The sequence below is a fragment of the Saccopteryx leptura genome, chromosome 2 (genome assembly GCF_036850995.1).
Source record: "Saccopteryx leptura isolate mSacLep1 chromosome 2, mSacLep1_pri_phased_curated, whole genome shotgun sequence".
Taxonomy (NCBI): Eukaryota; Metazoa; Chordata; class Mammalia; order Chiroptera; family Emballonuridae; genus Saccopteryx; species Saccopteryx leptura.
The window spans coordinates 276,457,192-276,601,370 of NC_089504.1; the positions used below are offsets into that span (position 1 = coordinate 276,457,192).

At 39.9% G+C, this 144,179-nt stretch overlaps 4 protein-coding genes and 1 pseudogene across 11 annotated transcripts; 2 read left to right on the plus strand and 3 right to left on the minus strand.

Annotated features, from left to right (window-relative positions):
• Positions 1-26,717: 26,717 nt before the first annotated feature.
• On the minus strand, positions 26,718-75,120 carry C4BPA (complement component 4 binding protein alpha). The gene is made up of 12 exons (XM_066361869.1): positions 74,868-75,120; positions 66,057-66,201; positions 64,901-65,086; positions 63,855-63,954; positions 53,817-53,902; positions 53,452-53,646; positions 50,948-51,130; positions 45,725-45,925; positions 42,129-42,317; positions 29,237-29,407; positions 28,074-28,249; positions 26,718-27,137 (listed from the first exon to the last, which is right to left on the minus strand). Exons 2-12 carry the CDS (start codon positions 66,148-66,150, stop codon positions 26,958-26,960), a joined length of 1,761 nt encoding a protein of 586 aa, XP_066217966.1. The 5' UTR covers positions 66,151-66,201; positions 74,868-75,120; the 3' UTR covers positions 26,718-26,957.
• On the plus strand, positions 54,014-54,206 carry LOC136396344 (small nucleolar RNA U3; annotated as a pseudogene).
• A 9,309-nt stretch (positions 75,121-84,429) lies between the features above and the next one.
• C4BPB (complement component 4 binding protein beta) lies at positions 84,430-93,865 on the minus strand. The gene is made up of 6 exons (XM_066366065.1): positions 93,536-93,865; positions 92,821-92,994; positions 91,336-91,512; positions 86,521-86,614; positions 85,198-85,324; positions 84,430-84,640 (listed from the first exon to the last, which is right to left on the minus strand). The coding sequence occupies exons 1-6, from the start codon at positions 93,591-93,593 to the stop codon at positions 84,497-84,499; spliced, it is 774 nt and encodes a 257-aa protein (XP_066222162.1). The 5' UTR covers positions 93,594-93,865; the 3' UTR covers positions 84,430-84,496.
• A 16,592-nt stretch (positions 93,866-110,457) lies between these two features.
• On the minus strand, positions 110,458-134,900 carry PFKFB2 (6-phosphofructo-2-kinase/fructose-2,6-biphosphatase 2). Of its 7 annotated transcripts, none has more exons than XR_010748773.1 (18): positions 134,773-134,900; positions 134,141-134,232; positions 132,850-132,957; positions 127,084-127,209; positions 126,501-126,597; positions 126,018-126,084; positions 125,812-125,886; positions 125,391-125,447; positions 124,373-124,497; positions 121,690-121,897; positions 121,129-121,275; positions 120,277-120,381; positions 119,418-119,547; positions 119,145-119,234; positions 118,609-118,671; positions 118,285-118,349; positions 112,712-117,679; positions 110,458-110,985 (listed from the first exon to the last, which is right to left on the minus strand). XR_010748773.1 is itself a non-coding variant. In XM_066361876.1 (18 exons), exons 3-18 carry the CDS (start codon positions 132,938-132,940, stop codon positions 110,923-110,925), a joined length of 1,689 nt encoding a protein of 562 aa, XP_066217973.1. In that variant the 5' UTR covers positions 132,941-132,957; positions 134,141-134,232; positions 134,773-134,900; the 3' UTR covers positions 110,458-110,922. The 7 variants fall into 7 exon arrangements, 6 of the variants coding, with proteins under 6 accessions (XP_066217973.1, XP_066217970.1, XP_066217974.1 ...); XM_066361876.1 differs by having other exon boundaries at positions 117,500-117,679; XM_066361873.1 differs by having other exon boundaries at positions 117,488-117,679.
• A 758-nt stretch (positions 134,901-135,658) lies between these two features.
• Positions 135,659-143,042, plus strand: YOD1 (YOD1 deubiquitinase). 2 transcript variants are annotated; one of them, XM_066361882.1, is made up of 3 exons: positions 135,659-135,782; positions 136,137-136,296; positions 137,311-143,042. In XM_066361882.1, the coding sequence occupies exons 1-3, from the start codon at positions 135,696-135,698 to the stop codon at positions 138,012-138,014; spliced, it is 951 nt and encodes a 316-aa protein (XP_066217979.1). In that variant the 5' UTR covers positions 135,659-135,695; the 3' UTR covers positions 138,015-143,042. The 2 variants fall into 2 exon arrangements, with proteins under 2 accessions (XP_066217979.1, XP_066217978.1); XM_066361881.1 differs by lacking the exon at positions 135,659-135,782 and having other exon boundaries at positions 135,790-136,296.
• The last annotated feature ends 1,137 nt before the right edge of the window (positions 143,043-144,179 follow it).

Below are 144,179 nucleotides of genomic sequence, written 5' to 3' on the forward strand. Positions count from 1 at the left end.
GGCAAAGATACATTTAGCTAACTATATGCTAGTCCTATCATTTCAGACTAGGGTACAAAAATGTCCTTAATTTTAGTCTTAAAATTAATAAATTTATATTAAAGAAACAGTCTTGTTACTCTAAAAACTTCCCAACACCATTATCATAGCCATTTGTGTTTCCATGTCTGTTCTTACCAAAGAAGTTTCAGTGGAAGAACCTGCAGAATTTAGGGACTGATTAGATAAGGAACAAGAAAAAAAAAATGGTAATGACTCAGCAGTTCATAGTATGTGAGACTAGAAGACCTATTTTATTTTATTTTTAAATTTACTTTATTGGTCCTGGCTTGTGGTGATGCAGTGGATAAAACATTGACCTGGAACACTGAGGTCACCGGTTTGAAACCTTAGGCTTACCTGGTCAAGGCACATATGAGAATTGATGCTTCCTGCTCCTCCTCCCTTCTCTCTCTCTCTCTCTCTCTCTCTCTCCACTCTAAAATGAATAAATAAAAAATATCTTAAAACTTGACTTTATTGGGGTGATACTGGTGAATATAATTATACAGGTTTCAGGTGCCCAGTTCTACAAAACATCTCTCTACACCATATTGTGTGTTCATCCCCTCAAGTCAAGTCTTTCTTCATTGCTATTTATTCCCCCTGTACGCTCCTCTACCTTCCTGGCCCCTCCTCCTACTCCAGCAACCAACACACAGTTGTCCATGTTCATGCATTTTTTCCCTTTTTTGCTCAATTCCTCCACTCTCTTCACCCAGCACCCCTCCAACAGCTGTCAGTCTGCTCTCTATTTATGAGTCTGTCTCTGTCTTGCTTATTAATTTATTTTGTTCATTAGATTCCACATATGAGTAAAATTAAATGGTACTTGTCTTTCTCTGACTGCTTGTAGTTCATTTTCCTTAGTATAATGCTGTCTATTTTTATTGTCACAAAAGATAAGGTTTCTTTTTTCTCATGGCCACATAGTATTCCATTGTGTAAATGTGCCACAGCTTTTTATCCACTCATCTACTGATGGGCATTTGAGCTACTTCCAAATTCTGGCTATTATAAAAAATGCTACAATGAACATAAGGGTGCATATATTCTTTCAAATTAGTGTTTTGGATTTCTTCAAATAAAATCTCAGAAGTGGAATCACTGGGTCATAAGGCAGTTCCATTTTTAATTTTTTGAGGTTAATTCCATACTGCTTTCCACAGTGACTGTCCCAGTCTACATTCCCACCAACAGTGCATGAGGGTTTCTTTTTCTCCACACCCTTCCCAAAACTTGTTGTTTGTTGATTTATTGATTATAGTCATTTTGACAGGTGTGGAGTGGTATCTCATTGTAGTTTTAATTCATACTTCTCTGATTAGTGATGTTGAGCATCTTTTCATATGTTTATTAGCCATCTATGTGTCCTCTTTGGAAAATTGTCTATTCAGGTCCTTTACCCATTTTTTAATTGAATTGTTTATTTTTTTGATACTGACTTTTATAAGTTCTTTATAAATTTTGGATATTAAACCCTTACCAGATGTATCAGTGAATATGTTCAGCCATTCATGGGTTGTCTTTTCATTTTGTTGATGGTTTCCTTTTCTGTGCAAAACCTTTTTGGGGCCCTGGCTGCTTGGTTCAGTGGTAGAGTGTCAGCCTGGCTTGTGGAAGTCCTGGGTTCGATTCCACACAGAAGAAACGCCCATCTGCTTCTCCACCCCTTCCCCTCTCCTTCCTCTCTGTCTCTATCTTTCCCTCCTTCAGCCAAGGCTCCATTGGAGCAAAGTTAGCCCAGGCACTGATGACGGCTCCATGGCCTCTGCCTCAGGTGCTAGAATGGCTCCTGCCGCAACTGAGCAAAGCCTCAGATGGACAGAGCATCACCCTCTGGTGGGCATGTCAGGTGGATCCCAGTCGGGCACATGAGGGAGTCTGTCTGACTGCTTTCTCATTTCTAACTTTGGAGAAAAAAGAAACAAAAAGAAAAAAACCTAACCTTTTTGTTTGATGTAGTCCCATTTGTTTTTTTGTTTGTTTGTTTGTTTGTTTCCTCTGCATGAGAAGATATATCAGAAAAAAGTACTGCTATAAGAAATGTATGAGTTTTTACTGACTATATTTTAGTCTAGAATTTTTATGGTTTTGAGTCTAATACTTATGTTTTTAATTAATTTTGAGAAATCCAGGAGACATTGAGCTGGGTCTTGGATGAGACATGGCTGAGGTGAGCTAACTAAGGGAGAGAACTTAAGAGAAACTCTAAAAAGCTCAAGGGGTGAACCTTGGGGACCCCCACTTCAGAGCACAGTCATGAAGGGCAAGCAGAAGGCAGTACAAAGGGCAGAGGAAAATGCAATTTCCCATAAGCCCTCAGAGACAAATCTATGAGCTAAATGGTGTCACCCTCCTGGTAAGTGAGGCAACTGCTATTTAGGAAAACTAAGTAACTAGCACCACCACGTGGTTTGTGAGGGGTGAGCTGAGGCTTAGGGTCTTAAGCCCTCTGTTACACTGCTCAGCCATCACCTCCTCCAGAAAAGCTCCCCGCTCCCAGCATCAAACCCAGCACCTTCCTCCATGCTGCCAAAGCCCCCCTGCACCTGCCTGTCAGTGCCTCAAGTCCAAGGAATCAATCTATTTCATATTTTCATTCATAACGCAGCCTAGAATTACTCTCAACTAATTATCAGGTGGCCAAAAAAAACAAAAACTTTTTATTAAAGTGTTGTGTCATGCAGCTGCAAAGGAGAGTAATTGTGCTTTAAGGAACAAACATGTGTTTTCAAAAGTAAGTGAAAACAAATGAGCAGACTTCCCTTTCTTTTCCTTACTTGAATTTATTGGGAAGACACTGGTTAACATGATTACACAAGTTTCAGATGCCCAATTGTACAACACATCTCTGTACACTGTATTCACCATCCCAAGTCAAGTCTTCTTTCAATTACAGTTGACACACAATATTACGTTAGTCTTGTTGCTGATGGAAATATGGTTCCTGTGGTGTCACAAGAAAAGCATTTCTGAGACCATGCATGCATGGGAAGAGATGGTATGGTGGTAAGATTTATTGAAGCTGGAGCAAACCCAAAGGACTCTCCCAGGTTTATCTCTACCATAATGTGGAAGAAGTCCAGCCTTGTCTTCATCAAGCCAGAAGAAAAATCAGGGTCTAGAAATTCTGTGCCATTTATTCAGTACATGCCAAAGCTTAGTCCAATTTATTTTCTTTTTTTAAAAATTAATTGTGTTTACATAGGGTCTAGGGTCACCCCAAATGCAACCCCCTATTCCCCTCAATATCTCCCTTGCCCCCCTCCTGACAGAGCCCTCTCCCCTTCCCTTCAGGTTTATCCCATCCTATCATCCCCTTTCCCTCTGTCCTCTTTTCCTCTGGTTCCTTTGATCCCTCCTCTGTCTCAATTCCATTCCTCAGTTCTCATTATTCCTTGGATTTCTCAAATGAATGAGGTCATATGATATTTTTCTTTCTCTGCCTGGCTTATTTCACTCAACATAATAGTTTCCAGGTCCTTCCATATTGTTGCAAAAGGTAATATTTCCTTCTTTTTCATGGCCCCATAGTATTCCATTGTATATATGTACCACTGCTTTTTAATCCACTCGTCCACTGACAGACACATGAGCTGTTTTCAGATCTTCGCTATTGTGAACAATGCTGCTATAAACATGGGGGTACATCTCTTTTTTTCAGTCGGTGATATGGTGCTTTTGGGATATAGTCCTATAAGTGGGATGGTTGGGTCAAAGGGCAGTTCCATTTCTAATTTTTTGAGGAATCTCCATACTGTTTTCCACAGTGGCTGCCCCAGTCTGCATTCCCATCAGCAGTGTAGGAGGATTCCCCTTTCTCCACATCCTTGCCAGCACTTATTCTGTGTTGTTTTGCTAATGAGCACCATTCTGACTGGTGTGAGGTGATATCTCATTGTGGTTTTAATTTGCATTTCTCTAATGATTTGTGATGTTGAACATTTTTTCATTTGTCTATTGACCATCTGTATGTACTTTATCAGTTTCTGTGGGTCGGAGTTCAGGAGCAGCTTAGTTGGCTGGTTGTGATTCAAGGTGTCTCATGAAGTTGCAGTCAAGATGTTAGCTAGGGTTGCAGGCACCTGAACTAGGGCTGGATAATCTGCTTCCAGACTGGCTCACTCGTGTAGTTGTAGGCTAGACAACTATGGACCTCTCAATAAAGCTTCTAGAGAATCCTATGATATGGTAGCTGGCTACTACCAGAACAAATGACCCGAGAGAGACAGAAAGGATGAATGCCTTTTTATGACCTATCCTTAGAATGCTACACTATCATTTCTGCCATATTCTATTCAGCTGATGCAAGTTCTTAAATGCCATCTATGTTCAAGGGAGGGGCTCCACCTTTTGAAAGAAGGAATACCAAAGAATTTGTGAATTATATTTTTTTCTTTCTTTTTTTTCATTAATTTTAATGGGGTGACATTGATAAATCAGGGTACATATGTTCAGAGAAAACATCTCTAGGTTATTTTAACATTTGATTATGCTGCATTCCCATCACCCAAAGTCCAATTGTCTTCTGTCACCTTCTAACTGGTTTTCTTTGTGCCCCTCCCCTCCCCCAACCTCCTCCCTCTCCTCCCCCCACCCTGTAACCCCCAAACTCTTGTCCATGTCTCTGAGTCTCATTTTTATGTCCCACCTATGGATGGAATCATATAGTTCTTAGTTTTTTCTGATTTACTTATTTCACTCAGTATAATGTTATCAAGGTCCATCCATGTTGTTGTAAATGATCCGATGTCATCATTTCTTATGGCTGAGTAGTATTCCATAGTATATATGGACCAAAGCTTTTTAATCCACTCGTCCATTGACGGACACTTGGGCTGTTTCCAGATCTTCGCTATTGTGAACAATGCTGCCATAAACATGGGGGTGCATTTCTTCTTTTCAAACAGTGCTATGGTGTTCTTTGGGTATATTCTTAACAGTGGTATAACTGGGTCAAAAGGCGTTTCAATTTTTAATTTCTTGAGGAATCTCCATACTGTTTTCCACAGTGGCTGCACCAGAACTGAGAACCCAGAAATAAACCCACACTTTTATAGACAACTGATATTTGACAAAGGAGGTAAGAGCATATATTGGAGTAAAGACAGCCTCTTCAACAAATGGTGTTGGGAAAATTGGACAAACAATCCAATCCAAAAATCAGCAAAAGAAATGAATAGACACTTCTCCAAAGAGGACATACAGATGGCCAATAGGCATATGAAAAAGTGCTCAACATCACTAATCATTAGAGAAATGCAAATTAAAACCACAATGAGATATCACCTCACACCAGTCAGAATGGCGCTCATCAACAAAACAACACAGAATAAGTGCTGACAAGGATGTGGAGAAAAGGGAACCCTCCTGCACTGCTAGTGGGAATGCAGATTCTTAAGAGTGCCATTTTTTGAATGGATTGTTTGTGTTCCTGGTGTTGAGTTTTACAAGTTCTTTATAAATTTTAATTATTAATCCCTTATCTGATGTATTGTCGAATATGTTCTCCCATTGTGTGGTTTGTCTTTTTATTCTGTTTATATTGTCTTTAGCGGTGCAAAAGCTTTTTAGTTTGATATATCCTGTCTTTTGTTTATCCTGTCTTTTATTTCGTTTGCCTGTGGAGATAATTCAGCAAAGATATTGCTGCAATAGATGTCAGTGAGCTTACTGCCTAAGTTTTCTTCTAGGATACTTATGGTTTCATGATTTACATTTAAGTCCTTTATCCATTTTGAGTTTATTTTTGTGCATGATGTAAGTTGGTGGTCTAGTTTCATTTTTTTGCAGGTAGCTGTCCAGTTTTCCCAACACCATTAGATGAAGAGGCTGTCTTTACTCCACTGTACGCTCTTTGTCAAATATCAATTGTCCATAAAGATATGGGTTATTTTTTCATTCTCTGTTCTGTTCCATTGATCTATATGTCTGTTCTTACGGAAGTACCAAGCTGTTTTGAGTACTATGGCCTTATAATATAACTTGATATCAGGAAGTGTGATACTTCCCACTTTATACTTCTTTTTTAAGATTGCTGAGGCTATTCGTGTTCTTTTTTGGTTCCATATAAATTTTTGGAATATGTGTTCTATATCTGAAGTATGTCATTGGTATTTTAATTGGTATTGCATTGAATTTATAAATTGCTTTGGGTAATATAAACATTCTAATTATATTTATTCATCCTAACCATGAGCATGGTATATGCTTCCACTTGTTTGTGTCTTCCTTGATTTCTTTTATCAATGTTTTATAATTTTCTGAGTACAAGTCTTTAATCTCCTTGGTTAAATTTACTCCTAGGTACTTTATTTGTTTTCTGGCAATAGTGAAGGAAATTTTTTCCTTAATTTCTCTTTTGGACAGTTCATTGTTTGTGTATAAAAATGCCTCTGATTTCTGTGTATTAATTTTATATCCTGCCACCTTGCTGAATTCGTTTATTAGGTCCAGTAGTTTTTTGACTGAGACTTTAGGGTTTTCTATATACAATATCATATCATCTGAAAATAATGATAATTTTACTTCTTCTTTTCCAATTTGGATGCCTTTTATTTCTTTTCTTGTCTTATTGCTATATCTAGGACTTCCAGTACTATGTTGAATAAGAGTGGTGAAAGGGGGCACTCCTGCCTTGTTCCTGATTTTAGGGGAATTGCTTTTAATTTTTGTCCATTAATTATAATGTTGGCTGTGAGTTTGTCATAGATGACCTTTATCATGTTGAGGTATGTTCCCTGTACTTCCACTTTGCTAAGAGTTTTGATCATAAATGGATGCTGGATTTTATCAAATGCTTTTTCTGCATCTATTGAAATTATCGTGCGGTTTTTCTCCTTCCTTTTGTTTATGTGGTGAATAACATTAATTGATTTACAAATGTTGTACCATCCTTGCCTCTCCAGAATAAATCCCACTTGATCATGATGTATGATTTTTTTTCATTTACTGCTGGATCCCGTTTGCTAATATTTTGTTGAGGATTTAGCATCTAAATTCATCAGGGATATTGGCGTATAATTTTCTTTCTTTGTGTTGTCTTTGCCTGGTTTTGGAATCAGAATTATGCTCACCTCATAAAAGGAACTTGGAAGTGTTCCTTCCTCCTGAATTTTTTGAAATAGCTTGAGAAGAATAGGAGTTAGTTCTTCTTTGAATATTTGGTAGAATTTACCAGTGAAGCCATCGGGCCCAGGAGTTTTGTTTTTTGGAAGCTTTTTGATAACTGTTTTGATCTCTTTTGTTGTAATCAGTCTGTTTAGGTTTTCTGATTCTTCCAGATTGATTTTTGGAAGATTATATGTTTCAAGGAATTTGTCCATTTCACCTAGGTTGTTTAATTTTTTGGCATACAGTTCTTCATAGTATTTTCTTACAATATTTTGTATTTCTGTTGTGTCAGTTGTTATTTCTCCACTCTCATTTCTAATTTTACTTATTTGAGTCCTCTCTCTTCTTTTCTTGGTGAGTCTTGTTAAAGGTTCATCGATCTTGTTTATCCTTTCAAAGAACCAGCTCCTGATTTCATTGATCCTCTGTATTGTTTCTTTAGCTTCTATGTCATTCATTTCTGCTCTGATCTTTATTATTTCCTTCCTTCTACTACCTCTAGGCCTTACTTGCTGTTCTTTTTCTAGTTCTTTTAGATGAAGGGTTAGGTTGTTTATTTGAGCTTTTTCAAGCTTCTTAAGGAATGCCTGTAGTGCTATGAACTTCCATCTCAGGACTGCTTTTGCTCTGTTCCATAAATTTTGAGTTGTAGTTTGCTCATTATCATTTGTTTCTAGGAATTTTTTTTATTTCTTCTTTGATTTCATTTTAACCCATTTATTATTTAATAACATGGTATTTAGTTTCCATGTGTTTGAGTATTTTTCAGTTTTTCTGTTGTGGTTGATTTCTAGTTTCATGCCATTGTGATCAGAGAAAATGCTTGATATGATTTCAATCTTCTTAAATTTGTTGAGACTGCTTTTGTGTCCTAACATGTGGTCTATCTTAGAGAATGTACCATAAGCACTTGAAAAGAATGTATATTCTGCTGCTTTAGGGTGAAAGATTCTGAAGATATCTATTAAATCGAGTTGATCTAGTGTGTCCTTTAAGTCTGCTGTTTCTTTGTTAATTTTCTTTCTCAAGGATCTATCTAGTGATGTTAGTGGGGTATTTAAATCTCCTACTATTATAGTATTGCTGTTGAGCTCACCCTTTATAGCCATCAAAGTCTGCTTTATATATTTAGGTGGTCCTATATTAGGTGCATAGCATAGATATTTATGATGGTTATATGTTCCTGTTGCATTGCTCCCTTTATCATTATGTAGTGACCTTCTTATCTCTTACTATAGTCTTTGTTTTTGTTTTGGGGGTTTTTTTTTGTTTTTTTTTTGTATTTTTCTGAAGTTGGAAACAGGGAGGCAGTCAGACAGACTCCTGCATGCACCTGACAGGGATCCACCTGGCATGCCCACCGGGGGCAATGCTCTGCCCATCTGGAGTGTCACTATGTTGCAACCAGAGCCATTCTAGCGCCTGAAGCAGAGGCCAAGGAGCCATCCTCAGCGCTCGGACCAGCTTTGCTCCAATGGAGCCTTGGCTGCGGGAGGGGAAGAGAGAGACAGAGAGGTAGAGGGGGAGGGGTGGAGAACCAGATGGGCACTTCTCCTGTGTGCCCTGGCCAGGAATCGTACTCGGGACTCCTGCACACCAGGCTGACATTCTACCACTGAGCCAACCGGCCAGGGCCTGTAGTCTTTGTTTTAAAGTTCATTTTGTCTGATATAAGTATTGCTACCCCAGCTTTTTTTTCTTTTCTTTTCTTTTCTTTTTTTTTTTCATTTTTCTGAAGCTGGAAACAGGGAGAGACAGTCAGACAGACTCCCGCATGTGCCCGACCGGGATCCATCCGGCACGCCCACCAGGGGCGATGTTCTGCCCACCAGGGGGCGATGCTCTGCCCATCCTGGGCGTCGCCATGTTGCAACCAGAGCCACTCTAGTGCCTGAGGCAGAGGCCACAGAGCCATCCCCAGCGCCCGGGCCATTTTTGCTCCAATGAAGCCTTGGCTGCGGGAGGGGAAGAGAGAGACAGAGAGGAAAGCGTGGCGGAGGGGTGGAGAAGCAAATGGGTGCTTCTCCTGTGTGCCCTGGCCGGGAATCGAACCCAGGTCCTCCGCACGCTAGGCCGACGCTCTACCGCTGAGCCAACCGGCCAGGGCCCCAGCTTTTTTTTTCATTTTCATTTACATGAAATATTTTTTTCCATCCTTTTACCTTTAGTCTATGTGCATCTTTTGTTTTAATGTGTGTCTCTTGTAGACAGCATATGTATGGATCCTGTTTTCTTATCCAAGCAGCTACCTTATGTCTTTTGATTGGATTGTTTAATCCATTTACATCTGAGGTTATTATTGATATGTAGTTGTTTATTGCCATTTTATTCTTTAAAGCTGTATTCCTCTTTTGCTATATTCTTTTCCCACTTTGATCTGTTTACAACAGGCCCCTTAACATTTCCTGCAGCATTGGTTTGGTTGTAATGAATTCCTTGATTTTTTGTGTGTGTGTGTCTGTGAAGCTTTTTATTGCTCCTTCAATTTTAAATGATATTGCTGGATAAAGTAGTCTTGGTTGAAGGCTCTTGTTCTGCATTACTTTGAATATTTCTTGCCATTTCCTTCTGGCCTCAAGTGTTTCTGTTGAGAAGTCAGATGTCATCCTTATGGGGGCTCTTTGTAGGTGATAGCCTTCTTTTCTCTAGTAGCTTTTAATATTTTGTCTTTATCACTTAACTTTGGTATTTTAATTATAATGTGTCTTGGTGTAAGTCTTTTTGGGTTTCTCTTTAATGGAGTTCTCTGTGCTTCTTGAACTTGTGAGATCCTTCCTTGCATCAATTTAGGGAAGTCTTCAGCTATGATTTCATTGAATAAAGTTTCCATCCCTTCTTCTTTCTCTTCTTCTTCAGGAACCCCTATTACGCAGATGTTATTTCTCTTCATGTTGTCACAGAGCTCTCTCAGAGTTTCCTTAGACTTTTTGAGTCTCTTTTCTTTTTTCTTCTCTGCTTTCATGCCTTTGTTCATCTTGTCCTCCAACTCACTGATTCAATTCTCAGTTTCATCCATCCTGCTTTTAATTCCTTCCATTGTGGTCTTCATTTCTGATATTGTATTTGTCACCTCCAACTGATTCTTTTTTAATATTTCAATGTCCTTTTTTATACTTGCTATCTTTTTATTTAGGTGTTCATAATGATCATTCATTGTTGTTATAAGATTCCTAAGCATCCTAACAATCACTATTTTAAACTCTGTATCTGGAAGTTTGGTTACTTCCATATCACTCAGTTCCTTTTCTGGAGGTTTCTCTTGTGGGTTCATTTGGATTGCACTTCTCTGTCTTCTCATTATGTCTGTGTGTTTGGATGTGTTGTTTGTAGGGCTGGTTGAGTCTAGGTTTGGTGTTGTCTGCCTCCAATTTTCAGTTGTGTTATTTCTAGGTCCAAAGCTTAGTCCAATTTAATCTTTGTCTCTCTCCAACTAGCCTACTCTCTGTTCCAAACTGCCATCCAGCTGGTGCCATGTTATTGTATCCATGCTGGCTCCTCTAAAGCATAGCTTGGAGCCTTCAGTGGGCATCCATGGGGCTGCCAGTCCTCAAGCAGCTGCTAGGCCTTCATGGCTGCTATAGAGAAAGATGGCATTAATTAGCAGGGCAAGTATACATGTTACAGGGGCAGGGGAAGGAATTTGATTTTGTTAGGCTCTAATTAAATTATATCAGGTTTTGGAAGTACTAGACACTCTTTCAAACTAACCAATCAACTTCCCAATCCTTACACTGAGCTGGTGTAAGCCCCCCCCCCCCAACCAATCCATTTCCTAGATCTTCAGGTGCTCTGTGTCCTTTATCCAATCTGATCCTTTCCTAGGCTAGAGAGACAGAACTTTATGGTCATAATCTTAACTCCTATTTTAGATGCACTTACCTCCCCCTGTACTATCTTGGCTTCTACTGGGCATGTATGTGCCCAGCTGAGAAATTTCCCCTTTATTGTTTTATCTCTCTCTTGGTGTCCTGGTTAATGTCTAGTAGTGAACCTTCTTGTCTGCTTTGGGATATGGTCCCAAGAACAGAGAATGCAGTAGAGCCCTGAGGAGCTTATGAATGCTGCAGTTTTCTAGTAAAGCAAGCTAATTCTCTAGTTGATTAGGCTTCTTAATGTCAGATTCCCTTTCCTCCCTTTCTTTATTAATATCTAGCTACCTACACTGCCAGTCTCAGTTGTACAGATAGTGGTTAGGTATTCATATAATTTACAAAGTGATCTCCTATTTCTCAAAAAGGAAGTTTATTCCCCAGGAACTCACTAATCAAGGTATACATCAAATATAGTAGGTTGTTTTGTTTTTTTGTTTTTTTCCACTAGATGCACATTTTGCAGTACCCAGTAGAAGTAGCCTGACACCATGTGACAGTTTCCCCTAATCTGATGGCATATTGTCCTCCCCCTTGCTGCCTGGTGTTTGCTAGGAATGGCCCAGAAGCCAATCAGAAGTGTAGTGCATGACTCACATGAGCAAACAGTTCTTTGCCAAGCCCGAATTTTCTGAGACAGCAGTGAATTTTTACCTAAGCAGAGAGAGAGGCAGGAGCCAGAAAAACTGTGTGTATGTGTGTGATGTATGTGTGAATGTGTGTATGTGTGTGTGTATTTGTATGTGCTTGAGTGTGTGACTGTGTATATGAGTATATGAATAAGTGTGCATGTATATGCATCTGTATGTTAGTATGTAACTGTGAATATATGTGTATGTGAGTGTTGTATGTGTGTGAGTATATGTCTATGTATATGTATAAGAGAGAGTGTGTGTGTGTGTGATAGGAGACTGAGTGGGAGGGTTTGAGAGTCAATCTGACTTTGGCTCACATACCGACTCCATTGCCCCCTTACTTTCTGTGCAGCCTGGTATTCATCTGCTCCATGCCACAAATTCCATATTTATAAAACAAGTGTGACAACGTGACCTACCTCATAGAGTTTTTGTGAAGGATAAATGAATTAATGTATATAAAGCATTTGGTATGTGGCTTGACCCAAAGCAAATATTCAATAAATATTTACAACATTTAAAGTAATGACTGGCAAGAATGAATACTTCATATGCCAGGACTTGCCCACTTTTCACGGAATCTATACCAAAGAATATATCATGACATAGAATCTGAAAAAAATCTATAAAAGAAATATAAAATTTCCAAAGGAGATACTAAGTGTTAAGATCATTCCATTATTTTTCCTCACTTAGTAGAATTTGTTATTCAGCAAAGATTAGGTCATTTACAATGACCCAGACTTGTTTAAAAATTGGCCTTTTTGCTACCTCCACTGTAGTCCCATCTGCATTTTGTTTGCCTTGATTTAGGATCTTGGAAATTTTGAAGCAAAATTATAATATGAGCTCATAAGAATAGCACAAGGGTGAGGAAAGAGAAAGAAATTTATACTTAAGGATCACATACCATGTGCTAGTCTTTGTTTGAGACCTATTCTCACTGTTTAACCATCACAGCGATGTCATAAATAAACTTTTATTACATCTATTTTCATACAATGAAACAGCAGTTTTGAGAGGAAAATAATTGGATCAAAGCATACCAATGTCAAAGTCATGATTTAAACTCAAGTCTGTGTGGATATAAAATTATGCTCCTTCCACTATTTGTGCTATCTTATATTTGTTGGTGCATAATTAAAGTTAAATGCTTCCTTGCCCTGGCTGGCTGGCTCAGTGGTAGAGTGTTGGCAAGGTGTTTAGAAGTCACTGGTTCGATTCTCAGCCAGAGCACACAGGAGAAGCATCCATCTGCTTCTCCACCCTTCCCCCTCTCCATTCTTTCTATCTCTTCCTCTCCCACAGCCAAGGCTCCATTGGAATAAAGTTGGCTGCGACACTGAGGGTGGCTCCGGGGCCTCCACCTCAGATGCAAGGATGGGCAGAGTATCACCCCCTAGTAGGCATGCCAGGGATGGGGGAATTCCAATCTGCCTGCCTGCTTCTCACTTCAGAAAAATACAAAAAAAAAAAAAGGTTAAATGTTTCCTTGGTATTTCTCAGAAGTACTCATTAGTGGGTAAATATTTTCCTACCACTTTTCTCTCAGTTGTCAAATAAGTTATTTACCTAAGTGTTGAGCATCTCCCTAAGTTAAACTGCACTTTCTCCTATGAAGCTAAATAGTCTGCTAGAAAGAAGGCAATTTGCTTAAACAAGCAATAGCTGCAATTAATATTGAAAAGGCTATTCTTTCTTCAAGGTCCCCATGTATTACCATTCTTCAAAGACTTCTGTAATATCCTTTCTTTCACCCTCTTATACATCACTCCTTGTCTTTCCAAAGTATTTATCCTCTTTTTGCTTGTACTTTCTTAGTACACTCCACCATAAATGCACTTACTGAAACACAAGTCTAAATCTCAGGGATTGAATTTATTGAGGGCAAGTATAATATCTAATTTATCTTTGTATCTTTTACTCCCTAGTATAAAACCACACTCATAGTAGACACTGAATAAATATTTGTTAAATTGAGTTTACCAGACTATCTTCTATATAGCCATAGAACTTATTAACTTATTTAATAAATACTGTAGAGATATTAAATAAGTGACTGCAAACATCATTTCAACCTATGGGCATTTCTTTCTTTTAATTCATAGTTTAGGTAAACCCTTCCTGACTTCTATGCCAGATTAGAAGTCTGATAAATAGGAAAGAGAAGAAAGAATTTTCCAGAATAAAAGACTTATGTAATACAACTTTGAGTTTATCTGGAAAATATGTGAAAGTGAGATAACTTTCTTATTCATCATCTTTCTCTCCACTCCTCTAAAGATGGTATTCTAAAATTGGGTTATCCACCAGCCAACTGGTAATCATGACTCCAGCACTGGTGATAGGTGAAATATCAATAATCCTGGTTTCCTTTAGCATTGCAACTATAAACATTTGCACCTGATAAACTGTTATGTGACATAGATGGAAGAAGATTGTGCAATATCTCTGACATCTGAGAGAGGCAGTGGAAATAGCAATAATGGTTGTGAAATTGTTACAGGTGGAAATGGAGTTCTTTTAAGGAGTTGCAGAAAAAGCACCTTACAGGACCCAAATCTAGAGATGGTAAGGTTTTTACAGTGAAGTTTATTTGGGGTTGAAATAGAAGGCTTCCATAGGTTCCCAATGTTTTATTTCCATCGGTCCCATCCAAAAAAGTCCAGTCTTGTCTTTATTACACCCAGAATAAACACCAAAGTCCAGATAACCTGTGCCATGGTTTAATCCAGTAAATCCTCATCTGGCTAGCATAGTCTGTGTTCATGGCTGTGCCCTGGTGTGCACTGTGTCCAGGCTGGGAGTCCACAAACCTGCCAGCAGCCAGCCAGCCTCCATGTTGTATTTTTGTTTATTTCATTTGGTTGGGGTGTGTGTGTGTGTGTGTGTGTGTGTGTGTGTGTGTGTGTGTGTGTGGTTTTTTGTTTTGTTTTGTTTTGTTTTTGTGAGAGGAGGGTAGATGGTGAGGCAGACTCCCACATGTGCCCCAACCGGAATCCTCTCTGCAATACATCGGGGACCATCACCTGACCAGGCAGTGGTGCAGTGGATAGAGCGTCGGACTGGGATTCAGAGGACCCAGGTTCGAGACCTCGAGGTCGCCAGCTTGAGCGCGGGCTCATCTGGTTTGAGCAAAAGCTCACCAGCTTGGACCCAGGGTTGCTGGCTTGAGCAAGAGGTTACTCAGTCTGCTGTAGCCCCATGGTCAAGGCACATATGAGAAAGCAATCAATGAACTAAGGTGTCACAACAAAAAACTAATGGTTGTTGCTTCTCATCTCTCTCCGTTCCTGTCTGTCTGTCCCTATCTATCCCTCTCTCTGACACTCTCTCTGTCTCTGTAAAAAAAGAAACACACACACACAAAAAAAACCAAAAAACATCGAGGACCAGTGTTCTAGTACCAAGCTATTTTTAGCACCTGAGGCTGATGTGTTCCAAGAGAGCTATCTTCAGTGCCTGGAGCAGATGCTCGAACCAATCGAGCCACTGGCTGCAGAAGGAGAAGAGGGAGAGACGGGGGAGAGGAAAAGGAGGAGAAGCAGATGGTTGCTTCCATCTGCTTCTCCTCCTGTGTACCCTGATTGGGAATCGAACCTGGCATGTTTATATGCGGGGCCAATGTTCTATCCACTGAGCTACCAGCCAGGGCCCAGCCTACATGGCTTTTTAGGACCACATGGAAGCTTGGAAAGACTCGCAAATGAATGAGGTGAACATGTATTTTCAAGCAGGAAGAGAGAGAGAGAGCAAGCTTTGCTAAGCCTGTGTTTATATTTGTAAGATGGGAAGGACCAGCTTTTTCTTAAGCCAATCAATCACTTTCTTTAAATTTCACAAGCTTGCATTGCTTCTTTCCACTAACCAATCAGATCCTTCTTCTAGGCTAGACTGACAGGCCTCTTGGCTTCCACTGCACATGCCTTAAATTGGAAGCACAAAAGCACCTCCCCCCATATTCTGGGGTTGGATCAGTTTTACTCTAGGGAGCTAGAAAAACAAGTTATTTCTCCTTACACAGGAGAAGAGGGAGTATTAATCCCCTGGGGTGTCCAGAATTGTAAATGCTATAGCTTCCAAGTAAATGGAATTGTAACTGTAACAAGCCATGTTCATGCTACCTGTTACTGTCAGCTAATAAATAGAGACAAGGGTTAAACCTTATAATACACTTGATTTATATGGTCAGCCAACTAAGTAGACAGGGGGCAGCTATGTTTCCAAAGCCTGCCTTCATGTCCTCAGTTTTGTAGGGTAATCAGGGCTAGTTAGGGAGGGGAAAGGAATACGGCTACATGTCCTTTCTTAGGTCTGGACCTATTCTTCATTAGTTCTTGGCGTGCCTGCTGTCTTTGGAGATCAGGCTTCTGACTGTTACTTTTCTCAAGGACGAGGATCAGGTCCAAGCACTCCACAGTCAAGGCTATAGACTCCTGCATCTGGTCTGGTTTACAAAGTCTGATATCTGGGCCAGGGTAGCATTCCAGCTGGCATCCCTATGCTTGAAAAAGAAAAAACCTTTCAGATAATTCTACAACATAGAGTGTAAGTTTAATGTGTTGGGAATATGTCTACTGTCTGTCCTCTTATGAAATGCTTTAGTTTCTTATTGAAACAGGCTTTCCAGTTTTATTAAATATAATATCCGATCTCTTTTTTTCCTTTCCCCATTGATATCTAGCTAACTATCTACCTTAACAAAATCAGGTGACTGAGTACCATTAGTGCAGGTTCAATGCCCCTTAGTTTTTTATATGAAAGATCAAGGCATTCAACCACAATTCAAATGTAAGTGTGAAAGCCTTCTCTTTGTCAGTATTTAAAGAAACTTGGTGTCTTAGGTAGCCAGGAGGCTAATCATGCTAAAAGCCAGGCTCAGGATATAATCACAAAAGAATTGCAGAACTTTAATATAGAATGAATTCTTAGCTCTGGCAATTCTTCTACTAAAAAGCAAGACCCTTAAGGAGAGGGTGGTGCCTTTAGACTTGTCATGAAAACATCTGAGTAGATGCACTACAAAACCTTGGACCCAAGATGCCCTTATACGCAAAGAGCCTATATACTTTAACCGCTTCCCTTGGTATAAGGTAGTGTACCCATTACTTAAGACCATACAAAGAAATCAAAAGTGTCAGATATATATGGTCATAATTGCTCACCTCAAGACTTGTTCCATTTTTTCATGTGTCAGACCAACCTCAGCATTAACTGAGATTGAATGGAGTTAAACCTCAGCATGAGCTGACTAAGAATGTGCTGAGTCTCCTATGGGAGAAGAGGACTCATATGCAGGATCTGTGGGACCCGCTGAGCATGTGTTAGCAGTTGGGAGAGTACACCTAAGAGGGGATATTTAAACCAGGTAATAGTGAGTTTGTCACAATGGGCAACCTTTTCTTTGCTTTTTCTTTTCTTTGCTTTTTCTTTTCTTTGCTTTTTCTTTTTAAGATTTAATTATTGATATTTAGAAAGAGGAGAGAGACAGAGAGAGAAGTGGGGGTAGGAGCAGGAAGCATCAACTCATAGTAGTTGCTTCTCGTATGTGCCTTGACGGGGCAAGCCTGGGTTTCAAACTGGCGATTCAGCATTTCAGGTCAGTGCTTTATCCACTGCACCACCACAGGTCAGATGACTCTTTCTTTCTTTCTTTCTTTCTTTCTTTCTTTCTTTCTTTCTTTCTTTCTTTCTTTCTTTCTTTCTTTCTTTCTTTCTCTTTCTTTCTTTCTTTCTTTCTTTCTTTCTTTCTTTCTTTCTTTCCTTCTTTTTTTCTTAGAGGGTTGGGAGGAAGCTGCACTCAAGCTGACAACCTTGGGGTTTTAAACCCAGGACCTCAGTGTCCCAGTTGAACACTCTAACCACTGCACCACCACTGCTCTGGCTGACACTGTTTCTTAACACAGAATTTAATACCCTGTCAAGTGACCTAGAGTCAGGTTTGATATGTTTCTGTGATGCTTCTGGAAACTTAATAAAAATTACGATTAATGTTAAATGGTGTAGAATGCCAGTACTGCCATGGCAGACTAAGGAAGTGATCCAAGGCTCAGAGAAGTAGACAGTGTGTTCCATTTTATAAAACCAGAAGACCTACCAGCTATTTTCTTCATGAGAACCCTGAGGATGCACCATCTACCAAGGCAATGAGGAATGCACTAGTGACAGGCACCAATATTACAGAGAAACTCAATTGTGACTGGCTCTTTGCAGCTTATGATAGGGGAGATGCCATTATCGAATGTGGCTGCAGTGCGGTTTATGAAATCTCAGGGGAGTCTGACTGGTGGTGGCACACTGGATAGAGTGTCTACATGGGATGCTGAGATCCCAGATTAGAAACCCTGAGGTCACCGGCATAAACATGGGCTCATCTGACTTGAATGCAGGCTCACTAGCTTGAGTGTGGGGTTGCCAGCTTGAGGGAAGGATCATTGACATAATCTCATGGTCTCTGGCTTGAGCCCAGAGGTCACTGGCTTGGGCCCAAGGTTTCTGGCTTGAGCAAGGGGTCACTGGCTCAGCTGAAGCCCCCGGGTCAAGGCACATATGAGAAGCAGTCAATGAACAACTAATGTAATGCAACTACAAGTTAATGCTTCTCATCTCTCTCCCTTCCTCTCTCTCTCTCTCTCTCTCTCTCTCTCTCTCTCCCTTTCTATAAAAAAAAGAGAATCCCAGGAAATCAGAGTTAAATGGCAACATTTAACCTACAAAATTTTGGAGGGCCAAGACTAGGGTGAAGCAAGAGATATGCCTAGAAGGCAAAATTAAAGACACTCATTCTCAGGTTTGTGCAAGTGCTGAGCCTGAGAGCAAGTGCCTCCTTAAGAGTGAGACATGTAGGGCAGCAAGTTTAGGATGCAGTGTGGGAGAGGACATCCTGACCTGTAGGAACATATGAAGAGGGTTAATAAGCTATGGTGTTTCTTATACTAGGGTCAGCTACCATATGTATTATTTGAAATATAATCAAAAGAGATCTTAGAATAATACACCATCTAAAGACTGAGGTCAGCCACTTCAATAGAGAGTCATGATCTCTTGCCCAGAACTTTTTTTTCTTGATAATTTTCTCACCAGTTCTCAGACCAAAAGTGATGACAGATCATTATGAGAAAGGTTGGTACCACACTCAGAAAGTTTCTTTTTTTTTTTTCTTTTTGAGAAAAGAGGTGCTATAGAGAGACAGATCTGCATTTATGAACTGGAATCCACCTGGCAACCTGTGTCTATGGCCGAGACTCAAATCAATTGAGCTATCCTCAGTGCCTGGAGCAGACGTGCAAACCAATGGAGCCATTGGCTGCGAGAGAGAAACAGAGAGAGAGAAGGGGGTGAGGAAGAGAAGCAGATGGTTGTTTCTCATGTGTACCCTGACAGGGGATCAAACTCAGGACATCCACATGCTGGACCAACAGTCTATCCACTGAGCCAACTGGCCAAGACCACCCAACAAATTTCAATGGGAGTAACTCTCAAGTCGTGCACCAAAGAAACCTCCAGTAATTTACTTAAGTAATTGTGCCCTAGAAACTTTCGAGACTTGTTTTTGAGCCCCAGGAACAGAAAGTGTCTTCATGAAACCAGTTAAAACAGGAGCTACAGGGGACATACAATCATGTTTATCTCCCAGTGATCCACTGGGTTTATAGACCGAGTAAATGGTCGTTTCTGTGGTAGTCATGTATATAGCAGTTTGTAAGGCTCTCATATTAATTAGTTCTCTGACCTTTGGAATGAGAGCTATCAAACTGAGAAAACACATGTATAAAAAATCTACAAACAATAGCACTGAATGATGGTTCCCATTCAGCAACATACTAAAATACTGGAATATTGGAGTTCTCATCCAGTGCAATAAGGTAAGAAAAATAAGTAAAAGGCATATAGTTTGGAAAGGAAGAAACAAAACTCTGTTTATTAGCACACAACATAATTGTTTATTTGGTAAAGTCCAAAGAATTTATAGAAAACTTGCTAGCACTCATAAAAGAATTTAATAAGGTCACAATGTAAATTATCAATATATTAAAATTAATTATATTACTAAATTCTAGCAATGAAAAATTGGAAAGTAAAATTTTAAGAATCCTACTACCTCAAGGGCAATATGCTGGTTAGCAAAAGCCATTTTTAAAGACCACACATTTTAAGATTCCATTTGTAAAACATTGTCAAAGAAACAAAATGATAGAAATAAGGAACAGATTACCAGTTACCAGTGCTAGGGATGGTGGGCCAGGGGAGAGGAATAAATGTGAATACAAAAGGATCAACTGGAATCTTTGTGTTGATGAAATGATTCTGTATCTTTGATTGCTGTAGTTTTACAAAAATCTACATTGTGATTTAAAAAAAATAAAGCATGGAGCTATGCATACACTTGAGCCAATATCAATTTTCTGATGTTACTGATATCATTATAGTTCTCTAAAATGTCAATATATCCATTGGGAGAAACTGGGTGAAGGGTACATGAGACTTCTCTGTACTATCATTGTGACTTTCTGTGAATCAATAATTATTTCAAACTAAAAGTTTCTAAAATGATTCAATCTCTATATGGTGCATGATAGCCGAAAACTCCAAAACATAGCTGAAAGAAAATAAGACAAAATTTTTTAAAACTTAAGTAAATGGAGTGATATACTGTGTTCATGAAATGGAAGGCTATAAGTCTAGAAATATACAAGGGGTCTTCGGGTTACAACACAGTTCCATTCCTACAATAGTGACATAACCCAAAGTTTGGTGTAAGTTGAAACACACCCTAGCCTAACACAAATGGATCACTTGCGCCTTTTTTTTTTTTTTTTTTTTGAGTGAGATGCAGGAGACAGGGAAGCAGAGACAGACTCCCACATGCATTCTGACCAGGATCCTGGCAAACCCCCTACAGACCCCTGCCCACCTGGGACTGTTGCTTCGTTGCTTGGCAACTGAACTATTTCAGTGCATGAGGCAAAGCCATGGGGCCATCCTCAGCATCCAGGGCCAAATTGCTCTAACCATTTGAGCCATGGCTGTGGGAGGGGAGGAAAGAGAATGAGAAAGAGAGAGAAAGAAGTGGGGGGGGGTGGAGAAATAGATGGTGTGTGCTCTCCGGAACAACATCCGTAAAGAAATGAGGGGACCAGGACTGGGCCGAGGGAAATGCTGAGCTGGTATACAGTTGCATCAGAAGCTTCAGCTGGTGTGCAGGGCACTCTAAAACTGAAATGGCCCTTCAAAGATGTTCAGAAATAAGTCAAAGGGGGAGGGCCTTTGAACACTGTATCAGCCTATCAAAGGATATAAGCTGCCCCCAGGGAAGAGATTGCAACCTTGGGTGAAGCAGTTTCCTGCCAAAATGTCTTGTGCTTTTAAAAATGCAAGTTCCCAGGCTTTGTTCCCTAGTCAAATACCTCTGGCATGGCTTCAAGGATCTGAATTATTTTTTCAATGTCCCAGGTGATTTCTCATATACAACAAATGAGGGAACCATGAGTCTGACACAGATGCTACTTTCTCATTTTTCTGTATTTCACCATCTATCATTGTTTCAAAATAGAGCTTTAGTGACCATGTGCCTGGATATCAGTAACTTAACTCCTTACAAAACCATCAAACTCAAGTAATGTTTTAATATATCAACTCAATTATTATAAAAGGCTAACATATTTGGCTAATGGAAGAATAGCTTTGCAAATGGCAAAGGTGTTGTCCATTAATTATTTACTGTATCCCATGAGATAGATTTCAATTTTTCTATTTTAATATTATTTTAATAAAAGCAAATAAGGTCCTCTTTCAAAACTATGTTTGATTATATCAATGAAGAGGAAATATATAATTATATTTCCTATATTTTCTTTGACAGAAAATAAATCCAAACAAAATAACTACATGCTAAATTTTAATACATTTGTTGTTGCTTTTCCAGCATGTCTCCTCTTTAGGTTTAACTATAAACAATCTTTGAATGTTTCTGACTTTGCATTTTTATTCTAGCAACTTTGTTTATACAGGCTGCACCAGTTCTCAGTGCATTGCCTTTTGGCTTGAAATTTACCATCCATTACAGCTCTGTGTATTAGACTGCAATTCCTTAAGCATTTCTCCTTTATTGTGAGTATAATGCTAAATTTTCTCAATAGAGGGTGCTAGAGAGATGTGGCAGGAAGAAAGAACTCTCCCTCAGTATCCTGCTGCTTCTGGTGGGTTAGCAGTGTGTGAGGTTATCTACTGACACTCTGTCTAGCCAGGTGCTCAAAATGCACAGTCTAAGGCAACCTGGCAGCTCTGCACTGGCCTGGCCACCCCCTTCCTGTGGTTATTATGACAGGAGGTGCTATTCCAGGCCTCTCTTCAAATTGCATTCCATCTGCATGCCTGTACACCTGGCCATCAACTACCTCTTGCCTGCGTCCCATCTCTGCCTTGAAAGCTTATCATAGGGGTCGCAGATCACTCTGCACCTGGCCACCATCTATGCTCACTTCAGACACTGAGTGATCCAGTGCTTCTACGCCAGCTGCAGGTCCACATGCATAGTCACCAGCTACAACTCACACATGCTCTGTCTGCATTGTGGAGAGTTGGTTGCTGCAGACCAGCTCTGCTCCAGGCAACTAGTGAACTTTGCCGGCATCTCATTAATGGGTTGCAATTTTACCTTTTATAATGAGATCTAAACCCCAGCTCTGCAAAGCTGAAGTTTGTCCTTCTTTGAGTACCTATCCTCTACTCTAGGAAACCACCTAAAGCTTTCTTATATTTTCTGAAGTGAGAAGCAGGGAGGCAGAGAGACAGACTCCCACATGCACACACCTGTCATGTCCACCAGGTATGCCCACCAGGGGGCGATGCTCTGCCTTTCTGGGGTGTTGCTCCCTCACAACCGGAGCCTGAGGTGGAGGCCATGGAACTATCCTCAACGCCCAGGAAAACTTTGCTCCAATGAAGCCTTGGCTGCGGGAGGGGAAGAGAGAGATAGAGAGAAAGGAGAGGAAAGGGTAGAGAAGCAGATGGGCGCTTCTCCTGTGTGCCCTGGCCGGGAATCGAACCCAGGACTTCCACACGCCGGGCCAATGCTTTACCACTGAGCAAACTGGCCAGGGCTCAGAGTTGAATCATTTTTTAATGTTAAACTTCCCCTCCTTAAATCCTTGTGTGGTTTCTATCTCCTGGTTGAACCCAGATTGATAACTGCACATCTGGTATTTTGATGTACATTAAAAATAAATATAATTTAAAACTTGTAATACTCAAGCTTCTACTTGGTATTGAATTAGATGACATGTACAGCTTCTAAGAAAAAATATTTTTTTAGAAATGAATTTTTAAAATTACATTAATCTGTTCAGAGTATTTAAATACATTTTGAGTACAGGAGACTTTGTCATATTTTTAAATCTGCAGATAGGTTTACCCTGTATTATCAATATCAGCTGATTATTTGCCAAAAATTGGTAAAAAATAGAATTAGAAACTGTAATTCCTAAATTCAGAGGAATTTTAGAAAATAACACGTCCCTCATTTTGCTCCCATAAATACAAAATGGCAAAATGATCATTAGAATCTCATTAGTTACATTTTTATGGCAAAGCCTCTAGTTTACCAATTTTGTTCTACTTGTGATTATTAAATCTAAAATTAGGGTTTTTTTGTGGGGTAGTTTGAGAGAGAGAGAGAAGGAGGGAGGGTAGAAGGGAGAGAAATTAGAAACATCAATGCATAGTTGCATCACTTTAGTTGTTTATTGATTGCTTTTCATATGTACCTTGACCAGGGGACTCAAGCCAAGCCAGTGACCCCTTGCTCAAGCCAGCAACCTTGGACTTAAGCCAGCAACCATGAGATCATGCCAACAATCCAACACTCAAGCCCGCGACCCAGCACTCAAGCCAACAAACCTGTGTTCAAGCCAGATGAACCCGCACTCAAGCTGGCAACTTCGGGGTTTTGAACCTGGGGCCTCAGCATCTCAAATTGATGTTCTATCTATTGTAACATTACTGGTTAGGCAACCTATCAATAGAATTTTTTTTGTTTCATTTTTCTGTGGTCAGAGAATGTTGGTACTAGAGGTTTTGTGGTTCTCTTAAACTGAACTAAATTTTAACACCAAATTAACACTTCATATAACTTGATACATTTTTTTACTCATGGTATAATTATTTGGCATCACTGTGAACAAACTCCTGAAGGGAATATGAAGACAAATTAGTCGTATTGGAAGGTAAAACCATCTCACTTAAAAAAAGAAGTGAATGCAAATGCCTTGTAAGGATACAAGGCAAGTATCCTTACAAGTGAATGCAATACCTTCAGAAAAGAATGAAAGCTCGCTCAGTGCTAACAGTGCAAAAGTAATGTGGGGGTGGAAACAGGTGAAGGACTAGAGGGAGAAAACAGAATTCAAAGAGAATATAGCAGCACTAGTCTCATCTTGCATGGTAGGAATTCAAGTTGCCATTTAGCGGTCAGAAGACTAGAAGACCTTTCTATAGAGAAACAAACTGAATAGCAAGAGAGAAGACACTAACAACCACTAATATTTGGACAGTTCCCACTCTGAAAGACAGGACACCTGAAAACTCAATGACTCAAACCAGGTAGAATGTTTTTGCTTTCATGGAAAAAAAGGGCATTAGGGCATTTAGGATGGTCAGCAGCTCTGCCCAACATTGTCAACCAGGGACCAGGTCCTTTCCTCTTTATTGCTTCAACATCCTGTGGGGTGCTCTTCTCAGCATGGCAACAGTTGGCTCACCCGCACTCTGTCAGCAGTTCAGCCCTTAACATATGGAAAGAGCAAATGGAGAGCAAACAGCTTCCTTTTTAAGAATGTGATCAGGAAATTGCATCCATTGGGAGGTTGCTCTAAGGGAAGCACCAGCTGAGGAGTCATGTGTCCTGTTTGTATTTAAATAGTGGAAGTGGGCCCTTACTAGAAAAATGGGGTTAATATAGGAAAACAATTAGCAGTCTCTATTATAACCACATTTTAATTTTTTTTTCTGAGAGAGCAAGAGAAAGGGATAGATAAACAGGAAAGGAGAGAGATGAAAAGCATCAATTCATAATTGTGGCACCTTAGTTGTTCACTGATTGCTTCTCATATGTGCCTTGACAGGGCAGTTTCAGTTGAGCCAGTGACCCCTTGTTCAAGCCAGCAACCTTTGGGCTGAAGCCAGTGACCATGGGGTCATGTCTATAACCCCACACTCAAGCTGGTGAGCCCATGCTCAAGCTAGTGAGCCTGCGCTCAGGCCAGCAACCCTAGGGTTTCACCTGGGTCCTCTGCATCCCAGGTGACACTCTGTCCTCTGCTCTACAGCCTGGTCAGGTAACCACACTTTAATTTAAAAAGGCTTATTGTTCTACACACTGCGGTAAGCCTACTGTCAGCAAAATTTGTTCATCTACACAGAACCTTAAATAAGATTACTCAGTCCTCATTCTTAAAAAAGAACAACTAACCAACGATTATTAGCAAATAGCTCCATGGAGACAAGAGTTAATCTAGGTCAAAAGAACAGAATACTATTTTTTAAAAAAGAAAAGAAGCCTGACCAGGTGGTGGCGCAATGGATAGAGCATCAGACTGGGATGCTGAGGACCCAGATTCGAGACCCTGAGGTTGCCAGCTTGAGCATGGGCTCATCTGGTTTGAGCAAAAGCTCACCAGCTTGGACCCAAGGTCGCTGGCTCAAGCAAGGGGTAACTCGGTCTGCTGAAGGCCCATGGTCAAGGCACATATGAGAAAGCAATCAATGAACAACTAAGGTGTCGCAATGCACAACGAAAAACTAATGATTAATGCTTCTCATCTCTCCGTTCCTGTCTGTCTGTCCCTGTCTATTCCTCTCTCTGACTCTCTCTCTGTCTCTATAAAAAAAAAACAAGAAAGAAAAGAAAAAGAAAACCTTTTGAAAAATGTTATAAAATGTTCTTAAAATAATTGAAAATTTCAACCAAACGATTAGAATATAAAGCCAAAGAAACCGGGGAGAAAGGACCACAGGGAATGTCCAGTAGCAGGAACAGGTTATAGCTTTTAAGACCATGAATAGAAACCTTTTATTTTAAACAGGTTTCTCTAAAAGTTCAAGCCCCTCTGTGACTTCTATAACACAGTGAAACCCTGCTATATACCATAGCAGTATATTTGGGGTAATTAAACAAAAGAAGTCAATACCCCCATAGAGTTCTGTGTACAAAAGAGGTGAGATAACCAAAGAATCTGGGATATAAATGAAAAAGCTAGATTTCAGAAGAAGCAAAGTTGGAGGAAGTATTGAGTAGAAGAAATAGAGCTTCCAAAATATCAAAATATCCTGAGATATAAAGGTGATTGGTAGTGGGTTTCTCCTCATGTGTGGGATAGTTGCTCAGGGCTTTTTACTCTTCTATTGAAAAAAAATGAGTTCTGACCTGTGGTGGTGCAGTGGATAAAGCATCGACCTGAAACGCTGAGGTCACTGGTTTGAAATCCAGGCTTGCCCAGTCAAGGCACATACCAGAAGTGACTACAAGTTGATGCTTCCTGCTCCTCCCCCTTTCTCTCTCTCTTTCTCTCTCTCTCTCTCTAAAACTAAATAAAATATTTTTTTTAGAAAACGAAAAAATGAGAACCAGATCAGAGGGAGGACTTGGGAAAATACAGGCGCTGCCATGCAGGCCTCAAACTTATCAGTCATTCCAAGTTTGTTCTCTGAAGATGAAATAAGTGGGTCAGACACATCGTAAATTCCCTTTGTGTAAGGCAAAAGATACCAGGTACCTTAGTGAGTCAGAGACCAAGTGCACGGGGGTTTAGACAAGGGTACAACTCCCTTCAAATAGGAGAGAATGGACAAAGTTTTGGGCTTGTGTTGACATTGAATGTAAATCCGGGGGACCTGAGTGATTGGCACATGGGGAACTGTGGAGTAAAGGCAATCCAGGAAACATAACTGATGTGAATCCAAGTCCATATTCAAGGCCCGTACAATAAAATTAATGTATTAACTTTGTGTACTGGGTTTACAGACCTCCTTTCAAGGAGTCCTAATGACAACAAAGACAAAATTGTGCTTGATAAGTAAGTTTTTAATGAAAAAAAGTGCACTTTATATCCAAAAAAAGTGAAAATGTGAACCACAACATGATCAATAATTCTATAATCTCAAAGCACTAGTAAAAACATTAGCAAATTACCCTTTCTAGATATTTATTACAGTGAATTTTGGTGCCAAAAGGATGGTAGAGTTACTAAAGTAAAGTGACCCACATTGAATGGAAGGCAGCAAGACACCTTGCTCTCCCTCTTCATGGAAAAATTAGTGACTGTTCCACAGTGGATTTCCTCTCGTCTCTCTGTAGTTCCAAGAGTTCGATTTCCAAAGACAATTTATACAACTCCAGGGCCATTTTCACATCCTCCGGTCTTGGGAGACACTGCATGAGTCTTCTGCCTGCTAGGACCTGCTCACAGCCTTGAGGGGTCTCCTAAAAGAGATACAGGTGATGAGTATGGCTGACAGGTTTCTAGAACTCCAGATCACGACAATGGCGGGACTACAGGGTCAGGTCCAAGACCAAGCCCAAGATTGATAGCTGAGCAGAAAAGCCAGAAAACACCTCAGGCCCCATCAGACTCTCCCCCAGGGAGATATGGATCTGCTCCGGACAGCTTCCCAGAGGCCTCTGTGGGGACCAGAGGCTATTTTGGCTAACCATTCAGAAGTAGAACAGAGTGTATCATATAGTCTAGAAAAGAAAAGTTAGGAGTTAGTCCTCCCAGGTCTCTGAGACCCTCCTCTCCTTAAAGGGCTTAGTATTTCCTGTTCTCAAGTGAGAGCAAGAAAACTTAACAACCTAACTGATCAGAGTGTTTCGAGGGAAAACAAGAAAGTTCTTTTGAATGACTCAGAAGTAAGTCTTGGCCCCTGGCTGGATGGCTAAGTGGTAGAGCATTGGCCTGACGTGTGCATGTTCTGGGTTTAATTCCCAGTCAGGACACATGGGAGAAGTGACCATCAGCTTTGCCACCCCTCCCCCTCTTGCTTCTCTCTCTCTCTCTCTCTCTCTCTCTCTCTTTCTCTCTTGCAGCTATAGCTCAGTTGGAGCAAGTTGGCTGCAGGCACTAAGGATGTCTCCATTATCTCTGCCTCAGGCACTAAGAAGAGTTCGGATGCTGAGCAACAAAGCAACACCCCAAATGGGCACAGCATCACCCCCTAGTGGGCTTGCCTGGTGGATCCCAGACCAGGTGCATGTTGGAGTTTGTCTCTATCTCCCCTCCTCTGACTGAATTAAAATAATAATAATAATAATTGAATCCTGGCAAGTCAGATCTTGCCTTTCCTGGCTTGGACAGTGCTTTGGGGTGCACCATTTTTAAGGTTTGTTAACACATGAACTTCTTTAAAGTGTTCCACTTACCCACTCACACTTGGGCACCTCTGGGTTCCAGCCACTGTTTCCCAAGCAGGTGATATTTTGGGAACCGACCACGCCATAGCCAGAGTCACACTGAATGGTGACAGTATCAGATTCAACAAACTGATCCTTATCCATAAATAGCGTTCCATGTTCTATCTCTGGTTTCTGACACAGAGCTACAAAAAGAAGCACAGATAAGCAATCTGTAAATCTAAGAAAAAGACATGATAACAGGCTAGAATTATAAAGCTGAATTACATATAGATACTCCAAACTGTTTTAGCTTTCTTTCATTTTGATAGTAATAATATTAGTTATTATTTTTATTGAGCATTGGTTCATATCAACTTTCAGGGTTAAGTATTTGATTAATTATCACCTTTAAATCTCACTCCGTTCTATGAAGTGAGCACTGTTATTATTTCCATTTCATCAAGGAGAAAATAAAACACAGAGAGGTTAAAAAACTTGTTCAAAGATATAACCTGTTTAAATAACATGACAAGGTATAAAAAATGCACATGACCCCAAATTCTCAGCTGTCAAAGCAACTATCCTTCATATCATGATCCTCACAAGACACTAGGGCTAAAATTTTCTGTCTTTCCTATTGTCATCCTGTGTGCGATGGAGACAATGGTGGCAAATAATTCCTGAAGTTGTTGATGGCAAAGTGATATTAAACCTGTCTGAATGCAAAAACCAGACCTGATCTTGACTCCTCCTGTCCCCATGACAGGTTGGCAAACTGGGAGTCCCCCCAGCATGCCTGCACCATGGGCAGGTGGTGCCCTGCACGTGGTCTGATGGAAATGCCTGTTACTTCCTGGTGATTGGAATTAGCTCACAAGAGCCTATCTTCATGCCAGAGCAACTTCCCATGAAAATTTCACCACAGGCCACAGCCACACTCAGAGAAAATGCACCACCTGTAGACTGTTACCCAAGGAGGCTGAATTTTTTAACTTGGAGAAAGAAGTAAGAGAGATTAATGTTCCTGTGTGCCCCTTGTACTTTTTGCTTTGGGTACCATTTGAATATAGTAATTATTTAAAATAAATCAAGTCAAAACAAACATTTTTGTCCTGCCTCTGGCTGGAAAGAAACCTTATTCTCAATCCCTTTATGACAGTTCCACCCACTTAGCCATGAGCTGGAGTTACCTTTACACTGAGGGGCTGGGGCTGACCAGCGCGAATTACTGCAGGAGAGAGTGGCCCTTCCGATCAGGGCATAGCCTCTGTCACACTCATATTTAACTTCCACATCTTGGAAAAAACCGTTTGAAATTTTTTTATAATGTCCATGGGCAATGATTGGAGGAAAACTGCAACCTTGGTGGTAAGACATAAAGCAAGAGAGCTTGAGTTTACCGAATATAAACAACAACACAGCCCAGAATCAGTGTGGTTTGTGGGAGGCTCTGTCCTGTCCAGCCATCTTCTCTGCTCATGGGATCATTTAGCCAAACCCTGATACCTGCGCTGCCCTCCTGTAAGCCTCATGCTGAACAGCCACCATGGCACCCTCTTAGACCACATGGTGGTCCTTTCCATTATCTTCAAAAGTATAATATGAATAAACAAAATTGGTCCAATCTCCATATTGGGTCACTGGCCTATGGGTTAAAAGTAATCATATCCTTGAAAGCCAAGTAGAAGCTACTGATCTAACCTAGACCCCTCCCTGTTGAAGCAAAGAAACTAAATTTAAAATACACATCATATTAACCAATGTCACTTCAATAAATTTAAATATAAATATATATTTTTTATTTCTTTTTTTATTAATTTTACTAGGATGACATCAATATATCAGGGTACATATATTCAAAGAAAACATGTTCAGGTTATCTTGTCAATCAATTATGTTGCATACCCATCACCCAAAGTCAGATCGTCCTCCGTCACCTTCTATCTAGTTTTCTTTGTGCTCCTCCCCCTCCCCCTTTTCCTCTCCCTCCCCCCCTGTAACCACCACACTCTTATCAATGTCTTAGTCTCGTTTTTATGGCCCACCTACTTTTCATATATATTTGAAGAGGAAGAAATTAGTGCCACTCTTAAAGAACTAAAGATGCAGAAGTGGTTATTCCCATCATATCTCCCTTTACTTTCCCAATCTGTATACAACAGAAATTAGAATTCTGAAGAATTATAGTAGTCTATTAAAAACTCAACATGATAGAATCTAAAGTAATCATGAGCATCTGAACATCCAAAGACTATCACATTGATCCAGTGTACCAATGGCATCATGTCAATTCTATTGAATGAACAAGAAGATGCTAGCATGATATAAGATAACGGGGTGGAAAAATATATATATATCTGCCCTCAATTTCTGGCACAGAGTTTCTAAAACCCTTGTAATTTCCTACAAGATAAGAGCACTAGGAGTATCTTTTGTTCTAATGCGGTGACTCTGGTGAGTTTGTGGATGGAGGCTCATCACCAGAAATACCAAGCTATGATTAGAAGCTTTGAATTTTTCCATCTTCCAGAGAAAGCCTGGAAACAGAATTAGCAATTGATCATGCCTACATGAGAAAGCCTCATTAAAATCCCGGAAGTAGGGGGTTAGAAGAGCTTCGGGTAGGTGAGCACATCCACCTACCAGGAGGATGAAGCACCTCTACTCCACGAGCACAGAAGCTCTATGCTTATGACTCTCCCAGACTTTGCCCTGTGTATGTCTTCATCTGGTTGATCATCAGTATCCTTTATCATATCTGTTAATAAACTGGTAAATGTAAGTTTTTCCCAGAGTTCTGTGAGCCACTTTAGCAGATTAATCAAACCCAAGGAGGGGTAAAAAATACCTCTGATTTGTAGCCAAGTCAGAAGTTGGGGGTAATCTGGGGACCTATTATTTGTGATTGGCATCTGAAGTGGGCTGGGACCATTCTTGTGAGAGTGAGACCTTAACCTGTGGGATCTGACACTACCACCACAGGTAGATAATGTAATGATTGAGTTAAATTGTAGGACACCCAGTGGTGTCATGAGAATTGTGTGATGTGGGGAAAACCACCCATATTTTTGGTGACCAGAGTATTGTCAATGTTTTGTGTGAATAGTAAAGGAGACACAGGAGAAACACAAGATGAGAGAGATTGGGGTTTTTTCCAATTCACATAATGATGCCCCAGAGGACATAAGGTAATGATTCAGGTTTTGCCACATCAGTAAAATTGTTAGAGGTCTAGGGTTCAGGGCATACTAGGCTATCCCATCTAAACTAAAGTCAAGTTGTTGTAAATTGTACATCCTGACACAAAGAAGGTACCACAATACCTAGCAGGCCTTTTCAGATTCTAGAGGCAGCATATTCCATATTTGGGAATATTATTCCAACCCATATGCTAAGCAATGAAAAAGAGTCTCAGGTTTGAATGGGGTCCCTATTAATTGGCCCTAGAATCCTGCAGAATCTATGTACTGAGGTGGCTATGGTAGGAAAAGATGCAAATGTCAGTGGGACAATCACACCATACAGACCCTTGAAATACTGAATCAAGGCTATGCACTGCAGCAGAAAATTTTGCACTTTTTGAAATATGATTCCTGGCATGTTGCATGGTCCTCATAGAGACAGCTCCTGGCCTTGGGTCATCAAGTGACCATGAAGCCAGAATCACTCATCATGATCTGGATCTGTCAAACCCATCAAGTTATAAGGTCAGAAAGCCTTATACAATCCACTATAAGAAGGAAGTGGTCCATCTGGGATTTAGCATGAGCAAGACCAGATGGTACAAGCAATCTGCATAAACAAGAGCCCAAATCTTGCTTGTATCTGTCTACTGTTGCACTAGTGCCTCTCCCTTAGCTCACACTTACAGCTGTATGGCTATATGGGGTGTCCATTACAACCAACTGACCCAACAGACAAAACCCTGACCCTGGTTCACAAATGAATATTTCTGGTATGTGCGTTCAAACTAAATAGGATGGAAGCTGCATTGGAGCCTAATCAGGGTGGTCTAGTAGTAAGGGAAAACCTTTCTTACAGGCAGAGCTTTAGATGGTACATCTGGACATTCTACTTTTTTGAGAAAAGAAGTGACCTAAGGGTAGATTCAGTTAGCGTTTGTGGTCTGGAATAAATGGATTATCTGTAAGAGCCAAAGATTGGAAGATTGGGCACAAGGAGATCTGGAGTAGAAGCAGGTGACTGGATGTATAGGGGTGGCCAGGAAGTAACGAGTTTTTATTTTGCATGTTAACACCAGGAAAGAACCCCCAACTAAAGAGGTATTAAACAACTGAGAAGAAAATAATGTCTTAGCCAGCAGAAGTCAGTTCCCCTCTGTCATCGGCCTCACCAGGACTGTCACAAGAGGAAAAGGAGCAAAGTGGCCATGGTGGCATGGAGGAGGGACAAGCATCAGCTCAACAGTGTGGACTCCTACTTACCAAGGCTGACGAGCTATTGCTGTCACCAAATACCCACCCTGCCAGCAATAACGCTGTCCCTGATATGACACTATCTTTTGAGACAACCAAAAAACCACTTGGTAGTAAGATGACTCTATTGGATTCCTTTCCACCTGGAAGAAACAACTATTTATTCTGACAGAAATAGACAATTCCAGGTATGGATTTTCCTTTTCCGCCTGCAGGACTCCAGTCAACACTGTTATCTGAAGGATTCCAGAGTGTATAAACAATCAGCATAGGATCCCACTACATGCACCTAGAAAACCCACTCGCAGCAAAAAAAGGTGTGGTATTAGGACACAGCCATGGAATGCACTACTTATATTATAGCCTGTGTCACCCAGAACTGCAGACCTTTTAGAACATTGAAATGACCTGCTAAAGGCTTAAGTGAAGTGCCAGTTGAAAGACATTACTTTTACCACAATAGGACTCTACAATATCCTCCAGAACACAGTATTCACTTTAAATCAAAGAAGGACCTTTATACACTAGTAGGCCCCCAATAAAATAAAATAAAGTCCATGAGCCCAGAAACCAAAAGACATTGGGGCATGAGTAGCCCCAATAACATTCATTTTATGTGAACATTTGGGGAAAACAAGCTTCTAATTTCCTGAACTCTGGGACCTGCAGATAGAAAAGTCCTGGTAGACAAAGTGGAAACACTTCTACCAGGGGAGATGAGATGCCCATTGATTTCTAAACTATAACAGATGTGCCCATCACTTTGAAGCTCCTTTGGGCTCCTTCTTTTCACAAGGCAAGAACAGGAATCACTATTCAATTGTTCCTGATCACTGACAAATAAGGTTATGGGAAAACAATGGGAGAAGGAACTTAAGTGTTTAGCACTTAAGTATGGTCTTGATGAGGGAAAGGTAGGTATTTCACACTGAGAGATAGTCTGAAGAAGGGCTTAGACAAAGCAAAAGAAAGAAAGGGGGAGATGACGTCAGCGTAATGGCGCGGTAGGAAGTGATACGGATAAATCTCCCCCAAAACTCAACAAGATCTTCAACTAGAAACAGAAAAACCTATCCTTGGAGCCTCCAGATGTTTCACAATACACCCAAAGGTATGGTCGAGTGAAAAATTGGCTAAATATATAATCAAACCCCGAAGGAAATAGGGAGTAAGAAATGCTCCGCTTTCCTCACTAACCTTAACAGGGCGGCTTTCACTGGGAACTGAGAATATAGAAACTGAGGCGGGTAAAGGGGGTGAATAGATTCAGGCCGCGGCACAAACGGCCGAACCAGGCTGTAACACGGAGATCCAAGCAGAGGAAAAACTGTTCCTGTAGCAACCCGGGCAATACAAGCTAAGACTCGCGCCAAACCCAGACAAAGAAAGACAAGTGGGGCAGCCATTTTCCCCGATCTCCTGGTCGGCATGTGCAGATAGTGGGCGAGACATTCCTCCGAGTGCCTCAGCAGTGGGTGCCCGTGTTATCCCACAGAGAGGCAGAGGCAGAGGCCTTTGTGTGGGCCAAAAGTGGAATCTCCAGGCAGCCCCAGCGCCCTGAGGGAGCCGTGCACAGGGAGGGAGTGAGAGCCAATTCCAACGCTGCAATTTTTCCATGCGGGAGGGGTTTCACTCAGAGGGTGAGGTGGCTGTTTTGATATCCAGGTCAGTGTGCACGGAGAGAGGGCAAGAGATTCCTCCCAGCACCTCAGGAGTGGGAGCCCATGTTATCCCACAGAGGGGCAGAGTCAGGGGCCTTTGTGTGGGCCAAAAGCGAAATCTCGAGCTGCCCCAGTGCCCTGAGGGAGCCACGCACAGGGAGGGAGCAAGAGCCAATTCCAATGCTGCAACTTTTCCATGTGGGAGGGGTTTCACTCAGAGGGTGAGACTTCCGGCATGATATCCTGGTCTGCGCGTGCAGATAGTGAGCGAGAATTTCTTCTAAGCACCCCAGGAGTGGGTGCCCACCTGTGTTACCGGACAGAGTGGCAGAGCCAGAGGTCTTTGAGTGAGCGGAAGCCCCGCCTGATTATGCTAACAGCTCTGACTGACTGAGCCTTACCCAGAGCCCTGTGCTGAGTGGGAATAGAGTAGGGAGTGGCCAGCTCTTTGAGCCTCTAACTATCCAGGCAGAGGCAGCAGCAACCCCATACCTGGATTATCAGGCTACTAATTGAGGAAGGAAAGACTAGGAGAGAGGCTCCAGGAACACGGACTCTCTCACTGTCGGAGCCTATAAATGCCAAGGAGCCTCGACTGCCAACGAGACTGAAGCACAATACATGACATCGCCATAGAGACTTATCAACTGCAAAACTCTACCTGAGCGTGCCAAAGGGGCAGAACCCAGGGTACAGAGTCACCGACCAGGAAGAGGGAGAGAAAAGAAAAAGCAAGAAGATAACCTCTCAAAATCAAGAATAATCCGCAGACTTTATAACCTATCCCATTTTATTATATTTGTTCGTTTCTTTCTCATATCTTCATTCTTGATTTTTTTTTCTTTTTTTCCTCCTCAAATTTGGTCGTTTAACTCTCTGCCGGTCTTACTCTCTCCTCTTCATGAACTACACTACCCATAAGTGTTACAGCTCCCATTATCTTTTCTTTCCTCTTCCTTTCTCTCTATGAGGGTTGCACTCCAAAACCCTTAACTAACTCTCTCTCTCTCTCTCTCTCTCCTCTTTTTTTTTTCTTCTTTTAGTGGTTCCCTCTTTCTCTCTCTCTCTCTCTCTCTCTCTCTCTCTCTCTTTCTTTTCTCCCTCTATATTAGTTTCTTCCTTTCTCCTTTACGTCTCCTCTCATTCAAACCTCAATAACGAACAAATTATCTTATCTGGGACTCAAACTTAGGTTTGTGGATTTTGGGGGGTTTTTACTTCACCTTTTTAACTCACTAGCAGTACTCCCATCCCTGGCTCTCCATTTTATCTAGTTCTTGTTCCACTAAATACAATAGTAATTTTTTAATTTGTCTCCCCATTTTCCTGTTTCCCTCTTACTCCTCTCATCATAACTCTTAGTCAACCAACACCTAAAAGCAAACCATTTTATTCTTGACCCCAATTTTTTTCTTATTTGCTTTTTGTGGGTCCATACCCCCTTTTTTTCTGGGTTTCTTTTTGCCCCTTTATTACTTCTCCCCAATTCAGGCCCTCCAGTACAGGCATTGTTTGTTCTATTTAGTACGATATAACTCACAGTTCACTACAAGATTTTTTTTTTTTCTTTTCATTTTTCTGAAGCTGGAAACAGGGAGAGACAGTCAGACAGACTCCCACATGCGCCCGACCGGGATCCACCCGGCACGCCCACCAGGGGAACGCTCTGCCCACCAGGGGGCGATGCTCTGCCCATCCTGGGCGTCACCATGTTGCGACCAGAGTCACTCTAGCGCCTGAGGCAGAAGCCACAGAGCCATCCCCAGCGCCCGGGCCATCTTTGCTCCAATGGAGCATTGGCTGCGGAAGGGGAAGAGAGAGACAGAGAGGAAAGTGCGGCAGAGGGGTGGAGAAGCAAATGGGCGCTTCTCCTGTGTGCCCTGGCCGGGAATCGAACCCGGGTCCTCCGCACGCTAGGCCGACGCTCTACCGCTGAGCCAACCGGCCAGGGCTCACTACAAGATTTTCTCAAGAAAGAGGGGAGAGGAGAGGAGAGGAAAAAAGGAGGGGGGGAATAATTTCCTTTTTTTAATTTTTTATTTTATTTTATTTTTCTTTATTTAATTATTTTTTTTAAAAACTTCGATTTTTTATTTTTATTTTTTTAACTTTTTATTCTTTATTAAATCTCATTAATACTATCAACAAAACCACCCTCAGATGCCATTAAGGAAGAGAAAATCGAATATCGTGGATACAAAAGAAAGAGAGATAACACAGATAGATGAAGAAAAATCTATGGAGAAAAATTTAATATATTGGAAACCTTGGAGTTAAACGACAGAGAATTTAAAATAGAAATCCTAAAAATACTCAGAGATATACACGAAAACACAGAAAGGCAATTTAGGGAGCTCAGAAAATAACTCATTGAACACAAAGAATATATTTCCAAGGAAATTGAAACTATAAAAACAAATAAAACAGAGAGAAAAACTCAATACACAAGCTGAAAAATGAGGTAACTAGCTTAGCTAATAGAACAGGCCAGATAGAAGGTAGGATTAGTGAAATAGAACACAAACAGAGAGAAGAAGAAAGAGACTCAAAAATTTAAAAAAATGAGATAGCCCTACAGGAATTATCTGACTCCATCAAAAAGAATAACATAAGAATAATAGGTATATCAGAGGGAGAAGAGAGAGAAAATGGAATGGAGAACATACTCAAACAAATAATAGATGAGAACTTCCCAAGCCTGTGGAAAGAACTAAAGCCTCAAATTCAAGAAGCAAACAGAACTCCGAGTTTTCTTAACCCCAACAAACCTACTCCAAGGCATATCATAATGAAATTGGCACAAACCAACGGCAAAGAAAAAATTCTCAAGGCAGCAGGGAAAAGAAGAATACAACATATAAAGGAAGGCCCATTAGATTATCATCCGATTTCTCAACAGAAACTCTACAAGCTAGAAGAGAGCGGACCCCAATATGTAAAGTCCTGAAAGAGAGGAACTTTCAGCCACGAATACTATACCCATCAAAGCTATCCTTCAAATATGAAGAAGAAATAAAAACATTCACAGATACAGAAAAGATGAGGGAATTTATCATCAGAAAACCCCCACTCCAGGAATTACTAAAGGGGGTTCTCCAATCAGATACAAAGAACAAAGAAAAACAAAGTCACAAGTAAAAGCTCCAAGAAGAACACAATAAAACCAAATTTAAACTGTGACAACAACAAAAAGAAAGGGGGAGGAGAGGATGGAGATTAACAGTAGCAAAGGACAATGGAGTGCAAAAGTACTCACAAAATAGTGCACTACAAGGAACAGAGTAGGAACCCCTTTCATTACTTAAAGGTAACCACCATGAAAAAACCACCACAGAAGCACATGATTTAAAAAAGATAGCAACAGAGGAAAGATGTATGGAATACAACCAAATAAAAACAAAAGATAGAAAGATGAAAGAGAAAGATCAAACAAGACACAAAACTAACAGAAAGCAATCTATAAAATGGCAATAGGGAAATCACAAGTGTCAATAAGTACACTAAATGTAAATGGATTAAACTCGCCAATAAAAAGGCACAGAGTAGCAGAATGGATTAAAAAAGAAAATCCAACTGTATGCTGCCTACAAGAAACTCATCTAAGTAACAAGAATAAAAACAAATTCAAAGTGAAAGGCTGGAAAACAATACTCCAAGCAAATAACATCCAAAAAAAAGCAGGTGTAGCAATACTTATATCTGATAATGCTGATTACAAGACAGCAAAAGTACTCAGAGACAAAAATGGCCATTTCATAATGGCCAAGGGGACACTGAATCAAGAAGACATAACAATTCTTAACATATATGCACCAAACCAAGGAACACCAAAATATATAAGACAGCTACTTATTGACCTTAAAACAAAAACTGACAAAAATACAATCATACTTGGAGACCTCAATACACCACTGATGGCTCTAGATCGGTCATCCAAACAGAGAATCAACAAAGATATATTGGCCTTAAACAAAACACTAGAGCACCTGGATATGATAGACATCTACAGGACATTTCATCCCAAAGTGATTGAGTATACATTTTTCACCAGTGTACATGGATCATTCTCAAGAATTGACCATATGTTGGGCCACAAAAACAACATCAGCAAATTCAGAAAAATCGAAGTTGTACCAAGCATATTTTCTGATCATAAAGCCTTGAAACTAGAATTCAACTGCAAAAAAGAGAAAAAAAATCCCACAAAAATGTGGAAACTAAACAACATACTTTTAAAAAATGAATGGGTCAAAGAAGAAATAAGCGCAGAGATCAAAAAATATATACAGACAAATGAAAATGACAATACGACATATCAGAATCTCTGGGATGCAGCAAAAGCAGTGATAAGAGGGAAGTTCATATCACTTCAGGCATATATGAACAAACAAGAGAGAGCCCAAGTGAACCACTTAACTTCACACCTTAAGGAACTAGAAAAAGAACAAAGACAACCCAAAACCAGCCGAAGAAAGGAGATAATAAAAATCAGAGCAGAAATAAATGAAATAGAGAACAGAAAAACTATAGAAAAAATTAATAAAACAAGGAGCTGGTTCTTTGAAAAGATCAACAAAATTGACAAACCCTTGGCAAGACTTACCAAGGAAAAAAGAGAAAGAACTCATATAAACAAAATCCAAAATGAAAGAGGAGAAATCACCACGGACACCGTACATACACAGAGAATTATTGTAGAATACTATGAAAAACTTTATGCCACTAAATTCAACAACCTAGAAGAAATGGATAAATTCTTAGAACAATACAACCTTCCTAGACTGAGTCAAGAAGAAGCAGAAAGCCTAAACAGACCTATTAGTAGAGAAGAAATATAAAAAAAACATTAAAAACCTCCCCAAAAATAAAAGTCCAGGCCCAGACGGCTAAACCAGCGAATTTTATCAAACATTCAAAGAAGACTTGGTTCCTATTCTACTCAAAGTCTTCCAAAAAATTGAAGAAGAAGCAATACTACCAAACACATTTTATGAGGCCAACATAACCCTCATACCAAAACCAGGCAAGGATGGCACAAAAAAAGAAAACTACAGACCAATATCTCTAATGAATACAGATGCTAAAATACTAAACAAAATACTAGCAAATCGAATACAACAACATATTAAAAAGATAATACTTCATGATCAAGTGGGATTCATCCCAGAATCTCAAGGATGGTTCAACATATGTAAAACGGTTAACGTTATACACCATATCAACAAAACAAAGAACAAAAACCACATGATCTTATCAATAGGCGCAGAAAAGGCTTTCGATAAAATACAACACAATTTTATGTTTAAGACTCTCAACAAAATGGGTATAGAAGGAAAATATCTCAACATGATAAAGGCCATATATGATAAACCATCAGCTAACATCATATTAACTGGCACTAAACTGAAGGCTTTCCCCCTTAAATCAGGAACAAGACAGGGTTGTCCACTCTCTCCACTCTTATTTAATGTGGCACTAGAGGTTCTAGCCAGAGCAATCAGACAAGACAAAGAAATAAAAGGCATCCATATCAGAAAAGAAGAAGTAAAGGTATCACTTTTTGCAGATGATATGATCCTATACATCGAAAACCCCAAAGAATCCACAAAAAGACTACTAGAAACAATAAGCCAATACAGTAAGGTTGCAGGATACAAAATTAACATACAGAGGTCAATAGCCTTTCTATATGCCAACAATGAAACAATTGAGAACGAACTCAAAAGAATAATCCCCTTCACGATTGCAACAAAAAAAATAAAATACCTAGGAATAAACATAACAAAGAATGTAAAGGACTTATATAATGAAAACTATAAACCATTGTTAAGGGAAATCGAAAAAGATATAATGAGATGGAAGAATATTCCTTGTTCTTGGTTACGAAGAATAAATATAATCAAAATGGCCATATTACCCAAAGCAATATACAAATTTAATGCAATTCCCATCAAAATTCCAATGACATTTTTTAAAGAAATGGAGCAAAAAATTATCAGATTTATTTGGAACTATAAAAAACCCCGATAGCCAAAGCAATCCTAAAGAAAAAGAATGAAGCTGGGGGCATTACAATACCTGACTTCAAACTATATTATAGGGCCACGACAATCAAAATGGTATTGGCAGAAAAACAGACACTCAGACCAATGGAACAGAATAGAAAACCCAGAAATAAAACTACATATATATAGTCAAATAATTTTTGATAAAGGGGCCAACAACACACACTGGAGAAAAGAAAGCCTCTTCAATAAATGGTGCTGGGAAAACTGGAAAGCCACATGCAAAAGAATGAAACTGGACTACAGTTTGTCCACCTGTACTAAAATTAACTCAAAATAGATCAAAGATCTAAACATAAGACCTGAAACAATAAAGTACATAGAAGAAGACATAAGTACTAAACTCATGGACCTGGGTTTTAAAGAGCATTTTATGAATTTGACTCCACAGGCAAGAGAAGTGAAGGCAAAAATTAATGAATGAGACTACATCAGACTAAGAAGTTTTTGCTCAGCAATAGAAACTGATAACAAAATAAACAGACAGCCAACTAAATGGGAAATGATATTTTCAAACAGCAGCTCAGATAATGGCCTAATATCCAAAATATACAAAGAACTCATAAAACTCAACAACAAACAATCCAATAAAAAAATGGGAAGAGGATATGAACAGACACTTCTCCCAGGAAGAAATACAAATGGCCAACAGATATATGAAAAGATGTTCATCTTTTTTAGTTATTAGAGAAATGCAAATCAAAACTGCAATGAGATACCACCTCACACCTGTTAGATTAGCTATTATTAACAAGCAATAGCAATGTTGGAGAGGCTGTGGAGAAAAAGGTACCCTCATACACTGTTGGTGGGAATGTAAAGTAGTACAACCATTATGGAAGAAAGTATGGTGGTTCCTCAAAAAACTGAAAATAGAACTACCTTATGACCCAGCAATCCCTCTACTGGGTATATATCCCCAAAACTCAGAAACATTGATACGTAAAGACACATGCAGCTCCATGTTCATTGCAGCATTGTTCACAGTGGCCAGGACATGGAAACAATGAAAAAGCCCATCAACAGATGACTGGATAAAGAAGATGTGGCACATATACACTATGGAATACTACTCAGCCATAAGAAATGATGACATCGGATCATTTACAGCAAAATGGTGGGATCTTGATAACATTATACGAAGTGAAATAAGTAAATCAGAAAAAACTAGGAACTGCATTATTCCATACGTAGGTGGGACATAAAAGTGAGACTAAGAGACATTAATAAGAGTGTGGTGGTTACGGAGGAAGGGGGAGAGGGAAAGGGAAAAGGGGAGGGGGAGAGGGAGGGGCACAAAGAAAACTAGATAGAAGGTGACAGAGGACAATCTGACTTTGGGTGATGGGTATGCAACATAATTGAACGACAAGATAACCTGGACATGTTATCTTTGAATATATGTATCCTGATTTATTGATGTCACCCCATTAAAAAAATAAAATTATAATAAAAAAATAAATAAATAAATAAAATAAAAATTAAACATCATTCAGACTTAAATATAAATAAAAATAAAAAAAAAGAAAGAAAGGAAATTTGGAAAAGCAAGTCCAAATAGATTTGGATGAGTCTTGCTCTTCAGGTTAAAGTATATGGCCAGAAAGAAGGAAAGAGGAGAGAATAAATACCAAGAAACAGAACGCAATAATTCAAAACTCTAGCTGATCTATTAGATGTGGCCAAATTTCAGTGATTCAGAAAAGGAAACCAGGAAGGTCAAGAGAATGGGAACAACCAATAGGGAAAAGAAAGAAAGATTTGTACTAAAGACAGTGCTTTTGAATAAATTTATCCACTCCAAGAATCATGCAGAGTAGACAAATTCTTTTACTTACTTTGAAGCCTTCCTTAATAATGCCCATTACTTTGATATGAAGAAACTTCTAAAATATGTAACATAATTTCATAAGATCTTACTCTCAGCACATGTTGGGGTTCCAGGACTCCATGTGCCATCCTCTTGGCAGGTCGCTTCAGAGTTATCATATCTTCCATGACATGAATATGTAATCGAGTCTCCATAGAAATAGGCACAGTCATTGGTGAAACGCCTTTTACGTTTAATGATTTCGCCATTCTTCAGCTCTGGTACTGGGCAACATACCTCTGAAAAATACAAAGTGAGGCTAATGGTTAGTGAAATCACCATGAGGAGGCTCCTATGGCTAATAATCTCATTTCTACCTCTGGAGGAACTCGCCACAGAAGAGCAATTGGGGAAACAGACAAGGGTACGTGAGACACTTTGAGTCCTTGGCTCCCTGTCCCTGATTTGCAAAAGTAGTTCAATCCAGCCATTTCCCTCCAATTAAATAATTTCATTGGAGCCTCCAAAATGAGAAGTTGGATTAAACCTATATGAAATGTCAATTTTCAAAAATTTTCAAGAGCAATAACAAATAACATTTATCTCCTTATGGCTTCATTAGGGTTACATCATTATTAAGCTTTCTAATATCTTATACTTCTCTAATCACATAAGAAAGGATGCTCTCCAAAAGTTTATATCCACCTGACAGTGAATGTATAGAAATAAATTTAAATATTTTCATGGCCAGGATTTTTCTTTTTTGATGCCAAATTTAAGATAAGTAACTATTCAGATTCTTTTATTTTTAATGCAGTAAGAACTGATAGAAGGATATAATTTTTTATTCATTAGTAGAAATACTTTCAGATAGAACTTGATATTATTTGATGTAAGGGAAAATATCAGAATAGAATGAAATTCTTTATTCTGCATTTTAAGAGCTTGACTAGCACTACAATTGTAACTGGGAATAAATATACTATGTTACTGCCTAACTGGTGGTGGTGCAGTGGATAGAGTGTCAAATCAGAATGCTGAGGTCGCCAGTTTGAGCATGGGGTCACCAGCTTGAGCATGAGATTATCAAGATTCCAAGGTCAGTGGCTTGAGCCCACAGTCTCCAGTCCTATCCTCAGTCAAGGCACATATGAGAAGCAATCAATGCACAACGAAGTGGAGCAACAAGTTGATGCTTCTCTCTCTCAAAACAAAAATATGTTACTGATTTACTGATATTAATCTGACCAGCCATAAAATAGAGCTAAATAAGAATATACTAACAAAGTAAGTTTATAATAAGATTTCCTGTAAAATGTTAAATCCAATTTGTTGCTCTTATAACCATGATTCAATATTACTGGTTTAATAACCAAAGTTATGTATTCTGTAACAAATCAGAGTATGTAATCAATCCTGTACTTTTACCTCTGGCCAAGCTCTCATTACAGTTAAAAGGCTTCATTACAGTTACATCAAGGGTTAACATTCGAGCAAGAAGAATAACTGCTTCTCCTCACTCCCACCATGTTGAAGCTTGCAAATCTGATTCTCACTCAAGGCCAGAAAAGACAACCTGACTGTGGGAGTCTTTGGACATTTGTTACATGAAATAAAAATCCTACCTTATGTTACTTGCTAGCTTCAATTCCTGCAACAACCAAGGGAAAGAATGGACTCCAACTTTCAGACATGCCAGCTCCAACAGATACGTGGCCTTCAATCTGTTGTGTGAACACTAAGCTAGCTTGCTCTAGCTGCCCCCACTTCAACAAAGTCTCAAACTCCTCCTTTTGATTTCTTTGTTCTATTTTTATTCACTTCCCCTTCTTCTCCCTCCTTCTAGAACCCCTGCCTGCACCAAAGAGGACACTGGGTTTTTTGCTTTTGGGGTTTGTTTTTTTTTACAGAGACAGAGAGAGTCAGAGAGAGGGATAGACAGGGACAGACAGACAGGAACGGAGAGATGAGGAGCATCAATCATTAGTTTTTTGTTGCTCATTGAAATACCTTAGTTGTTCATTGATTGCTTTCTAATATGTGTCTTGACCGCGGGCCTTCAGCAGACTGAGTAACCCCTTGCTCGAGCCAGCGACCTTGGGTCCAAGCTGGTGAGCTTTTGCTCAAACCAGATGAGCCCACGCTCAAGCTGGTGACCTTGGAGTCTCGAACCTGGGTCCTCGGCACCCCAGTCCGATGCTCTATCCACTGTGCTACCGCCTAGTCAGGCCGACACTGGGTTTTTGAGGACCAGCGTACCCCATCTTCTCAGGTGGCTGACACTTGAATAAACCTCTTTCCTTTGCACCTGTGTCGTGTAATTGGTTTTCATGGAGACGGGCAGGTGAACCTGAGGGCCATTTTTTCTGGTTTCACAATGAGGTCTTACAGTCATATTCAGATACTCTCAGCACTCATTTGCTTATGAATAATAATAAAAATGCCTGATATTCATACGGTTTCTAAATTGTGACAATATTTATGTAATGCTTTACACTGTGGAAAACACTTGTAAATATTCAATTCATGAATCTAAATTCATATTTAATTCGATTTTATGATAAATTGGATAAATACTATTTCACATTTGCTTTTAAAATGGTTATTAAGTAATTAAATTGATAAGATTATGGTAGATAAAATAAATTTTATTTTTTATTGGATGTCTTGTAGTGACACTGGTTAACATAATTACACAGGTTTCCAGTGCCCAACTCCATGACACATCCCTGTAATCTGTACTGTGTGTTCATTCTCTCAAGTCCAGTCTTCATCCAGCACCGTGTAGCCCACAACACCCTCTTCATCTCACCCTCTTCTGGCAATCACCACACTGTTGTCTGTAACCCTGAGTCTCTCGCTCTCGCTCTCTCTCGCGCTATCTCTTTTCTGGTCCTTTTTTGCTCAATTCCTCCACTCACTCCCCACCATAAACTAAGCAAAATAGAAACAAACTCATAAATATAATTTAAAAGTATTTTTAAACATGTATAAACATGTATTTATATAAAAAATTAAAATCTTAGTTGTAGGTTATTGTTTTTGATACTTTAAAGAAGATCCACAATGGCTCATAGGAATCAATACTTTGTTATTTAAGTGGTAGCAACAATTTTTGTTAAGTATGCTTTTAAATAAATAAAATCTTAAAAAAAATTTTTTTTTAAATGAAGGGACATCTTCTATGAGTGAGACTGGATAAAGTCTCCTTTTCATCCTACTGAAGCAAGAATACTGAGTCAGTGTCTGTCTGCTAGGGGCAATCGCAAGATCCAGCTCTTTCAACCCAGAGTCCCATGTTCAGGAGACAGGAGACATAGATCACCTTGTTGCTGGTTGAGTTCATAACCATTTCACAGACTTCCTTTTACCAAACACCCCAAAATCTACATTAAGATTAAAAGGGCTGATGAATGTCTGATTCTGGCAATAGTTCAACTTTACTTTCCATTCTACCATTATCAGTAATGAAGCTAATACTTAATTAACGTTTGACTTCTGAACTGGGATAAGGAAAGGTTATAATTTCTCAGCCCCTCAAACTTCAAGACCTATATGGTCTTTTTTGGCAATAATAATCATTCTGTTGAATTCATGTAATTATACATTTATCTTGAGGAATACAATTATATTTATTTCAGGTAGAAAAATCCTAGCATTTACTTGACATTGAATACACTAAAAGATTTTGAAAACAGAAACTCACCCACACATTCTATATATGGGGTCCACATGAAATTTCTCTGACAAGTCACAGTCATAGGCTTATCTCCAGCAGGTTTATAGCCAGTATGACAGCGGTACTTCAACACAGTCCCAACTTCATACATTTCACCTTTTGTTGGTTTGCGGTAGTGATATATTTCCCAGTAAGCATGTGGGATATCTGGTAAGTCAGTACAACTATCTGCTCATAAAAGAAGAACAAACAAAAAGGACACTGTTGTTAGGGATGGGACATGATCAGTGATCCCGTCCTATCAAAGGGTATCTTGTGTTCATTCAGCTACTAACCAGACTACCATGGATGATGGATCAGCCACACCAGAAAACACACACAGACATATGCACAATAGCAGAGGAGTTCTTACTAAACATATTACCAAATGGTTTCTGCGAGTCATGCCAACTATGCAAAATGTTAATTCTCATTCTTTCTCATACTTTAGAAAGTTTCATCTCTGAATTAAAGCATTAGGCTTACTAGGTAGAAGTGGCTGTAACTGTGCCAGACAAATCTTTCTTATTTCCTGACTGATTGGAATAAATAAACAAATCATTCCTCTCATGTAGATGACACCAGAAACCTAATCATTAAATGGCTGATCAAGAACAACAACAAAAAAAAACTTCAAGTGTCTTTTGAGCCTGGACTTTGTGCCTTGTTGTCTTTACTCTTTCCTGATACTACTATTTTCATATCATATGAAAATATAATACAAACATCTGCCACGTTAGATGTTTAGGATATTTTATCTTCAGACATTTTAAATGGTATATAGGGTAAGGTTCTTTTCTAATAGTTTCATTGAAATATAAGTCATATAACATAAAAATTCACCCATTTAAAATATACAATTTAATAGGTTTGAGTATATTCACAGAGTGGTACTACGATCACCACTCTCCAACTTTAGGATATTTTTATCAAGCTCAAAATGAACTCTGTACTCATTAGTAATCACTCCCTATTCCTATCTTCCCCCAGGCCCTGGGAGTCAGTAATATACTTTATCTATGGATTTCTCTATTCTGGACTTTTCAAATAAGTGGAATCATGCAATATGTGGGGCTTTTTGTAACTTTTACTTAGCATAATGTTTTCAAGTGTCCTCTATGTTGTAACATGTATGAGTACTTCATTCATTTCCATTGTCAAATGTATTTCATTGTATATATCTACCACTTTCTGTTTAGCCATTTTTTCAGTTGACAGACATTTGGGCATTTGGCTATTTTAAATAATATTGCTGTGAACACTAACATAAAATTTTTTGTGTGTGGACATCTGTTTTCATTTCTCTTAAGTAGATACCTAAGAGAGCAATTGTTGGTTCATAGGGTAACTTAAACTTTTGAAGAACTGCCAAAACTCTACTCCAAAATGGCTGAACCATTTTATATTCCCACCAGCAGGAAATGAGGCTTCCAATATTTTTATATTGTCACCAACATTGTTACTATTTGTCTTCATTATTATAGCCATACTGATGGGTATAAAATAGTATCTTACTGTTGCTATAAGACCACCTTACAAGAGATACTACAGGAACTTCTTCAGGCTGAAAGCAAATGACACTAAGTTAGTAATTTGAATCTATGCAGAAAAACATTGAGCACCAGCATAGGTAATTCTGTAGGTAATTAAAGGGATGGTGTAACTGTAAATCTTTTGTCCTTTCTTTTCTTAACTAAGTCAGTTAAGACCTAGTTAAAGTATCAATTGCATGAAACAACATATATGTAATTACATCATTAAGCCTATAACACAAAAAAATGTAATATATTTGACAAGAACAGCACAAAGGAGGCTGGTGGGAACAAAGCTGTATTAAAGTATGGAAATGACACCAAATGGTAAAATGAATCCACATGAAGAAATGAAGAGAATCAGAAATGGTAAAAAGATTAATATAATAAACTCTATAAATACTGGGGTGGCCAAAAGTGGGTTTACATAATACAAATAAATAATACAATAAGTAATAAATAAATAATGCAAGAATAAACTGTTTCACACACTCACAATTGCACACCTACTTTTGCCCACCCCGTATATACCGTACTTACTCTCCTTTCTTCTCCCGGACACCTTAAAAGACATGAAACAAAATTATATACAGCAATAGTTATAATGATGTATTGTTGAATTTGCAATATGTATAGATGTGAAATGTTTTGCTGGATTCTTTGACAGTTTTTTTCTTTCTGCACTTTGAAGATGCCATCTTACTTCTAGCTGCTTGTCTTTGTTTCTGATGAGAAGTCAAAGTTAATGTTACTGGGCTTTCATTGTACATGATATGCTCTTTTTTTTGTTTCTTTATATTATCTCTTTATCCTTACTTCCAGCATTTTGACTATGATATCTCCAAGTGTGGATCTTTTTGTTTTTATCCCACTTTAAGTTCAATAAACTTGATGGATGCATAAATTAATTTTTTGTCAAATTTGGGGAGTTTTCATTTATTATTTCTTTGAATTATTTTTCTGCTCCTTTTTCTCTTTTTCTTCTGAAACTCTTACCATGTAAGTGTTGAGGCACTTAGGGTATCCCACATTTTTCTGAGGCTCTATTCATTTTCCTTCATTCTCTCTACTTCAGATTACATAATCTCAATCAATTTGTCTTCAAATTCACCAATTCTTTCTTCTTTCAAGTCAATTATACCATTGTGTTCTTCCGGTAAATTTTTTATTTCACTGTGCTTTTCAACTCCAGAATTCCTATTTTTTGCATATAACATCTACCTTTATTTATATTCTCTATTTGATAAAACATTGTCACAATACCTTTCTTTAACTCTTTACATATTGTTTTTCTTTGGTTCTTTGAATATATTTATAACTGCTTTCAATTTATACAAAGTCCAACATGTGGGGCCCCTCAAAGGCAATTTTTCCATCATGATCTTTTTTTCCCTTTGTATGGATCACTCTTTCCTGTTTCTTTGAATGTCTGATCATTTTTTGTTGAAAACTGAATGTTGTATAATATATTGTAGCAACTTAGGATATTGATTCTCTATCCCACCTCTAGGGCCTATTGTTGTCATCTCCTTATCTGTTTAGTGACTTGATTGTACTAGTGCAGTTAAGTCTATTTCCCCCAAATCATTCCATCTATCATGGTGCTTCCAAGAGAGCACAGCCTACCACCAGGAATGGCTGGTTTTTCTTTGCTCTTTCCCATAAAGCTTTTGGCAGGTCTGCCACTATTGGTATTACATACAGCTGTTAGACTCTACTAATTGTTAGCTGATTACTCTGTGGTACAATATACTCTGTGGTATATTTGACAACTCCTTGGGTATAAATTGTTTTACAGTTAGATCTAATTAAAGTCAGATCACTTGGCAGGGGAGGGGATTGACAGATTTTGAGGTTTGCTCCAAATCTCCCAAAGCAGAACCTTTTGCTATTGATCAGGAGCTGGGGAATATGGGAGACTCATTTTTCACCAGCTGTTCTACCACAATTGTTTCTATGATGTAGGAGCTGTGGGAAGGAGAGAGGAAGAGAAAGCAGAAACTGGTTGTGCCCACTACCTGTGCCCACCACCAAGTATAGATATTCCATAGCCCAGAACTAGAAAGAATGAGATTTCTAGGGTTCAATGCCTATCAAATCTACCCATGATAATTTTTCTACTCTGAGAAGCTGAGGATGGTGCAAAGTGGCACTTAGCTGAAAACAAAACTGGAGCAGTTATCTTGTTTCACTAAATAATGAAGGTCAGGATGAAGGAACAGAACTAATGTCTGGCTGCTGCCACCTGAAACATGGAGCTTTGGAAAATGTTATCACAATATGTTCACTGATAGCCAAATCCCCTCTAACTGTCTATTCTACTCCAGCAAGTTGGAGGAGATGGGCATTGCCACTCATAAGCCCACTGAAAACAGTTCTCCCATAAGACTGCTGGGGACTGGGTAAAGACCCAAGCTCTAATGTAATGGCTTCCCACTGTTTGTCTCAAGTTTCCATATTTTTTGTTTAAAAAATGCTTATTAATTTACTGTAATTCTTTTGATTAATTTCCAGAGACCATAAGTGGTTGTCTTTGTTAATTATGATAACTTAATGTATTGGAGAAAGGTTTTCCCAAGCTGGAAGTCCTCAGGGTAGGGTTCCTGATATTTAATGAGGGTAAAAGTAAGAGCACAACTCATTAAGTGGCTTTGTCACATTTTTAGTGGTATGACCTTGGGCAAATCACTTAACTTCAGTAAAAAGATACCTCATCTATAAAATGAATATAATAATAGTGTCCATAATTCTATGGAGTCTTCATTGAGTAAATTCTTGTTATATACCTAAACTAGTGCCAAGTTATCATTATTACTATTTATATTATTTTGAATATTTTTTCAATTACAGTTTATATTCAATATTTTTCTGTATTAGGTTCAAGCTTACAGTATAGTAGTTAGACAATCATATACTTTACAAAGTGGTCCCCCAATATTTTAAGTACTCACCTGGCCCCATTGATAGTTATTACAATTTTATTGACTTTATTCCTTATGCTGTAATTTGCCTCTCTGTGATTATTCTGTAACAATCAACTGTACTTCTTAATCTCTTCACTTTTTTCACCCATCCCTCCAACCCCCATCCCCTCTGGCAACCATCAAGTCTGTTATTTGCGTCTATGATTATGTTCTATTTTGTTTATTTGGTTTGTCTTTTAGAATCCACATATAAGTAAAATCATACTGTATTTGTTATTTTTAATGATCTATGTGAGTTTGTAATTTCAGAATGTAAGAATCATGGTTAGTCCATACAATACTTTTGTACAAGTTAGAAACAGGCATTTTCCCCTCAGGAGACTTCATTGTTCATCTTTCAAAACCATTATCATAATATAATGATTTTGTTGGAACAAAAGAATTTCCTACCAACTGCAAGAAAATTGTTGAAATAAAGATACTGATCCAGTGTCTGTGATGTTGCTGTCCCCCTTAGGGAGTGTGCACAACCTGCATGACTGCATGTGGTGGCCTTTTGTGATATTACATGATCTTGCACAGTGTACGTAATCAATCAGTTTTCCAATTTAAAAAAAAGAAATAAAATTATTGATCTAAATTTAAATATTTTACTGTGATTCAAGTGGGCTTAGGCATACAAATATGCTCTCACAAACACTTCTGAGTATCTTTAGATGCCAAACATTGAAATTCCGTTATGGTTCCATACTTACTGAGCTCACAGGTGGGAGGAAGAGGAGTCCAGCTGTTATTAGCTTCACAATGGATCACACTGTTGCCTTTGAGGATATAACCTTTATTGCACTCAAATGTAATAGAGTCTTTGTAAGTATGGGCAGATCGAAATCCATAAACTATCTTTCCATGAGTAATATCTGGCTGAGGACAGGTAATTTCTAAAGAATTATAAGAAAAGACAAGTGGATTGTAAAAGAGAAATGGCAATAGGACATTACTGCCATTGTTAATGCAGTTCCAAGTATAACACAAAAGAAAACATTTAAAAAAGCAAATAAATGTATTTTAACTTTTAAAAGTCTCCATAAAACAAGGTCTCATCATGTTGGTTCTATTATGAAATAACTGTGGATAACTCCAACTTTCTCATTTTTCTCAAAAAACAAAAACAAAAAACTAGCTATATATAACTCAGAAGAAGCACATATCTCAAAGTCCCCAAGTCTCCCCCTTATAATGACCTACTTTCTTAATGATTTTGGTGGTGAGTCAGTAGTCAATGGTAATTAGATGATGATCATGATGATGAGGCCAGGGCATCAGAGGTCAACACCCTCACAAGCAAAACCCAATTGCCTCCACCCCAACTGTCAGGAAAGTCCTGCCACCTCATTTCCTCTACAGTTCCTCAGTTTCTCTCTAGGCCCACTGCCATGGCTACAATTAAAGCCGTTTTCACTTCTTGGCTGGATAGTGCCAATGGGTTAAACTTTATCCCACTTTAAACTGTCAGCTATTCTGCAGCCCAGTGAAGGGATTCAGCCAGTTCGCACTGGTTCAGCAGAACTAATACCTAATTTTTTGTTGAATTCAGCAAACTGGTTGTTAAAATGGTTCTTGTAATCAGGGTTCTCTCTAAGGTTGGGCACCTGAGCAGCTGCCCAATGTAGCAATCACAATTTTACATTCCTTACTCTTTCTTAACGTTCATCTGTGCCACAGCGTATTCTAAGTGCCCGTAGTAATGTTTATTCCATCATAGGTGAAAAAAATTTAATGGAATTATGCTTGTAATGTTTATTTATTCATTGCATAAAACTCATTATATCTTTGATAAAATACTACATTTTAATTCCTTTTCATTTATTACCTCAGTAAACAAATATATAATGTAAGGAGAAAAAGTGCCAAACAACCAGGGGTGTGACAAGCTGTCATTTGTTTTAGCTTTGTATTATGCAATATGGAAATATCTTAAATAACAGCTCTATTGCTTTTTGTTCAATATTTTGTTTAATATTTTTTCATTAATATTTTAAAACTCTTTCTTATAACAATCTCATTTTGTGTACCTCTTTTATTGTTCATATTTAATTATTAAATGCATGAAATAATAAACTACCTTTCAGTATATCTTTTTTTATACTTAAAATGGTCATTAGGGCAGAGAACCGGTTGTTAAATTATTTGAATCCCACTACTCCTGCAGCCAGTTACCTTTCTGGAATCCAGCACATTAAATCTCCTTGTTAAAGACTTTCTTGTATGTACCCTGACTGAGAATCAAACCCACAACCTTGGAGTATCAGGACAACACTGTAGCCAACTAGGTTACCCAACCAAGGCTAAAGTCTTTCAGTGTCTCCTTATCACCTTTGTCCTGAATGCCTGAGAGAAACACAAGAGGCCCTTCCTAACCTGGCCCTGTTAACTTTCCAGCCTCATTATTGGTCACTCCCACCTCCTCCGGTCTAGATTCCAGGCCTTTGAACTGTTTGCAGTATCAGGCTCTCCATCCCCTGATTTAATTGTTGTGGAAAATCAGAATATTAAGTGACACTATGTAGACACTGAGTAGCAAAGGAAGATGATCTAACTAGCAACACCACAATATATCTTTCAACTCAATTACTATTTGCTTTATCCTGTTGACCTTCTGGTAGTGAGTAGGTTAACTTGCCCTGTAGTCATATGTGGTTGGCATTACAAGGGCTAACCAAAATTTCCAGCTCAAATTCCCAGACAAAAAAATGACATTCCCAAATTCTCTTAGGGTAGGTAGGGTTTACACAGTAGTAGTAGTCTTGAACAAAAGGCTGTAACATAAAATGATATATAGTTACTTCCAGGCCAAAGCTCGTAATAGCCAGAGCACAATTTGCTTTTCTCTCTTCCTCTATTGAAGACATTGTAAAAGTGCCATTTGATGCGGAGGTGCACAAGATCACAAGATCAAACTGGAATGCTGAGCTGGTTGCTAAACTAACACTTAGGAGTCTCCAGGACATGCAGTAGACTCAGTATGCATGAGAATCAACTTCTACTTTCCAAGCCAATGAGATATTGGTGCTGTTTGTTACTATGTAATGGTACAGCATGCATCAGTATCAGTTGACCAAATAAATTGCTTTCATCATTGCAATAAGTAATTTGTCTTTGAATTATTTCATTTCCCCCAATAAATTTGCCATCATTGCTCCTATAAACAAAATAGAAAAATTCAAAGGAGAATTCATTCAATAATTGAACTATGACTTACTTTTACAAGTGGGTGGGCTGGGTCTCCAGACACTATCTGTTTTATTCTCCACTGTGCAGGAAATAGAAGCTTTGCCCACCATTGAGAAGTCGGGGTCACAGCTGTAGGTGACAGAAGAGCCATATGTATAGACATCTTCATTTCCAGCATTGTGTTTCCCATTGATGATGTCTGGAGGGGGCTTACATTGAGCAACTGGGATAAGTAAGTGAAGAAGAAGACATAATCAGGGAAGGCACCTTTCCAAACCTCACATTCATGATGCAAATTCTAATGAAGGTACAAGAAGCAGCAAACATGCAAAGGAGTCTTATCACTTAAGATAGTATAAGTTTATAGTCAAATCAGAAAAAGTCTTTACTTACTTATACATACTGGGAAATTATTACTCCAGCCAACTGTTCTGTCTTGAATTTCACAATAACTAGTGGTTGGTCCAACTAAGATATATCTGAACAAAATAGAATCACAAATTTTAATGGAATTGTTCCTGCTCTAAATTAAATAACATGAAAATGTCTGAAGGAATAGAATTGTTACTCAATATTAAAAATGAAGAAACAAGCCTACACTTTGAGGGATCATTTCTATAGTAGGTGATTAGACAGGTTTCTCTGAACGTATAGAGCACATGAAATCCCAAGGAAAAGGTGCAGTGTTCTGTCTTAAGCCTGAAGAAGAAAAAAAAGAAATAAAGTTTTCCCTGATAAAACTTCCCGTTGAAATTCAGTAAGATTTCACCACTGTAATGAGATACATGTGTTCATTTGTTCTTTTATTCTGCAATATTTTATTGAGTATCTACGAGATGTCAGTCATGGTGTTTATCCAGAGTTCCAGCAGGACAATATAAGGTAAACAAATAAATGAACAACTCATTGGATTGTGTCATGCAGTCTGGATAAAAGTACTAGCTAGATTACTGGCTCCAAACTCTCCTGGTTTACAGTTTCCTTTTGACTTCCAGATGCTTGCCCTGTCCCACATACCATTAATTCCCTATTTACAGCCTCCATTTTTATACTCTTGGCAATTACTAAGGGCTCTGACCTCAATGCATTATGGTAACAGAAATAAAATTATTGTTAGTATGATTTCAATTGTACTTTCATCAAGGAATAATCTTCAATATGACTGAACAGTAATATAAATGCTACCTTTAACAATTAAAGAGCCCCTAGAGTTTATTTAATAACTGAAAAAAAGTAAAATTTTTTAAGAAAATGAATCTTTTAATAAGATAAAATACAGTGAGAATGAAGCATGTTTTTATTGTGAAATTTCTTTCAAAACAATTTTCCTAATACAGCCAGAAAAACAAATGAAAAGTTTTGTTTCTGGTTATTTCAATAGGTACACATCAATGTTCCAACATCACCATAGTGCTGAATCTTCTGCTTTCTGTCTTAGCAATATTAACAATGAAGGACATAAGAGAAACATGCAAAACTCAAACAAAATGAAACAACAATAATAAAAAATATTAGAGAGAAAAATGTGATGTATAGATAATAAGCAAAAGAAATCAACATATACTTAATTGGAGGATTTGAAGAAGAAACACAAAAAAAGAACAAAATAGCTATTTTAAATGTGTTTCAAGTAAACATTACAAAAATAGTATAATACTTTACAGTTTTAAATTGTAGATCACACAGTGACAAAAGTGAAACAAAATGATTTGTGTCAAAACAACTAAGAGTAGGATTATTAGATTTTAAAAATGAAGAATAATATCTTTGGATGGCCTAAGACCTAGTCACATATGAAAATAAGAAATCCACCCTGACCAAGCAGTGGTTCAGTGGATAGAGCATTGGGCTGGGATGTGGGGGACCCAAGTTCAAAACCCCAAGGTCACCAGCTTGAGCAAGGTCTCATCTGGTTTGAGCAAGGTTCACCAGCTTGAGCCCAAGGTCGCTGGCTTGAGCAAGGGGTCACTCAGTCTGCTATAGCACCCCAGTCAAGGCACATATGAGAAAGCAATCAATGAACAACTAATGTGCCACAACAAAGAATTGATGCTTCTCATTTCTCTCCCTTCCTGTCTGTCTGTCCCTATCTGTCCTTCTATCTGTCTCTCTCTGTCTCTGTCATACACACACAAAAAAAATTTAGGTAGCATCATAGTTCTCTACATCAACATCTGCTACAAAAGAATATGCAGCAATATCTATAATATAATCAGAAAGGAAATTATGAGTCAAGGACTTTATATCCAGCCATGTTCTCTTTTAAGTATTATGGCCTCAGACAATATCAAACCTGCAAGAACTCAATAATTTTCACTTGGAACTTTTCTTTTAAGAAATCATTAGAAGACAAACTAGAGCCAACCACACTATGACAGGAAATTTGAGCAAAAACAAAAACACAAAACAACTGGCAGTGAGCACGAGCACAGAACATACAGATCTAGGACAAAAACAAAGGAAGATGACAGAATGAATGAAGTGTTGCATGATCTGACAGTGTAAAAATAACATAACTAACAAATAATAGGAGATAAGAGGAGAAAATGGAAAACAAACAAATTCCTTCATTAACTCATCTGCAAGAGTTGGGAGTGAAATCAAGCTATAGAAATAGATGAGTATTTAACAGTGATGTTAAATATAAATGCCAATATAATATAAATGACATAAATTTACTGGTAGAAAAAACAGAGTAGGATGGGGAGGGGTAGAGAGAATAAAATATAAGTTTACTGTGGCTCATAATAAGGAAAAAAATTTTTTGACATTAAGAAAACTTTTATTAAACTGTAAAACACATATGGAAAATAAATCATGAATGCATAACTCAACATATTTTCACTAGATAAACACTTTCATATAATCAGCCAGATAAATAAAACATTGTCAGCATTGCAGAAGCTCCGTTTTGTCCCATACTAGTGCTAACCATCTCCAAAAGTGGTTATTATTTTGACTTCTAACACAATAGACCAGTTTTGACTGTTTCTGAACTTTACATGGAAGGTTATATTTTTCTGTTTGGTTTAATTTGCTCAGCATTTGTTTGTGAGATTTATCCATGTTGTACATCAGGGAAAGTCAACCTTTTTATACCTACCGCCCACTTTTGTATCTCTGTTAGTAGTAAAATTTTCTAACTGCCCACTGGTTCCACAGTAATGGTGATTTATAAAGTAGGGAAGTAACTTTACTTTATAAAATTTATTAAGCAGAGCTACAGCAAGTTAAAGCATATAATAATAATTACTTACCAAGTACTTTATGTCGAATTTTCGCTGTTTGGCAGAATAAATCTTTATAAAGTTACAACTTACTATAGTTAAATCTATCTTTTTATTTGTACTTTGGTTGCTCCACTACCATCCCCCATGAAAGCTAAAACTCCCACTAGTGGGCAGTAGGGACCAGGTTGACTACCACTGTTGTACATGTAGCAAAATCATGCCCATGATCACTGCTGTATAGTATTCTAATGTATAACCAGTGTTCTTTATCTACACTAATGTTTTATGGCTCAGGGCTATTATGAAGAATGCTGCTATGCATATTTTTGGAAATGTCTCTTATTAACAAAATCATTTCTGTTAATTATGTAGCTTGAAACTGAATAATTGGGTCATAGAGTATGTATCTGTTCAGTTTCAGTACATACTGTAAACCAGATTTCTAAAGTGGTTATACCAATTTATACTCCTATAAGCAGCTTATAAGAGATAACAAGGAACAAATTTAAACTGCCTAAAGATAAAGGGGAATAATGATATTATATAAATGTAAATGTATAAAACTAACCACTAAAACCAAATTTTAAACCTTCCCAACTCTCAAAATAATTATAGAGTGGAGCAAAAGTGGGTTTACAGTTTTGAGTATGCAAAGCACAGTTTATTCTTGTATTATTATTTATTAATTATTGTATTATTTTTTATACAAACAATTGTAAAACTTCTTTTGCCCCACCTTGTAGATATTAATATAACACATATAGTCAGGTAGTACAGAATATAAATAGTATAATAAAACCAAGTCTATAAATTACTCATATCAAATAAATGCAATTATACTTAAGTATCTTATTAAAAGAAAAAGAGCTTTTAATTGGAACAAAATTCACTCAGCAGAATACAAAGCTAAAAATGTTTCAGATAGATTAAAAACACAAGGAAGGGAAAAGTTAGATCAAGTAAACAGAAACTATAAGAAAAGCATGGATAGTCATTTTAATATTCCAGAAACTGAACATTAGGATCAAGATTAATAAATTATACAAAGATAGGTGGGCACATTATAGCATTAAAGATTTTGGTGTGCAGTGAGGAGTTATGAATAGTTTTCTACCAAAAATATAACACCAATTTTAATAAAAGAAACATATATGGGTCATAAGGAAAATAGTCAACATATGCTATTAATTAATTATTTATTTTGTGATATTTAAAATAATTATTAAGTTGTTAATTAAATTTTATTTATTGTTATCTTTAAGCTTAGGTATATAAAGAGAAGAATATTTAAAGATTTAAAAGAGCTAATCAGTAAAGCTGATCTAATGTGTATATTTCAAACTATATACTACTGGTAAAGAATACACTTTCATTTCAAGTGTCGATGGAATATCAATAAAAATTAATCAGATATTACAATATATCCTAAAATTTTAATGAAATGAAAAAATAGAAATAATACAAGTAATATTCTCAGTTTGGCTAGAAGTCTTGGCTACCAATTGGGGAATGCTTCTACCATGGGACACAGTAAGAATTGCATTAAACTAGATTTGACAAATTTAGCAAATAAAAATAATTAAATAATCAGAATGATTAACCATAAATTTTAGGTTAATGATAAACATTCTTTTAAATGTAAGCATGACCCAAATATGGGATGGGACATAGTCATACCAGAGATAAACCAGGGATCATGTATTCATCAACTCTGGGCACTCATGCAAATGATTAAACAGGCTAAGAAGGGAGTCACTTTCAAGACTGGGTTGATTAATTTTGATTATCAAAGGGAAATTGGATTTCTTGTATGCAATGATGGTGAGGATGATTATGTCTAGGCTCCAGGAGATTCTTTGGGTCACCTCTTAGTACTACTCTCACACCCTCTAATTAAACTCAATAAGAACTTTAGCAATCTAATACATGGAGGCCTGCTAATGACCCAGGCCTTTCAAGAATTAGAGTTTGCCTGACCAGGCGGTGGCGCAGTAAATAGAGCGTTGGACTGGGATGCAGAGAGGACCCAGGTTCGAGACTCCAAGGTCGCCAGCTTGAGCGCGGGCTCATCTATTTTGAGCAAAAGCTCACCAGCTTGGACCCAAGGTCGCTGGTTTGAGCAAGGGGTTACTTGGTCTGCTGTAGCCCCACGGTCAAGGCACATATTAGAAAGCAATCAATGAACAACTAAGGTGTCGCAAGGAAAAACTAATGATTGATGCTTCTCATCTCTCTCCGTTCCTGTCTGTCCCTATCTATCCCTCTCTCTGACTCTCTGTCTCTAAAAAAATAAAAATAAAATAAAGTGGTTCCATTTATAAAAATAAAAAAAGAATTAAAGTTTAATTGATTTCATCAGACAAGGACCACAATCAGATGAAGTGCTAGCTGAGAGCAAAGTGAAAATTGAATGAATGATAGAAGCAAATAGTTTTAAATACCAGCTACAACTATGTGACCAGTGTTACTATGTTTTTCTTATTTTAAAATGAACAAATCTGATATAAATTAATTTTCTCCTTTACCTCTTTAATTCCTTTAACATCCAATAGAAGATGTGTTTATAATTGTTTAAGTTACAGGATATCAAAGAGGAAATATTCATTAGCTCAAAGAAGCTTTTCTTTGGGGAAAAGAGTTATCATATTTTCAGCTGTATAAGGAATAGTTGCATTATGTAAGACAGAAGCATAATTTTGCTATAGCCTTTATTCAAAAGTTAAATTTAACGTGGTTAAAATAGGTGTATATGTATACCAAACCTGGCAAGGTGTGTGTGTGTGGGGGGGGGGGGGGGAGTGGTCCTGTGGTAAGTTTATGTTGTGTTAACTAAGTTATGATTACATTTCCCAGAATTTTCTTCTATGCATAATGTCAGGTTAGGGTGGCCCACTGGAGACTGTGGAAATGAATTAGGATCTATATGCCTTATGTTGGAAAGGTCAGAGCAGAACACAAGATGTGACTGCAGTTTATACATATTGCTCCTGGCCTAGGGCACAGTCAGGCCCACAGCAAACCCAGTTCCTGGACGTCCTGGAAGACGTCCTTGAAGATGTCCTCCTTTGTATACCCAATTATCTCACATTAGCACTGTGGTGAAAGGCAGCAACTGTACCAATAAGACATCCTCATCTTTGGATTTGAAGGCTAAGAGGCAGTGAAAACACAATGTGAATTCCGGTCTATCCTCAGGATATACTCCAGTCTGTGCTCTGTCTTCTAGTCTACACTCCACTCCTCCGTGTAGCTTCCATTTTGTCCTTGTATCACCCACTTCACATCCCACCTTCCTTTCTGACTGCCTACCCTGCTGCCCTGAGGCCCCAGCACCAGACATAGAAGAAGCAGTCTCCTGTACACTGTTCAACAGCTGTATCAAGTCAGGTCCCTATAATAAATTCTTCATCATATAATATAGAGAGAGAAAGATAGTGTGTATGTAAATGCTAATATAACTGACATAACTAGCAACAAAAAAGATCAGAAAAATTGGAAAGTAGAAAGTAAAACAATCACTATTTTCAGATGATATAACTGCAAACTGGGGAATCCCAAGAGAATTCAACTGAAAGACTATTATAAATAATAAAATAATTCAGGAAGTTAGCTGAGATATCAAATTAACATGCAGAAATCAGTAATATATATCTATAATATATACATATATATTTAGAATATATAATGGAAGAAAAGATCCACAATGTCTAGAAATAATGTATGTAGAATAAAGAAAGTATAACCTGCCTGACCAGGCGGTGGCGCAGTGGATAGAGCGTCGGACTGGGATGCGGAAAGACCCAGGTTCGAGACCCCGAGGTCGCCAGAGTGAGCGCGGGCTCATCTGGCTTGAGCAGGAAGCTCACCAGCTTGGACCCAGGGTCCCTGGCTCAAGCAGGGGGTTACTCGGTCTGCTGAAGCCTCTCGGTCAAGGCACACATGAGAAAGCAATCAATGAGCAGCTAAGATGCCGCAACGAAGAGCTGATGATTGATGCTTCTCGTCTCTCTCCATTCCTGTCTGTCTGTCCCTATCTATCCCTCTCTCTGACTCTCTCTGTCCCTGTAAAAAAAAAAAAAAAAAAGTATAACCTGAAAAAAATTTTAAAATTTAAATAGCAAAACTAAAATACCTAAGATTAAACACTTCAAGAAATGCAAAATCTAAATGAAGAAAATTTTTGAAACACTCCTAAAAAATAAAAGACTAAAATGAATGGGGCAGAATATGTCACTCCAAAATGTACCACTTTAGCACAAAAATTATTTAGAGCAAAAGGCACTTGGAAAACAGCAGGTGCAGGAAGTGCTCTCTGACCTCCACTTTTCTTCCTGAAAGCAGGTCAAATTCTCATGTGAAAGGTATAATCCCTATACCAGGAGTAAAAGATCATTCTTATCACAAGAGATGGGGAATTGAGGCCAAGAGAAATCTGTACCAAAAGGGCTTGTTAAAAACAACCCTATTTTTCTTCAGCCTACTCATATATTTTACTTTTTCACAATTACTGCTTTTCATTCAATCTTATATACAACCACTTAGGCCTAACCACTTTTGAAATCTTCATTTCCTGTGAAGGCTCCCATGTACGTGTAAAACTAGAATCTGTCTGCTTGTCTCCCGTTAATCAGTCTTATTTATGTCAGCTTAACTCAGAGATTCTAAAAGGTAGAGGAAAAGTTTCCTAAAATTAAGTTAAAAACTAATCCAACACTGATATTAAAATATGCCTAATTTCAAAGTTCATGTAGAAATAAAACAAATAAGTATAATCAGGAAGATTCAGGGGAAATAAAAGAATATTAAGTAGAATTATATGATGTAGAAATATACAGTGAAACTATAGAAACATTTTATTTTTACCTCCTAAATTGGCTATTGAAACATATAAAGCCTCAGTTAGTAGATGACTGGAATGTGTATATGAATATATAGTCAAACAATGGCATTGAATATAAAGTCCAGAAATAGAATCAGATATGTATAGGAATTTAATATCATATTTTAAAAAAACTCTCAAATCACTAGATTGAAGGTAATTTTTTTTTTTTGTATTTTTCTGAAGCTGGAAACGGGGAGAGACAGTCAGACAGACTCCCGCATGCGCCGGACCAGGATCCACCCAGCACGCCCACCAGGGGCGACGCTCTGCCCACCAGGGGGCGATGCTCTGCCCCTCCGGGGCGTCGCTCTGCCGCGACCAGAGCCACTCTAGCGCCTGGGGCAGAAGCCAAGGAGCCATCCCCAGTGCCCGGGCCATCTTTGCTCCAATGGAGCCTTGGCTGCGGGAGGGGAAGAGAGAGACAGAGAGGAAGGAGGGGGGGGGGGGGGTGGAGAAGCAAATGGGCGTTTCTCCTATGTGCCCTGGCCGGGAATCGAACCTGGGTCCCCCGCACGCCAGGCCAACACTCTACTGCTGAGCCAACCGGCCAGGGCAAAGGTAAATTTTTTAATAAATTATATTGGGATAACAGAAAAGTCATTGAAAAAATGTATACTAAGATTTGTACCTCATATATCATATATAATATATTGAATACAAATGTATCAAAGCTTTAAACATTAAAAAATATAAAAACAGTAGAATAAATCTAGGCAAATTGTTTAAAATCTTGTATTGGGGAAGGCCTTTTAAATTAAGATCTGAAGTCCAGAAGCCATTCTAAAAGAGAAATTGATCAATTTGACAACATAAAAATAATTTCTCCTCAAGAAGAAAGAACATACCAATAACTATGTCTAACAAAACAATATGCTTTGGGAAAAAGGTGAAGTTCATATCAGAACCAAGGTCTAAACCCTATTATAGACAGGTGTGTGTGTGTGTGTGTCTGTGTGTATGTGTGGCAAAAGCAGCTTTACAGTTGTTTGTATGAAAAATAATACAATAAATAATAAAGAATTTTTAAAAATCTGTGTTTTGCATGCTAACAACTGTAAATCTACATATGCCCCACCTTTATACATGCACCCTAGAAATTAAGAATAAAAAGTTAGGTCAAGAGAAAAATACAGGCAAAGGAGAAAAAATAGGCAAAAGACATGCCGAATAGTTTACTAATAAATACAAACATCTCTTTTTTTTTTCATGACAGAGACAGAGAGAGGGACAGATAGACAGAAAGGGAGAGAGATAAGCATCAACTCCTTGTTGCGGCACCTTAGTTGTTCATTGATTGCTTTTTCATATGTGCCTTGACTGGAGGGCTACAGCAGACTGAGTGATCCTTTGCTCAAGCCAGAAACTTTGGGCTCAAGCTGGTGATTCTTGTTCAAACCAGATGAGCCCGCACTCAAGCTGGCGACCTCGGGGTCTCGAACCTGGGTCCTCCGCATCCCAGTCCGATGCTCTATCCACTGCGCCACTGCCTGGTCAAACACAAACATCTCTTAAACATATAAAACTATTGTATGTTCAACTTCACTCATAGTAAGAAAAATATATACTGAAACTACAGTGTGATTTTATTTTTATTTCTTAAATTGGAAAAATTTCAAAAAATTCACAAGTTTTCAGAAGTTTGATAACACACTTAGTAGGAAATTTTATGGAGAGACAGACATTAGCCTACTGTGCAAAAACATGTAACCCCAAGGAAGAAAAATTTGCAATATCTTTCAAATTTTCAAATATTTTATATATACATATTTATTCATTGACCCAGAAATCCCACCCTGGGAGTTTTTCCTACGGCTATAACTATGTATGTACAAAATGATGTATGTATAAGGTAATTCATCAGAGCACTGTTCAGAATAGCAGAGGATTGAAAATACTCATGGATCCATCAAAGAAATGATTAATCCATGACAGATCCCACAATGAAATTTTATGCAGTTGTAAAACAAATTAGCAAGGAACCTCTTTATGCACAAAGATGGAAGCATCTCTTGTATAGATCAATAAGAAAAAATAAAGCAAGATTTAAAAATGTTTGTGATTAAAAAATTGCAAAATAAAAATATTTACTAGTTTCTTAGCTTGTATTTGTAAAAGCAAACACTAGACCGATGCATAAGAAACAAAAACAATAAAAGTAGATCCCTGTTTACAGACAGCAAAGAATGGGGTGGATGGAGATAGAGTGGAAGCAAGGAGTTTGTGTACACCTTTTGACATCATTTTTACTTCAGAAATACATAAACACCTTAGCATTAAATTTTTTTAAAAAGTTTTGTTTCTAGATGGCCTTCTACTCACCCTTCTGAACAGTCAAATTCTATATAGGATCCAAAAGAGTAATCTGTATTAATGATCACTTGTCCATTACGTAATTCTCCTGGGTTGCTGCACTGTCTCTCTGTGAGGAAAGTTAAAATGAGAATTAGTGATTTCAAGCTTTAGAAAAGGATTGATTAGCTTAGACCTCTGCTTCCAGAAAGAGCAGAGGTTTGGATTCAAAGTTATTTCTGATACCGACTCACTGAATTTTTACTTTAGAGAAATAAATAAACAATGATGTATGTATAAGGTAATTCATCAGAGCACTGTTCAGAATAGCAGAGGATTGAAAATACTCATGGATCCATCAAAGAAATGATTAATCCATGACAGATCCCATGACTCACTGAATTTTTACTTTAGAGAAATAAATAAATAAACAAGTTAATCTCATTTTTTTTTCTGGTGTATTTTAACACTAGCAAAAAAATGGTCAGTTAAATCACTACAGTGACGGAGACTGTTATCCAGGATTGAACACACTGACCAGGGAGCTATGCCCCATCTGTGTCAGTGGCATGTACTTTGCACTGAGGCCGCTCAGAAATGCATGTTCTTGATCACAAAGGGAACAATAAAAAAGTAGAGATTGTACACCCTTACTATTGAAAAAACACCACAGAATATATTCTCAACTGAGAGAGAATTGCGGCATCTTCTTCCAAACACAGCAGATATTTTGGGTGAGGTCTCTTTGGAAACTGCATCACCACTTTCCAGCCATATAACTTTTTATAATTTTGTAAAGAGTCAGTCTGGTTTTCAACATTTTAAAATGGAATTTTAGCTAATTTCTGAAAGAGGTGTTCACTGAATTACATTGTAAAGAATAAAATTATTTTTCAATGCAACTAGATAGCTCTTCGTTTTCTGATTGATTCATTTGCATTTCTTTGTTGGTTTGTTTATGCTTCCAAAAAAGTGACACACATGTATACTGAAATCAATAACTGACAAACTGAGTGGTTTCTTAGTTTCTGAGACAGCTTTGGGAGAAAGGAAAAAGAACAAATAAAAATACTTACTGGTACAGAATTCAGTGTATTGCCATGTGCCTCCTGTTCTACAGTTAAGAGCTGTATATCTTGAACTGGTTCTAATGTAGCCAGGACGGCAGGTGTATTTCAGAGAAGTTCCGGTTTTGAAGTTTGTCTGATTCAACTCATTTATTGGAAGAGCAAAGGGTAAAAAAGGTGGGGGACCACAATCACCTGGACATCAAAATGACAAAGAGGACCAAAAGTTACAGCTTGGGACACAGCATCTTAGTGTTTTCAGTAGTATGATTTCTAGAACAGGAACCATTCTTTTCTCCTTTAATGGAGAAAATTAATAACTCCTATTATTTCCATTGTTCAATGAATCTAGTGACTGATTAGTAACACACATTTGTTGAAAAATGATGATAAAAGGCAGAAATTTTCCATCCTTTTCTGAAATTACATGTAAGACAATTAATTTTCAAAGGGTGGCAGACATGATTTCATCAGCCTATCAGAACTCCCATATCTGCCAACTCAGATGTGTCTGTGCAAAGTCAAAAGTCCCTACAATTTTCCTCAACAGAAACATAGTGTTTCACTAATAATAACTTTATGTAACATGGGTTATCTCAAGAAAGGGAAATTGGGGGGGGGGCTTGAAAATGAATAAGAATAACATTTTTTGTTTGTACCTTTTTGCTCCTTTAGGATTTTGAATAATATAAAGGAAGAAATATGAAGCCCTCAAAATGTAAACCTCTTAATCCTGCTTTCCTAGCAAGAATCAAATACAGAACTGATTTACCTTTTAGAAGTCTCAGTGGTATACACATTCCCTCTCCATTCTGGATAAACCCACTAGCAGTGAAAATTGTTCAGGTAGGCTGATAGATAAAATAGATTTGTCTAAAGTCAGGGTGGGAGACAGATTGGGAAGTTCCTGGAGAAGAAATCTAGCAAGAAGTATCTAGAAAACTGCCTCTTTCATGGGTAAAGCAAATTCCCCTAAATTCCAAGTAACTCCAAGTCCCCTTAAATTCCAAATTTTAAATAAATTACAAATTCCTGGCCAAATAAACCTTCAGTTGCTGCAGATGGATTTCTTCTAAAAGCTTAATCATCTCTTTGTTAGTCTTAAAAGTGAACAAGTGTATAATCTTGAATGTTCTTTGCCGATCTAAACTTCTTTGTTACTCACCAAGAACAGTAGCCAACAGAGCAGCCACCAAGGTAATTTGGAATACAGTTGGATCCGGGACTCTCCACAGCCTCGAGAAGGTCCAGGCTGACATTTTCCCCTTTCTTTCAAGGGTCCCACTTGGAGTTCTTGGAAGGTACACGACCTGAAAAGGCAGACATTTTCCTGCTGAAAGAACTCAATTTAATAAACAGCCATTGAATTCCTATTTGTAATAAAACACTAGGGTAAATGCTATGGGATCCAAGTCTTCCAGAAAATCACAGCTTAGACTGGAAAAAAAAAAAAAAAAAAAAAGACGTGCACAAATGTTACAACACAGGGCAGTGAGTGTTAGCTTCTGTGGTTGGGGCAGGGCGGGGGCGCTAAACTAAGAAGAGATAGGAAGTGGCTGTGTCTGAGTTAGGTATGCTTTAAACATTGGAAAACGGATGCAGGGCAAATTGAGGGAACAGTAGGTAATATTTCAAAGTGGCTGGAAAATAGTATCTGAGATGGGGCGATGATTGTTAAGGAGTGGGCAGCTTAAAGTTGTGGCTGAATGGGGCATAAAGACCAAGTTTAGGAATTTATGGGTGCTACTCTTTGGGGAATAGAGAGTCATTGTTATTTTTTGTTTTGGATTTTGTTTTTGGTTGGTTTGTTTTTAAGCTAAGGAGTGACACATCATTGTGCTTTAACAAGATCACTACGGCAGATGCGTACAGGAGAGACTGAACAAATTGAAGGGACAAGAAGATTGATTAAGACTATTGCAACTGACCAGGTGAGCCACAGAGATGATCTGACCAAGGAAATGGCAGGGAAGAGGAAACAAATGTAAAACAAAACAAAAAGGCAGGAAAATAATGAGGTAGAGAAAAGGAGTACATCGCTATAGTTTTGGGAGTTTTTCATGACAACTGTCAACTAAGGTAATAAACCAAGTGATTTGCAATTTTGAAAAAAATGTTTCATATCTAGAGAAATATAGATCTATATATGTAGATATATAGAGATATATAAAGAAATTTAGTTTCATTATTTAATTATTTAAAGACTTGTTTAAAGCAAAATCGTGAAGGATAGTTTTGTCTTCATCACCACTTTCTTTCCATTGGGGAAAAAAATAAATCTTAAATTTCCATTAGAAATAATCCTTCTCCCTGAAGGAATATATGAAGTTTACTCCCAATGAATTGTTGAATGTTATCTTTTGTTCTAATACTTCTGTTAGGTCCACATGAGTCTATACTCCCATGTGTCCATAATTCATACTAAGCACACCTCCACATAGATGAAGGGAGTCACCTCCATATTTCCCTTGAGGATTGTTCTTTCCCACACTAAAAGTGAAAAGTTTATAGTGGCCCTTCACACACTGTGGAGGAGCCTAACTTCATTGAGTAATGACCCATAGAATCGCATCTTTCCAAAATTCAATTCCAATGAAGCTATCCTTCCACCAGTTGTCAGTTGTAGGCAGATCCACCCCAACCATACATATCTTAGTCCAAGAACTCTTTACATGGCTGGCAGGACAATTCTGCCCCCAAAATAAGTTCAACCTAATAAACGATGTATCAAATGATTTCTTACTAAAAGTGTGTTTACAGAATTTGTGTTGAATGAATTGAGGTGTTCTTAAAAGTTTAGTAATAGCCAGAACCCACCCTTTGGGCCTTCACACACCCCCTCTCTATTTTCCTAGCACATCCTTCCTCCAGTCCATTAAATCTGTGAAATTGACAAAATATAATAAATTTGTCCCAGAAAATAAAAACTGTTATGAACTATAAAAAATATAGAAATGTGGCCCTGGTCAGTTGGCTCAGTGGTAGAGTGTCAGCTGGCATGTGGAAGTTCTGGGTTCAATTCCCAGTCAAAGCACACAGGAAAAGTGACCATCTGCTTTTCCACCCATTCCTCTTTCCCTTCTCTCTCTTTCTTTCTCTCCACCTCCTGTAGCATGGCTCAAATGGTCGAGCAAGTTGGCCATGGGTGGTGAGGATGGCTCCATGACCTTGCCTCAGGCCCTAAACTAGCTTGGTTGCTGAGCAATGGAGCAGTGGTCTCAGATGGGCAGAGCATTGCCTGGTGGGAGCTTACTGGGTGGATCTCAGTTGGGGTGCATGCGGGAGTCTGTCTCTCTACCTCCTCGCCTCTCACTTAATAATAAAAATATATATATAGAAAGAAATGTTTCTTTAACTTCAATAAATCAGTAAATTGAACATGTTTATGGACATCAGTGAAATTAAAAAGATTTTAAAATACCAATATGCTAGCAAATTAGAATTTTATTATAAAAAAACAGTAACAGTAGAAAGTGAAAATTTCTCATATGAATTGTTGCAGTTGTTATTACTGTATATTCACAAGAAAAAAATATATACATTGAATATACTCAGGAGAATATTACTAAGTATGGTATATTTATAAAAATACACCAGAAGATTAAATTCTCACCTTCAGGCAACTGAACAAAATATACTTAAAATGCTGCTACAAAGAACATAGTCATTAGCTATATTCAAAAAGAAAATGAACAAGTATTGAATATATTCAAAATGAATAGTTTTTAAAACAATGTTAATTGATAATTTGATAAATTCAGCATATTGACTTCAGTGAACTGGTCCTTCAGGAATTAACATTCACTTAATTGGTGGCTAGTGACTAACGTTTCAGTGGTTTGATCTGAGCCCCATGTTCCAACTGACCCAGACAACATGAATCCCAGACACCTCCAATTTCCTCCTTCTTACCCTGCCCATGCATGTCCTCTGCTTTCTTCCCATTTCCTCTTTAATTCCAACTCATTCTCCCAGTCCTTTCTCCAAGGCCTCCCCCATCCTCCAGGCCAGTCTCCATATTCAAATTACAGCTCAGTGTTTGTAACTCCGATTCTGCCTCGGTTTATAACTAGCATTCTATGCCTCTTTTTACCACCAGACCATAGGTTCCTGAAGTCAGAGGGTGGGTTCTTATTCATCTCCACTGTACCTAGCACTGCACTTCACACAGTTAAAGTACTCAATAAATGTTGGATTTACATTCAAAAGCACCTAGGGACAAAATATGTTTTAAAGAAAAATAATACTGTGCATGTCCATATTTATACTCGGACAGTATTTGTTTTGTCAAGGTCAGATTTTAACTAGTTTTAAAGCAAAGCACATCTGTGTCTTAATGAGCATAGATGGACCCTAGCAACTTTACTCTAGGCTATTCCCCATCTGTAAACTGAAGTCATCCTATAATCAACCAGTCAGCAGAGGACAGCAGGAGGAGAAGAATAAACAAAAACCAGTGCTCCTCCTTCCTTGGGTTATGGTAGGAGGCAAAAGACAGCCTCACATCCAAACCCCCCACTGTGAGGAGGGATTTATAGCACTGAGCCTCACACCAAGGCCATCGACCCAGGACAATATGTGGCCAGGCTCTGGGGCATGAGTTCTGGAGTCAGACCCAGGCCATGTAGGTTGGATCATGGTCCACCACATGGAGAAATGTGTGCCCCTGGGCAAGATACTTAGTGCTCTAAGCTCCTCTAAGCTTTAATTTCCTTTTTTATAAAACATGAATAACTATACATGTCTCCCAGAATTGCTGAGAAGGGGCTTGGCTTGGTGCATGGACAGCACATAGTAAATATTCAAAAGGAATATTAGGGAAGATAGTGACAGAATTGATGTTGCAATGTGACTCTGACAGGACCAGAACTGCATCATCATCATATTATTATATCAAAGCATCATTATAATAATGATGTAAAATTATAACAACAGATGGCTGTATCACCAGGTGACTTTAAGTCCCAGTGCAGAGGAAAGCCCACTGGACTTGGTCCAGAGCCTTTGGTAGGGACTTTACTGTGGCTCTTGATAAGAGTGAGACCCAGTGCCACACCCAGAGCAGAGAGGCTGGCCCCTACTAGGGCCTGTCCTGGGCTTCTTCTTCCCTTGCTCTTACCTGTTTTCTTGGGAGGGACTCTTCTACTCCCATGACTTTGATCATCAGCCATGACTCACTCACAGACCTCTGGGCCCAACTGTCTCCTGTAGGTACAAAACCTAGCATCCTTCATAAACTTAATCGTAATAAAAATCTTATTCTGCTCTACTTCTTCCCATGTAAATGTTGAGACAATCTGAGACAGTCATACCTGCCTTTTTTTTTTTACAGAGACAAAGAGAGGGACAGATAGGGACAGACAGGAAGGGAGAGAGATGAGAAGCATCAATTCCTCGGTGCATTACCTTAGTTGTCCATTGACTGCTTTCTCATATGTGCCATGACCAGGAGCTACAACAGAACGAGTGACCCCATGCTCAAGCCAGCGACCTTGGGCTCAAGCCAGCAACCCCACACTCAAGCTGGATAAACCCACATTTAAGCTGGCAACCTCAGGGTTTTGAACCTGAGTCCTCTGCATCCCAGTCTGATGCTCTATCCACTGCGCCACCTCCTGGTCAATCAGGCTTGACCTTCTTTACTCTCGATGCTAACTAATGGAATTACAGTGCTTAGCCTAAAAAAAGTTGGTGAAAGAAATCTCAATAAAATAAGGAGGGAATATTTTTTCTTTCCTGCAGCTGCAGAAAAGAAGATATCTGGGCCCTGGCTGATTGACTCAGTGGTAGAGCTTTGGCCTGGCATGTGGAAGTTCTGGGTTTGATTCCCAGCCAGGGCACACAGGAGAAGTGCCCATCTGATTCTCCATCCTTCCCCCTCTCCTTCCTCTCTGTCTCTCTTTCCCTCCTGCAGCCAAGGCTCCATTGAAGCAAAAGTTGGCCCGGGCAACTAAGGATGGCTCCATGGCCTCCGTCTCAGTCACTAGAATGGCTCCGGTTGTAATGGAGCAAAAAACCAGATGTGCAGAGCATTGCCCCTGGTGGGCATTCCAGATGGATCCCATTCGGTTGCATGCAGGAGTCTGTCTCTCAGCCTCCCTGCTTCTCACTTCAGAAAAAGAAAAAAAAATAGGATATCTGCATCATAAAACTGATCTTGCAAACATTTTTTTTAATAAAGGAGTTGTTCCTGGACTTGAGAGGTTGTAGCTTTGCCAACTAAACATAATCTTTAACCTTGGAAAAGTTTATAATTGTGACTGGTTATCTCAGCAGTGTTTTTTGTCTGGGAAAATATTTAAATTAACATTTTTTAGAGGTATTAATATTTTTCAGTTTTCTTTGTAAATCCAGAAATAAATTCCTGCTCTTCCTTCTTCACTTGCAATCCTAAATATGAGTTAAAATTTTGGTTTTTGCTTTTTATTTTAATTTCAGCTTTATTGAGTATAAGTGAGTAATTCTAAGTTATTTAAAGTGTACATCATGGTGATTTGACATACAGACATATTATCTAGTTAATACATACATCACCTCACATATTTATCCTTTTTGGCAAGAACATTTAAGTTCTACTCTTAGCAAATTTTAATTATAAAATACACTGTATTGTATAATTGAATACAGTATTATCAGCTGTAGTTACCATGTTTTACATTAGATCCTCAAACCTTCTTCACCTTATATCTGAAATTTTGGACCCTATTACCAGCCTCTTCCTATTTTTTCCATCCCCATCTCCACCCCCAGCCCAGGAAACCACTTTTTATATTTTTTTATTTTAGCAAAACCCTTTTTTTAAAATTTAAGTTATAATTTTCAAGGTTCAGATCAGTATTTTTAACTGCTTCATTTCTATTTCCTAGGCATCTTCAATCCAACAGATATCAAACGAAATGCATTATCTTCCAATGAATGTTACTTGACCTCTGTGCTTTCTGTTTCGGCTAAAGTAATAAAGAAATGCCACCCAGCCTCCCAGTCCAGAAACCTGAGTCTTGCTGACCTCCTCTTTCTTGGCCCCTTTTCATATTCAGAATTGCCAAGTCTTTGTTGCTCTCTTCTACACCCTACTTCCATAGTCCAGGGTTAGGTTCCCTTAATTTCCTTCACCCTACCCTAGACCACCACAAAAATCTCCAAACATTTGTAACTCAGCTTCTATATTGGTGCCGTTATAATACTAAAAAGCAACTTACTTAAAAACTCTCATGGTTTCCAACTTCTTAGGTCTCCACACCTCTCCCTTTGCTTCTGCTAACTTAAAACACCATGCTTCAACTTCATAAAGGTGCTTACATTTCCCAAACACACCCTGGAATTATTTTAAACATCTTCAACGATTTGCATAGAATGTCTCTTGTGCATGAATGCTTCTCCAACCTCAAAATCATCTGTCATCTCCTGATAAAGAAGTGCTCAATATCAAGTAATAGCCATCCCTTTTATGCTCCCCTACATTCTGATAACACCACATTGTATAACATCTATTCACTTTTTTTGAGAAAGAGAAAGAGAGAGAGAGAGAGAGAGTGTGTGTGACAGGAAGGGAGAAAGATGAGAAGCATCAACTCATAGTTGCTTCACTTTAGTTGTTCATTGATTGCTTCTCACATATGCCTTAACTGGAGGGCTCAAGCCAAGCCAATGACTCTTTGATCAAGCCAGTGACCTTGGGCTTCAAGCCAGTGACCTTTGAGCTCAAGTCAGCAATCCTAGGATCATATCAATGATCCCACGCTCAAGCCAGCAACCCTATATTCAAACTGGTGCGCCACGTTCAAGCCAGCGACTTTAGTGTTTCAAACCTGGGACCTCAGCATCCTAGGTCAATGCTCTATCCACTGTGCCCCCACTGACCAGGCTGTATCTATTCACTTTGCCTCCTGAAATAGATTGTAGGTCTCTTCAAGAGTTATTTATTCAATTTTCTAGCTGCAACCTGCTATTGTATATAGCATACATTAGTTATCCAATAAATATAAAATAAATGAAACCCAGTTGAGTTTTATATTATTTTTTTAAAGATTTTATTTATTCATTTTTTAGAAAGAAGAGAAAGAGGGAGTAAAGTAGCAAGGAGCAGGAAGCATCAATTCCCATATATGCCTTGACTAGGCAAGCGCAGGGTTTCAAACTGGTTACCTCAGTGTTGCAGGTCAACGTTTTACCCACTGTGCCACCACAGGTCAGACCAGTTTTATTTTCTTAAGAATGACTAACTGGTCCTAGCTAGTGGCACAATAAATAAAGTGTTGTCCCAAAACACTGAGGTCGCTGGCTCAATCCTAAAGGCACCATCTCAACCCCAAGGTCACTGTTTCAAGCCCCAGGCATGTATGAAAGTCACTCAATGGGTGACAACTAAGTGGAACATCAAGTTGATGTTTTTATCTATGTCTGTCTCTCTCTTTCAAAACAAAAAAAAAGAATGACTAACTCCCTTACTGAGGACCAAATGAAATAACGTGTATGTAATTTTGAAGAGATGATACTGTGAACTGACTTCCCTGACTTGTCCTCACGATGTGTGGTAACTCAATTTGCCAGGTGCAGCATTTGAAGTTCACTATTCTATTCCTGTCCCTCAGCAGAATCTTCCCAGGACTTAGCAGACCACGGAGTATGGAGATGGGGGCTAGGACTTGGGAGCTGAGAAGACCTGAGCTTGAGTCCCAGCAAAACCATTATCTGATTTAGTGATCTTGTAGAAGCTACACCAGCTCCTTGGAACTCAGTTTCTTATCACTAAAATAATAACATTAAACTTAGATCATCTTTCTATTCCCTACAAAGTCTAGAATTCTGGAACTGCCCACTGAAAACCTAAGACTTCCCTAGCATATTCCCTCAAATTTCAATGACATCATAACCTTCTAAATTCCTATGGAAATGAAATCAACTCAAGAGCCATAGTCAACATGGTGAGTCTCTTGTAAAAAACACTGTCAGTACTGGTGAATGCTGTACAAGTTGAAAGGCACTGGGAAAATCTTCAGCCCCAAAATTTCTTCTTTTATTAGATTACTTTTTAAATAATCTTTCTAAAAATGCAGCTACATTTGTAAAGAATAATATTTTCCTCTGGTCTCCAGTGGAGTGTTTCCTTGTTTATATCTGTACTCTCAATCACATCACTATCAAACTCCAGAAGGAACTTACTCCCACATTTTCCCTCCCATCCTATTTCTACATTTATTACAAACCTTCTTTAATGCTTCTTTTTCTTCTGAATGTTCTACTTTTTATTCTCCTTGTACTACTACTATATTTAGAGACAAAACAGGAGTCAACAAAAAGGAAAGTGGCTAAAGAATTAAAATGAGGACCAGGGTAGCATTACATCCTGCCCAACCAAAAGGAGAATTTCAAGAAGAAATGGTATTCAACATTGCCAGATTTGAAAAGTGAAGAAGAAAAAGGAGGTGAAGTTGACTAAGACTTCTAGCTTAAGAAACTAACTGGGGACTGACCAAGATCCTCCTTATTATTCAATCTAACAATCTTTACTGTTCATGGTGAAGGAGATATATAGGTGTTAACAAAATCTCCAAAGAAAATCACATCAATTTTCAGAATGTAGATTATGAAAACCAGATCTCCCTTGAATCCCTTTGGGAAGTCTGGATTACCTCCTGCCTCAGCTCTCCTACAAGGAGAGATGGTAAAAAAAAAGCAATAAATCAGCACACTCAACTTTCAGATACAATAACAAGAGCAACATCTTTTCTACTTCACTTTATTTTATGAATATGCATTATTATCCCCCACCCCATTTATAATTTAAAATTGCGACTCAAAAGGGTGTTAAAACTACTCTTCAAGTCATGCTATGCTTTAGTGCAGTACTCCTTAAAGGACTTCTGCTGAAAACACCCCCCAGTGTTTGTGTCGTCTTATTCTTCTAATCTTGCACTCCTCAAAGGGCCAAACCACTAGCCTTTCCCTCAAGGTACGCAGCAAGTAATCCACTTACCTGCAGGTAGCTGAGGAAGAAGTAGAAGACTCTCCTGTGATGCCTTGGGTAGTTTCTCAAGGAAGAAAACTGCCTTTATCTGTAATAGCTCTAGTTCCTCCACAGATAACAGTTTACCCCAGAAACCCCTGAAGTTGTCTAGTAATTGCTCTACCAAAAAGTTCCAAAATTCCAGCCATGTGGTTGGCTGGTAAGGGACCACCAAATAGAAATGGACGAGCAGACTTACTGGCTCAGTGAATGATTAACAGCAGAAATACAGCACTGTTTACCTAATCTCCTTCCTCCTCACTAGCCCTTATTCTTGATAACATGTCGCAACTATTTATTTTATCCTCGCCAACCGTTTCCCCTAAATGAAAATGCAATATGAATTTGATGCCAGAATTTTTTTTTTCCTTTTCATAAACACGAGAAGTTATAAAAGATGCAATCCAGTTTGCCTGGAAACTTTGGCTACAGCAGGGTTCAGACTAGGTTCACAAACATGATCCACTTTCCATGATGCTAGGTCCAGCAGGCTTTCCTGAGATTTGGTGACCGATGAATGACCCTACCCTGTGCTGGTCTCTCATCTCATTCCAAGAAAGTACAAAAGGCGGGGATTTTCACACATCCACCGAGTCCCTGATATGTGCCAAGTACGCAGTAAACGTTAACTACTACCTCAATTACTGCAACTAAATGTGGGGCACTAAATGACCACCAGAAGTTTTGTCTATTGTCAATAAAGGAAACGTTCAAATTTTTATGAGCTTATTTGTACCAAACTGTTGACAATTACCAGGAAGCAAAATCTTATCAGATTAAGATAATGCTCCAGAAAATGGCAGTTTCTCCACTTAATTTATATATTAGAATCAAAGGGGAAGACATAAGGGGGTCGCATGAAATCCATTGGTGATAGATTAGGGAGGCAGGAGAAAGCAAAGAGAGAAAACCTTTGGGATTGGATAAAAGTAAAACAATAGACATATACTTCTTATACATAGGCAAGCATAAAATAGTTAACAATTCACAACATGATAATAGTAACAATGAGAGGGTTTGTTGGTTCCTGGTCTGGTGGGATGCCTGCCCTGAGAGGGGAGCAGGAAAAGAGGATTACTCTTACATTGCAAAGGACCGTTATCAGGTACATTATTGTAGATGCAAAAGATAACAAACAGGCTCAAGTAAGGTACCCATTGATCTTTGTTAGAGAAAAAGACCTCCCTCGGACATGACTACCCACTAGTAACTGCTTTTAGTTAGAAAGTTTTAATTTTAGACCATCCTGTGTGGTTACTTTAGGTCTCTGAGTCTATAAGGCCACTATGTAGACTCTTCTGAGCTTGTCATGTTCAGCATGTGGCCCCTTTTTCTTCTACGCTGACTCTGAGTGCTGCTCAGAAGAATGCAATGAACGCCAGCCACATTTGTTATCACATAGATGCAGGAAGGATCCCCAATGCTGACATGATCCAATCAAGCTCTTAATCCTCAGGATTAAGGTTTGTATGTTCAGGGGATTGCTATTAAAAAGCAATTTGTAAGGCTGTTGGTCATGGCCATACAGATTCGCACTGAATTCGGGCAGACAGTAAAGGACCTGTGGAGACAGAAAATGGTGGGTCATTCTGTTTATTAGAGTCTCGCAACAGTGGAAGAGCAAGCAGAGAGGGAAAACCACTTCCCTCTCTCAGGGCTGATGAGCAAACAGACCAGATGAAAAATCCCTTCTTGGGCAAACAGTAGCAAAAAATGGCCCCTCTCAATTCCATCAGGCAATCCGCAATCTACAATCTGCTGTCCTGAGGGCAAGCACTTGCAGCTTTAGCCTATACACACATGGTGCTGCCCTGGGCTCACGCACCAATCAGGCAAAGTACAAGCGAGCAAGCCTAACACACTTATTTGCCCAACACGATTCTTTCAGGAAACTTTACTTTTTCTATAAGTGTTGGTCAAATAAAGTTGTTCCCCCTTTGCACGCTGCTGTTCCTTCGATAGCTAACATGATGGATCGGCTAAGCCATGAGTTGGGGACATACCACTTTGTGGCAGACTTGGCCAATGCTTTTTTCTCTATTGATATAGCCGCAGAGAGTCAAGACCAATTTGCCTTCAGTTGGGAAGGGAGACAATGGACCTTTACAGTGTTACCCCAGGGCTATTTGCATAGCCCCACCTTGTGCCATGGGCTGGTGGCTGCTGACCTGGCTAAATGGAAACAGCCAGAGGTAGTCCGCATGTACCATTATATTGATGATATTATGCTAACTAGTGATTCTCTTTCAGAATTGGAGCAAGCAGTCCCTACCCTGCTATCCCATTTGAAAGCATGTGGCTGGGCAGTTAATGAGAACAAATTACAAGGACCTGGGTTATCTGTTAAATTCTTGGGAGTTGTCTGGTCGGGTAAGACAAAAGTTATCCCTGACGCAGTTATAGATAAGATTCAAGCCTACCCCGTGCCCACTACGGTAAAACAGTTACAGGAATTCTTAGGTTTGTTGGGGTATTGGCGAGCATTTATACCGCATTTGGCTCAGTTACTACGCCCCTTGTACAACCTTATTCGAAAGGGGGTTCGCTGGGATTGGACTGAGCAGGCGCAAGGTTCATTTGCAGCTGCTAAGAGAGCTGTCAAGGTGGCACAGGCTTTGAATGTGTTTGATCCTGCCAGGCCCTGTGAGCTGGATGTTCATGTAACCTCAGAGGGGTTTGGATGGGGCTTGTGGCAGCGGACAGAGCGCCTACGGCAACCTATTGGATTTTGGTCCCAATTGTGGAAAGGTGCTGAAGTTCGTTACTCATTAGTAGAGAAGCAGCTGGCAGCTGTGTATGCTGCCCTCCTGGCAACTGAGAGTATTACAACCACAACACCAGTTACAGTCAAAACAACATACCCTATAGCTGGATGGGTGAGAGATTGGGCAACTAAACCACGTAGTGGTATGGCCCAAATGTCTACCCTGGCCAAGTGGGGTGCCTATCTGCAACAACGCTGTGCTCTTAGCACCAGCCCATTGAGGGCAGAACTGCAGGAAGTCTTGGGTCCAGTCACCTATGCGACTTTAGAGTCAGGTGCAACTGGGGCTCAGGAGGCAGAACCTGAGGTCAGTCCCTACCAGGAGGGGCGGGTGCCCATCCCCGAAGATGCCTGGTATACTGATGGTTCCAGCAGGGGCCAACCTGCCAAATGGACGGCTATCGCCTTCCATCCGGCCACTGAGACTATTTGGATGGACACGGGTACAGGCCAAAGCAGCCAATGGGCAGAATTAAGAGCTGTTTGGCTAGTTGCCCATAATGAACCTTCACCTCTGGTGATCTGTACTGACAGTTGGGCTGTCTATCGTGGACTGACCCTTTGGATTGCTACTTGGCACATTAACCAGTGGATGGTAATGCACCGTCCATTATGGGGTCAGGCCATGTGGCAGGACTTATGGGAAATAGGACACCAGAAGCAGGTGACAGTATATCATGTCACAGGGCATGCCCCTCTAGCCCATCCTGGGAATGATGAGGCAGATACGTTGGCAAGGGTGCGATGGTTGGAGACTGCACCTGCAGGTGATGTGGCACAGTGGCTCCACCGGCGCCTGCTCCATGCAGGACAGAAAACTATGTGGGCTACGGTTAAGGCTTGGAACTTGCCTGTGTCCTATGCAGAGGTACTTGCAGCCTGTGAGCAATGTGCAGTATGTTCCAAGGAACACCCTCGGAGACCACTGGTGTCACCTGGACAGATCCAGAGGGGTCATGTCCCACTGACACGATGGCAGATAGACATCATTGGACCCTTACCAAAGTCAGAAGGGTACCAGTATGCAGTCACTTGTGTAGATACTGCCACCGGGCTGCTTGCTGCTTACCCCGCTCGTAACCCTGACCAGAGGGCAGTCATACAGGCTCTGGACCGCCTGAGTGCTGCATATGGGCGACCGCTGGTTCTTGAAAGTGACAATGGTACCCATTTCACTGGTTCAACGGTGAGGCAATGGGCTCAAAAGCTGGGGGTGGACTGGAAGTACCATGTTCCCTACCACCCCCAGGCTGCTGGTATCATTGAGCGTTATAATGGACTCTTAAAGCAGGGACTGCGACAGGAGGGGGGCACCGGCTCTCTTACTGGATGGACACGCCGCTTATGGACAGTACTTCGGATTTTGAATGAGCGACCTCGACGGGGAAGCCCAGCTCCAGTAGAGGCCCTCCTGCATCGGACAGCTGCCCCTATTCAGTTGCAGATACGCACCAAGGACATTTTACTCAAGCCAGGTTTCGGACAGCAGGGCAACGTGCTCTTGCCTGCTCCAACAGCCCTTCTTAAAGGACAACGGCTTCAATGGACTTGGCCCTGGACTGTACAGGCCCCCCATCTGAGATGGGTGGCCTTGTTGGCACCATGGGGAAAGGGGTTAGAGGTGGACCTCCAGTTAACTCCTTGGGCAACCAGCACCTGGCCACCTAAGGTAGAAGTGTATTATCCCTTGAGTGCTCAAGGGGACAGCATTTTGAAGGGCACCTTTGTAATTTCTTTATGGCCAATAATGAGTTCCCCTATTTTACTACACATAGAACCAGCAGATGCTGGTGTATTGGCCAATAAGGTTTGGTATGCCCGCTCAGGGCGGCCTCTGGTGCCAGCTACGGTGCTGTCTGCAGACAAAACTCTGGCCTGTATTCTGCCAGAGGGAAAGGATTTGCCTCTCTTGGTGCCACTGACAGCTCTCTCATTTCGCCCATAGTTTTTGATCTGTTAATCCTATTGCTGTAGTTGGTACTATTTCTGTTTATGCAATGTATCCTACTCCTTGCACAGTGACCATCATGGAAGATGCCTGTGGTTTAGATTGTAAAGCGAGCAAAAGGGGTGGAATGTTGGTCAAATAAGTTTGTAAATGTGATATATATGTTTGCTCGCTTGTGACTTATATTGGGTGTGGGGGACAGGCTATGGGCAGGCCAGGTCGTTGTGGCCTGGGGTTTGGTTTTGGGACTAAGCTTTTCCCCACACCCTTGAATGATTGTATTATCTGGGTGGTGCACTCTCATGAGGAATCCAATTATGCCTTGGATGGGTGACTTTGTGTCGGGGACTTCCTTGTTTGTATATTGGATTAAGGGATTTTGGTTTTCTACGCTATAAAGTGGGACAGACCGGGAGCTTGGACACACAGTTCCTGCTATCACAATTGCAGGGGCTTCCCTGATCCCTTGCCCTTCATGGGAAGAGCTGGTTTTCTGCTTTTCCCTTGTCTTCTTTTGTGGTTTGCCTGTCTTGGTGAGACACCAATAAATAGGATGGCCCCCCGTCCTCTGACTCCGCCATTTCTTTATCGTCTGCCCGAATCCAATGGGAACCTGCATGTGAATGGCCACGATGGCGGCTCCTGGCCCTACAATAAGAAACACCAAATGTCTCGTAAAGGTTTCAGAAAAGAAGGACTTGAACCACAGGAAAAGTTTTGACAAAAGATATGACATGTGGGTTGACCTCTAAATGAAAAGTAGAAATTATTAAGTGAAAATGAGAAAGATATTAGAGGTTAAAAAAATATGGACCAGCCCTGGCCGGTTGGCTCAGTGGTAGAGCGTCGGCCTGGCGTGCAGAAGTCCCGGGTTCGATTCCCGGCCAGGGCACACAGGAGAGGAGCCCATCTGCTTCTCCACCCCTCCCCCTCTCCTTCCTCTCTGTCTCTCTCTTCCCCTCCCGCAGCCAAGGCTCCATTGGAGCAAAGATGGCCCGGGCGCTGGGGATGGCTCCTTGTCCTCTGCCCCAGGCCTTAGAGTGGCTCTGGTTGTGGCGGAGCGACGCCCCGGAGGGGCAGAGCATCGCCCCCTGGTGGGCGTGCCGGGTGGATCCCAGTCGGGTGCATGCGGGAGTCTGTCTGACTGTCTCTCCCCGTTTCCAGCTTCAGAAAAATACAAAAAAAAAAAAAAAAATGGACCAGGCCACAAAGGTGAGAACAAGAATGAGCATAGAGGAAGATTCCATATTGTGCAGTTTTGAAAGCTAAGTTAGAGGAAACACCACGTTAATGTTAGTAGTATTTAATATTTAATCTTAGATCTTAAATACTACTATTTTCCAGTCTATTGTTCTTTACTTTCTACAGTGACTGTTTCAAATTTCACTCCTGTTTTAGAAAAGATTTGTTTGCTCGTGTCCTTATTTTTGATGCATCTTTTATCCTGAAATGTTCCCTTAATTTTACTGAAACCTCAAATTCCAGTTTCTTTCTGTTGTGAAATGCTGAACTTCTCAGAAAAGGCTCCTATGTTTCCTCCTTATTCTTTCTCATCATTCACTCTGCACCCCAGCTTTTGTGGCTTTCCATCTGGCTTCTTCTCACCGTTCCTGACCAGTCTCTTTGAGGCATGCCCTTGTCCTCAAATCAAAATTTCATTAAGCCATCCCTCCTGATTTCTCAGCAGCCTGGAATACTGTCAACCATCTTCTCTCTGAAACTCTTCTTCTTTGGCTTTTATTACCCTAAAATTTCCTGATTCCCCCATCTTACTAATTGCTCTTTCTTGGTTGTTGTAATCTCCACTTCCTCCTTCTCATCTCTGAATATAGATACATTCCAGGCTCTCCTTTTTAAATAATGTTTTTCACATTTTTCTTTTCTGAAGTTGGAAATGGGGAGGCAGTCAGACAGACTCTCTCATGCGCCCGACGGGGATCCACCCGGCACGCCCACCAGGGGGCGATGCTCTGCCCATCTGGAGTGTTGCTCTGTTGCAACCAGAGCCATTCTAGCACCTGAGGCAAAGGCCATGGAGCCATCCTCAGCGCCCGGGTCAACTTTGCTCCAATGGAACCTTGGCTGCAGGAGGGGAAGAGAGAGACAGAGAGGAAGGAGAGGGGGAGGGGTGGAAAAGCAGATGGGTGCTTCTCCTGTGTGCCCTGGCCGGGAATCAAACCCGGGACTCCTGCACGCCAGGTCAAAGCTCTACCACCGAGCCAACCGGGCAGGGCCTGTTTTTCACATCTTTATCTTACCTGCTCTCATGACTTTATTCCATCTAGGAGAACTATCCCGTAACTACATCTTTACCTCTGATTACTCTCATAAATGCAGTCTCACATTTTTCTTGCCCATTGGACACCTTATAAGCACCTTATACTCAGCACATTCAAAGGGGAACTTTTCATTTCCTGACCAGAAGCCTCACCTTCTGATCCCCACATTATAATCTAGGCTCCCAGGAATAAAATTTCAGACTCACCTTCAAACTCTTTCTCTCCATCATCCTTTTATATTCAATCAGTTGATATGTTGTTTGTGTTAAATTTTGCAGTGTCTCTCCTGCTATTTCTTTTCTATTTCAACTGCCATCAAACCAGTTCAGGTCAACATCATCTCTCATGTGGGCTATTGCAGTGGATCCTCTGTTCAGTTCTTTTCCTACTTCCACCTATATACTACCTACTGTTGTGAGAGAAATATTCTGTGTTCGGTCCTCATCATTTGCTTGAAAGTCTTCAATCTGTACTCACTGCCTGCCAAATAAAGTTTAAAATCTCTAACACACCCTTAAAACCCTCCATCGCCTGATCAGATGGTGGCGCAGCGGATAGAGCATCGACCTAGGATGCTGAGGTCCCAGGTTCAAAACACTGAGGTTGCCAGCTTGAGTGTGGGCTCATCTGGATTCAGTGCAGGCTCACCAGCTTGAGCATGAGATCATAGTCATGACCCCATTAGTCACTGGCTTGAGCCCAAAGGTCGCTGGCTTGAGTCCAAGGTCACTGGCTTGAATAACGGGTCCCTGGCATGGCTGGAGCACACTCTTCCAACCCCATCAAGGCACATAGGAGAAGCAATCAATGAACAACTAAAGTGCCGCAACTACGAGTGATGCTTCTCATCTCTCTCCCTTCCTGTCTGTCTCTGTCTTTTTGTCTTTCTCTCTCTCTTTCTCAACAAAACAAAACAACAAAACAAAACAAAAACTCACCATGAACTCACTGTAATGAATCTTTCCAGACTTTTTCCCATCACTTCCCATGCTTTATCCAGGCCAATTCAGACAATGTGCTATTTCCTAAACAAACCTTATCTTTGCTGCTTCTTCAAAGCACCTCTAAAAATTATTGAAAACTCAATTTAAAACATTAAAAAGTTTGAAGGAATAAACACCTATAATTTCACCATTTAAGACAACTGTTTCCTATTATTGTCTGGTCCTTCTCTGCAAGAATTAGGTTTTAATAAATGCAATCATAAATACTTGTTATTCCGTATTCTATTCTTAAGATTGTATTTTAAGACTTTCTGTTCATAATTATCACTACAAAAGACTCATTATATTTGATGTACCGTAATTTATTTTAAATTTTCCTAAAATGGGGCATTTTAAATGCTCACAAGGTCTTGCTAGTGCTGACAGTATAGGAAATAATATAATGAATGGCTTTAAATTAAAAATCATTTTGCTCAAGTTAGATTAATTCTAGGAATGGACTTACTTGGTTAAACAAGCTGATGACCCTCTTATTACATTTCTCAAATTATCTTTTCCATTTGGGATGTCTTCTCCCTATTCTTTGTTGCTAATTCTTACTCATTTTTAAGGACTCAAATAACTATAAACTGTTCTTTGACAATTTCACTGCCTCCTTCTCTTCCCAAATGGTAGTCATCCTCCTCACATCTGAGCTCTTAGCACACTGTTCTGTGAAAGGTGTTTCTTTCATCCTAACCATTCTGAATTAATGACATGTATATCCATTTCTTGTGTCTAGTAATAGACCCTGGGCTACTTGAGAGTCTATCTCTTAATCTCTCTTCTCTCTTAATCTCTTCATAACTGCACCTAGAGATTTTCCAGTATTTCAAGCTCTTTTATGTATTTTGTTTGTATTTTACCCAGATTTCCTATGTGTTTTAAGTGGAGGGCAGATTGAGAGATGGAAGAAACTTGTGAAATCAGTTCAGTATAACATTTTGACAGGAAAACCTTGGGACTCTTGTGTCTTCTTCCCTCAAAAAAAGAAAAGAATATATTCACTTGTGCTGCACCATCTCAAATTTCCCGTGCAGGCTGGGTTTCATCCAAAAGGCAGCAATATCAGTTTAGAAGATTTGGAAGCCTGGTTTCATAAACAAGATATAGGGGAGACCTAGGAGACAGTTTGGGTCTTAATCTTACTTTCTCCTCAGTGGTTCTTTTAAGATATAACTGTTCTGCGCCTATTTTCCCAAAATGAAAGGTTAATTTTTACCTTATAAGTTTTGGGTAATTTGAGATTTACTTTTGCTTCATCATTCCCACATCATGTTAACATGAGACACACTCTTAGCTATGATCTGAGCCTCCCATTTTCCTCACAAACAGGAACTCAAACCGTTCACTCCCCATTAATGTGTTGCCAATTCTGGTCTTAAACAAACAACTGCCACACTTGTTCTCTCCACATTCAAAACACACACATGCCATGCACATGTGTGCATGTACACACACACACACACACACACACACACACACAGTGAGTTATACAACTGAAGTTGATTACCATGAAGTTGTTTTTCAGTCCAATGAGAGAAAAATCTGCAACAAATTTTAGAACCACGAGGAGAGTTTATTCACAGATTCATTTCTATTACTCAGTCTGCTCAGCTACGATGTCAGTGCAATATTTTTACTTCCAACTCAGCTTTCTTTATTTCCAGAGAATATTTTATTTCCTCCATTGTTAAGCCATTTTCTTTTAATCTTTGCATAAAGTTCTCTATAGCTTTGCAACGTTCCATACTCTCTTGAAAGGCAAGCTGAAGAAAGAAAAGTTTTTGTAAGTTACAGTTTAAGAACTGAAACCAAGCTAGATTCTCTGAAGGTAAGAGCAGTGTTTAGATCTCTGTATAGGAGCTCAGAATCAGGCTTACTTAAGTAGAGATCTGGGTCTTAAACATGATGCTTAAATACACTCATTATTATCCAAGTATGTAAACATAAACTAAAAAAGGAGTCTCAATGAAAATTGATCTGTTCATGGTGTTTTAGAGTCTAGAAGAATTTTATAGACTTTTCAGAGCAATATTTCCAAGTCTCAGATATGATTTTATGTATCTTGCTCTATAAAGCACATGAGACAACAACTCCTACCAACAGAGGCTCCCGAGGTATTAGTGGTGGTGGTAGCAAATAGGAACTACCACGTATAAAATGTGAGTTAATACTTTATGGGCCCCATTCTACAGTCAGGCCAAGGAAAACCCATTCAAAAACATCCCTAATTAGAACAGGGATTTACTAAGCACGTGCCAGGAGCAATGGTAGGCCATGGAGACACAGCTGTGAAAAAGACAGACAAGAGCCTGCTACTTACAAGTGCCTTCTCATACTCAGGCTGTAGAGTTGGTTTGGGAGCTTCCTGGATCAGCTCACAGACTGGAAGGGCATTGTTCCACTCCCCATCAATGCACTGCCGGTGTTGTGCGCCCACCAAGTGGTATCTGAACAGAAATTAGAAAGGCAACAATGTTTAGCCTTTCCACCTTCTGAACTGGGCAACGAAGCCTGGTTTTGTGTTGTTGTATTTCGGTATTTTATATTGTGGTAGGAGACCCACCTCTCTTCCCCTACTCAATAAGGCATGCTTAAGTGATCTCAGTAGTGACAGAGTAAAACCACTCTCCTGAGGTGTTGAGAGGATCCAACTGATAAGTCAACCCGTGAAACACGGAGAAGTGAGAAATTCTGAATATGTGTGCCCACACATACAGTGTTTGGTGGAGAGGGTGAGGGGAGAAGCTCTTCATTCAGGAACTTTAAAAAAGCTTCTGCCATCTATGCTCTAAAAAGACGTAAGAAGCTAGAGACAGTCTTCCAATAAATTTTAGTGGCCTGACTAAAAAGGAGCTGCAGCTTTTAATCAGAAAACATGAGAGGTAAGTACAAAGTCTGGTATATAATGAATTTGAAATATAGTGAGGGCACATAGCCCTGAGTTATTAAGAATGAGACAAGAGAAAGAAAAAGCTAGGAGATCCATAGGTGGGGACTAGGCAGTCTAAATTAAGGTTAGAGTTTAATGAGTGTATTTTAAGGATCTATACTCTTAATTGTTCGATTTCTTTTTTTATTTTTGTGACAGAGAGATAGAGAGAGGGACAAATAGGGACAGACAGACAGGAAGGGAGAGAGATGAGAAGCATAAGTTCTTTGTTGTGGCACCTTAGTTGTCCATTTATTGCTTTCTCATATGTGCCTTGACTGGGGAGGGGGGGTTGGCTACAGCAGACCGAGTGACCCCTTGCTCAAGCCAGTGACCTTGGGCTCAAGCTGATGAGCCTTGCTCAAACCAGATGAGTGCGTGCTCAAGCCGGTGACCTTGGGGTTTTGAACCTGCATCCTCCACGTCCCAGTCTGACACTCTATCCACTGCACCACCGCCTGGTCAGGCTTAATTGTTCTATTTCTACAGTTCCATTTGGTTTGCGTTTCTTTGAATATTTTGTTTCGGGGTTCTTTAGAAAAACACACATTTATATTTTATTTTGTCTTACCTAAGAGAAAAAAATGTGATACTTTAAGTAGGATAAGTAGGAAGATTAGTCTGTCTTCTAGGGATTGAGGGGAGCTGGAACCAGAAACAATGCTCTCTAGTCAAGGGGCAAGATCTCGTATTCATAGGGCTGTATACACTCACCTCTCTTTACAGTGATAAGTAATGTTAGATCCTGAGTTGAAATCCTTTCCTTCAAAGTAGCCATTAGTTAGATTCTCAGGATGGCCACAGTGTCCTGAGAGACAGGAGTGACAGTAGTGAAGTCCAGTTTTACTTAACTAACAGCACCCCCTAAGTGCAATTGTCTATGCCAGCACTGCTATCTTCATAGCAGCACATGTGGGATCTAGGGACATGTACTCCATTCATTTCCTTCTGGTCAAAATCATATTTGCCCATGGGAAAGACCGCTCCTTGGGCTCATCCTGAGTCATTAGCCATTTGAGTGTACTTTCTGATTGGCAGGAGCTTGAAGAAAAGAAGTTTAAGTTGTGGAGATGTTAATTGTCAGTGTACAAGAAAAGAAAATTTAGACCATAACTGGGTGGTCACTTTGTAGGTAACTAAATGTTTTCTTTTTTATTTTCTGAATTTTTTACAACAGAGATGCATTACTTGAGCAGTTAGTAAATAATTGTTAAAAGATCAAAAGCTGAGTTCAAAAGCTATATAGAGGAAAGGGAAAAGAATTTCAATGAATTGATTAAGGAACTCCAGTTTGGATAGGGGTTTTCTGGTGACCTTTAAAGGCATAGTTTTGAACTAAAGGAGATGATATGGATTTTGGGTCTGAACAGAAAAGAATTTACTTTATTCAGGGACCTAGGGAGCTTCTCCTAGAATTGGGTAATGAACTAAAACAAAAAGATATTCCCTAGCTGGTTGACTCAGTAGATAGAGTGTCAGCCCAGCGTATGGATGTCCCAGGTTCAGTTCCCAGTCAGGGCACACGGTAGAAGCAACCATCTGCTTGACACAGGTTTAAAGTACTTCCTTACTTTCTCCCCCTTCTTTCCCTCTTCCCCTCCCACAGCCAGTGGCTTGATTGGTTCGAGCATCCCCTCAAGCACTAAAAATAGCTTGGTTAGTCCAAGTGTAGCCTCAGATGCTGAAAATAGTTTGGCTGATTTGAGCATCAGCTCCAGACAGGGGTTGTCAGGTGGATCCCGGTCAGGGCTCATGTGGAGACTGTCTCACAATCTCCCCTCTTCTCACTTAATAAATAAATAAATAACAAAAAAACACAAAGATCCCTCATTTAAGAGCTAGGGTAGGAACTACTGAATTAAAAAGTAAAATAGAGCCTGGAAAAAACAAGTTCTTTAAACCTGTGTCAAGCTAATGATGTAGATGATTTTATACACTTATAGTTTAACAGCATGTAGTAAATAAAACGTATGTTTAAGTAACCCCAGATTCCCTAAATAAGAATCTGTATAGTTTGTGCTTTTAAACTGCCTATTTATTACTTTAATACCTATTGTCAAAATACATCCAAAGAGTAATATTACTATCTTTCACTGACATAAGTGGCTAGTCCCTCATATCCTGATTCAGTAAAATAAATTGTTACTAATTTTAATATATATTTCTGTAATTATTAGTAATGTTTCATATTTTTTATAAACAAGGAATATAAATATTATTTGGGGATAATTCTGGAATTTTCTATCCCTAAACTTCTCTTACAAAACTAAATATATTCGTACCCTATGATCCAGCAACTTTACTCCTTATATATATATTTTTTTTTTGTATTTTTCTGAAGTTGGAAACGGGGAGGCAGTCAGACCGACTCCCGCATGCGCCCGACCAGGATCCACCCAGCATGCCCACCAGGGGGTGATGCTCTGCCCATCTGGGGCGCTCTAGCACCTGAGGCAGAGGCCATAGAGTCATCCTCAGAGCCCGGCCAACTTTGCCCCAATGGAGCCCTGGCTGCAAGAGGGGGAGAGAGAGACAGAGAGAAAGGAGAGAGGGAGGAGTGGAGAGACAGATGGGTGCTTCTCCTGTGTGCCCTGGCCGGGAATCGAACCCGGGACTTCCGCACGCCAGGCCAATGCTCTACCACTGAGCCAACCGGCCAGGTCCCTACTCCTTAGTATTTACCCAAAGGAGTTGAAAACTTATGTCCACACAAAAACCAGCCTATGATGTCTATAGCAGCTTTATTCATAACTACCAAAATTTGGAAGCAACCAAGATGTCCTTCAGAGGCAAATGTATAAATAAACAGTGGTATATCCAAAAACAAAATATATTTAACAATAAAAAGAAATAATCTATCAAGCCATGAAAAGACATGGATATAAAAAAAAAAAGAAAAAAAGAAAAGACATGGATATAAACCTTAAACGTATACAGTATTATAAAGTGAAAGAAGCAAATCTGAAAAGGCTACATAACTGTATGATTGCAATTACATGACATTCTGAAAAAAACAAAACTATTAAAAAATATACTGCTCACAAAAATTAGAGGATATTTTACAGCTTCATATTCTTTTTGAAATATCCCCTAATTTTTGTGAGCAGTATATATATCAGTGCTAGAGAGGGGTAGGGAAAATTGCGAGATGAATAGGCAGAGCATAGAGGATTTTCAGGGCAGTGAAAATACTATAATAATGCTATAATGATGAATATATATCATTATGTATTTGCCCAAAACCACTGAATGTACACCAACTGGGAACCCCTAATGTAACCAACGTATGGGTTTTGGGTGATTATGATGTGTTAATGTAGATTCATCTTTGGTAACAAATGTACCATTCTGATGAGTGATGTTCATAATGGAGGAGGCTATGTATGTGTGGGTGGGGATTATATGGGAAAGCTCCCTACCTTCTTCTCAATTTTATTGTAAAACTAAAACTGCTCTTTAAAAATTTGTCTTTAAACAAATACATTTGCAATGTTAGATATATATACTCTTCTAAATTAAATTTTTAAACTAATTTTTGTTTATATTTTTGAATTTAAAATTCTTGTTAGATTACATTGTAATAGCAAGTCTGCCCATCTAGGACCATGGCATATTTTTTTCTTTTATTTGAATCTTATTTTATGTTCTTTAGTAAATTTTCATATGGGTCTCATGAATGGAATTATTTTTATACTTCAATATTCACCTAACAATTGTTTCTAGAAGGTAAAACTCATGAGTTTTCCATATTTATTGTGTATTTAAGAATAAAGTTTATTGTAGAATTTCTTGGATCTTTTAAGTATATTTTGCAACTAATAATATCCTGTGAGTCAGCAGTCATTCTAGGAGTCTATACTACAGAAATAACATCATAGACATAGATATATATATGTGTAAACATAAATGTGATAATTTTGTTCAGCATTGTTTATAATGGGAAAAATATGGGAGTAAAGTAAGGACTCATCAATATTAGAGATGCAGAATAAATTATGGCATATCCACATGCAATTATTAAAAAGCAGAAGATAGAGCTATATACACCAATATAAAAAAGACTCATATATATTGATGCAGTTTTAAAAGTATGTACAGCAAAGTTCAATTTTTGTAAGTATATATATGTGTAGGTGTGTATGCATGCATTTGTTTATTTAAAATGTCTGAATAAATATAAGAAAAAGTCATGAAATAAACATACCTAACCAATTACCTCTGAGAGTTGTAAATTACAGTAATAGAGGAAATATTTTCAACTCATATCATTTTGTAGTGGGTGAGTTATGGTCTTTTTGTTCTTGTTTTTGTGTATTCTTCAAATAAAAACTTTAAGTCACTATCTTAAAATTAAAAAAAAAAAGATGTCCTAAACTACCCTGTATTGGACGGAGTAGGACAGGAATCCTACTTGAGAGAAGAAAAATGTGTTTACTGTTTGAACGCTGCATTTCATTGGAATACACCACCAGAGTTGAGGCTCTGCACTGTGGGGATGAAAAGGGGGCCACATACTAAACCTGACAAGCTCTGGGGAGACCTGCATGGTGGCCTTACAAACTCCATGGTGGTCTTACCAACTCAGAGACCTAAAGTAACCACATAGGATGGTCTGAAATTAAAACTTTGTAACCAAAGGCAGTTCATGGCGGATAGTCATGTCCTAAGCTGGTGTTTTTCTCTATCAAAGGTCAATCTTCCTGTTAACTGAGTCTGTCTTTTTGTATCACAGATAACATACCTGATAACATACCTTTGGAATATCAAAGTAATTTCCTTTTTGTCCTGACCCCTCAAAGCTCAGCCACTGTACCAGAGCAGAGACCACAAATCCCCTTATTGTTATTATTATCATGTTGTTAACGGTTAAGTATCCTATACCTGACTATGTAAAAGAAGTATATATCTATTCCTTTACTTTTTATCCAGTCTCAGAGATTTCCCTTTTTTGCTTTCCCCCACCTTCTTAATCTATCACCAATGGATTTCATGTAACCCCCTTATGTCTTCCTCCTTGATTCTGACCTGTTCCGTTTCTGACCTGCTTTGTTTCCGACCTGAGCCGGTTCACCCCAACCAACCAGGTGGTCCCCCGCTCCCGGGAGGTCACCATATTGATGTCGAACTTAGTGCAGACACCCGATGGGCATAGCGCTCTACAGCCCAGAACTCCTGGGCTCAAGCGATCCTCCTGCCTCAGCCTCCAGAGTAGCTGGGACTACAGACGTGCTCCACCACGCAGGGCTTCCTCCTTGATTCTGATGTAGAAAATAAGTGGTGAAACTGCCATCTTATGGAGCATTTTCTCAATCTGTTAAGATTTTTTTTCTGGCAATTGTCATCAGTTTGGCTCAAATAAACTCATTAAAAAATTCTTATAGGTGTGGATGTTTCTTACGTTGACACCTCTAAGGTACTAAACCCTTTCCCAGATATATATATATATAAAGAGGAAAGCATGTGGCGAATGCCTAGGGTGTCACACCTGATCAGCATCTTTGGTTTTGCTTGTGTTTCCGTTGTACTTACTGCTTTTGCAGATGGGAAGGGGAGGCAGCCAGTTGTGGTCCTCTAGGCACTGGCTCCAACTGCTGCCCTTAAGGATGTAGTGCTCGTTGCACTTAAACGTGATTTTGTCTCTCACATTCACAGGCCCCAGAGAACTACACTCGCCATTCACCAGCACAGGGTCAGGACAGTGGCCCACTGAAGAAGAAAACATGCAGTGATCTGAAACGGCCAGGATGAAACCCACCACAGCAAACACTAGATGTCCTCAGGCTTCATTGAGAAAACAGGAAATTAGGGCTAAAACTGCACTTTTTAAAAGGGACTGGTTCCTGGTACCAAACCATATCAATGCAGGATGAGAAAAGACTGGGTTGGCCTAAGTGTGGCAGAAAAGGACTTGGTCATGCTCTAGAGTGACAACTGGCACTTGAACTTACTAAAAGTAATTAAGCATATAACTGGAAATTACCAAATAGCAAATTCATTATCCTGTTATGTAAAGCATTGCTCAAAATTCTTGAGACTATGCTTGAGGCAAGTGTTTTCTTCCCCTTTATCCAGCCATATATATTTCTTATCATTTTTATTTCATTTTGTTTTCCCAGGTGGAAAAAGAGGAGAGAATTCAGAGATGTGAATTTGGTCATATGAATAAAAGGTAAACATTCTGGTGTGCTTTACTCTGAATATAAAGGAGAGCTATTCCTACCATTCCTAAAAATAGCTTTAATAAAGAGAATATAGACCACTTTTTCTCCATTTCTACAGATACCACAAATGAGTTTTGTGAACCTGAGCAAATCACTTGAATTTCAGTTATCACATTTGTATATTGAGAACATAAATTTTTCCCTGTTCCAAATTGTATGATGAATGAAGTAAAAATGATACAATATATTTTCCTCAAATATAATAATAATGCAAAGCAGAACCATATGAAAAAAGTTACCTATGTCAATGCTTGTTGAAGCTGGCCGATAAGTATATATAGGTTCATTTGACTCATCTTTCTTTTGTATAAGTTTAAAATTTTCATAACATAAAAATTTTAAATCAGTATGATATTAAACAAATTACTGCTTTCCTATAAATTTTACTATATTGTAGATATGCTTTTCTTCTTGTAGAGGTGATTGAGTCTATTAACAGCTGATCACGTACCATCTAAAAGAAGTTCTACCACACAGTACTTTAAAAATGGATTCCTAGAAATTGGAAAATTTTTCTTTTCTTTTATTTAGAAAATTAACTTTAATGGGGTGACATTGATCAGTAAGAGTACATAGGTTCCAGGTAAACATCTCTATAGCATTTGAACTGTTGATTGCATTATGTACCTGTCACCCAAAGTCAAATTATTTTCTGTCACCATATATTTGCCCCTCTTCACTTCCTTCCTCTCAGGGAACCATTTTCTTACAAAGTTTTAACATGGACCATGGAGGTATGATGTGAAAGAAAACAGTGACAAAATGGACAGAGAAGCAGAAAGATCAAACTTACAGCGGCACTTGGGAGCGGAGGCATTCCATTCCCTAGAGGCGTTGCAAAAAATGGTGTCCTCTCCTACCAGGTGATAGCCGTTAAGACAAACGTAAGTCCCCACAATTTGTCCTTTCACTTCCTTTGCAACAAATATGCTATTGTCCACTGAGGAAAGTTCTGGGCAGCTCTTTGCTGGAGAGAGAAAGGAAACAGATTTATCAGGCATCTTACATGCTGTGAGTAAGCCCTTATTAGGTCCTCCGACTATCTTTTTCTAGATTACTGATGCTGATTCCTTGTACTCTTCTTTGCTCACGTACATCCACATCCCTCCTTATCCAAGGATTCCCCAAGTTTTGTTTCTTTTTTAAAATAACAGGAATTTCACTCAAATCCAACCGCAATTTTTCCACTCCTAAAGAAACAATCCCCTTTTCAAATGGCAGTCCGGAGTTTATAACATATAACACCTCTCAAGATTTTGACACTGGTACTGTTTTTGCTCCTAAAACAGAAGGGGAATGTAAACAGGTAGCCACCTACTTATAGAACAGAATCGTCATTAAATATTTACTAAGTCCCTATGGAGTACAGAGAATCCAGCCAAGTAATTTGAGATTTCTTAATACATTTCATTGATTTAAATTTCACTAAAACCCTAGACATACTGTCTCATAACCCACAAACCGATATCAATTGTCTTGAAAACTGAGCTTAAGAAAAGCATACGTACCATATGAGCCAGAAATCAGCCACACAACCACAAGATAGCACACAAACTGAAAAAACATCTTGTGATCAATTGCTTGACCGGGCTGCAGTTACCCAGCCCAGACACCTGGTTTGGATCAAAATAGATCTTCTAACACAGTTTAAGATTAGACCAGCTAACGACCTCCCTCCTAGAGAAGCGGGTGTATTGATTACTTCTCCCTGGAAAGAATGGCCCCCCTCCAAAAAAAACCCCCTCTTATAACAAGAAATAAGAACAGTTATAAGGAAGAAGGAAGTTGGTACAGGGAGGGACTTTGCAAAAATACAAAGGAATGGTAAAAGAACGGCCAGTTTTAAAACTCAGTTTCACAAATTGCCCAAGTTCTGTTCATGCAAATCCAGTTGACCAATCCCTTTGAACTGCAGGCTTATCCTTCCATGAGAGACAATCCAAATGGTCTTGCCATGACCTTCACTTCTGTCAATATTTGCCAATGTTTAAAGTCTACTTTTTGCAACTCTCTCCAGCATTGTGGGTGGAGGAAGGGGTGTCAATCCCTGATGCTTTCCCAAGTAAAACCCAACTCTGGGTATTGCCCGTGCCCCTTTCTCAAATACCAGAAATCCTAAGGCTGTGAGCATCACTGAAGGCTGAAATCCCAGAGAAGTCAATTAAACTTGTCTCTGATCTTCCAGATTTATGGCTTCTATGAAGGAGCTGGTCCTGATTGATTTCAAACCTGAGAACTCGAAAGTCCTGTCATGACACATTGTCCTCATTATATATAGCAAGGCCTGTGCCAGGCTTCCCATTCTGTGGGCCTTCCTGGGGCAGGACTGGGCCTGAGTTTAGAGTCAACCAAGTGGACTAATGAGTAAGAGAAAGATGGCAGGAATGCTTTGGTCTCCAGAATTGAAGCACATAAAATTGCTTTGGGGCTCATAGCTTCTTGTTTATGACATTTACAGCAACTAGCTAGTTGTCCATACTCTAATTATAAAATTGGGGTAAAATTCCTACAAAATTTTAGGGTTTTAAAAGTAGTAAATGTAAAGCATTATAATAAATATAAAGCAGAAGGACACAGTAAGGTCTCAAATGTTACTCTTTCTCCCCCATTAGTATTTCTTTGTAATGACTTGTTCATGTCTTTCTCCCACACTAGACTGTTAACTCTAGGATAGGGAGTGTGCCTCATCTGTGTTTGTGTTCTCTTCCTTTGCACTCCAGAATGCAAATCAGAATTGTCTGCTAAATGAATAAAAAGCAATGCAGAAGCCCTAGCCAAGTAGCTCAGTTGGTTAGATCATCATCCCAATATGCCAAGGTTGTGGGTTTGATTCTCAGTCAGAGCACATATAAGAAACAACCAATGAGTGCATATATAAGTGAAACTACAAATCAATATTTCTGTCCTTCTCTCTCTAAAATCAATACATTTAAAAATGTTTTATAAAGCAGTGCAGAATACATGAAAAGAACAGTCATCGAGAAACTCAACCACAGCCTCTCAAATCCATATTGATCATTAATTAATTACTGTGTACTGCCTTTATGGTTTTATCACATCTTCCCTTTGCTCAACTATTAGATGAGTTCCTGGAGTATGAATATCTTTTAAAGTATAATTTTCAAAAAGTTAATAACATGTCATTTATGTAAATATAAAGTGAGTATTGTCAAAGATTTTACTAAATTCAATTAATGAGGGAATCATTAAGATGCTATACTTAGTTCAAAGAAGAATTTGGACCAAAGATTTGTATCGTCAGACAAAGGCAATCTGAAATCACTTTTTCAGTAAATGCAAAACTGTTTAATACCATAAACAAGGGCAAATGCATATTTGATCCCAAATGCATATTTGGAATCAGCTTTTCTAATTGATGGAAATTAATTGAATCTACTGGGCAAAATTCATTTGTTTTGCTGTGATCAGAATCATTTGTGTTCTTATCTATTTTCTACAAATTAACCTCTACTTTTAGAGTTGTAAAAAAAGACTAGTTAATAAAAAGTAAATCAAAATTACACACCACTGTGTAATTTCTGGGAAATAAATAATCCCCAGAGAGGGTCTGCCAGAGAACACTTAGTAATCCACTGAAAATTTTCTCCAGTGATCCCTTCTTGCCTAGTTCCAAGTTTTGAGTAATTTTCCTTAACATACCACATATTCAGCTTCTTGAAGAATACATATTTCTCAGTATCTAATGTACACGGTGTTTGTACAATACGATTTTTAAAAATAAAGAAATTTTTGTCTATTCCTACATAAATATGGGCAGAAAATAGAGCATTATTAAAGGAAGTAATTGCAAATAGTTCTTTATCTCAATGGTATATTTTGGATTCACAATTATTAGGACTTTAGAAAGGTATTATATTTCTTATAATATTGTTTTACTAATATTTCTCCATGAAATGTAAAATGTTTATACAAATGGAATATACAGAGACTATAAATACCCTCACAAAGTTCAGATCAGGTATTGCTGTCAAGTAAATTAGAAGAAAACTTTGTCTTCAAAGCTATTTAGATTTTGCAATTACATACAAGGGATCATAGAATTACATGTTTTATTATGAATGTCCAGTTTGGATAAATTAATAAGTAAGCATTACAGGCTTTTCTAGAACTTTGAAAATTAAGAACAATTTTATCTAATACAGATTGTTTTCTGGAGAACTGGGTTAATAGGTCAGGTGCAGAAGTTGTACTCACACTGGTCTGATTGCTTTACAAAGGAATGGGCAGGCAATAATTAGTGAAAGAGATCAGGAAGTGAGGGGGGGAAGTAGAAATACAAAAGTCAGCCATGGCTTAGGCGAGGAGAAGAGCTGTGGGGAGCTCAGAAAGGGGTGCACACACTGTGGTGTGTGTGTGAGAGAGAGACTTTAAGATAATTGAAAAAAGATGATTTTAAGAAGTTGTAGACCCTGGTCAGTTGGCTCAGTGGATAGAGTGTCAGCCCAGCATGCAAACATCCTGGATTTGATCCCTGGTCAAGGCACATGTGAGAAGCGACCATATGCTTCTCTTCCCCTCCCTCTTCCCCTTTTCTCTCTTTCTTCTTGCAGCTGGTGGCTCAACTGGTTTGAGCGTTGGCCCTGGACACTGAGGATAGCTTGGTTGGCCTGAGTGTCAGCCTCAGGTGCTAAGAATAGCTTGGTTGATTCGAGCATCAGCCCTAGACAGTGGTCTCCAGGTGGATGCTGGTCAGGGTGCATTTGGAAGTCTGTCTCTCTATCTCTCCTCCTCTCACTTAAAAGAAGAATAAGAAGAAGCTCTACAGAATGTTATTAATGGATTCATTTTGATCTTTTGAAAAAATAATTTAAATTGCTTCTCCAGGACGTCACGGAAATGGCGCCGTGAGCAGCGCGTCCGACAGATCTCCCCAAAATCACAACAAATTTATCAACTAGAAACAGGAAAATTTATCCTCGGAGCATTCCGGAGTTCCACACAAACTGAAAGCAAAAGGACTGTTATCATTTGAATCTGAGAGACGAGGGTGTGGAGGAAGCTACCGCAGGGACGTTCATTCAAGCCGCGAGGAAGTGCGCCTGTGGTGAGTCAGCCCACACTCGGGAGCCGCGAGCAGCAGCCGCGAGCAGCCGCAGGCGCGCGCCCGGTCCGGTTGCAGAGCGAGCACCGCTAACGTTCCCAGCGGCCCGCGCACTGTGAGTGAGAGTCGCCAGCCACCGGTGCCCGGAGCACCCCATTCGCGCGTGTACCCTGGGCATTCCACGCGCCCAGAGCGCCCTGCTGGCCCGCACACCCAGGGTGCCCCATCATCCTGCGCCTGGTGCGCCCCAGCCGCCAGCAGCGGGGGGAGCGGGAGAGGCCCCAGGGTGGTATTCCAAACTTGGGAGATTCTCTCCGTGGGCGGGGCACCTCACCCAGCCATTCAAGCTAACAATCAAGCGTTGGGGGAGGGGCGCGGAGGGGCGCGCGCAGGCAGCCTGAAATACCTTCGGGAGCACAGCTGCGACCCAATCACTGAAATTAGCTTAACCCGTGAAATCTGCGCACCCTCGGTTCTAATTGATAAGATCTCTCTCAGTTCAGCGACCCAAGACAAGAGGCGTGATATTTTTTAGTGCCTCTCGCTAAAGGGGCGGGGGCAACTTCTGATTGATAGAGCCTCCATATTCAGGGATAAACGCTAACAAGAAGGACTTGGCAGATAATAAGATCTATACTACACTAGTCGCAAGCAGAAACTAGTGCCTCTTCTTCCCAGCCGAAACAGGCTACAAAGTGTGGAAAGCCTGGGTTGAGAGGTCCAACTGAATGCTAGGCGCTGAACAGTCACCTTGACAACAATTGACTCCCACCCCCGCCTGATTACACTGGAGGCCCTGACTACCAGAGCAATTCCCAAAGCCTTGCACTGAGTGGGGATAGAGTGGGGATTTCCCAGCTCTTTGAGGCTCTTACTCCCCAGGCAGAAGCAGTTGCAGCCTTATAGCTGGATCACCAGGCTGCTAATTCAGGAAGGGGGGACTAGGAGAGAGAATCCAGGAAAGCAAACTCTCTCATCGTTGGACCCTGCAAACGCCAACAAGCCTTGACTACCAGCAAGACTAAAGCCAATTATATGACATTGCTTTAGAATCCCATCAACTGCAAATCCCTACCTAAGTGTGACACAGGGGCAGAGCCTGGGGTAGAGTCACCGACCAGGAAGAGGGAGAGAAAAGAAAAAGGAAGAAGTTAACATCTCAAAATCAAGAAAAATCCACAGACTTTACAACTTGTTCCACTAATTTTTTGTTGTTGTTGTTGTTTGTTTCTTCTATCTTATTGCCTTTATTTCCTCCACCTCGGTCCTTCTATTCTCTGCCCATCTTATGCTTCCCTTTTCTTGAACTACACTACCCATAAGTGTTACATTTTATTTCTCTTCTTCATCCTCACCCTCCTTTAAGGTTATACTCCAAAACACTTAACTCTCACTCTCTCCTCTTTTGTTTTATTTTGTTTTGCTTTATCTTGTTTTTTTCTCTTCCTTTTTTATTTCTTCCTTCGTTTTTCTCTTTTTCTTATTTTTTCCTTTCTATTCGTTTTTTCTTTTCTCGTTTTACTTTCATCCCATTTAATCCTCAATCACGAACAAATTAGTTAATTTGGGACTCAAGGCTTTTTTTGGCTTTATTTTTCTTTTTCGCTTTTGTTTTTGTTTTTTTCTTGTTTGTTTATTTTTGTGGCATTTTGGGTCCTCCCAACCCAAGGTCTCCATTGTATTTAGTCTTCGCTCCACTTAATACAACAGATTTTTACTTATCATTTTTATTTTTTTCTTCTTTATTATTCCTTTTTTTGTCCTTTTTTCTGGTTCCCTCTTATCCCTCTCATTATATCTCTTAGTTGACCATCACTCACAAGCAAATCATCTTATGCTTGTCTAAGATTTTCTTCCTTTTTTTTTTTTTTTTTTTTTTGCATTTAGTAGGTCCCTACTCCCCTTTTTTTGCCCCTTGAACTCTTCACCCAAAATCAGGCCCTCCATTATAGGCACGATATTTCCCTGAGGAGGGGAGAGGAGGGAAAGAGAAGAAAGAAAAAAAGGGGGAAATAATAAATTATTACTGTTTTTTTTTGTGGGGTGTTTTACCTTTTTTTTTTTTTTTTTTTTACTTTTTACTCTTTATTAATTCTAATTAGTGCTATCAACAAGACCACCCTCAGATGCCAATAAGAAAGAGGAAATCGAATATTATGGATACAAAAGAAAGAGAGGTAACACAAATAGATGTGGAAAAATCTATGGAGAAAAGACTTAACATATTGGAAGCCTTGGAGCTAAATGACAGAGAATTTAAAATAGAAATCTTAAAAATACTCAGAGATATACAAGAAAACACAGAAAGGCAATATAGGGAGATCAGAAAACAACTCAATGAACACAAAGAATATATTACCAAGGAAATTGAAACTATAAAAACAAATCAAACAGAAATGAAAAACTCAATTCACAAGCTGAAAAACGAGGTAACAAGCTTAGCTAGCAGAACAGCCCAGATTGAAGATAGGATTAGTGAAATAGAAGACAAACAACTTGAGGCACAACAGAGAGAAGAAGAAAGAGACTCAAAAATAATAAAAAACGAGAAAGCCCTACAGGAATTGTCTGACTCCATCAGAAAGAATAACATAAGAATAATAGGTATATCAGAGGGAGAAGAGAAAGAAAATGGAATGGAGAATATACTCAAACAAATAATAGACGAGAACTTCCCAAGCCTGTGGAAAGAACTAAAGCCTCAAATTCAAGAAGCAAACAGAACACCGAGTTTTCTTAACCCCAACAAACCCACTCCAAGGCACATCATAATAAAGATGACACAAACCAATGACAAAGAAAAAATTCTCAAGGCAGCCAGGGAAAAGAAGAGTACAACATATAAAGGAAGGCCTATTAGATTATCATCAGATTTCTCAGCAGAAACTCTACAAGCTAGAAGAGAGTGGACCCCAATATTTAGCCCTGAAAGAGAGGAACTTTCAGCCACGAATACTATACCCATCAAAGCTATCCTTCAAGTATGAAGGAGATATAAAAACATTCACAAATTCAGAAAAGATGAGAGAATTTATCAACAGAAAGCCCCCACTCCAGGAAATACTAAAGGGGGTTTTCCAACCAGATTCAAAGAACAAAAGAAAACAACACCACAAGTAACAGCTCCACCAAGAACACAATAAAACCAAACTTAAACTGTGACAACAAAGGAAAAAAAGGGGGAGAGGATGGAGATTAACAGTAGCAAAGGACGATGAAGTGCAGAAATACTTATAAGATAGGGTACTACAATGAATATGGTAGGTACCCTTTTCATTACTTAATGGTAACCACCCTAGAAAAAACCACCACAAAAACACTTGACTTAAAAAAGGTAGCAACAGAGGAAAGAAGTATGGAACACAAACAAACAAAAACAAATGATAGAAAAACAAAAGAGAAGAATCAAACTAGATACAAAACTAACAGAAAGCAATTTATAAAATGGCAGTAGGGAACCCACAAGTGTCAATAATTACACTAAATGTAAATGGATTAAACTTACCAATAAAAAGACACAGAGTAGCAGAATGGATTAAAAAAGAAAATCCAACTATATGCTTCCTACAAGAAACACATCTAAGCAACAAGGATAAAAACAAATTCAAAGTGAAAGGCTGGAAAACAATACTCCAAGCAAACAACACCCAAAAAAAAGCAGGTGTAGCAATACTCATATCTGATAATGCTGACTACAAGACAGAAAAAGTACTCAGAGACAAAAATGGTCATTTCATAATGATTAAGGGGACACTGAATCAAGAAGACATAACAATCCTTAATATATATGCACCAAACCAAGGAGCACCAAAATATATAAGACAGCTACTTATTGACCTTAAAACAAAAACTAACAAAAATACAATCATACTTGGAGACCTCAATACTCCGCTGACGGCTCTAGATCGGTCATCCAAACAGAGAATCAATAAAGAGATAGTGGCCTTAAACGAAATACTAGAACACCTGGATATGATAGACATCTACAGGACACTTCATCCCAAAGCGACAGAGTATACATTTTTCTCTAGTGTACATGGAACATTCTCAAGAATTGACCATATGTTGGGCCACAAAGACAATGTCAGCAAATTTAGAAAAATTGAAATTGTACCAAGCATATTTTCTGATCATAAAGCCTTGAAACTAGAATTCAACTGCAAAAAAGAGGGGGAAAAACCCACAAAAATGTGGAAACTAAACAACATACTTCTAAAAAATGAATGGGTCAAAGAAGAAATAAGCGCAGAGATCAAAAGATATATACAGACAAATGAAAATGAAAATACGACATATCAGAATCTCTGGGATGCAGCAAAAGCAGTAATAAGAGGAAAGTTCAAATCACTTTAGGCCTATATGAACAAACAAGAGAGAGCCGAAGTAAACCACTTAACTTCACACCTTAAGGAACTAGAAAAAGAAGAACAAAGACAACCCAAAACCAGCCGAAGAAAGGAGATAATAAAAATCAGAGCAGAAATAAATGAAATAGAGAACAGAAAAACTATAGAAAAAATCAATAAAACAAGGAGCTGGTTCTTTGAAAAGATCAACAAAATTGACAAACCCTTGGCAAGACTCACCAAGGAAAAAAGGCACAGGACTCAAATAAATAAAATCCAAAATGAAAGAGGAGAGATCACCACAGACATCATAGATATACAAAGAATTATTGTAGAATACTATGAAAAATTATATGCCACCAAATACAACAATCTAGAAGAAATGGATAAATTCCTAGAACAATACAACCTTCCTAGACTGAGTCATGAAGAAGCAGAAAGCCTAAACAGGCCAATCAGCAGGGAGGAAATAGAAAAAACTATTAAAAACCTCCCCAAAAATAAAAGTCCAGGCCCAGACGGTTATACTAGTGAATTCTATCAAACATTCAAAGAAGACTTGGTTCCTATTCTACTCAAAGTCTTCCAAAAAACTGAAGAAGAAGCAATACTACCAAACACATTTTATGAGGCCAACATAACCCTCATACCAAAACCTGGCAAGGATGGCACAAAGAAAGAAAACTACAGACCAATATCTCTAATGAATACAGATGCTAAAATTCTAAACAAAATACTGGCAAACCGAATACAACAACATATTAAAAAAATAATACATCATGATCAAGTGGGATTCATCCCAGAATCTCAAGGATGGTTCAACATACGCAAAACGGTTAACGTAATACACCATATCAACAAAACAAAGAACAAAAACCACATGATCTTATCAATAGATGCAGAAAAGGCTTTTGATAAAATACAACACAATTTTATGTTTAAGACTCTCAACAAAATGGGTATAGAAGGAAAATATCTCAACATGATAAAGGCCATATATGATAAACCATCAGCCAACATCATTTTAAACGGCATAAAACTGAGGACTTTCTACCTTAAATCAGGAACAAGACAGGGTTGTCCACTCTCTCCACTCTTATTTAACGTGGTGCTAGAAGTTCTGGCCAGAGCAATCAGACAAGACAAAGAAATAAAAGGCATCCATATCGGAAAAGAAGAAGTAAAGGTATCACTTTTTGCTGATGATATGATCCTATACATCGAAAACCCGAAGGACTCCACAAAAAGATTATTAGAAACAATAAACCAATACAGTAAGGTCGCAGGATACAAAATTAACATACAGAAGTCCATAGCCTTTCTCTATGCCAACAATGAAATATTAGAAAACGAACTCAAAAAAATAATCCCCTTCACGATTGCAACAAAAAAAATAAAATACCTAGGAATAAACATAACAAAGAATGTAAAGGACCTATATAATGAAAATTACAAAGCATTGTTAAGGGAAATCGAAAAAGATACAATGAGATGGAAAAATATTCCTTGTTCTTGGATAGGAAGAATAAATATAATCAAAATGGCCATATTACCCAAAGCAATATACAAATTTAATGCAATTCCCATCAAAATCCCTATGAGATTTTTTAAAGAAATGGAACAAAAAATCATCAGATTTATATGGAACTATAAAAAACCCCGAATAGCCAAAACAATCCTAAGGAAAAAGAATGAAGCTGGGGGCATTACAATACCTGACTTTATATTATAGGGCCACGATAATCAAAACAGCATGGTATTGGCAGAAAAATAGACACTCAGACCAATGGAACAGAATAGAAAGCCCAGAAATAAAACCACATATATATGGTCAAATAATCTTTGATAAAGGGGCCAACAACACACAATGGAGAAAAGAAAGCCTCTTCAACAAATGGTGTTGGGAAAACTGGAAAGCCACATGCAAAAGAATGAAACTCGACTACAGCCTGTCCCCGTGTACTAAAATTAATTCAAAATGGATCAAAGACCTAAATATAAGACCTGAAACTATAAAGTACATAGAAGAAGACATAGGTACTAAACTCATGGACCTGGTTTTAAAGAACATTTTATGAACTTGACTCCAATGGCAATAGAAGTGAAGGCAAAGATAAATGAATGGGACTACATCAGAATAAAAAGTTTTTGCTCAGCAAGAGAAACTGATATAAAAATAAACAGACAGCCAACTAAATGGGAAATGATATTTTCAAACAACAGCTCAGATAAGGGCCTAATATCCAAAATTTACAAAGAACTCATAAAACTCAACAACAAACAAACAAACAATCCAATAAAAAAATGGGAAGAGGACATGAATAGACACTTCTCCCAGGAAGAGATACAAATGGCCAACAGATATATGAAAAGATGCTCAGCTTTATTAGTTATTAGGGAAATGCAAATCAAAACTACAATGAGATACCACCTCACCCCTGTTAGATTAGCTATTATCAACAAGACGGGTAATAGCAAATGTTGGAGAGGCTGTGGAGAAAAAGGAACCCTCATTCACTGTTGGTGGGACTGTAAAGTAGTACAACCATTATGGAGGAAAGTATGGTGGTTCCTCAAAAAACTGCAAATAGAACTACCTTATGACCCAGCAATCCCTCTACTGGGTATATACCCCAAAACCTCAGAAACATTGATACGTGAAGACACATGTAGCCCCATGTTCATTGCAGCACTGTTCACAGTGGCCAAGACATGGAAACAACCAAAAAGCCCTTCAATAGAAGACTGGATAAAGAAGATGTGGCACATATACACTATGGAATACTACTCAGCCATAAGAAATGATGACATCAGATCATTTACAGCAAAATGGTGGGATCTTGATAACATTATAAGGAGTGAAATAAGTAAATCAGAAAAAAAGAAGAACTACATGATTCCATACATTGGTGGAACATAAAAATGAGACTAAGAGACATGGACAAGAGTGTGGTGGTTACCAGGGGTGGGGGGAGGGAGGACAGGGGGAGAGTTAGAGGGAGGGGGAGGGGCACAGAGAACTAGATAGAGGATGGCGAAGGACAATCTGACTTTGGGCGAGGGGTATGCAACATAATCTAATGACAAAATAACCTAGACATGTTTTCTTTGAATATATATGTACCCTGATTTATTAATGTCATCCCATTACCATTAATAAAAATTCATTTAAAAAAAAAAAAAAGAAATCAACTCTAGTTGATTCAAGTAGGAAAGGAATTTATGGATGCTACTTCACAGCATTAACAAAAACATAACAGAACCAAACTAAGAGACCACACACATGCTAAGATTGAACTGGAATGAAACTACAGCCAAAATCATGCTTGGGGAAGCATCTGATGCCGATGTCATTAGAAACTCTTGCCATTGCTGGTACTGCCATCACTGTTGATCTTCTAACTGTAGAAACTGATTAACAGTTGCCACTGGAATAAATTATTTTCTTGTTGAAAAAAAAAAAATTGCTTCTCCAATTAGTTTTTATATATTGACTTTTATATATTGTATTTCTTGAATGCCTCACCAGGCAAAACCTGGGTCAGAAAAGTAGCCTTTATGCAGATTACATGAGAATAAAACTAATATAAATTTTCAAAAGTTCTAATTGTTCATGAAATATTTCAGAGTAATCTTTGGTTATGAGTAAGACAGATATGTAATATGGCAAAATCAGACTTGATGAATGAAAAATACTCTTTAAGTGATGGCAGCATAACTCTGCAAAAACTGTTGTTCACCTTGTCATATCTCTTTAGACTTGCTACAAATCCCTGTTAGCAGATAGCTAAACATTACCAATATCCATTTCATCCTTCTTTTTTAGTAATTAAACCCCATAATTATAGCTGGCACAAGGCCACTTGGAATTTAAAAAACAACAACAAAAGTTTTTCAGCCTGCTAACAGTACATTCAGGCAGTCTCCACGTTACAAACAAGATAAGTTCTATGGGTTTGTTCTTAATTGAATTTGTATGTAAGTTGGGACAGGTACATTTACCTATTAAATGCACTTAGACAGATGTTTGCCTTAACATAGTATTTATTTTTACCTTTCTTTGCATATATGATGCAGAAGATGATGAACTTCTTGGAGAGGGTACGACAGCTGTTAGAGAATCAGGGTTGGAGTCAGTTTCTTGAAGTCAGTACAAAGAGAGGATTGTACAGAGCTTTTCTTTTTCTCATCATAAATGACCCTACAGCATCTCAGGCCTTCGATAACTACACGGTAAACTTTGGTGAACCTCTCTGTATCAAAATATTGCTCCTCTAACTTTGCCATTCCTGCTTCAATGAGACGAAAAGCATCAGCTAACTCTTCTGTAGAAACTTTTTTGGTTCTGGAGTTGCTAGGTCTGTTTTCTTCCCTAAATGCTATCATCTGCTACTCCAGTTCCATAAAGTCTTCATTGGTTAGTTCATTGCCACAGGAATTGAGTAACTCTATATTATTTTCACCAATGTCCAACTGCAGTTGATTACCAATAGCCCTTATGGTACTCAGTTTGTAAGTACAATTTGTATGTAAGTCAGATGTTTATAACTCGGGTACTTACTGTATATAGCCTTTGGACTAAGCTTTGGCCAATGGAATGTGAGCATAAATGTTGTATGCAACACCTAGAAAATAGCCTTAAAAGTTAATGTGCCCTTTTTGTTCCTTCCTGCTGAATGGAATGTAGACATGACTCCTGTAGTTTGAGTATCCGTATTGTACTAGGAGGTAGAATCTAATACATTTTGAGGATGATGAGTTAACATGTTAGAAGAACCTGGGTCCTTGATGATTAAGGGAGCTCTATTCTAGTCTTAAGATTGCTTATCACCAAACTTCATTACAGGTCACAGTAACCTCTTTTATATATAAGATACTAGTATTTTGAGTTTGCTGACACTTTCCACTGAAACCAATTCTAATCTGAAACACTGATGAATATAATAATAATAGTAATAATAATAATGGTCAAGCCATCAGTTGAGTAGAATGATCCAGAAATTTAAATTTGGAAAAGAATGTTTAATAGATTTTATTAAATTGTGCCCAGAGACTGATTCCCATCTCATCCATAAATTCTAAAAAGGCAATGAATGAGAGAGGAGAGACCCCAGGAAGTGAAAACTGAAGTAAACAATAAGGTAAGTAGACCACTAATGAAAAAGAAAACCCAACAAGACATTTTCTGAAAGTGGACTGGATGGGTGGTGAAGGACCTTACAATTTTTGAGGTTAGGCTTCATTAGATTTGGCATGCTGCTTCCCATGGGTCCCTTTGCTTCTGAAATTATTTTACTTAATTGCAAGAATAAACTCACCGATAGAATCTGACCTGATTTTTACAGGCAAGGTATGTGATACAACCAAAAGGGGCATTTAACTGCCTTTGGGAAGTCAGAAGGGGGCCCTGCCTATAATGATTAAAGCAATACAGGTGCCATGGGCTTAATGAGAAGGAAACACTGTGCCTTTAAGTTTTTAAGAAAAAGAAAACATTCCTCTTCATGATTACTACAATCCATTCAAATTCTTAAATATTCCATAATGTCATTAAAGAAAAAAATTAGCATTTCAGAAGTTCATATATGTTTCTCCTCTGCTTAAAAAAATTACTATCAAATAGGCCCTGGCCCGTTGGCTCAGCGGTAGAGCATCGGCCTGGCGTGCGGGGGACCCGGGTTCGATTCCTGGCCAGGGCACATAGGAGAAGCGCCCATCTGCTTCTCCACCCCTCCCCCTCTTCTTCCTCTCTGTCTCTCTCTTCCCCTCCCGCAGCCAAGGCTCCATCCAAAGATGGCCCGGGCGCTGGGGATGGCTCCTTGGCCTCTGCCCCAGGTGCTAGAGTGGCTCTGGTCGCGGCAGAGCGACGCCCCGGAGGGGCAGAGCATCGCCCCCTGGTGGGCAGAGCGTTGCCCCTGGTGGGCGTGCCGGGTGGATCCCGGTCGGGCGCATGCGGGAGTCTGTCTGTCTCTCCCTGTTTCCAGCTTCAGAAAAATACAAAAAATAAATAAATAAAATAAAAAAATTACTATCAAATAGATGTCTCCTGATATTTTTATGTCAAAGAAAGGGAAATAGGTATTGTGTGTGTGTGTGTGTGTGTGTGTGTGTATTACCTGGCTCCTGGTTTCCTGATGTCCAGGGATGGGTTTCAAAGGTCATGACCTCCCTAAACTGAATGCAAAGCTTACATATGTCTACCTATTTAGGGAGAAGAGGCCTTGCTTGGCTTTTGTCAAATTTCCAAATAAATTCAAGACAAAGAATGTAAGTCGTATAATGCAGAACACATTGTGACCATGGAGTATGGTGATAGGTGAGAGCCAGACTGCCACAGGAAGTGCCAGTAGGTTGGTACCAACCAGGACAAGCTAGTGAGCCTGAAGGCTGACCTTTCTCACAGTGAGTCCCCAGTGAAGATCCTAGAGAGGCTTAAGACATGATGTAATAATTAAGACTACAGAAATCAAGCAAATAACGACCATCACTGGAGCACTTTCTGAATAGTTATTTTCGAATCCTGATATATATGTTTAAGTTTCTAGCTACATTTAAAGATAGCAGTATGTTGTGTTTCTTGGGCCCTCATTGTTACAAATCTTAGAGATCTTATGGTTTACCTTGTTGTGAGGCTTGGGCTTTGACAAAAACTCCATCAGTGTTGAGGTGAACCACTCAGTAAGGGTGTTGTTCATTCACCAATTTGTAAAACAAGGTGAAGAATACCAGACCCTCCCAGCCTTCCTACAAATAATAGGTTGATTGCTAAATAAGAAAACGCTTGTAAAGGTGCTTAAAGATCTAAGGAAAGTACTTTCCTTAGACCTTTGACACTCTCATTATTGTTATTCCTCCAGTCATATTGTGAAAGCTGAGTACATTCAGCAATCCTTATAACACTCTCACTTAATTGTAAACCTGGAGAACTGATAAATCATTCTCATTCTATCGGATGCCTTGGACTTATAGAACTTGTAATTCCTCAACTGTTATTATGAATATTTCATTTTATCTCAATTGCTACTGGCCCTAAAGACAGTGTTCAAAGTTCCTTTATCATAAACATTTGCATAACTATCATGTAATAATGGTTTTGGTCAAGGTTACTCATAAGAGGGAAAGCATCCCGAACAGGGAAGGGTGTGTTACAAAACTGCTGTCATCTTTTTCCTTTCCAATAATGAACTCTAGGTAGAGGACAGGGGCTTTGGTTTAGCCATTGCATGGCAACCAAGAGGCGATCACCAAATATTTGTTAAATAAATTAATAAAACTTTAAGATGTCGATAATGCATGACCATAATGATCCCACTGAAATAATTTTGAAATGCTAATAAACTTGATAAAGGCAGGAGTCACCAGCTAAAACCATCAGTTGGAAATATATATACAATCTAATAATTTGAGAATCATTTTAAAGAAGCTAGTTTCAAACATATTTTGCATGATGTTAATATTTTTTGTGCGTCTAGTGTACCAAAAGTTATCTTCTTTTGTGTGTGACTTCAAAAAATTGCATTTTTAACTAAAAATAACTTTTATTATATTTCTTATTACAAAAGCAATGCATATTACACATTTCAGCATGATTTTATTCATAACAGGAGATAAACTTTTCTGCAGAGAAATGCATCTCTTGATTTATAAATAAAAATCAATGAGAAAAAAAGTATTCAAAGAAATTCACTATGCCTTAACATAGTTCTTATCCTTTTAGAGGCGACAGATATATATATTCTGGCAATTTAATTTAAGGTAATACTATGGACATTAGATTTAAATGCTCAAACTACCTCAATTTACACCAAGAAACTGATGATACAAACTACCTTACATTCTAATTAAATACATGCAATCACTAATATGGAGACATAAAAATACCTTCCATGGACAAATAAATAACCAAATAAAAAATTATCTGATCATCAAGACAGTGTATATAGATGCAGAAGGAAACCGCATCATGCGAACAAAATCATTACAGTACAGCAGGTTCCCAGCAGCCAGAAGAAAATCACCTGCTGCAGGGCCGTCAGGAGCCTTTCTGAAGGCACCTTTGTGCGTATAAAATAAGCTCCTCGTGGCTGGATGCTGAACTGCCAGCAGCCCAGCACATCACATCCTCGGTAACAGCCCCGTATCAACCACAGTATAAAAGAACCATTTGGGAAAAGCTACATTTCATTACTTTTCTTGCCACTCACCCTCTTGCTCAGCAAGTGGATATCTGAGTGAAAAGGGGAAAAAATGTAAAAAGCTAAAAACTTAACCATTTTTTAAAAAAGAAATCATTTTGCCTGTAAGACATAATATCCTTTGGAGCGTCCTCCCTCCTTCAGGAGTTACATATTCATATCACATCTACAAAGACATAGCTGTATACCTGCCAATCACTGATCTATGGAGTAATTACCTGGCTCATCTCTAAGGGAAACCAAATGACGAATGCACTGGGGCTTGGTTCCCCCGGCACCCCAATGTTGTACATGAGACAGGTAGACTAAAACAGAGACAGCTAGCTCAGAGGCGGGCATCAGAAGCCCAGCTGCTCTTCTCTTAAGAACACAGCCACTGCTTTCTCAAGAGATCATATCATGGTGACAAACCCCACAGCTTTGAAACCAAAAGAACTCCTCGGTAGAGCTGATTCCCAAGGAACGTTCTTTACTCCATGTGATATAAATGGCACCCTGCTTTTCTCTCTGGTCCTTACTCCCAATCACAGAGGGAACATTAGCCCTCTTCTGCTCTGAGAGGCATGCAGCACCAGGTTGAAAACACAGCAGCTACAAAAAGGAACTTAGAAGATGGGTACCCATCTGGGGGAGTCTCATAGTCAGGTGCTGCCCTCAAGGGGCCTAGAACAAGAAAAATGACTCTAAAGAAGGTTGCTGCGGGCCCTCCTCTTCCATCAGCGCAGGAGAGATGTTTTGGGGGCTGCATTTCTCAGATACCCTTCATCCCCTGGGGTGAATCTGTCTGTTTCCAATGTGGCAAAGATGTGAACGCTAACACACGTAAAGTGTACGCTACGCTGCTCACCTGGAACGGATGTAGAGACCAGCTCTTACAGCACAGAAAAGGCTTCCTGGGGCTCAGCCCTCTCACCCGGAAACAATTAAATCTGAAGAGGTGTATTTGCACTTTAGACAAAAAAAATAGCCAGCTAGTAACTGTCACAGGTAGGATATTAACTGAAACAGAATGAGATAGGCCAACTTGGGCCAAACCCAGCAAAGAGATCATATATAAAACTAACCGGTCTGGGCTGTTAAATGTTTTGAGGCACAAAGTTCAGTTTTCCAGTGTAACTGATATTCCCATTAGGCATGAAGGGGAGAAATGTGGTGGTTTTTCCAGGCCTCATTTTGGTGGTCCCGAATGTCCAATCCCCACTTCACTTCCTGCTCAAGCCCTGATGGGGCTGACATCCCAGCTCTGCAGCAGTTCCCTGTCCCCCAAGGGAGGTCTGGCCTCAGCTTTCATATCAGGAGAGTGACGGCAGGGATGCCGAGGAGGAGTGTCTAGCCACGGCCGGCGAGATCTCTGCCTAGGAGCCAGAGAGGAAGAGAAACAAAGCTGTTAACACCGCCAACAAATGGCAAGTAAAGAAAAGTAGAGCAAAATCCCTCCCTCGCTCTTCCGCTGCTTCTCCACCACCCACATCCCACACCTGCACAAGGACATGCACACACCCCGTGACTCTCGGGAGTCAGAAACTCCAGTGGCACAGTCGTGGGCTTCTTTCCCAGCAAAACCTACTTGCTTTGTGTCATGTTTAACCAGGCACTCCCTTCAGACCTGGACTATAATCTACATACCCAAGACAGGAGGCAGAAGCTGTCAGGAGCCCTGTAGTAAAAGCAGAGTATATAAGCGCCACTGGCCAAAAGACCATGCCAAGAAAGTGACATTGCAGTCAGGGGCTACTCAGCTTTTGAGAACAGTCTCTACCATTGTAGTTATCCCAGCCCATTCTGAAATCAGGCATCAGAGCAATTTTAGCTTGTGAGAAATGCTTCCCTCTAGAACACTGTTTCTCAAATGTTAAATGTGCATTTGAATCGCCAGGTCATCCTGTTAAGATGAAGATTCTGACTCAGGAGGCCTGGGATGGGGCCTGAGAGTCTGCATGGGTAATGAGCCCGGGGCCTTGTTAGAGTAACAAGGAGGAAGGCATGAGAATTGTGACACAGTTCCACCTGTATTTTCCTGTCCCAGAAAATGAATCACCATTTTTATCCCACTGGCTGCAATGTCTTTAGAAACAGGCAGGTCATATTTTAGAAGGAACAATCCACTGAATTCTAAGAAATCTGCACAGTTTTACTTTACAATAAATAGCGAGGTACATGTTGTTAGTGAGTCATAGCACAGTGTGGTTGAAGGTAACAGGTAATTCCTGTAGAGGCGCCAAAAAGTATACACAACTCCTACAGACGTTTGCATGCCTTCCATAGTGTCCTTCCCATCTTCACCAGAAGGTGGAGAAAGAGAGCCACGCCTACACCAAGGGCTCCAGTCACACTGGGATCTGGCTTTCCTTCTCTGAGGCTCAATCGCTGAACAGTGTGAGGTAAAGTTTTTGGGGTGGTGCAAGGGGTGGAGAACACAAAACAAAACACCCAGAAGCCTTCTGATAGGTTCAAGTTACTCAACGATTTTATTCACCTATTCTGCACACACACACACACAGAACACATTTCAAATACAGTTATACACACCTCATATGGATCTGAGTGGCATATTTTGATATCAGTGTCACCAGATTAAATCAGAATTCTGTTAAGGACTTATGTCCCCTCTTTCAACAGAGCTGTGCCTAGGACATCAGCAGAATAATTCTATTGCTTGGGTGCCCAATTCAGTCCATTCCCAGCAGTACTCAGCCCATGCTCAAACCCCTCCAAAGGGCACAGTCAGTAATCAGTCCTTTGCTTTTGCCATAGCAAAACCATCACCAACCATATCAGAATGAGTTGATCTTATTACTTCAACACAATAAAAAAAAATGTACACAAGCAATTCAGACAGAAAAATATTGAATAGGTAGATCTTGCTCATAGATCTCCAGTGAAAAGCTTACTGGAAAGAATAATTTGCCACTTCCTAAAATCAATTTTGAATGTAGAATTACCTTTGCATTTTTATTTACGAATAAGTGCCCAGTGCCTGGCAGACTAAACCAGCAGCATTACCCAGTGGAGCGCTACATTCTGCAACAGGGAAGCTGTGGACACAGAGGGGTCAGAAACAGGTGGGGAAAGCGAACTCACCTAGAAGTGTGGGGATGGGAGGGATGACAAGTAGAATAACAATTTCAGGCTTTGAGCAGGTGTTTCCTTAGCTGAGTTTACAAAATGCCATACAAGTGATGAAAACCTTCATTTTCTACAAAATGATGAAACTTTGGCTGCTACTCTGAAAGAAATGTCTATTAGAAATCATAACTTACAGAACTTCTACCTAAAGAAAACACACAGAGTGTTTACTTCCTTTCTTTGCAGGACATGGAGAATAGGCTGAGAATCACAATAATGGGCATATACTGCCAACTGATACAATGATGAAACAGTCAGACTCTCTGCTTACATATCCAAGTACAGTCTGTCAGTCAGCATATGAACCCTAATAGAGTCTGTCAGTCAGTCGGCATATAAACCCTAATAGAGTCTGTCAGTCAGTTAGCATATAAACCCTAATAGAGTCTGTCAGTCAGTCAGCATATGAACCCAATAGAGTCTGTCAGTCAGTTAGCATATGGACCCCACTGGAATCTGTCAATCAGAATGCAGATCCTTTCAGAGTGTATCCGTCAGTCAGCATATAGCTACTACTACATATAGTTTTCTGGATATTATGAGTCTAAATTAAATTCTGGGGCCTACTTCCGATGTCTGTGTCATCTCTATGGGAAGTAAGAAATCAATTGTGGTAAACCCAACTCAACTGTTTCATATAATATTTAAAAATAAAACAGTTTAAAACACAAACAAGTCTAAATGCATACTGGAAAACCTGGGTAAATTTATCAAATTTCTTGAAATAAACACAACCTAGCTTCTGAGCTTAGCAAAGACATTGAAATGTGCATAACTCTATACAATCTAGATATCATCCTCTCAATTTTTAGACACGTTCCCCTTGTCCCTTTGACTATCCAAGTTCCTATAAGTTTCTCTGGAACTCAGATCTCCTGTTTACAGAAAAACCATTTAAGACGGATTTATTTCCAAACAGCTATATCATTTCTTCAAAATGCCAGTACCTCTGAAGATCAAGCGGATTACAAAGAGGAACAGCCAAAACCTCACAGGAAACACTCAACCATTCAGCCTAGGAATGCAAATGTACTGTATTCCTAACTCAAAATTCTTGAGGAAAAAGTAACAAAAACAGACAATGATAAGACCACCTACCACAAAGTTTTAAAGGTGTTTTAAAATATTTTCCTATTCTACTTTCCAATTGAATGTAAAACAATCCCCCTATCAAAACAAAACCAAGACAATACAGATAATAGGTAACAGCTAAAATCAAATCTGAGGGTTAGGAGAGTGAAAGAGAAGCTTTAGTTTAAATCTAATTTAGATTTCTCTTTTGAGTCTGTCACAGAATTCCTCAGTCAGCTTTAAAGCAATAAAATGAAAATAGAATTGCAACTGGAAGATAGAAAAGAAAGGAAAAATTGAATATAGTGATTTTCCTTTCCCAAATTTCTACCAATAGGTAGATGCAAAGGCCTTCACCTATTTCTCCCATAATAAAACTGAAAGCCTCAGCAAAAAGTCCACCCTTTCTTCATAAGATCTGTGATATAGACATAATCATAGCAATGTGGATATGCTACCAATACACAACCACATTAGAACCGGAGAGAAGGACAGGGAAAATAGAGAGGAAGTAGGACTTCTCTAAACTCTGGAGTTCTATTCCATTCTATGTTCTCCTGCTTCTTCCTGCTGAACCTGCTCTGGGAAGATCTTGCTCTGAGAACTGAAGAATGCTGAACCCCGTGTTGTGCTAACAGTAAGAGCACTCGGGCTCCTCTTCTGGGGGAAGCACACTCGCACCGGGGTTAGCGCAGAGTAGTCATCCACATGAACATCCCAGTGACTTGTGTCTAATGCTGGGGCTCAGGAGAAGGTAACATAATGCTAGGTCATCAGAGACTTCTCTTCTCACTAGAGTACATACAGCCCAAATCCAAAGTCTTTAGATCAAAATGCTCCTTCTTTTCATTCATTAGCTCTGAATTATCCTCACAGCACAGCAGGAGAAAAGACAGAACTAATGCTCATTTGGGCTAAAGATACCACCAGCCAGGCAAAGTAGATGAGGCAACTTGCTAAAAATGCCACACATACCTCCCAGACCACACCTCATTCTCACAGTCGGGTGGGGGGAGGGAGCAGTCCCACCTCCCAACTCTTTTAGTTTCATGGCCAAGGACAAGAGAAAGGTTAGAAGTAATCTGTACTCCACTTTAATCACACTTTGAGACTCAAAATGATGCTCCTTCGCAAATGCCCATTTATTATAAATTATATGCCCTGTTTCTGAAATAACCTTTTTCAGGGTAAGCACCTGTTCTTCTACTTCTGTGCACTCCTCCATCCGCACTCCCACCCAGGCCACTGACCTACAAACTGAGACACTAAGTACACATCGTGTAAATGGTAAACGGGAAGAGCACACTAACGTAATTTTAGGCAGAATCTAAGCAAGCAGCCTTTGGAAATTCACTGTGATGTCCTATTCAAGCCAAAAGAATAAAGTGCTGAAGATCACAAGTCAGTGCCTGTAATGATCTTTCTCACCCAACAGGTTTTATCTCAGTACCTATCTCTGCTTAAAATTCCCAGCTGTTGTTACCCAAGGACACTTATTTACACAGTGATTTGTTCCACATCACCCTGCAATGTAAATTGTTAAAGATGGGACTAGAACCTAAAATAACCACTAAGACACAGCAGCCTGCTTTTGAGAGGATCCCTTCATCTAATTACATGATCTGCTCAACATCCGACTCCATAAAGGATTCAGAATTCCCAGATTGCTGCTCTGTCCAAGGAACTACTCTCCCAGTATTTATTTACCCAATCATAGGATGGAACTCCGACCAGGAACGGGAATCAGAATCAACAGGGAAGCTGTTTAAACACATGCATGTGCAGATCCCAACCCCAGAGAGTCTGCATGAAGATTAAGTCTAAAGCAGACCTAGGCATGTGTACATTTCCAAAGTCCTAAAGGGGATTCTAATGAATACTCCTGATAGGAACCACGACAACAGGTCTTCTATACCCTCCCAACATTACCAAAAGGTAACCTCTATCACAAAAGATTCATTTTTCCAGTTCTTGACCTTCATATAAATGGAATCATACATGTTTGTTCTCTTGTGCATCTGGCTTCTTTCATTCAACAACATATTGTTGGTTTATCTGTTGTTTCTTTTTCATTGCTATGTAATATTCCACAGTGTGACTATACCACAATTTACCAATTCTACTGTTGATGGACATCTCAGTTGTTGCAAATTTGGCACTCCTATGGATATATTTGCTATGAGTAGTCTCTTAGAAAAAGTCTTCTATTACCAGAAACACCCTTGGCAAATAGCTAACTTGTTCTAACTAGTTTCTTCTAAAAGACAAGTTGATAACTTTAAGATAGAGTCATCTCTCTCTCTTTTTTAACTTTATAATCTGAAGAATTTGAAATTAAAAATCTCATAAGACCTCTAGACTTGCTTCTCAGAAAAATGCCCATATATTCATATGTTTTGCATACAAATTTTTGGGGAGAAGTATGCTATTATGAGTCATAATGCCACGGGGCTACAAATCCCTGCTGTAAACATTTTCTGTTTAACCCCACAGAGAAAATAAAAAGACAGAAGTGAATAGGTAAATATACGCAGTGAAAAGCTAGACCCACAGGGTGCCAAAGATTCCTCTAGATTTTTTAACTTAAAAAGGAGTGTTTTGAAAATTACTGGAAAATAATAAGCAGCTATAGTGAACTCTTCTCTGTTTTGACTTGAGAAATTCAAACATCAGTGGTGATTCCTGAATCAGTCAATGATTTTCCTTCTGAACAGCCCCAGACGTCCCTAGCTTGCAGTAATTGGCAGAAGCTGGGAGCCACCAGAGAAAAGATATGAATTGCCTTACAAGAGCCCTGCAGCAGCTACAAAGACCTATGCTTAGATCTTGAAGTGAAAAATATAAACCAAGGTATTTTCTACATTCTCAGAGCCAACTCCCCCCAGGGCATCAAAACCTTAGGACTATTGCTCATGAAAAGAGGCAAGACCGCTCACCCTATGTCCACCTACCGGTGCCACAGCATCTGTGGATGTTTACAGCCTAGGCTGACCCTTGCAGGACCTGGCTTGAGAGAAAAGGAGAAGGCAAGAGAAAGGCTCCCGAAATCCACTTCCATTTGGACCCACTGCAGAGAGAATCAATGGAGCCTAGACTTCTCTCTCACCAACCTTCCCTTCCCTCCTAGACAGACACTACAATGACAATGACATGCATCACACTGGACAATCCAATGGAGAGGTGAGAGAGGGGGAAGAAAGCAGGCAGGTAAGATCTATGAGTAAAGCACATCTTTAAGAGACAAAGGTGAAGGGAAAATGGGCTTCTGTGCCCCCCTCCGCCCAGCCCCAATTTACCAACATAAGGACTCTAGCGACTTCAGACACCAGGGACTGACAAGAAGCAGGTGTACTGGCCATGCTCTGCCTCAGCCCCCGGTATGCTAATCACCCCAGGGTGATCACCGCTTTTCCTCCTCTTCCAGACCACCCTGACTGGGGACCCGTTCCAAAGCACCCAACTCCATCAGCTTGTGCCTGGATGGGGAGATAGTTCACACTGCAGAACAGATAAGGTTGGTCTGAAAACACGTGGCCTCATGTTCAGTGTTAAAATTCACGGTGGGGTGTCAGGGGTGGGGGCGAGAAGTTAAATGATTCCTTGGTGATTAGTGACAAGGGCAGAAGGCCAGGACTGGAGGGAAACACACAGTTACACCACCGGAATGCTGACTTGGCTCTTCGGCTGGTCGGCCCCTTCTTGCAAGTCCAGGGCACGGAGAGGGCTGAGCGGCTTGAGGGGCCGGCTCCCAACACTGTAATTTCTTGGACGCCTTATTGTATTCGAACTGGACAGAGGTGTAAAGCTGTTCCTTCTCATCCTTACAGGGGTTTGGCTCTTGGGAAAGTTGTTCTGATTGGAAACGGACGGACACCACACAAATGAAAGCCAAGACAAAAGCTCACTTATAAAGGTTAAATAACCACAACAGATCCCTCTCTTGCTCCTCTGAGACATGGTCTCTTCTAAGACCTGGGCCGTGGCCTGGTCCCTTAGCCCCAGGAAGCTACAGGGTTGTAGAGGGAGAAGCTCCTTAAGCATCATACTCCAAAGCAGGAGAGAGAGAAAGAAAGAAAGGGGCTTTCTGAAGGTCGAACAGATTGTCAGGACAGACCTAGGAACAAACCTACACTTCTTCACCCCATCAGAGAGGTCCTCCTGGATCCTGCTTTCTAAAGTGAACAGCTGGGGGGTGGGGCATTTCACTCCAGTAAACACTTTGCATATTTAAATGGGTTTCCAGGAGCTTTCAAGGTCAAGACTCATAAAAGAGGTACTAATCTTAAAAAGTAGTAATTCCAACATCTCCTCCTTTTGGAAGTAAGCAGATTATATAGGATGTGAGTTCTGGATCTGTTTTCCTTTCACACGTAAAAGAAACCCATGTCGTGATGCCAAAGGTTCAAAGACTCAAAGTGACAGGGAACCTGTATATTCACCTGTGGGGACATACTTACAGTTGGCTTGTCACGATGAGTGTTCACAGCCTCCACATTAAGTTTAATGGTTTCCACTTTGCACCCTGGGAAAACAGGCAAGGAAAGAGACCTTCAGGAAAAAAGCTCAAAGAAAAATTCCTCAGTTTCAGTATGGGAAAGTACACCATAAAAGAATGCATATTTTCCCAAATACATACGTTTAAAAATGGAAGACACTGATGGAACTTTCCTGGTATACAGGGGCGATGAAGTTGAACTTCTACATAAACTTCAAAGAAAATTCAAAAAATCCTGAACTTCCTAAATCCCCACCTCCTGCCCAGCTCCTAAACTCATAGTTACCGTAGGCCACGGGAGTAAGTCGGAAGATGGTGTGGAGTGGGCACCTCAAATACGGTAGCTCATCTGAAAGCAGAAAGACCAGGTAAAGAAAACTCTTAGTATGGAGTAAGGCCAAGCTAGTAGAAGAAAGAATCTCAGGAGCTCATGAGTTTTCTCTCTTTGACCTAGAGTTACACAACTCCTCCCAAACCCCAGACAATTATCAAGACAGCCACCAAAGAAGCCACCCAAGCGGCTGAGTGGCTAAGGAAGGAAGGAAGGCCATTTTAGATCCTTCCATGCAGGCAAAACAGAAGCAAGTGCTGCAGCCAGGACCCACGGAAGGAAGGGTTGTGGCCCACCTGGGTACAACAAAGGCCAACCCGCAGGCTTCCCAGGTCAGGTCGGTCGGCCAGGAGGAGTCAGAGGAGGCAGCAGCACTTCCTTCCGGCTCTACCCAGAAACTATCCTCCCCTGAATCCAAAGGATGAAGATGCTTCTAAGACACCACCCTCCTTGTAGCCAAAGTACCAAGCTGGGAATGGTCAACCACTTTCCTGATGCTGCCAGGAGTGTCAGCTCGATGCTGCCCTCCAGCTGAGCGGGGCTGAGGAGCTCTAGCAGCAGCCACTCTCCACCAGGGGCTCCTGCACCAGCAGAGTCAATTCAGCAGAGTTGGCCCGATGGCTGCTGGGAGCCCCACACTGCTGCCTGAAGAATGTACTCCAATTTGAGTGAAAGAAGGGAAGGTCCAGTTGCCAGGGATCCTGGTGCCACCCCCAGGCCGGTCCCCTCCCATGAATGTCCCCCAGCCCTTCCCTCAACGGCACCTGCGCCCTTATCCAAGAAGTAGGCCAGTAGGCAGCGCATGACAGCCTGGTGGGAGATGACGAGGACATTGCCCTGGCGCTCCAGTTCCATGATGACAGGCTCCAGTCGCTGCACCAGGTCCTGGTACGACTGGGGGGGGGGGGGGAGTGGAGAAAGCGCTAAGAGGCCAGACGCAAGCTGGCAGGCAAGTCAGTGGCTGTGTCCGGAGTAAAGAGGACACTGCTCCTTCTCCCCAGCTGGCTCTCCTCCTGGAGGTTCAGCGACTTCCCACCACATGCTAACTCCCCCAGCCCTAGTATCTCTTAAAAATATTCAGATCTTTCAAGAGCAACATTCAGACTTAGAAAACTACAGCTTGGTCAAGGAGAGAGAAGCCTGAATTGAGCACATGGTCATGTTTCCTTCCAAAGATTAACAGGCAGAGTATAAGGCAACAAGGGGATCCTAGGGGTTTCCTGGACCTCTGCTGTACTGTTTACCTTTGTGTCACACATCCCTAGACTATAAAGCCACTTAGACCAGGAATCAGCCCAAAACACTGACAATAAGAGGGAAATCATTCATAGTTCATATATTTACTTGGTGCTCATACCTGGTGGTAGGATTGAGGGAGTGGAATGAAAAAAAAAGAAGTAAAAAAGATGATGTTTCTTCTACAATATACTCAACACTGTATACACTGTATATAGCCTGCCACTCTTTCCCTTAGAGATCTTAACAAATGAGGCATTTGACTGCCTAGCCTGAATTAAAGACAGGGTGAACCCAAAGGTAGGAGGCTAGCCTAAAGGACACCTAAAGTAACCTTTCTACTGAACCCCTAGCACTGGGCAGTCACTGACAGGAAGGGAGTCTCACCTCCCCACCAGGATAGCGATACAGGTACTTCTCTTGATCTCGAAGTGCAAACTCGTCAGGGTACCGCTTCTCAATCTCAGCATAAGTCATCTCCTCGCACACGCCCTGCAAGGAGCCACCCCGGCTTAAACAGCTAGACTGGCCCACACAGCCCCACCCAAATAAGAAAGACGACACTGAAGAATACTAGTTTCTTACTATGTGCCAGGCACTGTGCTGGGTCCCTTCATGTCCTGCAACTGACTGGCCCGGGTGTCTGGGACTGGCACCCTGCAGAGAGGAGGCAGCTTTTCTAGCATAAGCCACCACTTTCTCCTACTACTGTGGGGAATTCAAAGGTCAAGAAAAGTCAGCAAGACAGTGTAGGAAGCAGAAAAGGAGGGGAAACTCAAGGCACTGGAGAATTCTTGCAGAAGGCATAAAAGTGTACAGAGGAAAAGGAAATGCCTATTTTTGTGCTCAAGGGCAGAGAAAGTCAAGAAAAAAAAATTTGGAAAGGACTTTTTCAAAATAGCTGACTGAATGTTCTAAGCAGAAATTAAAGAACTGAGTTGTTAGCTATTTCTTTTCCCAGGAAGAAAATATACCAAGGGAACAAGTGAAGCTCCACTTTCCCCAGGTGCCCCAAAATCAGTTTGGGTCCCATTAATGGCACAGGTGCTCAAGCAGGCAAGAAGCCCTAACCAGGGGTGAGAGTGTTCCTACATCCTCCCCAAGCCTGCCATAGTTTTGGCTTTCTCAAAGTTTCTACTTCATGGTTCTAGTTTTTACATAATTTAATTGCCCACATGGTGACTTCTGAGTTCCTGCCTGAATAGGAGATGATAGTGGCCATCAAAACTTCCAACTCACAGCATCGATCTCATTGAGAATCTTCCACTGCTCATAGGTCACCCCCAGGGATTCAGCAGTCTGGATAGTCCTCTTCAACTGGCTCGTCCAAACTTTGAGATCTGCTATCTCCTGTTCCCCCAGAAACTTCTTTAGAGCTTGAGCAAACTGGGGTTTGAAATAAAAATTTTAAAAGAACACACATACACACAAACACACACACCTGCTAACTCAGCCTATAAAAGCCAATGTGTACGTACACAGTTAAAATCTGGAAGGTGCTACATGTAATAAACCTGAGAGAAAATTGGCTTCAACTGGGGCACTCTGTTCTCTGCTAAGCACACAAATTGTACCCAATAAATATCTGGTGGCTGAATGACCTCAGCAGAAATGGTTCCAAGTTATCCACACTTCAATACAGAGCTAGAATCAGTGAAATGGCTTTGGCATTTGTTTAACTACCTGAAACCACAGCCTAAGCCCCAATAGGATTGAGGAAGAAGGGGATAAAAGAGATGACCTCCACTGTGCCCTCTAACTCTAAGCCTATGAAATCCAGCCTGCTGGCTAACGACTCACCTGCTTTCCCCGCACCGAGAGGCCAGAGTCACCCCCAATCTTCCCCACGAGATTGAACTCGCTCTCTCCATGCCGGCAAAGGTAAATGGTCCGAGGCTGGACATGGATATTCATGAGGTAGTAGACTATCTTGCTTTGGATGTAGTCTTGGACTCTATTCACTAAGAACCGCTGGCCCACATTTATCACCTTGATGAAAGAGAGATCCCTGGGACGAAGGATTTCAGAGTTACTAGCAAGCTCACAGCAGCTCCTCCTCTCCTGTCATAGCCCCACCCATGTTTAAGGAGCAGAATGGGAAGAGCTGGATTACTCCTCAGAATCAAGATGATATAAAATCTCCTGAACTTCCGGTCAGTCCCTCAGTGCCTGTTCTATGCCATGCAATGAAAAAATGTGATAAACAGAATTTAGGTTTCCCCTCAGGGGCTACATTAGATGAATGACCTGAAGGCTTTGCTAACCTTGAAACTGGGAGAGAAGCACAAGCCCCGTCAGAGGCAGTAGAGACCCAGCCAGAGGACAGCATCACCCGCAGTGAGGGGAGGGCCGGAGGAGGGAGGGCCACAGAGACCCCGTGCATTCCTGGCATCTTCCTAAATCCGGCCTCTTTTAAACTTCCAGGGACTGTATGCTTTGTGGCCATCATGGAATTTATCTCATTATAAAAATAAGGGCTTATTTCAAAAAAAAAAAGGGGGGTAGAATAATGCAAATAAAAATCACCCACACTCCAACTAGAGATAACATCTATAAATACACACACATACACACACTTCCAGACTATTTTTCTATGTAGGACTTTGGGGGCAGCTAAAGAATATATTATTATGCCATACCTAGGGCAGCGGTTTTCAACTCTGTGTAAAGAACACCTCCAAATATTAACATTCTGGGAAATGCCCTGAAAAACTAAAAAACTCAAAAACAGATCACTAAAGTGAGTAAACTGCTGGTTATGCACACTTGTCTCTAATTTGCTTGGCTGTAGGACTGTATTCTTTCTTTGTTTCTTTTTTTTTTTCTTTTTTTGAGAGAGAGACAGACAGGAAGGGACGGAGAGAGAGAAAAGGAGAAAGGGAGAGGGAGAGAGAGAAGCATCAACTTGTTGCACCACTTAGTTGTGCATTGACTGCTTCTCACAGGTGCCTGGAATGGGGATCAGACCAGCTACCTCAGGGTTAAGGCAATGACCCCTTGCTCAAGCCAGAGACCTTGGGATCATGTCAGTGATCCTGTGCTTGAGCCTGTGACTCCACACTCAAGTGACCCCACACTCAAGCCTGTGACTAAAGCGTTCCCGGTCCACGCTCTATCCACTGCGCCACCAACAGTCAGGCTGCAGGGCTGTATTCTCATTTGAAAAGTGTATAACTGCTCTAACTACATGCCTTTTCAAAGGCCACATTCTCACAGGTTTCTAGGTGCACATATCTTTCTTCAACAAGAACTTGACATTTTGCCACATGCCTACTCCTCACACATTATCAAGTTAACCTGTACTGTATTTCATTTGCTGACAGATGCTGCCATAGTAATGTCGGCTAGCATGGATCAGACATTTCTCTAAGCCAGGCATGTTTCAGAGGACTTCCATGTTTTATTTATATACATAGTATATTATCTGTTATATATATTACACATAACAGATAACATATTATATATATATATTACATGTATGTACACATGTACATTGTCTTTTATAGTATATATGTATTTTTATATTATATACATAATACATGTATATATACATATTAATATATTAACATATATTATTTAACATATACACACAAAACACACTTTTAAAATTGATCAAAAATTGACAGATCTCACCTGACTAGGCGGTGGCACAGTAGATAGAGTGCCGGACTGGGATGCAGAGGACCCAGGTTCCAAACTCTAAGGTCACGGGCTTGAGCACAGGCTCATCTGGTTTGAGCACAGCTCACCAGCTTGAACCCAAGATCACTGGCTTGAGCAAGGGGTTACTTGGTCTGCTGTAGCCCCCAGTCAAAGCACATATGAGAAAGCAATCAATAAACAACTAAGGAACCACAACAAATAATTGATGCTTCTCATCTCTCTCCTTTCCTGTCTGTCTGTCCCTATCTGTCCCTCTCTCTGTCTCTCTCTCTGTCTCTGTCACACATATATGCACAAAAAACTGACATATCTCTAAGGGTGTCCTACAATACCCTAGTTCAAAACTACTGCTCTAGAGCAGTGCTTCTCAATTAAGGGCGATTTTACTCCCCAGGGACATCTGGCAACATCAGGAAACAGTTTTGGACGTCACAGGTTGGAAGTGTTACTGGTGTCTAGTGAGCAGAGGCCAGGGAGGCTGCTAAATACTGTACATGCACAAGACAACCCCCTACTACACAGAATCATCCAGTTCAAAATGGCAATAATGCTGAGGTTAAGAAATCATGCCGTAGAGGATAAAGACGATTAATTGATGATAAAAAAAAAAAGCAAGCTTACAAACAACAACAACACTTCAGTGTTCAGGTATAAGATGCAGCCTAGATAGAAACCACAAATCCATACTTTGTTTCACTGGAGTGATACAAACATTATGGATCTGGAATGTCAGAAGGATGTTTGGGGACACAGAGAGAAACGCTCTTTTCTCAAAAGAGACTCCTGTTTATGCCCTTCACTCTGGGGCCTTAAATCTTACTTGTCATAGTTGTCTGGGTCAAGGGGTCGATAGGTGACTTTGTAGCACTCGATTCTCTTTAGGAAGTCCTCCATCACATTCTCCCTGTTTCTTTCAGGGTAATCAGGGCTTGACACTTTTACTTCCTGGAACCATAGAAGAGAAGGACCTAGTCAAAGGTCTGCCTGCAACAGTCCCCTGCAAATAGCCACTGCTAAATAAAGAAAAGGAAGTCCACAGAGGTGGCCTTTCACTAGAGTGCTGGCAGTTGCCATTCATTGAGCTCCACCCCCACACAGTCCTATGATCCTGGCAACCAAGAAGGGAAAGACAACTGGGGAGTCATGTGCCTGCCCTTGGCTGAAGGACAGCAGCAGTCGAGCAGCCGAAGCTGCTCCTGAGCCCCAGTCCCACCATGTACCTTCTGAGGAAAACAGAATATGCTTCAGTTTCTCCCCATAACCATTTGGAATAGGGTGTTTGATTTGATGATTGTCTGACTTGCACAAGACACCTCTTCCTCAAGTGACCCCAAGTCCCCACGTTGCTGGGAGAGTACCAGCATAATACCGTGCATGGATGTCTGCTCAGCACAGCACAACCCATCATATGGGCACTGGTTTATGCTGTGACCATAAAGGGCATGAGGCACTCAGTCCATCGAGCACTAACCTGACTATTAGACAACTGCTGGGCAGATGACCTTCCTAGACATGGCCCTGACAGGTAATAAAGAGTCTGGTCTATTCTAAGAATACACCTAGGTCTCAGCATCCAGCTAGTACCCAGAACAGTGGGCCAGGAATCCTCCAGTCTAAGTCTTGGTCTCATTCAACAGCTAATCCTTACTTTATTCCTCAAAGCCTCAGTTTCTTCTCTCAAGAGTGCAGAATTACAACAAACAGATCAGTCAATGATGCTAAATATGTCTATTTCTTTTGCTCATTACTCTGTTGACTCTCCCCCTCACCCTACCCCACCTCCACATACATAAGGCACAAAGTATAAAGAGACAGTGGTATACGGGGGTGTCACCCACCAGGATGTTGGCAGCAATGACATCAGGATCATCACAGACAGATTCCACAAAGAACACCTGGCCAGGAAGAGAGAGCAGTGATAAATGAGTCAAAAATGGCCAGGCTGCTCATTTAGAGCACAGGCTCACACCTCCTACCCCATCCCAGCCACCACAGCCCCCAGGATTTTCTTTCATAAAAGTGCCTTCAAGGCTTCTTTGTTTAAAAATAACTCTTACCAGATCCCCAGGGCCTCAGACATACCCGCTAAGGGTCTGAGAAAGGACCTGCAAGAAAACACTCAAGGATTGGGGACATGCCCCAAGAGGATTGAATCAAATACCCAATCTTGTCCTCACCAGAGTCACACAGATCCACAAACTACTTCCAACTGCCCACCTCCATTTATCCTTTTTCTTCCAACATGGAGTCAGATCTTACCTTGAAGGAATTCTCCTTGGCAAAGTTCAAAATCATGTCCCTCCTCTCTCTCGTTGTATTGGTGGCATCAAACACCTGGGAAAAGAGTCCACAAAGTAGATGAATGGGGATCAAGAAATGGAATCCCACCAAGGTGGAGTCAAGGTGGGGCTGTGCAGCTTTGAAAGGGTGAAGACCAAGATGGCGAAGAGGTAGGTGAGGCTTACCGCAATCTGCCCACTCTCCTCAGTGAGATATGCCTTGACGTCTTCCAGTGCCACCACAGCACACTGTCTGCCACGAAAGCAGAGGAAGTCAGCGAGACCAGGCTCAGGCAGAGACAGACATGGGCAGTTGCACTGCTATAGGCATCACATCCCTTCCTGCTTGGTTTTCTCAAGGGTCAAAAATTTCCCTATCTAGACCTTTCATTCCCCCTCTGCGAGTTTTACATCATCCTATATCTTTCCCTTTCTGTTTCCATGCTTATATCTTATCTGTCTGCAGGCTTAACCTGTAGCATACATGCATCATTCTGAGCCCTGTTCTTCTACCCGCCCAAGTCCAAAGTGACCTGTCCAGAAAATAACTTCCACTTAAAATCCCCACAGGATATTTACTGGAAGGAAAACTAAGCCCCATCACATCCACTCTCATGATGGTCAAGAGAGAGCTGGCCCAGAAGGTCACGCCTAAGAAGACTGACTCACTTGCGAATCTTCATGGCCTCCTCGTTGTCATGCCGGAAGAAGTCATAGGACTTATAGGACTTAACTGCTTCACGCCGATATACCCCAAGATTAAACACTGCAGAAGACACCAACACCCGTCAGCAGTGAAATACAGTGCCCCGACCAAAGAGAACATCCCAATCTAATGTCAGAGTGGCCAAGGGGATGAAAAAAGCACCAATGTATGTTGGGAACAATACCAGATTAAGAGTCAAGTTATGCTCAAGTTTAGATTTATTAGACCTTGGGCAAATCTTAAACTGTCTCAGTTTCAGTTTCCTTAGCCACTTCTATTTCACAGGGGTACTGCTAGGATTAAACAAGATGATATAAATGTAAGGCTTTGAAAATGTAAAGCATATACTATCAAAGGCATCCCCTTGAGACTAGGCCAGGAGGAAACAAGTCTGTGAACAGAGAATAAATTCATCAAATCAGGAAGCCCCTGTTTCTGCCAGGGGCACCTGTAACCTTGATACCAGGAAGAATAAATCCCCCAGAGGCCTGCAAGATGCAGGAACTGATCATTTCCTTTCCCCAAGAATGAATGACCTGCACCTACCTTTGGTGGGCACCCCAATCCAGTTGAGGTAGCGTGTGAGTTTCTTGGACACATAGGTTTTGCCCCGGGCTGGCAAGCCAATCATAACAATGAGAGTCGGGGAGTTGGTCATGTAGGACGCCCACGCTAGAACAAAATAAAACAGAATAGAATGAAATGACTAGAGGCCAAGTGAGGTTCATGCACTGGGCTAGCAACTTTATAGTTATATTATTGTTTCATTCTCATAAACCTCAGTGAGGCAAGGGTCCAAGAAGATGCAAAGGAAACTGAAGAGTTATCAGCAAACCCTCCTGAAAAGAGTTAAAGGGTCATATAGACTTTCAAAAAGTCCTCAAAAGAAGACATGCTTTTCCCTCATATCCAAGGTCTTCCAGAGGTAACTGAGGTGTAAAGAGTGAGAAAGACAGTCACCGTGGCAGCTTGTTTACCACAGGAATGATACCGCTGTGCAGGAGGGTCTTGTGCAGAACTGAGCGGGCTCCTATGATAGGTCCAACAGAGTACCTAGGCTGAGGGGTTCATCCATCCTTCAGAGCCAGGGGCAAGAATTAACTTGCCCTTCCCCCCCCAAAGAGCCTGGCTTCAAGTTGTTTTGGCTTTGCATTCAGAATATAAGCTTAAGCCAGACTTTCTAAACCACAGTGAGATCTGGTCTGTGGAAAAGCCTACTTAGCACAGGAGGTGACTAGACCTCGGGAAACTTCGGTAAAGCCTAGCCAGCAAGGGCATCAAAGCCAGCCTACCTCAATGGCCAACATGAAGGCAAGACAATTTAGAAGCAGCAACAGTCACCGGTCCATCGTTCCTTAGGAAACTTATTTCAGGAATACTGACCTACAGACATCAGTGTTGCTGGGCAGGTGGGGCAAACTAGATGCTCAGAGTCGGTCACATGATTTGCCTATAGACACACAATAAGACACCAAAGAGCCAGCACTAGAGTCCAGATCTTGTGCCTCCTGGGTGGCTTTCCTCCATAAAAAGAGCCCATGATTTCTCATCAGCTTACTCACATGTCTTGGCTCCTCTCTGCCCATCCTGCTACAGAGGAGTGGTGGGTGAGGGCGCCACACAGCTGCCAACCACGTTTCTAGGGCCAAGACCCAAATGAGGTCATTGGGGAGGCTCAGACTCCACAGGCTCGTCTAGGGCTCACGGATGGTAGACAGAAAGGACTGCTTTGCTTCCCAGCACTGCTTTCCAGAGGACGCCCTGCAAGTTGTTGCCCCTGCTCTACCCTGGGACGAGGGGGCCCTATAAGACTAAGAAAACAATTCTATAAAACTGGGGTACTTGGATGGAAAAGTCATCTTTTACCTTTGGGGAAAATAATGTAAAAAGATCTCAGTGGAGAAGTGGGTGGAAGTGCCAGTAGAATAGACTTGGAAGAAAGAGAGTTTCCTAGGGGTGTTTGGCAAGAAATCCGCGGAAGGCAGAGTGGCCAGGTGGTAAGGGAGGGGTAGACACGGGGTCAGAGGGCTTGGCTTTCATCCTTTACCCACTGTATACGTGGAATTTTCCTGGGCCTGGGCACCAGAAGTGATTTTCATCTCTGTCCAAATCTGCTGTGCAAAGGCAAAGGAAACACCCTGCAGCCTCAGCTAAAGTTAATCCCTGACCTCTGACCCCTGCCAGCTCTATGGACTGGGATCAGCACTGCCTTAGGTTTCAGTAGTTAAATCCTCTGAGTCTTCACTCTCTCCAGCTCAGCATTTCACTCTTCTCAATCCCCCAGGACCTGGCTCATTACCTGCACTTCTGGGCCTGCTGTGCCCACACCTTCCAGCCCATTAGGCACTTCCCCAAGGCCCTGTTCCCCTCCCTAATGCTGAAAATGAACTGATATTCTAAAGCCAAGGAGGGAACCAGCTGCTCTATGTTTATCAAAACGGAAGGAGAAGAATCAGAATTAAAGAAAATACAGATCACTAAGATCCCCCACACACACCCCTCCCCCACACCACCCCTCCCGCCTCTGCCCACAAGATACCCACAAACATTTGCCCCACCAGGGCTTCTAACTTCCCAGTACAGAACTAACCACACTTCCTATCTCAAACTGCCACATTAGCAGAACTAGGAACATACTGTCCTCCCTGTTAAAAAACAAAACCACCACCACCACCACCGCCTTAATTTCAATGGCAGATACTTCAGGCTGATTAATTTGAGACAATGTAACACACCCCTTGGCAAATAATGGAAAGCTGTTTAAACCCTGAAAATCTCTTCTATCTTCTTTACACAAGGTTTAACTCACTTTCTCAATCTTAAACTTCTTTTCCCTTCATGAACACACTTAGAAGAAATAAGGGCTTGATAACTTCCTTCCTATGGGCAGAAGAACTTAAGCTGAGAGAAGTGAAGAGCATGGCCCACAGTAGAAAGTCAAGGTCAGGGCTCTGTCCAGACTCCTGGTTTCATGGCCGCCCACTCAGTCCCAGCCATCAGCTCCTGTCAGCACATGACAAAGGGTGCCATGTGGTAAGCACAACTAGGCTCTCTAAGCCAATCATTAAGAGTGGTCTGGAAGGGCAATGGTTCCCAGCCTTTTCATGACCAAGGTCTTCTTCCACTATTTGTTCTAAGTAGACCCAACATTTTTAAAATACGCTGTCCGTTAAAATGTGTTTTCATTAGTAAGATCTTTATTTTATTTGCTGGAAGTCATAAAACTGCCAAGTATCTCCTGCTATTTGACTGACAGGCATGAAATATCTAAGTTCTGCAGCCAAACTCTAAGGAAGTTAATGTTTTCATTAACCGGTGCCCAATATAGAATTTTGTAGGACAGTACATTAGTAATGCTGATCAACATTTTAAATGTATCTATCTTTTCTTCTATTATTTCTGTACTAAAGCTGCTAGCACAAACACACAAAGGTGCTCACTGTAGTATTGTGATGGTAGAGAACTAGAAACGGAAATGTCCATTAGGAGGAGACTAACACCTATACAAGGCAATACTGTGCAGAATGAGATAAATCTGGATTTACTGACATGAAAAATAATGTTCACAATATAGTAAGTTTAAAAATGAGGAGGAGGCCCTGACCAGATAGCTTGGTTAGTTGGAGTGTTGTCCCAATGCACAGAGGTTACTGGTTCAACTGATGGTCTCTTTCTCTCCCTCTAAAAAAATCAATAAATAAAGTTTTTAAAAAGGGTAGGGGGAATGGCCGCACAACCAAATGTGTACATTATGAACCCTTTTTCATTAAAAGGAAACACCAGAATAAGATATCGGAAAGAATCTAACTTCACAGGGACAGGAGTAATTGTGAGAAATCTTTTATTTTTCACTTTCTTTCTGTATTGTCTGAATAATTCATGAAGATGTATTGCTTTTAAAGTTAGGGAAAGGTACACATGGGAACTTGTCTGTTACAGACCTACTCAAAATATTAAAGAACAGACAAAAAAAGAAAGAAAAGCATAAAGGCCTTTCCCCACACACACACATTCCTGCTTTCACAGAACCCTGACAGTAGTCAGCTGAGCACCTTGAAGACACCTTGGCCAATAGACTCTCCTTCACCCCTATCCCTGGAACAGCTGAAGTTCCAATAAGGTTCCTTTGGAGATTTGGTTCCCTAAAGTAATTCTTCAATCCTCCAGTTCAGTCACTTCAGAGTCGAAGTCAACCAACACAGGTGTAATTAGCAAAAAAGGGATAATGGTTGAGCTATTAATAAAGCAACTGCTGGATGTGAACACTGTATTGTGTAGCCAGAGGAGCCTGTTCAAAGGTATAGGCAAATAACAAAGAAAAAGGAAATGAACTAACACATATGCTCATAACTGTATTTCTCCTTTGACTATGGCTTTAACAGTCTCACCATTCAACCGGAAGGAGAGAAGAGATGGGGTAAATGAAGTACCGTAGCTTTAGGACGAACCCAAATGCTTCCAGTGGGGCAGGAGAGGGTGGAGCTGGGAAAGGGAAATCAGAGCCCAAACCAGGAATTAGAGTCCAGAGCATTGAACACCTGGAATTACTGCTTCCTTGGCTAATCAGAAGCCCTCTGCTAATCATGCAGGAAGGGAAGAGGGGGCGAGCAGAAACACTACAGAAGTCAAGAAGGCCAAGTAGTAGATTCCTTTGGAGAACAGAGCAGAGCTAGGACTGACTGACAGTGGGCACTGTGCACAGATTCCCACAAATATCTACTCCTCCCTCCACACATACAAACACATACCAGCTTTCTGCCCCCTTTTGAATAAAGTGCACCTCTCTTTAAGATGTGCATCCATACTCCAAAATTGTTTGACTATACTGTCAAACAAGAGGAGAAAATATCCTTTACAGAAAATATAATTCTTCACAGAGTTCTTTTAAATAGTGAGCTCTCAGTACAACATCTGGACTACAATTCTATTTATATATAATGTTTCAAAAATAAATACAACCTGAAAATACAGTCATCAGTGAAAATAATATACCTAGCTATGTGCCTAACACTCTTCTAAGTGCTTTCCTATATTTACTCGTTTAATTCTCACGTCACTGTGGTATCCCAGTTTTATAAAGGAGTAAACCGAGGCACGAAGGAGATAAGCAACTTGTTCAAGGGCACACGGCTAGGAAGTATTAAATTCCGGATTCAAACCCAGGCAGTCTGACTCCAGAGGCTGCACTCAAACATCTCTCTACACTAGGTATCTCCCATGGGGTATCTGCCCTTGGTACCTAGCTTCTGGCCCTAGCAGAGAAAAGAGACCCTAATTATAGAGGTACACCAACTCCAGTATCACATCCAAATAGCCTGCCTCAGCAACAGCGCAAACCCTAGTAAGCCTCATTGGCTCCAGGTGAAAAGAGATTATCATCGTTAATCATGAGACTGACAAGGGCATGACATCAAGGTCGAGACTTGGGGAGAAAGCTCTGAACATGAGATGATTCCAGGTTTCATGCAGCTTGGCTATTTCCAGCTGCTGATATGTATAACCACTGAAGTGAGAACTGACTGACAGGGTTCCAAAGGACAATGCAGTATGGAAGAAGGGGGAAGAGTTAGTATGCCTTTAGGTTCCTCAAGACATCTGAGGCCCAGTGGCCCAGGACCTTCTGGACCGAGCTATGCACTGTTGAGGTCTATAATGATGCTTAGGAAAACAGATAGATGCTTCATCTCTCTGTAATCCCACCTGCCATCTTTGTCTAAAGAATTGACGTTAAAATACTCCTCTGAAACCTGTCTCCAGAGAAGTGAACCCGTAGGGAACACAGTTTGCAAAATTCAAAGGCAAACCTGCAAGAAAGTAAGGTGCCTAAGACACACAGAAAAGTCAGGGCTGATCCCACAGAGGGCTATAGATATGAGCTATTGAGTCCTACCCAACAATTTCTACAGTGAGCAGCATCCTCACAAAATGCAGCTCAAGAAACAAAGGGAAACTGTTAACAGAATCAGCCCCAACTAATTCCTGCACACTGCCACTCTGACTTATTCAGCGTGTACTACTAATGCTTTCCCTAACTTTTAATACCAAGTGTGCAGATAACCGCAGGAGACAGACTCAGTTAAAGAAAGCAATGAAGAAATGCCAGGCCATCCCAGAGTCTAGCCCCAAGGACAGACATTTCACTAAGTCTGCTGCTTGTTTCAGCCAGGAACTTCTCCTTTGTAGACCTTGTTTTAAATTCCCATGTCAAAGAATTATTCCTCATTCCCACCAAGCTGCAAAGTCTAGGATTACAACTATATTCCATGGAAAAAATTCTGGAGAGAGCAAACCCTCCTTTTTCTTAGAACTTACAACATTTCTTTTCTGATATTCGAAGATTTGAGGCTTTTGTCTCATAGCTGCTGTTGTTCTGTTCTGAGGACAATGCGTTATTCCTAGACATGGTGGCTCTTCAGATGTCTGGAAGGGACAAAAGGAATGTAAGGAAGGAAAAACAGAATACATCTTCAAAACGTTCAGTGAAGAGGATCAGAGCTGTACAAGTGAAAACACCCTGGGCCAAGAGTCAAGTCCAGCCCTCTTTCTACCAATTGATAGCTACATGCCTGAGGATAAGTCATGACACCCAAGCCCAGCTTCCTCATCTATATATAAATAGAATGCTAGAACTTTGTATTTACAATTTGATGTAGGAGTTACATTATCTCCTTCAGTCTTTCCAATATTCCTTAAGAGAGATTTTGCCACCATTATTACTTCTTTCAATTTTACAGATTAAAAAACTGTCAGTCAAATTAAGTGGCTTATCCATGTTCCTTCCTGAGTTCAAAATCTGGTATAAGAATCTGGGGAACAGTTGGGGGATGGGGTGGGTTGCAAAAAGATAGTTTATTATCACAAATAAATAGCAGTCTAATGGTAGAATTTAGTCTTGCAAAAGAAAAAAAATGAGAAATTGGTAAACTATCAAACATGTTTCCTGGAGGAAAAACTGTAACTGGACACCCCATTTCTAACACGTCACCATTTCTCCTCCGGTGCTCTTATTCTTTAGCCCTTACTCCGCACCCTCTCCCCATCTATCCCCGGGACAACGTCTATATAAGGAACACTGGAGCACAAAAGAAGTGTTAAATGCCTTCTTCAAGGTCACCTACGAAATAAAGGTAAAGTCCTAACTCAAACTGGGGTGGGAGAGACCCGAGCTCACTCCCCAAACCCAGACAAGGAATTCGTGAGAAAAGAAGGTCCTATTGCTTTAAGAATCTTGCAGGGTTCTTCCACTGACCACGCAAATCCTCCAACCAAACACCAGCTGCGATTCCAAGTCCCTGAACGTCCGCACTCCGGGCTAAGACTGGGGTCCGGCACTTTCCCGAAACAGCAACGCACCAACGTCTTGCACCTCATCCGGGTGCACGCAGCCCCCCTCCACCCTCCTTCCCTGGCTCTTCCAGGCGCTGGACAGCTGTCGCTCACCCTATGATCCCTAATATCCCTCCCGGTAGTGGCCCCAGCACTTCCCCCGTAACGCGGCAGCCACGAGCCCAGCGGACAGACTGTGGCCTGGGGCACCTCACACTAGTCTCTAGCAATTCCAGTGCCCCTGTCTGGCTCCACCCACCCTTACGTTAGTCCTCACCTGGAGAGAATCATCGACCAATCCAGCGCCCTCAGACTTCAGGGGGCGGGGCTCAAATAGGAATCGTGGCCGCTAGCTCCTGGAGGATGGAACTGTGAAGGGGACAGACCGTAAGTTTCCAAGTTTCTCAGCACAGTGGAGGTTGGTTGCATCGTTGCTTGGCAACTAATAGGGCTGGGGGCGGAGTTTATTAAAATCTTCACCTTTTTTTTTATACTATCGCGAGAGTGGACTAAGCTGTTTTGAGAGGGTGTGACTTTTTAAATGAGAAAACTTTGCAGAAATTAACCTTTTCCTACCTGAATCTCAGCGAGACCTGTTAGATTCGTAAATTAGAAGGTGAGCTTTAGAAAGTGCTTTGCTAGAGTAATCTACCACCCTACTTGAGCCGATTACACCTTAGGGTGTTTGTATATCCTTACCATCGGTCAGACACTGTAACTTAAGAAAACCAACTAACTGATGAACCGCGAGCTTCCCTGGACCCATACACAAGTGGACTTCTAACCACCTTTATTCTCCTTCCTGCCTTCCACACTATGCCTTCTGTTATGGATATCTTGAAAAACCAGAGGAAAACGGCTCAAACAGGAAAATGGGTGTGAAATATTCAAAGATTGCATATAACTTACTCAGGGGTAGAGGCTTCTACAGTGGAAGTGATTTTGCACATTTCAAGTGAACTTCCCGTTGCCCCCACGTCCGTTTGATGCTTGATTCTGTTGATAAACCCCGTATACGCAAGTTTGGGCTTGCAGCTCTATCGGGATGGAAAAAGAACAGTGAGTACGGATTTGAAAGAGAGGTGAACCCAGCGATGTCTTTATTCATCCTTTACCTGGGGATTAAATTCATCCTTAAGACCTCTCTAATACTATATCCTCTCTGAAATCTATTACAACTCCGAGTATATTTATAGTTGCCCTCTGTGCCTATATAACTCTCTTTATCCATTCGGCAAGAACTTATTGAGCATTTATTTGCTAGGCACAGTCCTTGGTTCTTGGGATACAGGGTGAAAAGGGTCGCGTAATTTAGCATTATCACATTGCTGTGAAATTTAGTGGTTACGTGTCCTTTACACCTTACCCTCTCTTCCGATTACAGTGAGTACTTATACTGAAGGCAGGAATGGATCATCTTATTTGTATACTCACAGCCTGAATTGGAATGTGGATGACGCACATTAGTCCTCCTATTTCTTCTGTCCCCTTTATACTGCCATGCCTCCTCCCCGGAATGTAGCAATTGCCCTAGAGCCTAGTGCAGTATGAGGCTGACCTCATACTGCGCTTTCTGATGTGGCAAATGGACGTTTTCAAGTTACAGTCGCCTGGAGGTGGAAAGGCCAGTCATCCCTTAACCTCAATGAGTCAATGTTTGCTGCAGCCATGAGTCTATTCACGAGTGTCTGGTTGTTTTTGACAGGTCCTTTGACTCACTGACCATTCTTGGCATTCCTTTGGGTTGTGAACAATGATTCTGTATCTCCCGGCGTAGTTTGAAGGCCTAATTTAACAATCTCCGACCTCTGTAAGTGCAAGATTACATTCCAATGTACTGGATTCAGGAACTCCTTCGCCGCCCTCTTTCCTTGAGCATATATGCTGCCGACGCAGAGGGCGCCTCATTCGCTCTACAGGTAGCAAGACTTTTTGTTCTTTAGGAATACTGATAAATCTTCATCCTTTGGCTCCTGAAGGTTGGGGACAAAAATTAGTTGTCACTTTAAGAGAGTTCGCTCTTCTTCAAGTGCTAAAACAGAACTACACCGAAGTATCGCGAAAACTGCAGCCGCTAGTGACTTCTCGCGATGTTTGGCCCGGCAAAGGGTGGCCATTTTGGAATCCAGTCTGCGGCTGGTGGCCCCGGCGGCGTTTGTCATCCTGCTGCCGGGACCAAGGCTGGTCCCACGGGTGTCTGGCCTATGGGTAGCCGGACCGACACGATGTGGCGGCTCCGCTGCAAAGCCAAGGATGGTACGTATGTTTTGCAGGAGTTATCTAGCCGGACCCGGGTGAGAGAACTCCAGAGCCAAATTGCTGCCATCACCGGGATCGCCCCTGGCTGTCAGCGAATCCTTGTCGGATACCCACCCGAGTGCCTGGATCTCAGCGACGGGGATGCCACGCTGGGGGAACTGCCCATCCAATCAGGTAAGGGAGTCGAGGCTAGGGCCAGGGGAAGTCGTGGGAAGACGGCCTGGGGCATGAGGGAGAACAGAAAAAGAGCGAAAGCAAGGTGGCGGTGGGTCAGCCGGGGGCTTTGAGAACACGGATAAGGGTAGATTAAAGCACAGAGAACTCGGATGGAGGCCGGGACAAGTGTCTGGCAACTCCTTGACTTTGCAAATGATTGAAAGAGACAGGGAGGTCCCAACCTATATCAGAGCCTTTGGAGTCCTCCCTTCCTCGGTCTGTTTTCCGATCTATCTTGTAAACGTCTTATTCATCTTGTTTTCCCTCAGCGTCCACAAGAGTATTAAAAACGGTAGAACCTATTTTCTTTGTCCTGATAGTCCTTTCCCTCTATTCACTGAAATAAGATAGCAGATCTGAAGGATGCAAGATACTTTTCTTGTTCTCTTGGTTTGTCTTTGCAGCCACCTTCATATATATGGACTTTGACAGGTGTACTCATTTAGTTTGCTTTTACGCGTCCACTAAAGTTCTAAACAACAGCAGTTATTTCTGTCCAGTATTAAAGCTTGAATAGCAATATTGGTCATTAAAAGCCTCCCGCTGTTGTATCAGGGATCATGTAAACAGCAAACACACTAGGTAACTTTCAGGAGGTGGAGCACCCCCTAGTGGCCGAGTCTATAATAAACAACTTTTGGAAGATCTGTGTTTTTTAAATACAAAGAGCAAGCATAACGAATGTGTTCTTGAAATGTATCTTTTTAAGTGACTGTAAAGGTATACAACCTGAGCCCCTTCACAAAATTGGGTTGCAACTTAAAGTATTTTGCTTCTTTTTTTATTTTGAACTTTATGAAGATTTGCTGAACAGGAAGTATTACTGGTCACTTGTTTGCAAAACTGCATTCTCCCTAGTAACCCCAGCTTATACTTTAACTCCTTCTGTTTGTAATTTACAGACTTGGCTAGTGAACACCCAGTTTCATCTATAATTTCTCCGCAGTTCTGGATTTATTTTATTTTTAACAGGTGACATGCTGATCGTTGAAGAAGACCAAAGCAGGCTCCACACTTCACCTGCACTTACCAGACATGGTGCTCCTAGTTATGTCAGGGAAACTTTGCCTGTGCTTTCCAGAACCGTGGTCCCAGCAGACAACTCTTGCCTCTTTACAAGTGTGTACTATGTTGTTGAAGGAGGAGTCTTGAATCCAGCTTGTGCCCCAGAGATGAGACGCCTCATAGCACAAATTGTAGCAAGTAATCCAGAGTTCTATAGTGAAGCAATACTGGGGAAAACAAATCAAGAGTACTGTGAATGGATCAAAAGAGATGATACTTGGGGAGGAGCTATTGAGATATCAATTCTGTCTAAATTTTATCAATGTGAAATATGTGTAGTGGATACACAAACAGTAAGAATTGATCGTTTTGGGGAAGATGCGGAATATACCAAGAGAGTCCTGCTTATTTATGATGGCGTCCACTATGATCCACTTCAGCGTAACTTTCCTGACCCAGACACCCCTCCGCTGACCATTTTCTCCTCTAACGATGATATTGTTCTTGTACAAGCACTGGAATTAGCAGATGAAGCTAGAAGAAAGAGACAGTTTACTGATGTAAACCGCTTCACCCTGAGATGCATGGTGTGTCAAAAGGGATTAATTGGACAAGCAGAAGCAAGGGAACATGCCAAGGAGACAGGCCATACCAACTTTGGAGAAGTGTGATCTATTCATGACAAGGATTGAAGCCTACTACCTCACGGATCCAGAAAGGTCTGGGTTTTCCAATAAGCTATTCGTAACCCTAAGGAACAAAGGACACAATGCTTGAACCATCCTTCTAACTTAAAACCACTAAGGCACTGAAATTCCTTGTTAAGATTAAAATTAGTGTGCAAGTTTACAGATGTATGTCTACAGCGGTGATACATGCTCTCTTTCTGCTGGGATGACAGAATAGATGAACCTTGCTACCTGCCAACACTAACCAGAAGATTGAGTTTTAGTATTATAAACTAGCACCCAGCAGCATTAACTTGTAGAAGAAAACAGCTTCATATTTTGGGTAATGCGGAAAGCCTCACCTGAGGCCACTGGACATAAACCATAGTGTCTGCAGTAACTGAATCCTTTTAAAGACTCTTGAGTTAATAATTTCTAAATTATGAATTGATTCCTCAAATGAAGATACACAGCATTGTCAACACTGATTTTATATTGCAATTTGGTGCACTTTATAAATGTGTACTTAACCAGTTATAAGTACATCACAAGCAATTTTTACAGGGATGAGTCTATTCCCTGAGAATGTTACCTAAAAACAGGAACTGATAGTGCCCAATGTAGGATTTCTTGTGTGTAAAAGTAGAATGTCTGAGGGAAAAGGTGCCTGAACAGCTTATTGAAGCTTTAAATGACCGTTGGCCTCGTATTTTGATGCAATTCATTTATTAATCATTGTCACATTGGATAAAATTTAAAATTAAGCAGGGTATATTGTTTTAATTGAAGTTTTATGAATGCTTGAATTCACAAGTTTATTGAATGCTTGAATTTTGCTTTTCTTTATAAAGATTTGGAAGGATTTAATTTTCCCACCTTTTTGTTAAAGAGTATTTCCTCCTGCTCCTAAACATCTTCATCTCAAGTGATAATGCTATGCTTTGGTTTGGTTTTTGTGAGATCTTTTGATTTTCTAAACAGTATCTAAGCCCTATCCTGCCAGTAATGGTCTTTTAATAATTTCACCTTTCTGCAAATCAACACTTTGCTTATCCACTATCTTTTACTTGGACTTTTGAAGAGTTTTGAAGTAATTGGGGTAATAATGTTGAATTCATTTCATTTCCAAAATGTGACAGTTTTTAAATCTTGCCTTACCTAAATAAGCTTCTTCCTAATATTAGACATATAGCCATTTGCTTAGCGGACTAATCCTTAAAGCAAACCCTCTAAAATTTAGCTTCACTATGAGAGCTTCCAGATAAAAGTTTTCTACCTCTTTTTGTAAATCTTCTGAAGATCAGGGATGCTAAATTATGATGCATTATGCATTGTCTCACATAATGTGAAGAGGCTTAATGTTGTGAAGTTTTGTTATATTGGTCTTATTTTTATTAAGTATCTCACTTAAAAAGCCAATGGTATACTTTAAAGCACTTATATCTCTTTCATCATATCTTCTCAACAAATGTTATAAAATTGAGATTTATCTTTAGCACTTTCCATTGGTGGGGGTGGCCATATTAAATTAGGAAACACATAAACAATTTAGGGGAAAAGAACCTTTAAGGAACAATTTTCAAAGTATGCTTGAAATCATTAGATGACATTTTTTGAGTACCTTTTGTGTAAATAACTGCTTTAGGAAAAAGTTATTATGGTCAGTATAACTTAAAAGTTTTATTTTCTGTTTTACTGAGCCTTAAAAACAGCACTTTTGAGTTTGCGATACATAATGTTTGGTAGTCATAATACGTACAAATGGATGTGATTGAAAATCTCTTGGTACTTATCTGTTCTCTGGTCCAAAAGGTTTTCATATCTCTTATTTCCCCCAGAAAATATTAAATTTAGAACTGCAAGGTAAGAGTATACCACTGGGTAACATCCATCAAATTGTTTGCCTTCCTTTCTTAGGTACTTCACCAGGCAAAACTTGACATTGCTAACTGGAATTTTAGAGAGGTATATTCATACAACAAATATTTATTGAGTAACTTATAATGTACCAGGCATCTATTTGTGTGTTTCCAAACATAAATTTCTGTCACTTTAAAATTGAGTATACCCTATATTCTATTGCTTAAACAAAGAACCTGATGTTTTATAAAATTAAACCCCTTCATTTTAAGTGTGTGTGTATGTGTGTATGTGTGTACACATTTAAGCTTATACTTTTATAGCAGGTGTCAAGAGTTTATTCAGGGGATCTTATTTTGTTCTAGTTTACCTCTTATCTAGGCTGTCCACTCACCAATTGGAAAATGATACTCAGTTAAATTACTCTCAATAGTGGCTTTTTAAAATTAATCAGCTGCTGAAATTCAGCTCTAAAACTTGAATGTTCAGATTATGGAAAATTCAAGATTGCAAATTATTTTATTTCATTATTTACTTCATATTGATTTCATTAAAAACCTAAACTTGTACTTATTCTAAACTCAATTTTGAGCCTCAGAATTTAAGGTTTTTTACTGCACTTATAAGTTCTAATTTTGAGAATTTTGAAAACCCATGGATTTAGTACTTGCAAAGAAATTTAAATTTTTTTTTTCTTAAATTTGTGCTTGAACAGAATGAAACCCCTCTCAGTTACTGTTTTTGACTGCCATACAAGGATATTTTTTTAATTAAAATGAGAATAGTTCGCATCAGTGGTAGAAGGAAGATTGGGCTTTCCCATCCCCCACTTCTTTTTGTTACTCTTCTTTCCCTTACTCTTCTTTGGTTTTAAAAATTAGATGTTAGGGCTATGAAGATGCACTTCTAGATAGAGCAATTTTAGAAGGTAAAATTATATCCTTGGGAATTTTGTAATAAGATAGCCACATGAAGATGCTAGTGTGGTACATATTCTGTTAATGGTTCGTGATTGATTTTTTAATTGTTTCCCACGAATGAAAAATGGGCACAGTCAAGTGGAGCCCTTGAAAGTTTGGCTGCTGGTCAGCTTGACCCCATTGGAAAAGACTAATATAGTAATGCCACTTGATTATTACATGAAATTCAAGTTCCCATAAAATTATAATCAGGAATGAATTAACATTGCATTATATTCTATACATGCCCCTAAGTGCCCAGGCCTAGCTTGCTTATCAAGCATATTCTTTCTATCCTATGTAGCTTTAAAACATGAATGTTGCAAGTTGCCCCTAGCTAAACATAGTTTTCTATGTCTTTTTTGAAAAAAAAAAAAATTAGAATGGGGAGTATGCAAGATTAGCAACAGAGTGATGTTTTTTCTGTACGAATCAGGTGGCCTTCCTAAACTTCCATATATTAAGATTTGTGTATTTTCATGTGTTAAAATATACATTTGTTATTATTTGCAGCACTTTAAAAAATGTGCAATAAAAGTTTACATGTTAGCCATCTCCAGGGATCTTATTGAAGACATTAAAATACATAATTCTTGAACTGCTTACAGTCAGCTCTTACCAACAATTTTTATCAGTGTATATAGTGCATCCAGTGGTACAACATTCTGCTGTTTGGTAACAGTAGCATTCAGTTCAGTAACTATTAGGAGCATGCTCTGTGCCCTAGCATTCAAAATGTTACCTATTTCTACAATGTGATTCTTTATTATTCATTGTACAGTGCAGTATTCAGATTTGTCCTTGTAGCACAAAAGATGACTGTAAGAACTTTGAAAAGATTAGATTCTTAAAACTCCTCCTTTGTTTCTAAGCAAACATTTTACAGGAGCTGATTTTTGAGTCAGAGGCCTTAAAAGTGTCAAACATAATAAGCAACATTTTTAAAAGTGCAGTGGAACACTTGATTCAAATAAGCTAGTTTATTAACTAAGATGTTTTCTTACTAAAAGTGATAGTATTTCAGCACATATCCAACTTAGAATATAAAACTTCCCTGATTGTGAGGAAGAGTTTTGTATTTTTCTTCTCCAAAAATCGGCTGGTATTTTGTTTTCAGTGCTTGGAATAATTGACTTTGAAGAGATTATTACATTGATGTTGAATTATGGGGTGCAGATTTAGGTCTTGGTTCATATGACTAAAGAAGATTGCTCACCCTCCCATGCTGTTTTAGAGTGAAGGAAGACAGGGGCAGACAATCAAGTACACTGAAACGGAAGAGAGCCTCAAATGGATACATTCCTACTCCTGAATATGCTTTTTGGAAAATTTTTCAAGCAATGCTTTTGTGTCACCTTTAACCTTTCTCCCTCATTTCTTGGCATAGAATGTGGCAGGGTCATAACTGAAAAGCTAGTCATTCAAGTATAAAAATATGAATATAAGCATTTTGGTTTGATGCCTTTTTATACTTGTTTGTAAAAATACAAACCTAAAACTAGGAGTTGAGGGATAGTGAAGATAAGATTTGGGTAAGTTGTAGGCTGAAAAAAAAAGGTTAACCTAAAAAAGCTTTAGAATTTCTAAGCTTACATAAGCCTACTTTGTAACTAATATATAGGCTATGTGGTCATTTGTAGCCCGTAAGTTACTTAAAAGGACCAGAGCACCCAATTCCTGACAGTTTTCCAGTTTACCTTGGTGCCATTCGGGACTCAAATTGTTTACAGGAAATATAATTTCCATAGCAACATAATTCTTCCTTTAAAAAGGTATTGAATTCAGCTTAATATACAACTTAAATATGTATAGCTTGTCAAGCAGTATATACTTTTTGTATTAATACAATAGAGGAAATACCAGAAGCAAAAAGAAAACAACACGACCTAGAGCTTTAGATCATGACTTGAAAACGTAATAGAAGATTGAAACAACAAAATTCTGTTTTTCTCGTTTTAAGAAAATATTTTTCTAAATGAAAATGGACAGTGTGTTTTCGTTTTTAAAGTGTTCTTTTGTCTATTTGCCAGCATTTTTTTTCAAAGTTAATGCACTGCTGCTACCTGGGAGATGTCCAGTGTTATTTTGTACAACTCATGTGATATTGCCATTATCATTAAGATGCACTGATTTTATTTGAGGTGTGTGATTTTAAATATACAAATGCTGTATGAAATGACTTGTTTTAAAAGAATAAATGAAGTGAAAATATTGTTGCCGGAGCATATTTTGGGGTGAGGGTAGAGGGTTACTGAACAGCTGCTACACTCAAGTTACATAGTATTTATTATCAAAAGCTAATTGACCACTGCTTTGACTTGTGTTCCAGAATCTGCCAAATCGCATCGGAGGTAGAGTCTTAATGATTTTGACTGGAAAAACTACAATGCTTCATTTTAACACCAGAGGGCATTTGAAATTTCTCTTCCTTGACTCCACATTTGGAAGGCTGAGTGTTCCCTTTAGTTTCTAATCGAGAGCTGTGTGAACTTAGATCTGTTTGGAAACTGCAACATGTCTCCAGGAGAATTGACTCAATCTTTGACAATATTGACATTTAAATATTTATTTGACACAACACTGGAGTTACTAGACTTGGCTAGTTTAGGCTGAACTGCTTATCCTTTCATTCTCATTGGAAGCTTGAAATTTATGAAAAGGGAACCATAATATAAGTAATTGATTTGAACACCAGGACGAAATTATCTTTGGGGTCAGCATAAATCCAGCATAAGAATAAGTCAAGCTGAACCCATATTGAAAGGTCTGTAAGGTTGCGCTCAGTTCCAGGAGCAAGCCCAGGCCTTTCCCCTCCCCCTCCCGCCAGGCGCGTCTTCCAAGCCTTTTTTTAAATAAAAAGGCCGTAAGGAATCTCATGGTCCCTGTGGTGATAACAGGTTGAACAATTAATTGGACCCAAAGTGTGTTCATCATGTTACCCAGGAACTTGTTAGAAATGCAAATTCTCAGAAGTCACATATAAATGAGGTCAGCAATCCTTTAACAAGGCTTCCAGATGATTCTGATGCATGATAAAGTTTGTGCGACCATGGTTGTTTAAATCTGTCAACACGGAGAGCACTCGGATGGCTTACATCAGTCCTATGTCCTTGGACTCATTTTTTGCACTAAAGACAGTTTGAAATTTACAAATAATATGAATCCAGAGACTACTGATAATACAATGAATGAAAATTTAAAAATCTCAGCAGGTTGAAAACGGTAAGATTGAGTACTCAAATGTGTGGTCCTGCCATTCAGTTCTAAATCTATTGTGAGCCCAGCATGGGAAAAACCTGGCTGTATAGTAGATTTGTCAAAGAAACAGCAGTAGTAGTACTTAACTGTA

Coding starts and splice junctions, on each gene's coding strand:
- C4BPA (XM_066361869.1), bottom strand. CDS start 66,150: ATGTCAGCCTGGACCTTCTCGAGGCTGTGGAGAGTCCCGGATCCAACT. Junction 29,408..42,128: donor AACCCCAACATGTGCTGAGA/GTAAGATCTTAT, acceptor CTTACCACCAAG/GTTGCAGTTTTCCTCCAATC. Junction 28,250..29,236: donor CCCAGCCCCTCAGTGTAAAG/GTAACTCCAGCT, acceptor TTCTTTTTGTAG/CTCTGTGTCAGAAACCAGAG.
- C4BPB (XM_066366065.1), bottom strand. CDS start 93,593: ATGTTTTTTCAGTTTGTGTGCTATCTTGTGGTTGTGTGGCTGATTTCT. Junction 86,615..91,335: donor CCTTCCCATCTGCAAAAGCA/GTAAGTACAACG, acceptor CCTGTCTCTCAG/GACACTGTGGCCATCCTGAG. Junction 84,641..85,197: donor CTGAGTATGAGAAGGCACTT/GTAAGTAGCAGG, acceptor TTCTTTCTTCAG/CTTGCCTTTCAAGAGAGTAT.
- PFKFB2 (XM_066361873.1), bottom strand. CDS start 132,940: ATGTCTAGGAATAACGCATTGTCCTCAGAACAGAACAACAGCAGCTAT. Junction 127,210..132,849: donor AATATCAGAAAAGAAATGTT/GTAAGTTCTAAG, acceptor ATTTTGTTCTAG/CGTGGGCGTCCTACATGACC. Junction 126,085..126,500: donor GAGGCCATGAAGATTCGCAA/GTGAGTCAGTCT, acceptor CTTTCGTGGCAG/ACAGTGTGCTGTGGTGGCAC.
- YOD1 (XM_066361881.1), top strand. CDS start 135,954: ATGTTTGGCCCGGCAAAGGGTGGCCATTTTGGAATCCAGTCTGCGGCT. Junction 136,297..137,310: donor GGAACTGCCCATCCAATCAG/GTAAGGGAGTCG, acceptor TATTTTTAACAG/GTGACATGCTGATCGTTGAA.